Raw genomic sequence first — 144,179 nt, 5'->3', positions numbered from 1 at the left:
GCTTCCCGCTCCGTGGTTTATGGCTCCCGTGGTGAGCTTGCACATGCACTCCTGTCCTTGCATCTGTGGAAAATGTCTCTTGCTGTTGGATTTAGAAACTCAGCTGTATGGTTAGTGACGCTCTCAGAAAATCCTCTCCTGGATGAATGGGGACTTTCCTTCAGGGAGTGATGAATTACAGTTCCCCTGCAGGAATAGTAATTCGTCGCACTTAGGACGCACGTTATACCTGGCAAAGGTCTTCCCCGGCAATCATCCCACTTGCCATTCCAACAACCTGTGAGAAAGCAGAAGAGCCATCACCCCCTTCATTGCTCAGATAGGGAAAGTGAAGGGCGGTGAAGCAGCTCCAGAAGACAGCTCTCCACCCTACCAGAGTTCTCTCTGCCACGGTAAGATCCTCAGATAGAACCTCAGAAGTCACGTTCTGCTAAGGTGACCAACCGTCCTGGTTTGCCTGACACGGTCCCAATTTTAGCTGTTAAGGTCACCCATCACAGGACACTCCTAGTCCTGGGGAAACCAGGCTGGTTGGTGCGTGGCCTCCCTGATTGCCTTCCAAACCGCCTCCCTTATCCTGTTGTATAAATTTATATGCACCCTACGCTGCTCTTCTGTAGCACCCATCACAGCTGTAATTTAGCAGTCAATTGTGAAGTGTGTTATTTAATTTTGTCTCGTCCACTAGACTATAGCTTTCAGCAGGCAATGATCAAATCTGCATCCTTTGCTCCTAGCCCATTACATTATGCAGAGTAGTCTCTCAATAGATCTTTCTCAACTAAATGAATAATTATATGAATGAATGAATGAATGAATGAATGAATTGCTCAGTAAATGTTTGTGGTACGAGAATACCTAGCAACCACCTTTGCTCATATTGGCATTTCCCAAAATGTCTTCCTTCCGGGAGTCATTAATACATTAGTTACAAAAATTAAGTGTTTCCTTGGTGAAATAAGCACCGGAGCTCTGTGTTAAACAAAGTCCATCAGGTTTCTTTATTTTTCAGGGAACTTTGTGTTTACTGAGTGAAGTATAACTATGTTTTCCAAACAGTTTCGCCATGAGCTCTTTTAGCAAAGAGCATTTGGGGGACTTATGCTCTGAAAAGCATCTTTTGAGAAATGCTGGGCTGGATAATGTGTGTGTTTGCTGCCAACGCCATTTCCAGTCTCCTCTGAGGCTGTAGTTATTACTGCTGTTATTGATGCCATCACTGTTGCTCCTTGTCTATGGATAAGAGAAAGCTGAGGACGAGCTCTGCCTCTCACAACAAGCCCTGACTCTCCAAACTCCCATACCTCCACCTTCCAAGGCAAACTAACGTTTCATGAAAATAAATCACCATGATATGCTGGCTTGTTTCTCTGAAATATTCCAGAGGGATGACAAGACTGTTTCAGCTCTTCTTCCCAAAGCCCCATATCCCCCTGCAATCGTGGGCCCCATGGCTACTACTGGATAGTAAAAGACAGCTCTTTGGACATCTCGTAAGATTGGAGTTGGTGACAAAACTTCCTTCATTTCATTAGCTAAGAGCTGAGGGCTCAATGGTGAGGTAGCTAGACTCCTACATCGCTTAGCAACCTCCCTGGTCATTATTCACAGGTAATGACTGATCAGTCTCCTAGAGCCTGCAGAAGAAGAAAAATCAAAGAAGGGGTTTGCTTAGCTGTCATGAATGCTAAAGAACAGAAGCGAGAGGGGTGCGGGGAGGAATAAATAGCACCTGCTCCTGAGGGGATGAAATAATGGTGCATTTCAAAGTAAATGTAAAACTGTTTTGAAACCTATCAGCCAATGGTGGAGTACAAAGTCATTTGTCAAGATGAAAAATAAGGAGAGAGTTGATCAACTTTTCAGTCTCAGAAAGGGCATGAAGGTAGACTTTCCTGCCAATGCCAGCTCTTTTCTAAATATGTTCATGCATTAATTTATTCTTTCATTCAACAAAGATTTATTGAGGGTCGATGAGCTGTTGGATGGACACTGCTAGTAGCCATGGGAGACACAAAGGTCAGCAAAAGGAACACCACCTTTGCCTTCAAAGAGCCTAGAGGTCAGTGAGAGAGGGTGTAAATAATCAGGTAGGCAAACTGTGACAAGTGCGATGAAAGAAAAGAAGGAAAGTTACATGGTGCTAGTGACTGATGCATGACAGGATGATATGACCTACTATGAGCAATCAGGGGAGGCTTCCTTGAGGAGGTGACATTTGGGCTGAGCTCTAAAGGATGAGCAGAAAGTCTCACTTGAACTTTGTGAGACAGGCATTATAATGCCACATATCAGGATGTTTTTGGCTATGAGTGGGAGCAAACTCAACTAAAAATGATGGAAGTGAAAGGAAATTTATCTTGCATAACAAAAAGACCAGAGGAAGCACAGCTTCTGGGTTGCTCAATTAAGTGGCTTAACAATGTCATCCAGAACGAGGTTTTTCCATCTTTCCTCCCTGTTGTCTTCTTCAGGCTGTGGGCTTGTGCTTTTGGTCTGCACCGTGCAGCCTCATGCAATGGCTGTCGTAACTCCAGGCATCACACAAAGGACAGCATTATGAGGCAGAAGGGTGAATGCTTCCTCCCCTGAGACTTTTTCCATTGAAGAAATCCTTTCCCAAAGCCCCCAGCAGACATCCGCCTCATGCCTCATTGACCAGAATTTCATCCCATGTCCTTTCCTAAACCAATCACTGGTAAGAAGAAAGGAATTACCACCACAATCAGCTTAGCTCAAGACTTCAACTCCCAGCCCCCAGAAGTCTGTGACTGCTTAATAGCTAAACAAAGACAGGGTTTTATTAGCAACGTAGAAGGTAAGAATTTTGCTCACAATCAATTTTACAATTAGAAAATTGATATCAGAGAGTTAAACAACTTATCTCCTGGAACTTTACATTGCAGCATGGATGAATCTGATACCGATTTCATGTTCTCTTCTTCATCCAAGCATGCAATGAGGAATGGACCAGATCCAGGGAGGCTTTATGCTGTCACTCAAGATCTGGAGCTGGTCCTGCTGTTGAGTCTGCAGGTGAAGGAGCCCCCATTGTGGGAAGAGACAACATGCTAAGAGCGGAGAGGGCCCAACACATTTTGTGAGCAGAAGAATCTACTGTGAGCAGAAGAAACTACTGTAACTAGAGGTCCCATCAGGGTCTCAGAAATGAGGCAAAAATCACAGCTATTAGAACTGAAGCACTAGCAGCTGGGCTCAGTGACTGAGTAAAACCCTTGTGAGCTCCCCCCATCTCAGCACTGGATTGCACAGCTGCCTCAGCTGGGAGGACAAGAGGGCCAGAGGAGGATGGGGCAGGGAAGACTTCAAGAACAGTTCAAAGGTGAGCCATCCACACTTGTAAAGAAGAGAAAGAAAGGGAATCCATCAGAAGAGACAGGAAAGAATGGTCAGAGAGGTAGAAAAGAAATGGGAATAGTGTAGAAGGCAGAAGAAGATTTCCATAGAAGGAGAGAGTCAGACAAGGTCTGGCATAGAGTGTGAGTGGAATACACTTGGATGTATATGTGCATGCATGAATGAATTCATGAATGATTGAATACATAGCAAATATAGGGAAAATGGCAGATCAGATGCAGGTACTGTATATATCAGGGGATGAATGAGCTCCCAGGGATTGGGATCCAGGACAGAAGTGGAAGATGGAAGGTTATTGAAGATGACTGAGAAATCTCAGGACTTGGCAGCTCTTGGATCTGAACATCAGCAGGAGTCAGGTTACACCCCCCACCCCCCCCCCCCACACACACGTATTTTCTAGATGCAGCTCCAAAAGCAGGCTCTGTTGCTTCCCTCCTGTTTACGGATGACAGACCGGATGGGCTCCTTGGAGCAATGCGTACATTTTTGCTTTGACAGAATACCAAGTAGATGGAACCCACCAGGATGGGTAGGAATAGGAAAGGAGAGACCACCAAATACCAATTTTCTAAACTCAAGGATTATCTTGGAGGAGTCCTTATGTTCTGCTCTAGGATTATTTTCAGTCACACCCCTGTCCTGAAATCCTAGGAATGCCAAGGTCAAAGACAAGAGACATTACTTCTTCAAACACGCCCCCTTGATTTCCCAATCTCATGCTTTATATTCATGCTGTCCTTTCAAAGTGAAACGCCTTCTTACCGCAAATTTACACGTCTCCAAGAGACAACTTCCAGAAGCTAGGCTGCCTTCTTATGGATCCCTTCATTTGAGGCAGTTGATTGCTCTCACACTATCACAGCATCATTCCACTATATTTATATTTATCTGATAATTAATCTCCTTTTTTCTCTAGCCCAAATTATTTTGAGACAGGAACTGTATCTATTTCATGTCTGTATCTGCAGTGAGTAACACAGCACCTGATTATGAGTAAGGGCTCCAAGTAGGTATACTGATTAAAATACATATGACTTCTGAGCAAATAAGTAATAATAAATAAAAGAATTAACAAATGAAGGATGAATGAGTGAATGTGAGTGAGTGAAAAAATTAGTGAATACAAAGTGAATGACTGTTTTCTGGTTCTAGTCAAGATGGAGTCAAGACACTCTCCACTCTGTCTCTCTCCCACTGAAAGCAACTAAAAACTCCAGAAAGAAAGCATGGGGCAGCTCTCTGAGGACTCTGAAAAGAAAATGGTAGCAAAAGAAACAGAACTTCAAGTGAAGCCAAACTACTGGTGAGGTTCCCATTGATTTTTTTTCTCTAGTATTTCCCAGCCTGGACTCGAAGGCAGCCTGAAATCTAGACTAAGCTCCTTTTAATTCTGGTTCGAGGAGCTACATGGCTCCAATTTTACACATGGCAAAGAAGACATACGGGGTCTCTTTTGTTAGGGCATGAATCTCATTCATGAGTGGAAATGCAAAATGGTACAGCCACTCCGTAAACCAGTCTGCAGTTTCTTATAAAGTTAAACCTACACTTACCACAGGATCCAGCAGTCCCACTCCTAGGCATTTACGTGGAGAAATAAAAATATCTTCATACAGAGCCCTGTACAAAAATGTTATAGCAGCTCTATTCATAGTTACCAAAAATAGGAAACCATGTGGATTGGATAAACAAAGTATGATACATCCATACAATGGGATACTACTCAGGAATCAATAACAGCAAATGACAACAGCTATGAATGTCAAAGGCACTATGCTAAGTGAAACAAGATGGTCTCAAAAGGTTACGTACTGGGCTTCCCTGGTGGTGCAGTGGTTGGGAGTCCGCCTGCCGATACAGGGCACACGGGTTCGTGCCCCAGTCCGGGAAGATCCCACATGCCGCGGAGCGGCTGGGCCCATGAGCCATGGCCGCTGAGCCTGCGCATCCGGAGCCTGTGCTCCGCAACGGGAGAGGCCACAACAGTGAGAGGCCCATGTAACGCAAAAAAAGAAGAAAAAAAAAAAGTTACATACTATATGATTCAATTTATATGACATTCTGGAAAAGGCAAAAGTGCAATGACAGAGAAGTGGTTGCCAGGGGTTAGAGGTGGGAGGACGGTTTGACCACAAAGGGGCACAAGGGTGTTTCTGAGGTGCTGAGCTGTCTGTGTTCTGGTTGTGATGACGATTATATAAATCTCTACGTGTATTAAAACTCCTAGAACTGTACACCCAGAAAAAGAAAGTCAATTTGACTGTATGTAAATTTATGTAATAATAATTAATAATAATAGTGAATGAATATATTCATAGTCCCATGTCTTTGCTCACACCGCCCCCATCCGCAAAGGATTTTTTCCGTCCGCTCAGCCTATGTGAACCTCTGGCCACCTCCACTAATTACCTGGAATCCCACCTCTCGAGATGCCTCTCCTATTGCATCTCAGGGGTCCCTTGTAGCCCGAGGCATGCTGCCGTGAAGACCTGGTGCAATAAGGCACTCTGGGGTCAGCTTCTCTAGTATGCTGGTGGGAGTCCGCCGCACCTCCCTCAGGCTGCCCTCCAGGGCTGCTACATGTTGCAGCAGCAGCTACCCTTGGGTTCTGTTTCCTTTAAGACTCTTGACTGTGTGGAAGAGAAACCCACCTGAGCTAGCCTGGGGGAAAGGCATTAACCGTAGGGCTTCTTAGAGGTCTTGAGAACCTATGAGAGACAATTAAGCAGAGCCAGTCCCAGGGGGTCTGACACCTGGCCTCTCTTTTTTTTGTTTGTTTGTTTTTTGCGGTACGCGGGCCTCTCACCGCTGTGGCCTCTCCCGTTGTGGAGCACAGGCTCCGGACGCACAGGCTCAGCGGCCATGGCTCACGGGGCCAGCCGCTCCGCGGCATGTGGGATCTTCCTGGACCGGGGCACGAACCCGTGTGCCCTGCATCGGCAGGCGGACTCTCAACCACTGCGCCACCAGGGAAGCCCCTGGCTTCTCTCTTGCAGGGCCTGCGGCTCTCTGCTTCTCTCCATGGGCCTGCTCCATCCTCTGGACTCGCCCTGCTCTCTTCTGTTCGCACACCAGCTTGTACGTGGCCCCCCAATTCCTCCGGCTCCTGGTCCACGCAACCTTCCTGCCCCAGGGCCCACCACATGCTGGCAGCAGTCTCTTACGCTTCCAATTCCAAAGTTTGGGAAACAAATCAATTGGCTCAGCCCAACTGTTTGTCTGCCACATAATTCCAGGCTTGGGTTATGTGTCCACCTCTGACCCAGTGAGCAGCTGAGTGAAGTACAGGATCAAATGCCCTACAAGCTGCTCCTTCCAGGAGCCGTGACAAGGGCAGGCACTTCTAAAAGTGCTGTGAAAAACCAGAATGGAAAAGAATATGAAAAGGAATGCATATATATGTGCAACTGAATCACTTTGCTGTTCAGCAGAAATTAAAAACATTGTAAATCAACTCTACTTCAGTAAAGCAAATTTTTAAAAAAGTGCCGCTCAAATGAATGCACTGGTATGTCAGGCTATAAAAACACAACTCCCCCACCGCACAAAGTCAATGCCACGCGTCCAGCTACAGGGGCGACTGCAGTTTGGGGAGAGCCAACGGAGGAGCCTCAGTGTTAAGACACATTGTCCAGCCTCTGTCTGGTGACCAGAAATTCCTTTCAGACAAGCCAGAGCACGAGGACTCAGAGAGAGTGAGGTCAGAAAGCCGGCTGGCTCAGGAGGCCCGGAGCAGTCGATGACCCAGACTCGAAGTTCACCTTGAGCAGAGGCCGCGCAGAACAGCTCTGCCGACAGACGAAGGGGCTGGGAAGGGGAGGGTGCAGGAGGTGGGCCTGTGAAGGGCAGGCAGATGTCAGGGCACTGGGGGACGAGAGGAGAGGAAACGGGCGTCCTAGGGGCACACGCCCTTGCTTTCTGCGTGTCGGCCTCCTCCTTGCCTCTACCTCGGGCCCCTCACTCCTCACCTAGGTCTTGATGGACAGCCTACCGTCTGTCACTTCTGTTCACACCTGTCTGAGACTTCCTCAGCACCGCTTGTTCCCAGACACGATCCTCCAGACCCAGTCGGTGACAGTACGGTGCTGTCCTCCTTTCCTAGGAAAGGAGATGTTTTGTCATACACTCTTCCTGCTTTTCAGTATTTATTTATTCTATAAAACTCCAATACCTCTCCTTCCCTACCACCTCAAAAGCAGAGCTGAGGGCTTCCCTGGTGGCGCAATGGTTGAGAGTCCGCCTGCCGATGCAGGGGACACGGGTTCGTGCCCCGGTCCGGGAAGATCCCACATGCCGCGGAGCGGCTGGGCCTGTGAGTCATGGCCACTGAGCCTGCGCGTCCGGAGCCTGTGCTCTGCAACGGGAGAGGCCACGGCAGTGAGAGGCCCGCGTACCGCAAAAAAAAAAAAAAAAAAAGCAGAGCTGACCCGGCCTGCTCTTGGTGCCTCTGGGCCACACCTCAACAGTGACTTGTAGCATCCTGACCTGAGCTGTGTTTGTGTTCCTTCTTCTCCCTCCATGGTTCGTGAGCTCCTCAAAGATAGTGCATCTTTCTTGTGTGTTTCTCCACCGCCTAGCGCAATTCTGAAGAGCGTCTGCATCTGGGTTCCTGCAGAAGCGATTCTGAGATATGGATTTGAGGGCGAGTATCTCATTTGGGAGGGGATCCCAGGAAACATCTGTGGGGCTGGGAGAGTAATAGAGGGAAGGAAGGGAAGGCAGCCAATCGATGGGTCCATTAAAACTCAGCTACTACTGGGGACAGGTGAGGCTTAATCCTCCTGGGAGAACTCTGGCAGGGAAGCATATGCATCTCAGAGCTACCCCACCAGAGGCGTGAGGCAGCTGGCTGTTATAAACCAACACGTATCAGTCATCAGGCCAGGGCTGCTTCTAGGGGGCCTTAATTCCCTGGGATTACAGCCCACCAAAGCAGGACAGGCAAAGCAGGCTTTGGCAGTCAGAAAAAGCCCTCAGGGCTTCCCTGGTGGCGCAGTGGTTGAGAATCTGCCTGCTAATGCAGGGGACACGGGTTCGAGCCCTGGTCTGGGAGGATCCCACATGCCGCGGAGCAAGTAGGCCCGTGAGCCACAACTACTGAGCCTGCGCATCTGAAGCCTGTGCTCCGCAACAAGAGAGGCCGCACTAGTGAGAGGCCCGCGCACCGCGATGAATAGCGGCCCCCGCTTGCCGCAGCTAGAGAAAGCCCTCGCACAGAAACGAAGACCCAACACAGCAAAAATAAATAAATAAGTTAATAAACTCCTACCAAAAAAAAAAAAAAAAGCCCTCATCAGAGACAGGCAGGCACTGGGCAGTGGAACTCGGTACAACTGAAAATGAAGTCGTAAGGAGGTGGGGATAGGGTGAGGTGTGTGTTATACATCTACCGCACTACGCTCAATTAAGTTCACTCAGAGCTCTTCGGGAATTAACTTCTGTATTACTACGGAGTGATGTACAGAAGAAGGAATCAATGTTATTATATTTAATTCTTGCCAAGGGATCACAGTATGGTTACTCAAGTATTCTATTTCCTCTTAGCTGTCCTGCTGTACATCTGAAACTAACACAACATTGTACGTCAATTATACTTCAATGAAAAAATTTTTAAATAAAAAAAGGTTTTTTTAAAAAAGCCACAAATATATCTTCTAATTTGATATATGTCACCCAATGGGCAGTTGTTTCAGAAACTGTGGTTGAGCATCTATAGGTGGGTGTCTCCTTCTTCCCCATCTCCATACCCCCCAGCATCCCTCCCAGAGCTGTGAGGTCAAAGCAGATAAACGTCCCCAAAGAGGTGGCCTTTCTCCCATCAGAAGCACACAGCACAGACTCTGGAGTCAGACAGGCTTGGGCAGGACCCTGGCTCTGCCTCTACTCACTGCATGATTTTGGTTAAACAACTTTTCTGTGCCTTGTTTTTGTCGTCTAATAAACGAGCATATCTTTCTCGCTTACTTTTGTGGGGATGAAATGACATAGGTATGGAAAATATTCGACACTGTGTCAATACTTTATTTCTCAATTCTCTTTCATTCCCCTACTACAAGGTAACCCTGTTAGAAGGTCTAATTGGGGGGAGCAACTGATTTCAAAGATTGCGATCTTTGGGATCCTCAGTAAACAGATGAGGTTACTGAGCACAGAGAAGTTAAGAAAAATATTCAAAGTCACACAGCTAATAAATGGCTCAGCTGGGATTAGAGCCCAGACAATCTGGCTCCAGAGTCTATGCTCATATGCTCACGATATTTTACTGATTCATCTGAGAATGAATACTGGAAGCAGAAAGATAATAGGCTACTGAAAGCATCCCAAAGTGCAATAATGCTTGATGGTCCAGAGCAGAGCAGGGGAAAGGAGGCACGGAGAGGAGAGTCATGGCAATGGAGGAGTATGAGGTCTAGGAAAAGGAGAAAAAAGGAGGAACCAATGGGTATATGTATTTTGCAAGCCCGGGGCTATATTTTGGCTCCGGTAACTTAGGGCCAGAGAGCCAGGTTTCGGAAAAGAGGATGACACAAATGACCTTAAAAAAATCCACTGAGTCACCAAATACTCATTAAGCTTCTGCTAAATATGAAACCCCCCACCAAGCCTTAAACATGATTTAGAAGCACCTGAGAAGTTCATTTTTAAAATCTTAGTGCTTAGACCTCAACACAGACAATTAAGTCAGTATCTCTGAGGCTGAAGCTGTAGGCATCCGTATTTTTAAAAAGTTTCCCAGGTGATTCTAATATGCAGCCAGGGCTGAGACCACCGGAATTCATTATCTCATTTAATCCTCACAGCATCCCTATGAAGTTCTATTATTATTGTCTCAGAGAGGCTAAGTCATAGGCAAGAAAGAGCAGAGCCAGGGTTCAAACTTTATGTAACTGCAAAGTCCATACTTTCAGCCACTCTGCAAGTTTAGAGGCTTAAAGAGGTCTTAAAGATTGCCGTGTCCAGTCCCATTTCATAGAATAGAAAATGGAGGTCCAGGGAGGGGAAGTGAATTGCCAGAGGTCCCCCACACCAGTCGTGTCAGAGTCCAGACTCCTACCTGGATCCCCAGACCCCCAGCCCAGAACTCACTGCTCCTAGCCATGCCATGTTCTGTTTCAGACTAGAATATTGATGCACAGAAGGAGTAGCGAGGAAAACCACCCGAGTGCTGGGTCAGAGTGTCAGAGGGCGCTCCCTCACTCTCACGTCTGGGAAGGCAGACTCCGTATTACAGGGAGGAAGAGAGAAAGGGAGCCCTAGCAGGCCACCCTCACTCTGTCCCCTCCCCACATCTACACAGTAGTGCCTGCTCAGTGACAGCCAGAACCCTTATTAAGCGTCCTGTGCCATCTCATCTCCTGCCCCTGCTGAACTTACACCATGCGTGTGGTAAGGATTAGGGGGAAAAAAATCCCTCCACCCCGAGGCAGAACAATAACAACATGGACGTTGACTGGGAAGGCAGTTCTTCGTGTGGGCTTGAGAAATAACGAAGGTGACATTTAGGGGGTCCGCTCTGGCCTCCCTGTCACCGAGCCTCATCATTAATTTAACCATCTCTGTTATAGACAAACTTTCTAGTCAGCCTTGGAGGGGGCTTCCTGTCCTCTGTGGCCCATTAGAGATGCAGGGGGCTGCTTTTCCTCCTCCCCCAGGCACCTGAAATCCAGTCTCTGTCCAATTCTTGGCTCAAATGACATTTCTGCAGGAGAGCATAATTGGCTGCTGTGGATGAGGGGAGAAAAGGCGAGAAGCGCACAGGCAGGAGGGGTCCGAGAAACATCAATGCTCTGCCACCTGATAGAAGCTATTTATCGAAGGCCCACAATGGGCCACTCGTTCATGTATATGTTCATCCATGCAACAATGAATTACAGGTAGCTCTTTGGTCTCAGGCACTGTGCTAAGTGCTGACTATATGCTGGTGAGCCAAAGGGGCACAGCCCCTGCCTTCCTGGAGCTTCTGGTTTAGTTCTGTGCTATCTAGTATGGTGGCCTCTAGCCACAGGTGGCTACTTAAGTTTAAATTAAATGCAATACAAAGATTCAGTCCCTCCTTTGTACTAGCCACATTTAAGGTACTCAGTAGCCACGTGTGGCTAAGTGGCGACCATATTGGATAGACAGGATACATTTCCATCTTCATGGAAAGTTCAGTTGGACAGCACTGGTCTAGTGGGACAGGCAGGCACTTCCTGTGTATTCTTTCAGCTCTCCCTCACAGAATCTTCTTTTTTTTTTTGCAGTACGCGGGCCTCTCACTGTTGTGGCCTCTCCCGTTGTGGAGCACAGGCTCCGGACGCGCAGGCTCAGCGGCCATGGCTCACGGGCCCAGCCGCTCCGCGGCATGTGGGATCTTCCCGGACGGGGGCACGAACCCGCGTCCCCTGCATCGGCAGGCGGACTCTCAACCACTGAGCCACCAGGGAAGCCCCCTCACAGAATCTTTGAAGTAAGTACAGTATCCCCTATTTTAGAGAGGAGGGAACAGTGAGCACCTGATCAGTTGTGGAGCCAGGGTTTGAACCCAGGTTTCTCCTACACCAAAACTTTTAAGTAAGTGAAAGGAAATAGGATCAAAGCCACAGGTAGAATGGCAAAGTGGTTTAGAGCACGCGGCTTGCAGTATGACCTACTAAATTTTAAGTATCAACTTGAGCCAGGATGTTTTAACCTTTCTGAGCCTCAGTTTATTCATCACGTGGGGATAATCATAGGATCACTTCATATTCTGGTAGAGATGAGTGGTAAGAAAATGTATGTGCGCACATCCCTGGTATGGGATAAATGCTCAGTGTATGGTAGCAATTGTTGGTTTTGATGAGGAAGTTGAGCTCCAAATAACACAAGTCACAATAGTGATTAAAAACCAGAAATAAAAGGGACACTCAGAAATGATTTGTCTTGGAAAACTCAAGAAAAGAAGGAAGGTAAGCCCAGGATTTTGAGCATTATATCATTTGTCTGTATAACAAATTACCCAAACAGTCAATGCCTTAAAACAACAAGCATTCATTATTTCATAGTTTCTGAGGGTCACGCATCTGTAAGCAGGTTGTCTGGGTGGCTCTGGCACAGGGTCTCTTCCGAGGCTGTGGTGAAGCTTCTGGCTGGGGCTGCATCATCTGGAGGCTGGACTGGGGCAGAAGAATCAACTTGCAAGAGGATTTTGTCACAAGGCTGTTGGCAAGGGGTCTGGGTTTCACTCCAGCTCTGTTTGATCACCTTGGATCTTCACCATATGGGCCTCTACACAAGGCCCCGTGAGCATTCTCAAGACATGGAAGCTGGCTTGCCCCAGAGCAACTGACCCAAGGTGGAGAGAGAATCCATAGGCTTTTTACAATGTAATCTCAAAAATAACACACTACCATTTTGCCATATTCTATTCATTAGAAGCAAGTTACTAAATCCAGCCCACATTGGACTGAGAGAGGAATTAAGCTCCACATCTTCTAAGGAGGAGCATCAAAGAATCTGTGGACATGTGTTACAACTACCACAAGCATGAACTGGGCTGAGTGCCCAGGGCTCCCTTTCAGCAGAGTACAGGATAGCAAAAGGCCTTATCTATGAAGTTGGCATCAGTGGGACATATCAGGAATATATATGCATATATGTGGGGCGGGGAAAGAAGGGCACATCATCTGTGTTATAATAGGATATAAACTTATTATACATAAATCCTTTCTCCTAATTGGGGCATTGTGTTTGCAGAGGGAGGCACCAGAAACACTTCCAAAATTGCATTGTTTTATTTCTGGCCAGAGCATCTTCCCTGAATCCATCTCCTTTCCTTCACTTGGCCTCAGGCTGAGCAGCAGAGAAGAGGACAGAAGGAATTAATATTTATTGAACACTTACTATGCCATTTTATTTATTTCGCACAACTAGCCTATCAGATAAGTGTCAGAGACAGATTATTAAAATACGGTGTCCTCCCACTTGTGTATGTAGTTGTCTATAGTCCTGAATCTCACTGTTCTCTGAGTGGTCTGCAAAATGAGGTTGACCTACCCAGACGGCATGCATAATGATGTATGGGAGCTGTGGAAGAAAACATACTAGCCCTCTATTTATATGCTTAAACTTAAAATAAGTAAAATATTAATGTTTACTAAGATGTAATATACAGATGGGCCCTGATGCCCTTATAAATCTATTTGTCACCTACTCTCCCTGAGGGCTCCTGAGGAAAGTGTAAGTGTCCCACAATGCAGAAGGGCTACCCACAGAGTCCTCATTCAATTTTTGGTTTCCAACATTTCATGGTTTACTGTAGTGGACATGTGCACAGTTAAGTGGCTTTACAGATTATATTATCTGAAATACTAGAGTTGGGTGAAGATGATGAAAATCTTCTATACCAAAGAGAGGCTCACTAGTTATCCCAGAGCTGGGTACTTAAAGGGGTTGTCTAGAATAAAGCTGAGATATAAAATTGTTTTTCAAAAAGACAAAGGTTTGCAATTTACTGACATTTTCTGTGATGAAAGCAGCTGTTGGCAGTCCTTTACAGCTAAGACAATGATTAAATTCAACCTCTCATATAAATTAAACTTTGGGCCAAACTTTTAAATAACTATTTCAGAAAGTGTTAAAACAAGGTTTTCAAAATCATAATATTTTAGTGCATTTCTGTCTCATTAATACATTATTTTAAAATTATTGTTCATTTTAATCTCATGCTTAAAAAAAAATCCCCATCTTAAAAATCTCCATTTGTGTATATCTTTCACACAAAATATTAGTACATATGTAACTGTACCGTTTGTAAACAAAGAAATGTGCATACATTTATACTGGATGCTCAAAGTTTCCAATGCCAATAGAGGCTCATGGTCAAAAGGATTGATCTAGAGCCCAGTTATTTGTCTTAATGTGGTTGAGACTCGTACTCATTCTCTTGAAACATTTCTAAATAAGGAAAAGGCAGGATGGACAAGAAAGGAGAGAGCAAAGATGGAGACACACAAGAGATGGAAGCTTTAGGGAGTCAGAGCTACGCAGGGATTGCCAAGGAGAAAGCAAGATTTGTTCCTTCTGAAGTTGATTTCATATAAGCACAGTAACCAAGGACAAAATCACAACTGACCCCAGCTAAACTACTAAAGAGCTTTAAAAAAAAAAGGTCAAAAGGTGTACATTAATGGATACAGAGGCAGCCAAGCATCGAGATGAACAATGGTAGTCCCGTGGGTGCCCCAACGGAGCACCCATGAAGAGAATGAGCTTTCTCTGTGGCTGGGTTATTCCAAAGGGCTCATGATTTTTCTCTGTTTTTATTTACTATCTTGATGAGAAATGTGATGATTTCCACCCTGTCTCAGGACAAATAGAATTTTGACACATAGTTCACAATTTATATAACTTATTTCATGTACTTCTGCTGGCTGTATTGGGTTTCTGACCATTACAACTACTTCTTTCCTCATTCGGTGGTGTTGTGGGTTATCCATGATCACCTTGCTGTGCCTTGATGCTCCAGGTATGGGTGCTATTTTTTCCATCTGACACCACAGGGAAGCAAACTGAGGCTCAGAGAGGTGTGTTACTGGACCAAGGACATATAAGGGGTAAATGGCAAATCCAGGATTTGGACCCAGATCAATAAAGGAGGTACCTTAATTAAATTCTCTTCCACGTCTTAAGTGTCTCCAGCCTGAATTTTCTCAATCCCAAGGTATCTCTGTCAGTAGAAATGTTTCAGAGGTTCAGGGTACCCCAAGCTATTCTCAAAACTTCAAAAAGTCTCTTGAAATGGCATAAGACAGGCTATTTCTTAATAAATACAGGGCTTGTACTGGATAAACTCTTTCAAGGGTGGTAGATGTATGAAAATCATATATGTGGTTATTGATGGTCAGAAGAAGGAGAAGTCATTGCTTTAGATTTTTACCCGAAAGACATATACGGGGACTTCCCTGGTGGTCCAGTGGTTAAGAATCCATCTTGCAATACAGGGAACACCGGTTCGGTCCCTGGTCAGGGAACTAAGATCCCACATGCCATGGGGCAACTAAGTCCATGCGTCACTACTACTGAGCCTGTGCACCACAACTAGAGAGAAGCCCGTGCACCCCCAACGAAAGATCCCATGTGCCACAACTAAGACCTGATGCATCCAAAAAAATAATAAATAAAGTAAATATTTAAAAACAAACAAACAGGGCTTCCCTGGTGGCGCAGTGGTTGAGAGTCCGCCTGCCGATGCAGGGGACGCAGGTTCGTGCCCCGGTCTGGGAAGATCCCACATGCTGTGGAGCGGCTAGGCCCGTGAGCCATGGCCGCTGAGCCTGCGCGTCCGGAACCTGTTGCTCCGCAATGGGAGAGGCCACAACCGTGAGAGGCTCGCATACCGCAAAAACAAACAAACAAACAAACAAAAGACAAATACCTTGCGTCAAGTCCCTTCAACTTCATATAGCATCTGGTGAAGCCAGAAAGGTTGCTCATTAAGTAACCTCAGGCTGTGAATAACACTTTATTGTGTTCAGTTTCCTCAACTATAAAATATGGGTGAAGACAGACCCACCTCTGTGTTGTGGTAGGAATTTTTAAAAATCGAAACATGCAAAGTACTCAGACCAGTGCCTGACATGTAGCTGGAAATCAGTGACAGTTATTGTTGTTTTAGCCTCAGTTTCCCCATCAGTGAAATGGGCGAATTCATATACTACCTACTACCCACAGGCTTATTGTGAGACTCAAATGAAATGGTACAAAAGTGCCTTACAAGCTACAGCATGCTTTGAAGATGAGAAAATATGCTGTACTTTTCACTCTTCTGACTCACACATGAAACAAGTCTAAGAACAGCACATTCCAGCCAGGAAATTAAAAGCTTTGATCCTTTGGAGTCAGAGTATGTCCCTGTACAGATCAATGTTGCTGAAGTGAAAAGAGAGATTTAATTACCTCCAGCCTCCGTTCCTTCCCTGCTGAGAGCAGCAAGCTCCTGGTGGGAGGGGAGTCTACGTGTGGAGGTGACAGGCTGGGTGTGTGCACCTGGGGAATCCCAGACCAGAAGCCCTGGCTCTGTTCCCAGGGCCAGACAGCTTGACACAGGCAGAGCTGACCCCAAAGAGAAGGTGTGAACCTGTGTCTTTGAAAAGGTCACGAGCTGCGATGGAATCCTGCAGTCTTAGGAGGTGGCTAAGCTTCTGTCCCTTGCCTCTGCATGCCTGTGCGTGTCCCATGGAAGGGCACACAGCAGTGAGTTTGCATACACTGCTATCTGCGTACTGAGGGGTATGAACACCACAGACTCGGTCTCAAATGCATAAGGTCACATGCACACAGGAGAGTGTGTGTGTGCATGTACCTGTGCATCTGGGCACACTTTGCATGTGAAACACGTGTGGGTTTGCATGCGGGCCCTGGGTCTGCCCCCATGGACATAAATGCATGTCTGTGTCTCTGGTTTTGGCCCAGTGGACATGGATCCGTGTGGCCAGGTGGACCCATATGTGTAAGTTCCTGGCATCACAGGCACATACGAATTTGTACAGCTCTTGCCATGCATCTCAGTAGTGCCTGGGATCTGAGACAGGGCCGGCTGTGGGCTGCTGCCCACAGGATGTCTGTGGAGCCGGGTCTGGGAGACTCTGGGTGAATGCCCCCAAACTAGGAAAAGGCAGGAAGGTGTGGTTGGGAGAAGCTGAGCTCACAGCAAGAGGGGTCAAGGAAGAGTGGATCTAAATGAGAGGAGATGTGGAGCCTGGGCTGTGGGGAGGAGAGGACAGGGAGGGACATGGTGCAGAGACGGCGAAGCAGAGCATCTGGCTGACAAATCCACCGCCACAGGCACAGGCAGAAGAGCATCTTATTTTTTAACCAGAGATGTCTTCTTAAAGGTGCCACACCAGCTGCCCCGAGTGCACACATAGGAAGTACCAGTTTGAGGGCTGTCATGCATACACGGGGTCTGTATCTACACGGGGCTTCTCTGGGGGTTGACGTATGATGCGACCGCATCTCAAGCATGTTGGCTTTTACTCAGGCAGCATTTAGACAGCACCTATTGTATACATGAGGTGTTTGGGTGGGACTAGAACGAAGTGGAATCACATCCCCTGAGCCTGAGGCTCTAAACGGAAGAATGAAACACAATGCAGATAACGATTATAAGCAACCTAAAGAAAGTGCATAGGCATTCTACTTTCTAGATTTGTGTTCAAGTCTGAGCTCCGCCTTTTACTACTAGCTCTGTGGTCTTGGGCAAACTTTTCACCTCTCTGAGTTTCATTTCCCTCATCTATAAGATGAGATAATAATACCAATATGACTAGGTCATTGTGAGCATTAAAGGAAGTAAGATATATGAAGTCACCTAATAAAGTATAAATTATGCAGCATATGTGGTGGATGGGGGCCTGGTCCAGCAGACTCCTGGGAGGAGGAGGAGAGGCTGACCAGGCGAGGGGCTGAGAGGATGTGCGGGATCCAGACCTCCATGTGAGTCAGCGCTTGTCCTCGGACCTTAGCAAGATCCAAACAGCCGGCTCCCTCAAGCCCTTGAACGTCAGGGCAGTGGAGGACCTTAGAGGAACACGAACCCAAGCTCTCATATTACAGAGGCAGAAAGAGACTCAAAAGGACGCATGCAAGACTCTCCAGAAGTTTCTAGAAGGAGGCGCTAACACAGTATGAGGCACCATGCCATGGTTTTGCACACATTCTAAGCCCCACTGATTGGCAGAGCTGCTGTTAGCTGGCAGCACCTTTTTCAAATAAGAAAAGGACCCTCCTCTGGGCAGGTGCAGCCCCGTGGGGCCCAGCTTGGTGAGCTGTCACCTAAGGGAGTGAAGGCAGATTAGAACACCGTACCTCCTCCAGGCAGACACATCGCCTCTCAGCACATAGCCTGGAGTCCAGAGCACGGGCGAGACTGCAGCTCCTGCCCCTCTCGAGCAGATGCCCTGCAAGATGGTATAAAGTGGACCTGTGTCTGAGCCTTGCTAGGGTAGCAACCAGCCAGCATGCCAGGCTCTGAAGGTGCAGCAGTGAGGCAGATACTGTCCCCACCCCTCAGGAACTCTCAGTTTAGTGGACAACAATGACAAAATTGCAACCAATCATTGTGGAAAGTTCCATGGGCGAGGGAGACTGCAGGATCAGAGGAGGACCCCAAACTAAGCCTCCGGGTCAGGAGAAGCTTTGCAAAAGATGGGCAGAGTGGGGCTGGGTGTATCTGTCACATCAGTGGTAGGGCACGGTGTTTTGCATTCGATGCAGCCCTATCAAAGTGATGCTTTGAAACAGCCTCCGAACCAAAATGGCTCCATTAAAGTCACAGTGGATAACATTTACTGAGCACTCGTCATGTGTTTTAACTCATTTAATCCTACAACAGCCCTATGACATAGTGTTAGTATCCGTATTTTCAGATGAGAAAACTGGGGTGTTAAGTAGCTTGACTAAAGTACGCAGCTGGTAAGTGTCCGAGCGGGGGGGATGGCTCCAAGCTGTACCCTTATACTACCTCTGGCCAGACGTGTTTCCCCCATTAGAACTCAGGACTTGAGGCCAAGGGAGAAGCTGGACTTTGGGGATGAACAAGCCTAGGGCAGTGTGGTGGCTATAAGAACATGCCTCTCAGGTGTCCAACCTCAGGGAGTGTAACTGACCAGGGGTCCCGCCCACTGCGCTCTGAAGTCCAGCACCGCCTTTGTACCACACTGGTCCCTGGCTGCTCCCAGCCAGTGGCAGAGCCCAGCAGGGACACTCAGGCAGAGCCATTCCTGGAAGACTCGGGTCTCCTGTCCCAGGCAACTTGGGCTCAAGGACTCCCAGACAGCCTTGCCAAACGTAGGGTTCTCTAAGACCCCTCTACCCAACCCTTCTGCCTTGCCTCTGTCCTTTATTCAGGGTCCCATCAACTCCACACACTGTAGCTCCTGCAACGTCTCCTGGCTTCCCCTTCATCTTCTCTCCTGTTTCAGATTTCCTGCACGTTTAATCCTGTCTCGGTTTCTGGTTTCTACTTTCTCTAAGGACCTGGACTAATACGAATCAGGTAAGTGTGAGCAGAAGCAATGTGGGTGCCCAGCCGAAGTCCCTGGAGCACTGAATTCTGAAACTGGAAGGCAGAGGAAAGGGAGGACGTCCAAGTGGTATCACATGAAGCCCTGTCACTTTACTCTCCCTTCTTCAGGCATCAGAGAAGCAGTTCCTTCTTGAAGAAACAACCTCCCTCCCCTGCCACACGCCCGCCCCTCTTCCTTTCACCGGCTCCACCGGGGTCTCCTCTGGAGGTCACTTCCTCCAGGCAGCCGGGACAACGACACTGGGTGATGTGCCGCTTTTTGTGCTGCCACTGCCCATTGACCTTCACCTATCATGGAACTCATCCCACTGCACAGGCACCTGTCTGTGTCTCTGTGTCCCCTGCTAGATGGTCAGGGGGTCTGAGTCTGTGCTATGTGTTCTGGGGCCTGGGACGTAGGAGTGGTGAATGAATAACCGAACACGTTATTACCTGGATGACTGGCCTCATAGCAAACACATCACTTGACTTGTGTAAAACAGACACAGGACCCAGGGGCAGAGCCCCACAGTGGACCACTGGGACCAGAAAGCCCTTTGTGTGACCCGGCTTTGCTCATGAGCAGCTGGGTGGCTCCAGCTGTGCTCAAATTTGCTGAGCCTCAGTGTTCTCATCTGTAAAAAGGGGTTGTAATGCCTAACTCTCCAAGTTGTGAAGACTGAAAATAAAACACACGAAGCATTTAACAAAGTGGCTGGCACAGTGCTAGGAACTCAGGCATCAGACCCTCTGACCTGGCTACCCTGGTGCCCCACAGCAGACCTGTCACCCACACGCAGCGTTGCTCAGACGAAGGTGCCTTCTCGGCTTTTGGAAAAGCTACCTATGCTCTGCCATCTGCTCTACCTGCCCTCTCTCTTCCCAGTCCCTCGTTTTATCACCTCCTGATTATTAAAAACATAATAAACACATATTGCTCCCCTGCTACTGTCATAACCACTGGGGATTCAGAAATAAGGAAATGAGAGTCTTCTTAGAACTCATGGTCCAGTGAGGGTCAGGGAGAGAAAGAGAGTAGAAGCAGCATAAAAATAAGGAATTGCTACTCAGTGCAGGAAAGGCCACAGTAGACTAAGACTCAGTTGCTGGCATGTGACAACATAGATCCAGGATTTTCCGAAGCAGAGCCAATTTCAAATCATTTTAATATATTTTCAAAAGAGGCGAAGCACAGGGAGATCAGCTCGGTGCTTTGTAACCGCCTGGAGTGGTGGGATAGGGAGGGTGGGAGGGAGGGAGACGCAAGAGGGAAGACATATGGGAACATATGTATATGTATAACTGATTCAGTTTGTTATACAGCAGAAACTAACACACCATTGTAAAGCAACTATACTCCAATAAAGATGTAAAAAAAAAAAGAGGCGATTTGTTGGGTATGAATTAATATATATTAATTTTTTTTCATGACATACTTTAGGCAGATAAAAAGCACAGGTACAATGAGCAACCATGTACCAACCACCCAGCTTAAAATAGAAAACCTGGCTGCATTCTCCTTTCTTTCTCTCCCCGGTGGCAGCCTCACTCCTGAAGTTGGAGCTTATTACTACCTAGTGTGTTTTTATACTTTGATTACATATGTACATATCTACAAATGATGTACTGCTTTGTTCTGCATGTTTTAAAACTTTATATACATATTACATCCTGCATCTATCACTCGCAACTTTTTTTTGTTTTTGCTCAATATTGTATTTTTGAGATGTATCCATGTTGAGGCCTTTATCTCTGATTCATTCATTCTCACTGCTCGATAGCATTCCACTGCATGTCAATATCATCATATTGATCTGTTTTCCTGGTGATAGACATTTGGGTTGGGGAAATAGAATCACTATGTTTGTCTACTAGAGTCTCCCAAGAAGCAGACACCAAGATGGGATTAGATGTGCAAGAGATGTATTGGAGAAATGTAGGTGAATGATGTGTGGAGGGGAGTAGGCAGGGAGAGCCTGCAGACCGTGATGAGGTCTGACGCGTAGGAAGGGAGAGTGGGAAGGAAGGAGGACTGAGTCGGGAGGACTTCTGACTAGTGCCATTGTAAGAAAGTCTCAGCTAGACCAACAGGGAGTCCGCAAGCAAAGGTTGTCTATTACAGGTGCCTCCTGTGAGGCAGGAATGGCCCAGCTCCGAGCTAGCACCCCTGCTGTGCCCAGTCACTGGCTGGGAGCCATCCAGGTGAAACTTAGGATCACCAGTAAGCTAAGCTCCCCACAGCAGGTTCTCTTGAAGGGGCTGCTGAGTGGGTCCACACCCTCTGTGACTGCCATGCTGTGCATGAGCAGAGAGGAGGCAGAGTCCTACTCATCCATTCATTCATTCATTCTCTATCTTATGAAAACATGTGAGATGTTTGAGAAGGTCATCACAGAACAGCGCCATGAAAGCTGGCTCCTAGAGGATTGTTTCAGACATCACTGCTGGGGCCAGCAGTCTCAGGAAACCACTTCCAGTTTTGTCTTGGTGACTACATGGAACTCTGCTGCCAGGGATCTACAGTCAAGGTCCTGAGAGGCCCCGTGGTAAGATTTTGCAGTCATACAGACCTGCATTTTATTCTCATCTCTGCCACTTGGTCATTTGTACAAGGCATTTCCCTGCTCTAGGTCTCAAAAATGAGGGTAACCAGACCTATCTCATGGAGTTGTTATGGGGATTAAAACAGATGATGTAAACATAGCATCTGGCACACATAGTAGGTACTTTAAAAAAACATTAGTTCCTTCCCCTGTCCCTCTAGGCCATTGTTAGGGGTATAGAAGAATTCTGGTTGCAATAATTTTTCTCAAACAGAAAAGTTAAAAACTTAGAGTCCTAGTTCTGCAAACTCCAGCTATCTATAGCAATCGGGGTAAATCGAAATGATCTCTACTGACCCTTCTTATTCACACCCATCACTCTTTCTAAAGAAGCATTTGTGATTAATCTCACTCTAGAGCTAAATTGGTCCCAAGCGCTTCCAAGGCACTTGATAAAGAAGCTCTCTGATTTATAGCAAACACCATTATTGAGCGGTGGCAGAGAGAGGCCACTGGGGGATTTGTATTGCTGGAAACTCTGTCTGTTGGAGCCATTTCTTCTATTTTCCTGGATAAGAGCTCAATTTCTTTCAAAATAGATAAATGGGGTCCTTGTTTTATTCCCTTGGTGGGGTGGGAAGGAGAGAAGAGTTGGACAGTTTTTTAAAATAAAGAATAATACTTAACATTTTAAATTTGGGGAACTCTTTACAGCTGACACAGACATCAGGATTCAGCAGAAGGCTAGGCACATAGTAGGTCCTCGATAAATCTTTGTGGACATGTACAATCATCTCATTTAATCCTCACAGCGGCCCTGCAAAGTATACCAAGTGCATTCTTCCCATTTGACAAAGGGGGAAGCTGAGGTTCACAGGCAAGAAATGGAAGAGCTAGGACCCTGATGTAGACTCAGACCTGACCTTTATGGGTCACCACATCATTGCCCTTGGTGGTCCAGAAGCAGAGCCATCATACCTGTTCCTTGAGCACAGATGACTGAGATGCTGTCTAGACTGAAACCCTGGTTAGCCAGGGCTGCAACTTCTTTTTACCTAGTCTTTGGATCCACTTGGTTCTATTCCAGAACACATTCACAGAACATTTGCCTCTCACTCACAGTCCCACTTCCTCACTTGTCCCTACTCAGAGCCAGACTCTCCTTTCCAACAAACCTTACGGATGGTAGTCTTGTCTTTGCTTGACTATTTCCAGTAACCTAGAGCTCCCTCCCCGTCGAAACTGTCTACTATTGAGAGTTCTTCTTATTTGGTTGGGCCAGCATAGTGTCCTTGGAATGTAATTCCCCTGGACCTTAGACTTGGCCCCAGGCAGAATAGCAGCAGTGAAAAGTTCAGGCCCAGACAGACCTGGCTTGAAACATATTTACTCGTTGGGTGACACTGGGAGAGTTAACTAATTTGCAAAATGGAACCAAAAATGTTTTATCAGTAGGACTTCTTTCAGGTGCAAGTAAGAGAATACTTAATTAGCAGTGGCATAAACAATACAGACATTTAATTATCTCATTTCATAAAAGGTTTCAAGGGAGGCAGTGCCAGCATTGGCTCAGCAATACAGAGATGTTGGCATTCTAGGTTGGTATCTTCATGGTTCTCTTGGCCTGTTCTCAAGTTCATTAAAAGGCCACAGCAGCAACAGACATCATATCTTAACCCAAAACTTGCAAAGCAGGGATAGAAGACACAGGTTTATAAAAAAACCAAAATAGATGAACAACAAGGTCCTACTGTATAGCACAGAGAACTATATTCAATATCCTGAGATAAACCATAATGGAAAAGAATATATATATGTATGTATGTATAACTGAATCACTTTGCCGTACAGCAGAAATTAACAGAACATTGTAAATCAACTATACTTCAATTAAAAATGTAAAATAAAATAAACAAACAACCAGCGTTTTCTGTGGCCTCTCTCGTCTTTCTCGGGCGGGGAAAATATTTGCCATCCTGGAAAATATTAGACTTTTCTCTATTTCTCATTGGCCAGATCTGGTCACATACCTACTCCTAGACCAATCACTGGCTTAGGGAGACAGCATTGCTATGAGTGACTTAGATGATCATGATTTACCTCCTTGGGCAGGGCACACTGCCATTTAAACAAAATAAAGCTTTGCTGGAAGGGAAGGGGAAGAACGGCTGTTGGCAACAATATTATACTTGAGGGTAAAATGGGATAATATATGCAAAGTGCTTAGTAGAATTTCTGACAAGTTTTACTCCTTAAGTGTTAACTATTACTATTGCCTACTGTGATTATAAACATTAATAAAGGCATCCAGGTTCTCTCTGACCATCTCTTCTTCCACCTAGAACTTCAGTTCACCCTTAATTATGTTCTACCTTGATGATCATTCTCCTTGACAGAAAGGATAAAAGCATCATAGGTAGGGCTGCCTTGTTGCATAACTTTACCAGGTGTTGTTCACATTGTAGGTTGGGTGGATGGCGCCCTTTGGAGGTGTGCAGTATATAACTTGTGTGACCATTAGCCTCAGTCCTATGAGTAGTAAACCAGCTCTTTCTGTGTCGTCCACCTTCACATACCATCTTCTCCAAGAAGTGGCCCTCTCCTGTTTGTGCCATATTTGGCCCTAAGAAAACTTTAGTTGTAATTTTTGTTTTATTTTGATCATTATTACTTTTCATAAGTCTCATGTAGAAACTTAGCCTAGTTCAACATCTTGAGTAAAAACAGGGAGAGGCAGTCACCTTTAAGGAAGAGAGTCAGTGGCCAGTTGTGGTCGTTGAACTTGACCATGGGACCTCTGTCTGCCATTCATATGTCAGCGAGGCTGGGGGAAGGAAGGCTCTCCAGCTCTGCTGCCACCTTTGAAATAGTTCAAAGAGAGAGAGCTCACTGGCAGAGGGCAGAGAAACCAGGGAAGGTATTGCCTGAATATTACGTAATGTTACCTTGAGAAGAAAACAAAAGACCTCATTGAAAAACCCTCCTTGTATTTGTCTCTTGACATTCTCTGCCTCACAAAAGAATCTCTTAAATCATCTGAGGCCTGGCAAGAAGTGAATCTCCTCTTAGATTTTGGCCCCAAACTTTCCTTTGCAAATCATCTTTGGAAGTAACTGGACTATAAGCCTAAGTTTGAAAGGGAAAGAGAAACGTCAAGTGGTGATTGGTCACCACGTGCCAGGCACGTACATGCAGAAACTCACTACCTTCTCATGGCTGCTCTGTGAAGAAGATATCACTGAATATTTGGTAGGAGTGAAATTAGTCCTGGGAAAGTGAGGGAATTTGTCTAAGGTCTGTCTGATTCAGAAGACGCTTCTCCACATCACACTGTATTTTTGTGCATTATAAACAAGCCAAACGGCTAACCCACCCTCATCTAATGGCATCAGATGGCCTTAAATCTGGGGCCCACGAGCTTGGAGGATGGGGACAGTCCACACTGTGACTCTGGGTCAAGTCACCCAAGCTCTCTAGGCTCTGATTTCTGCATTCATCTATAAAGTGAGACGATCACATCCACGTCACAGAATGGTTGCAGGAATCAAAGCAGCTCTTGCACGTCAAGTGCTTTCGGGGCCTGGCCCGTAAGGGGTGATTCATTATGCGTCCACTCACGAATGGTGGCTCTCGTTATTGCTCTGGTTACTGGTCTTATTGTCAGTGACTCAGGACCTTGCTGAGCCCTAGTGACCGCATTTCCAGAACAATCCAACCTGAACGTCCCCTGCAGAGTAAGTTGGAGCGCTTCTGAGCAGGATTCCCCCAAACTGGTTTGTCTTCCCAGCCTGCGTTTCCTTCACATTTCGACCCCCGACAGATTTCTGCGTTCTGGACAAGGCCTTTGAGTGTTACTCCGCAATCTCTTCCGGCTGTTAAATAAACTTCTCCTGCCCCCCAGGCGGGCTGTCGCGTGTGTGTAAAAACCACTTTATGCCTGGACTACGATTTCCAGGTCAAAACTCCCACTGCAGGGGCGGCTATTAGGGTCACTCCACGTCCAGAGTCTGTGAATCACAGGTAACACATTCAAACTCTGAGGCTGCTCTGGGGACTGATTACAGGGCCTGAATGAGGAATGATTAGCTATTGTACTTGGGCATCAGAGGATCACTTTCCGTGTCACCATCATTAGAAGAGGTGGCATTATGAAGGGACAATAAACAGCTCGTGCCCAATACTACAGTTTATGAAGCCCATTTATATTTGAGAGTTGACTCATTACTTCCTCATAACAACCCTGAGAGGTAAGGATTATTAGAACTATGTGCTGCGTAACCATGGGCCAGTTCCCACCTCTCTGAACCTCAGTTTTGTCATCTGTTAAGTGGGATTGTTATGGGGACTCAATAATCATGTTTGATAGCTAACTTCCCAGTTTGGGTCCCCCCAAAAGCAGGCCCTGAGACAGGCACCAGGGGAAAGTAGGTAGGTGCCAGGTCGTTTATCTGGCCTTGCTCTCAGGAAGCTCACATAAGGAAGTGGACAAACAGAGTGGGGAGGGAGAAAGCCAATGCAGGATGCATTAATGAGCGGGTTAAAGCTGTGGGCGACTGGGACTCAGTCCCACAGGGGACCCTATGATAGACTGGGGAACACAACCTAGAATCATCCCCAGAGGATGAGACATTTATCCACTGACTCTGATGCCCCACTGTTTGGGGGATACCCCGGGGAGCTCCCCTCACCCTGCACTTGTGGGTTGCCCCTGCTTGAGGCTGAGTGAAATCCTGCAGTGCCCGAGAAATGCCTCAGGAGAGAAGGAAGCAGGAGGGTGAGGAGAGCAGTGGAAAAGAAACTCGCCACTGCTGCTGCAGGCCAGCCCAGGGGGCTGAGGGCACACGGGTGTGGCCTCACCCGTGACGCTGACACTCACTGCTGGCGCTGACTTCTTCATGTCAGGAAACGGCCCAGCACTGGACACACATGTGGTCCTCACACCGACCCCCAGGAAGCATCGACTCCATCTTCCAGAAGAAGCAAATTGAGCCTTACCGAGTAAAGTCAGTCACCTAGAATGAGCCACCTTCAGATCCGGGTCTGTCTGGCTGCAGAGGCTGGACTATGGTGGGATGTGGCGGGATTTGTCCATCCCCTGCCATGGAGTGTTTGCGGTGGAGCCAAGGCTTACACAACCCTAGGGCTGGGACGGGGTGAAGTAGAAACACCCCTGTGCGCAAATGTTAGGGCAAACCTAAAAGGAAAATTAGCCTGTTCCCCAGAAAGACGGAGACTCCCATTGTGAGGAATTTGCCAGACAACATTAAAGACTTAATACTAGTACATATAAAATAGGTAATAAACAAGGACCTACTGTGTAGCACAGGGAACTATACTCAGTATCTTGTAATAAACGATAATGGAAAAGAATCTGAAAAAGTGTGTGTGTGTGTGTATAACTGATCGCTTTGCTATACACTTGAAACTAACACAACTTTGTAAATGAACTAGACTTCAATAAATAAAAAAGGTAATGCTAGTTACTATTCTTTATACTGATTTAGGAAACAGGTATTGAGCAGACCTTTGGCTTGAGGATAAAAAAGAAGGCTGTGACGGAGCCCCTGCCCTCGAGGAGGACCCGGGCACGGGGCGGGCTTGCAGTGCCATGAGGCAGGGGCAGTGGCAAAGCTCTCTCCAGCCTCACAACGTACAGTGAGGATGAACTGAGGCCCAAAGGTGCGGAGTGACCCGAGCCGTCACACAGTGGTGAGGAAGGCAGGATCTGAACCCGCATCTTCAGCCCTTGAATCATCAGTGTTTCCTGAACCAGTTCCCTTGGGAGGAGGAGTTAGCTACTTGTGATCAGCTCAGATCAAACCTGGTGACCCCAATGACCTTGGGTAGCCATAGAGTCAAAGAGGTCTATCACTTCTGATGGAGAGAAGTCCTATGAAGACACATAAAGCAGAGCAGAGGGTGAGTGAGATATTAGAGCACGCAGAACTGGCGGGATTCGTCCATCCCCTGCCATGGAGTGTTTGTGGGAGAGCCGAGGCTTACACGACCCGGGGGCTGGGAGGGGGTGAAGTAGAAACACCCCTGTGCGCATGCGTGAGACTTTCCAAATCTTCACTATATTATAAATAAAGCTCACCCCCAAACTGTCTCAGCATTAAAATGACTCTTATAGCTTGCTTGTTTGGATTCATTTATACATCCCTCCAGTCACTCATTCTTTCAATCCTTGGACTTGAATTCACTGAGCACTTACTATGGGCCAGTTTGTGTTCCCGAGGGCTGCTGGGCTTTTGTCGTGAACACCCTTCAGTTAGCTGGTTGACTCCTGGCAAGAGATGAGTGTTGAGAGGTGAGATCATGGGAAGTTTCAGAGCTTAGGGAGCACGAGAAAAGCCCTGGGTGCAAGAATGAAGGGCTCCGAATACATGTTTCCCATGTTGCCCTGGCAACTGCTCTCATTTTCTGTGTGAGAGACAGCATGTGAAAGGCAGTAAAGTCTTGTGAGTCTCACAAACCCAGTTAAACTCCTGGACTATCTGTGTGACCTTGGCCCAGTTACCCAGCCCTGGGAGCCTCCGTTTCCTTATACGCAGGTGGGGAGAATACCCTGTGCCTTGAGAGCTGCTGCCAGGATTAAAAGGAGGAAAAGTTGTGGCATCTTGTCCTCAGTAGTACTCATCTGGAGAATGGGCTGGCCCTTCCAGAATACATCGATCTCAGTTCTCCCCAATCCATCATCTGGAGAATGGGCTGGCCCTTCCAGAATACATCGATCTCAGTTCTCCCCACTCCATCATCTGGAGAACGGGCTGGCCCTTCCAGAATACATCGATCTCAGTTCTCCCCAATCCATCATCTGGAGAATGGGCTGGCCCTTCCAGAATACATCGATCTCAGTTCTCCCCACTCCATCATCTGGAGAACGGGCTGGCCCTTCCAGAATACATCGATCTCAGTTCTCTAGATTTAAGCATCAGAATGTTGAAATTGACGGAAATCAGGGACACTGATTAATTATTAATCATAATAGGATTAACAGAATAACTAAGTTAAATACACACACACATGCACACTCCTAAATGAGACTAAGCCAAAAGATGCTACAAATGTTTCCCTTTTTCTCACCCTTGGATAAGAACAGATCATCGTCAATTCTGGGTTGGATCGCATCAGGCAAACGGCCATCCTTTTGGAAATGGCCTATCCTAAATAATAATCTTATCACCCAGGCTAAGACAACGCTAGAATCAACCCGGGCACAGCATTTTGGATGTTGTACAAAGCAGATACACATTATTTTACTTAAAACCCCTCATAACCCTAGGAAGCAGGCAGGGAAAATGTTATCATCCCATTTTCCCAAATTAAAAATAAGACTAGTCATGTTGCCCTTGCTTTTTCTCAAGGTATTCTAACATGAGAGGGGAAGAGTTGTGGAAAAAAATTAAATTCCACTTGTTTCTCTGCAAAAATAATACTTTAAAAAATCCTTAAATACGGAACAACAGAATCCTTGAGTAGACCATCCATCATCACTAACCCACAAAGATATGGTTATAATTTGATATATTGGTCAAAATTAATACATGTTAATTTTACTTTCTTTTATATTCTGGAGAGAAAAAAGCAAATCTGATTGGAAACCCACGCTGCCCAGGAAGAAGTCCCAGGCCCCTTGGGGCCTGTGAAGTTGTTATTGGAATCTGCCAGTTATGCTTAATATTTCAAAGAACCTAACTAAAAATGTTATATTTTCTCTCATATAATTAGGCCACTCAGACTAATTAAAATCACCAATCTTGCTTTTGGTTGGAATTTGGTAGCACCAGAGATCACATGATGATCAGCGGTCCTGATTGGTCTTTGATGACATCATAGCAACTCTGAGACCTGGAAGCAGGACCACACTGTGACTTATATGCCCCATGCCCAAGGATCTCAGCTCCTAAACAGCCAGTGCAGTAAGAGGCCCTGGTCATGTGTCTAGACCCTCCAACCCTTCAAGATAGAGAGAACTTGTTTGCACAAGTCCATGCACGTACAGCCAGGTCATATAAAAGGAGTTCTTTGTCATTAAAAAGCTAGAGTCACTGGCCTACCTTTGAAGGCTATTGGTTTTACAATGGAAGTTAGGGAGTAAGGTGCAAAGGGGAAGCGCACTGATGGTGTTTTCTTTCCACAATGAAATGAGAGCTATTTCTTACCAGATTAAGGAACTCTCTAGGTCTCAAATAAAAACACGTTATACAAATGCTGGAGAGGGTGCAGAGAAAAGGGAACTCTCCTACACTGTTGGTGGGAATGTAAGTTGGTGCAGCTACTATGGAAAGCAGTATGGAGGTTCCTCAGAAAACTAAAAATAGGATTACCATATGATCCAGCAATCCGACTCCTGGGCATACATCCAGACAAAACTCTAATTTGAAAAGATACCTGCACCCCAATGTTCACAGCAGCACTATTCACAATAGCCAAGACATGGAAACAACCTAAATGTCCATCAGCAGATGAACTGATAGAGAAGATGTGGTGTGTATACACACACACACACACACACACACACACACACACACACAATGGAATATTACTCAGCCATAAAAAAGAATGAAATAATGCCATTTGCAGCAACATGGATGCAACTAGAGATTATCATACTAAGTGAAGTAAGTCTGAAAGAGAAAGACAAATACCATATGATGTTAATTATATGTGGAAACTAAAATATGACACAAATGAACCTATCTACGAAACAGAAACAGACTCACAGACAAAGAGAACAGACTTATGGTTGCCAAGAGGAAGGGGGAAGAGGGAGGGATGGACTAGGAGTTTGGGGTTAACAGATGCAAACTATTACATGTAGGGCTTCCCTGGTGGCACAGTGGTTAAGAGTCCGCCTGCCAATGCAGGGGACACGGGTTCGTGCCCCGGACCGGGAAGATCCCACATGCCGAGGAGCGGCTGGGCCATGGCCGCTGAGCCTGCGCGTCTGGAGCCTGTGCTCCACAACGGGAGAGGCCACAACAGTGAGAGGCCCGCGTACCGCAAAAAAAAAAAAACAAAAAAAACCATAATGGCAAAGAATATAAAAAAGAATGTATATATGTATAACTGAGTCTATTTGCTGTACAGCAGAAATTAACACAACATTGTAAATCAACTATACTTCAATTAAAAAAAAACGTTATAGGACAATTACCAGGAATTTTATCTCCATGTATCGGAATATACTTAAAATAGATAATTTTTAGCACCTGCCATAGAGTATTACAATGAGCGCTTTTAAGTGAGGGAAGAGAGGGTATTGCCCCACTGTTCACAGGCGAGAGGTGAAGGGAAAGAAACCCTTTGCATTCCCACTTCTTTTATGAGATTTGCCAACTGAAGTAGTAAATGGATGAGCACAGACTCTGGAGTCAGAAGATGAGGGTTTGAATCTCAATTCTGCTGTTACTTGCTGAGTAGTGCTGGGCACACAGTTGCTTAATATCTTTGAGCTTCGGTTTCCAGATAAAAAATGGAGTTAATGCCTCTCTCCAAAGAATGTGGTATTGCTGAATGAGCACAAGATTACAAACCAATGAATCTTTTCCTTCCAATCCCAGTTCAGCCATTTACTTGGAGTGCATACCTGGGTAATTTGCCTAATTACTCCAAGCTTTAGTTTTCTCCCCTGTGAGTAAATGCCACTTGTCCTTCCAATCTCATAGGTTGGTGTTGAGGATATAATTCAGGTCAGAAAAAAGTACCTTGTAAATAGTAAAGCAAATGTGTCAATGCAAATCCACTATCATATCAATGTAAAATTTTGCTACACTGTTTTTGTTCAGATTAAATATACTTTCAGACCAATCTTCAAAGGATCATCTTGTTACTTTTCTTGCTCAAAGAGGACAAAGGTAACAGGTTTTTATTCATTACTTACAGACCTCGTGGTTGCATGTCCCTCACCATGCGGTAGAGCTCTGTTTAGGTACTGCTGACTGTGCCCATCCTTGGCTCCAGCCAGCTAGGACAGTCCCATCCCCTGCCATGGTGATTGCTTCTGGGATGCTCTTTAGAGGCTGCAGTTAGTGCTGAAGGCTTTGTTTCAAGAGTTGCAAGATGGGTCACTCTTTCCATCTAGAAGTGAAGTAAACCTGGCAGCTGCCTACAGCCATGTTGGTATCATCAGGGGAGAGAAGCCAGAGCTGAGAAAAATCACAGGGAGAGAGCCATTGCTCTGATGATATCGTGATCTTCTGGACCAAACTGTGACCAAAGCTAGTGCACTTCTGGGCTTTTCTGTTAGGTAAGGCAATAACTTTTCTTGATTGTTTTTTCTGTTCTTGCAAGTAAAATAATCTTAAGAAATATACTATGTAATCTTGAGCAAGTTTCATTAACCCCCTAAACTTCAGTTTCCTGATCTATAACGGGGGATCATATAGTACCCATCATCTATCATCTATTACTGCAACCGCAGTGAGGTGCAATAGTGCTTGAAAAATGCATAGCACAGTGCTTAGTACAAAGTAAGAATTCAATAAATTGGAGCTATTTTTGTTATGTTTGGAGCTCTAGACACTGTGCTAAATGCTTTCAGTACATCATTTCCCTTAATCATCACGTCAACCTATAAGGTAGGATTTATTATCCCCATTTTACAAATGAAGAAATGAGGGTTAGAGGGTTTGAGTGACTTGCCCATGCTACCAAGAGGCAGAGATTTCACCAGGTATGATTATTTCTTTTTTTAAAAATCTTTTGACCAGATGATGTTGAGTGTACATTATCAGTAAAACGCTAATATGCCAAAAATGGTTACGTATTAGGGACATAGCAGTAAATACACATATTCTCTTTGAGTTTAGTTTTAGAGGATACGGTCTTACAACTATCTGGATTATAAGAGATTAGATTGAATTTGTGCCTTGGATTTACTAGCATCATGTTTCTTACAACTAAGCTAACCAGCCAATAACATCTAAATCTTACAGGCACGTAAAAAGCACTAAGAGTAAGTTATGCAACTAAATGCAGGACATACAGAGGTCGTTTCCATGTACAACTTAAAGCATACATACACATATTACATTCCAATTGTTATTTAATTTCTCCTAAAACCCTGAGCTGAAATGTAACATTTCTCTTACATTTGATTTCACGGGTTAAAAAAAATCTTTTTCATATGTACTATAAAGGTATTATCTCTATATTTTCTCTGCTCTTTCTGACATGATGTGAACTTGTATGTGGTTCTAGGAAGTCTGAACAATTAGACGTGATAATGGAAGAAAAAAAAATAGACTTAGGATCTCCACTACACTATTTTCTTAGGAAACCTACAGGGAAATCTAATGGTGTGTTTTACTGTTTACCTGTAGGTGACATTCTCCAGATGTCTTTACATGTCATGGAGTGCCTGTGACAGAACATCAATCACTAGGGAGAGGAAAGAACAACTGTATGGAGAACAGTTAACCTGAACCTCTGCCTTACAAGTGTCGTCTTGCGGGCAGATCAGGAAATTCCTTACAAGCAATCTATAGTAAGCCCCGAGAAACATAAATAGGTTCTGGACTTGTCTTCTTAACAACTAGGTCAATATTTTGTCTAAGAAAATGTAATTGTGTCAGGACACACCCCTAATGAGAAGTCACAGGCTTTCATCCTGCCTCACTCCAGGCTTTCGATGTGAAGTTAGATGGAAGGGTCTGAGAGGAGGACCTGGAAAATCGTCCTAGAGATAATATAAGCGATCCTTGATTTTGTACTGAGGAGATTTTTATCTGTATCGAAGTCATACATGAGGAAGCTAACAAACAACTGAAAAGAGTTTGTTCTTTTTCTTTTGATAGCTTAGTTTTTAGATACCGAGAGTGTGGAAGTGGACAGATTTGTAGTCAGACAGATCTAGCTTTGCTCTTTCTAGATGAGAGACTTTGAGTATATCACTTAACCTCTCCAAGCCTAATTCTCATCGTAAAATGAAAATATAGGCATACCTTGTTTTATTGTGCTTCACTTTATTGCACTTCACAGATATGTTTTTTACAAATTGAGGATTTGTGGCAATCCTGAGTCACAGTTTCCCAACAGCATCGCTTTTTAAGTAAGGTATGTACATTGTTTTTTAGATATAATGCTATTGCACACTTAACAGACTACAGTGTAGTATCAACATAACTTTTGTATGCACTGGGAAGCCAAAATATTTGCGACTCACTTGATCGCGATATTCGCTTTCTTTCAGTGGTCTGGAACCGAACCCACAGTATCTCTGGGGTATGCCTGTAATAAAACCTGCTTCACAGGGTTGTGTAATACATGGGCACAGCTCATAGTAGAAACTCAATAAAAGGTAGTTTATTTCCCTTTGATTCTAAGAAATGATTTATTTGATTTAATGTCTTATAAGAAAAATGTCTGTCTTAGAAATATAACCTCAACATCACTGGACTTCACCAGCATGGGAGTACTAATAATACATAAATACTAATACATTTTTAAAACCTGTTTCCACATTTAACTAATACAGTAATTCCTGGGTATCACTAGGGATGTGTCTTGTGCGTCTCTCATCTTCATTCAGCCCTTTGCTGATGTCTGCTGCCCAGGAAGATCAACTTGGGGGCCACGCCTCGCCCCTGCGTCTCCTGGTGATCCTCAATGAGAATACGCTGGTTGTGTTTTCTCTGAGAACCCTAGAGATACCCAAACTAATACCGTCAAGAGGCCAAGGTGACATGACTTCCTGTTAAGACTTCAGTGCAACACAAGCACACTATGTATGCAGAGATGATCCTCTCCCCATTTTCTCCCTTGGCCACTTGGACCACAAACAGCACTACTTGTGCCTCCCTATGAAAAAAGCTTCTTCAGCTTCTTCTTAATCCCTCATCGGCCATAAGCAAGGACCAGGAATCTCTCTATCTCAAGGTCCCCTATTCCATATAATCCCACCCTAATGCAAACCAATTTCTGCATATTTCAGACTGTCAGGTTCCCAGTTCATCATAACCATCCAGACTCTGAAATGCAGTTTAGGCTCAGCTGGAACCCTCTCGACTGTAACAATTACTGCACATTCTGATATTCTGATTCTTCATCCACTAGAGTTCTGCCCTCCAAATCAAAAGTATACAACAGAGGGCTTCCCTGGTGGTGCAGGGGTTGAGAGTCCACCTGCCGATGCAGGGGACACGGGCTCGTGCCCCGGTCCGGGAAGATCCCACATGCCGCGGAGCGGCTGGGCCCGTAAGCCATGGCCGCTGAGCCTGCGCATCCGGAGGCTGTGCTCCGCAACGGGAGAGGCCACAACAGTGAGAGGCCCGCGTACCGCAAAAAAAAAAAAAAAAAAAAAAAAAAAAAAGTATACAACAGAGTAAAATGTGTAATATAAATTTATTCTGTGACATCTTCCTCATTGAAGATATTTTAAAATAGATTAAAATATATCAATATTTTATGAAAAATAAATACCTAGTATAAGAATTTAGATAATACCTGTAATATACATGATTTGACCCTGAGTATCCTCTTTTTTTTTTCATTTCAAACAATATTTTTAAAAGAGTAACATGAAAACGATAAGGATTACTGCATTCTTCATGTATCTGGTGTCTCATAAATTTTAATTCAACTGCCAGTTCTTTTCTCAACTATACACGTTAATGCTATTTGCTTCTCGTTTTGAATGGGGAGAGTATCCATTTTCGGTTTAACAGTGATATTTAGGTCTTCTTTCTCTGCTTCTTCAAGAAAATTCTTCATGCTGAGTTTGAACAGTAATCGAGGGTCTGTTCCAGAAAGTGGTGGGCAATTACAGCTCTCTCTAATTTTGAGTGCCTACAAAGAAAGAATACAACACAGAATATATACACATATATAAATTAATTAAGGTTATTCCAGTAATTCCTAATATGCTCTATGTGAAACAATGAAATATAAGAATACATTCTGTATTTTTACAATAAAAGGTATCTTAACTACAACATATGAAAGAGAACCATATATAAATTCATAGTAAATAGTTATATCTACATGATTTGTTTATATAATAAGATATCTGCAAAAAACAACTGTATTAGCAATGGCTGCCCACTGTCCTATTGGGGATAAATAAGGCTTCTTGGAAGTATGATTTGTCAAACTCGAGCCAATCCTGAGAACATTATTCAGATTAGAGAATATCTGAAGACGCAGAGATTTGTCAAACTCGAGCCAATCCTGAGAACATTATTCAGATTAGAGAATATCTGAAGACGCAGAGAGATTTTTTTCAAGAGAGAGAAAACAACAGAAAATAGATGTGAACATACTGAAAGAAGATATACATGACTGGGACAGTCTGGGGTAGAAATGATGCTGATAACCTAGAAAAGAAAGCAAATCAAAATCATGACAACTTTTAACTCCAGGAAAAATAAAACGATGCAGGGAAAAGTAAGCACAGTATACGACATGGCTCAGCTGTGATTAGTGTTTACAGTTTTTAAAAACTGCATCTTTATCTAACCAAAATCACAACTTAACCATATTGGGAAGGGGGAGAGCTGGATACATGTGTGTGTATGCACAGGGTGTGACAGTGGTAAGGGAGAACTTAATTCTCATCCTCTATGGGGGAAAAGAAATAGATAATACCTAAAACCGAAAAGTTAGGAAGTAGCAATATAAGCACGTTATACAGATAAGGTGGGAAGTACCAAAAGAATCATTTAATAGAGTTGCAAATGGTTACCCTTGAAACTGAAGGCAGGATAGGGAGACTGCCGCTTTAAGCACTAGCCTTAGAGAACTATGTGCTTCTTCAAAGCGGGTACACGAATGACTTTAAGACATGAAAACTAAAATAGCAATTTTTTTAAGGGAAAAAAGTCTTAATACCTAAGGGGTTTTAAAAGAAAGATGTTTAAGGGGAAAAGCTAGTTTAGGTTTTTACTACTTCTAAATGTTTCATAGTGATGCATGTTAAGGGAGGAAAAGCAGGGGAGGGGAGAGTCAGTGCTTCGGGAGTAGGAAAGTTTTAAAAATGTAAGTTCTTACTGATAAAATAATGACTTGGAGTAGTGGGGAGAAGACCTAAAGGACAAGGACCTGAGGGAAGAGGTCGCGTGGGTACCTAGAAGAAGAGAATTCCAAGAAGCAGCAGTGAGTGCCAGAACCTGAGAAGGGAGCATGGCTGGAATGCTGTGGAGGAAGCCAGGGCAGCTGCAGCAGAGGCGGGAAGGAGGCAGGAGCAGACTGTGGGATCTCACAGGTCACGCTGCGGATTTTGGGTTTTCCTCTGAGTGGGCCTGCTCCTGATATTTGTGGGGTCCATGGTCAGAATGCAAATGGAGGCTCAGATACCATATATTTAAACATCTAAAATGACTACATAAAAAAATGTTCTATTCTACTTTGAGGAACAGACAATCAAAATGACTCTGACGGGGACGTTCCTGGTGGTCCAGTGGTTGAGAATCCACGTTCCAATGCAGGGGACGCGGGTTCAATCCCTGGTTGGGGAACTAAGATCCCACATGCCGCGGGGTCAACTAAGCCCGCGCACCGCAACTACAGAGCCCGTGCCCCACCTAGAGAGAAGCCCGCGCACCACAACAAAAGATCCTGTGTGCTGCAACTAAGACGCAATGCAGCCAGAAATAAATAAATTAATTAATTAATTAATATTAAAAAAAAAAGTAGCTGTACCTTTTTTAAAAAAATGACTCAGACAGCCAAGTACAAAATTAGAATTCTTTAATTTCACATGTAAGGTTGCAGGGAGCCTACCCCAGCTGCTGCTGCCACTGGCCTGCTGTCCACTCCCTTCTCCTCCCACCCCTGGCCTACCTGGCACAGTGAGGGACCTTGTGTGCGTGCGTCCAAAGGAAGAGGTCCACGCAGGCCCTGAAAGCGGGCTCCAAAGTGTTTGGGCGAGGAATTCCACTATCCCAAATACCAGAGTGCCATGTGGTGAGGGCACAGGTTCTTAAAACGGACTACTCCCTTAGCTCCCATGGGAGAGGGGGGCATGCAACCAGAGGCAAGCCAGAAAAGGGTCTTTTTAAATGGTCGAGGCCAGGGCAAGAGCTTGGGTCTAGGAGACCTTTGACCCTGAATGAGGCTATAAGTTACCAAAATAAACTGAAGAGGAAAAAGCATTACAGTGAAATTCTTTGGTGATAGGGGCCTTGTCTGAAATTTCTTTGTATCTCACAATACAGTAGATTTAATATGTATTGAGCGTTAAATAAATGTTAGTTAAAGTAAATTGAACTGAAAAAAGGAAGAAAATGTTTCCCAGCTATAGCACTAAAGTAAAAAGAAATTCAGACCCTCAGCTAAATGGTGACCTACTGTCCAAACAAGGATACCTTTGGGAGTGAAAGGAAATGCTATTAAAATAAGATTTACACTGAGACATCAGGCATAAACTGAGACTGTCCTGTCAAAACTGGGACGTACAGTTTACTCTTGCTTTAACTCCTTTACAACCATGTTGATGTTCTTTTCCAAGTGAGAAGCCAACCTGTCACGGCTGCTACATCACATGCCTAAGGCCTTCACTGGTATCAGTAAAGGGCCAGGTGTGGAGTTCAGCAGGTAGTAGCTGGCACAGCTGAATTTAGCAATGAGAGATGCAAAGCAGCAAACAAAGAGAAGAGTGCCATATCCTACAACCTTTTATGTTCAGTAAAAGCTCTTCTCTTTCCCTTAAATGATTTTATTCAGGACTTTCACATTCAACAAATATTTAGAACGTCACACTGAGTAAGGTGCTAGGTAACACATTGATCAGAACGAAGTCATGATCCCTGCCCTCATGCAATTTACTTTGCGTTTCCCCACGACTGGGCATTTGAATTGTTTCCATAGTTTTGTTTTATGTGGGTTTTATAAATTACCCTGCTATGAAAACCTTTGTTTAAAAAAAAGATGTTATTTTTCTAACCTCCATTTGGGTTTACTTGAGGGAGACCCCCTAAAATAGAATGATCTAATCAAAGAGTAAGAATAGAGTATAATTTTTGTTATATAGGACCAGACTGCTTTCACCAGAAAGGCTTTACCACCTTATAATGTCATCCGTGTACATACATACCTGAGTTATTCATAATCAACAGAACATAAGATTTTATGATTTCTATCTAGATAACCACATAATTTCAAACCTCAGAATCCTTAGAAATCATCAGTTAAATTTTACAGAGAAGAAATTGAGCCCTAGAGAGGTTAAGTGACTGGTAGGAAACAAAAAACTGCTTAGCGTTTGTTTATTCACTTGTAATTGCCAAAATTGGAAGCAACCAGGATGTCCTTTAGTAGGTTACTGCATACCTGTGATGCGAGCAGACAATGCAATATTATTCAGCACTAATAAGAAATAGTGCTGGCTACTTTTATGGCTTTTATCAAGTCATAAAAAGACATGGAAGAACCTTAAATGTATGTTTTTAAGTGAAAAAACAAAAGCTAATCTGCAAAGGCTACCTAGTGTATGACCCTAGTTACATACATGACATTCTGGAAAAGGCAAAACTATGGAGACACTAAAAAGATCCATGGTTGTCAGGGGCTGGGGGGAAGACAGGGAGGAACAGGCAGAGCAGAGAGCATTTTCAGGGCAATGAAACTACTCTATGTGGTACTATAATGATAAACACATGTCATTATACATTTGTCAAAACCCATCGAATGTACAACACTAAGAGTGAACCCTAATGTAAACTATGGACTTTGGGTCGTAATAATGGGGCAATGTAGGTTCAACTAGTGTAACAAATGTAGCACTCTGGTGCAGGATTTTGATAGTGGGGGGAGCCTGTTTCCATATGGAAGCAAGAGGTAGATGGGAAATCTCTACCTTCCACTCAATTTTGCTATGAATCTAAAATTGCTCTTAAAAATAAAGTCTGTTTTTTAAAAAGCTGGCATGGAAGTACTGATAAAAAGGCTTAGAAAAAAGGGATTAGAACACACTTTTGTTGTTTTTAATACTTTTGCATTACATGTACTAATGGGGTTTTTTGTTTTTTGGTTTTTTTTTTTTTTGCACCACATTATATGTTTCTTGAGTAAATCTTTTACTGAATAAAATGCACTTTGGAGATGTCTGAGCTACATTTCCTTAATTGCTAGAAAAACTATACATACTTTATAAAGGTTTTCTGTTACTGTTTGTTCATCTGTGAACTGTTTTTCTCCTCTACCCATCAAGCAGAATCCTGTTACAGACCACACATATTTCCATCAAATCTTCACCTGCTTTGCATAGTAAGATTTTATCGCATATGTTGGTAAAATATTCTTTTCTCACTTTCGTTTCCACATTAATTTTATTACATTTTGCCGTGTCAACATCTTTTATTTTTTATAAATTCAAATCTTAGTAAATATGCCTTCATCTCTTTTAAAGTAAGCAATGTTTTCCCACTCTACAGCTAGAATATGCCTTTCTATTTCCTTTGTTTTCTGTGTTTAACTTCATGCACTGCACATAATAGGTACTTAATAAATGCAGGCTGAATTTTAAACAAACATTTATAGAACACAAGCTATGAATAAATGGTTATGATAAATGTCATAAGAAAAACACTCTTAAGAGTTTACATTCTAAGAGAAAACAGGAACACACTCTCATAATAAGAATATACAATTCTAAGAATCCCATGTAGGGCTTCCCTGGCAGCGCAGTGGTTGAGAATCTGCCTGCCAATGCAGGGGACATAGGTTCGAGCCCTGGTCTGGGAAGATCCCACGTGCTGCAGAGCAAGTGGGCCCGTGAGCCACAACTACTGAGCCTGCGCAGCTGGAGCCTGTGCTCCGCAACAAGAGAGGCCACAATAGTGAGAGGCCCGCGCACCGCGATGAAGAGTGACCCCCGCTTGCCGCAACTAGAGAAAGCCCTCGCACAGAAACGAAGACCCAACACAGCCAAAAATAAACATACAAATAAATAAATTAATTAAAAAAAAAAAAAAGAATCCCATGTAAGATCTAGAGTTAAATATGGGATTATGGGATTAGCCAGCCTAAAGATTCCAACTAGGAGTAAAAGGAACTAACATTTACTGTTCATTTTCTATGTACCTTGCACTGTGCCAGGCATTTCACCTGTATTCTAAATTGGTATTATGATATGAACCACTTTTGAAATCTTGGGCTCAGTGTTGAATACTTATCATTAAAGTGTCTTATAAGGGAGGGAGGGAGGGAAGGAGGCAGGACCTTACCCCACAAACATACAAGTACATACATAAAACATCCAGGACTTATTGCTATCCTAATATTACAGATGAAGAAAGCTGAATGTTAGATTAGGTAGCTACCTCAAAGTTAGGTGAGTGGGTCAGATTAAAACCCCAAACTCCTTAGACCACTGCTATTTTTTCACTACTTCCTATAAGCATTCTTTTCCCATCATGGACTATTAATCTGCTGCATGCTAAACTTCTGAGAGAATGTAACTGTTATTCAACTGCATTGCCCAATTTTTCTATTTTTAACACAGTATTTTATTACTTACCTTTCCTATTATTACCATCATGCAATAATTTAACAAATATTCGCTAAGTATCTCAGAAATGGTCTCAGGCACTACGGATATAGCAGTGAAAAGGGGCCTTACATTCTGGGGGAGGAGACAGATAATAAGTAAACAAGGGAACTTTAGTTAAGTACACAAAGAAATTAAACAGTAAACTGCAGTAAACAGTAAACTTACAGTAAACTGCAGTAAACAGTAAACTTACAGTAAACTGCAGTAAACAGTAAAATTACAGAATGACTGCATGGAAGAGAGGCTATTGCAGATTGGGGGATCAGAAAAAGCCTCCCTAGGCACATAACATTTGTGTAAAGAGCTGAGGGAAGAATGTTCCAGGCTGAGAAATCGGCAAGTAGAGGGGTTGTAAGGAGGAAAGAGGCTCCACGTGAAATAGCTGGAATCAAGGAAAACCTGGGGAGAGTGGCACGTGAAAAAGCTGGAGAGGCAGGCAGTGGCCAAATTACATGATTTAAAGACCAAGTAAGGAGTTTGGATTTTTATTCAAAGTTAAATGAGAAACCACTGAAAGCATGGGAATGACATTAAAAAGAGCATTCTGGCTACTGTATTGAAAATACGTTGTTAGGGATTGAGGTGAAAAGTGGAACAAGAAGATTAAAATAGGAGATGGCTGCAGTTAACCTAGGGAAGAGATGATGGTGACTTTTACTAGGGCAGTAGCAATGCTGATGGAGAAGGGAATACATCCCTAATGCCTTGTGGAGGCTGTCGACAAAATTTTCTAGTTGGCAAGATACAGAGAGGAAGGGAAGAGAGAAATTAAAGATGAGTCCTAGATTTCCTCCTCTGTGTTAATAGCTTCTTTTATTATGCTGCCCATGCATCTGAGGACAGTTTACTTGCTCACTGTAAATCATTATTGTTAAGCAGTACTGTATGGTTGGCTGGTTAATGACACCAGTCCATAAATTCTTTTAAAGGTGTTGTTCTTATCAAATTGTCAAAACAAAATCTTTTTACTCACAAAATGATTAACATTTTGCTCATCAAATAATTAACAATGCCCCTTTCTATATTTTGAAGCTAGAATTAATTATTCACCGAACATTTGTTCTTTGAACTTTTAAAAAAATTCTCCAAAGTTAATCCCCATCAGGGCTAGGTGTCCTTTTCTCTACTTATTTGTTATGACTCTCTGGGTTTCTAATACAGTTGTTTTTATTTATTTGATTTAATTACACCTTACCACTTTCCTCAAAATTTAATTTGAGGAGGTTCATTCTAGTTATAATTTCTACTTCTAGCTGCATCCATTTTGGCAATACTCACAAACACACACACACTCATGCATGCACACACTTTATTTCTGATTTTGACCTGGCCCATTAACTAATATCCAACTAAAAATAACATTCTTCGAAGTATTTTTGGTCCTCCTGTGTGTTAATTATTGTAGCTCCTCTCCTGATCATAGTTACATTTCATTCTTTGTCTAACTAACCAATGATTCTCACTTTGACTAAATTTTCCAAAGAAACAACTATTGTAATCTTGCTTATTTCTGCTTAATTTTATTAATGGTATTTTCCCTATCTGGGACACATTACTCTATTTCTTTTCTCTTCTGTCTTATTAATATAGACATTTAAATCGATAAAATTTCCTTTACAAATCAGTTTGACAGCAACCCATGAAAACATAGCTATATCACTGCTCTTATTTTTTATGGATTTCTCTCTTGCCTTATACACAATTTTATTTTAACTTTCACCCATCTTTTATTTTTTGTTATGCTAATTTTAATGTACTGTGTTCTGACAATTTGAACCATAACATTTTTTATATTACATACACATATTTTTTGTCCAAAAAAGTTGTATGACCAATATTGCTATAAAAGATTTATGCACATTTAAGAAGGAAATATACATCTATTTCCAAGCATTTAGTCTCTAATGTTGGTTAAATCTTATTTTTGTCCTATTCATTCACTCATTTCATTCATTCACTCATTTCTTTGTTAATTCCTTTACATGATCTGTGGTTTTCTAAGAACAGCAGGGTGCAAGCTATAATCACAATCATATATAAACAAACTAAACTATACATTTTACCTAATTCTCGAGAGTCAGTGGATTCTGTAAAGAGCACTACTGCTACTGAGCACTTCACTGACATATTGTTTTATGTGTTTCATTTATTAAGGGATCTTCCACCTTAAAAGAAAGAAAAGTTGGTTTGGCTGGATACCATAGCAAAGTGTATTAGCTCCACTGGTTTCTGTTTGGTTGGTTGGTTTTGTTTCTTTCCCCCTTAAACCCTTACAGTTCTCCAAAGTCTGAAAAGTAAGATCCAAAGTCATTCTTACTATTGTTTTTAAATTTTCTCTTTATACCTTGGCATCTTTAAGAGCCTATCTTTGCAATGACGATTAAACACTTGATAAATTTAACTATATAGGGATGTTCATATCAGGCTTCTCATGCATGATGCTCTGGGATTCTTCTAAAAACCTATCTTTAGAAATGCTATCTAAATCAAAAAATGGATATAGAAACCAAAGTCAAAGAAATAAAGACATGAATGAATCCTTACCACTGTTAATGCAGTTTGGATTTCCTTGTGTCTTCAGTATGCTTCCATTGTTTAGACACTTTTTAGCTTTGGGTGTTTTAATTTGGTTGTGCTATGTTCCTCTATCTCCAAGCATCAATGAGTCTTTGCTCTGGAGCATCAAATCTTCTCTTTACAACCTCCAATGAAAGTTTTACAAGCTTCTCTGCTGTATTCACAAGTTTAGCAAGTTTTTGAAATGGATGTATCTTACATTTGTAAAGTCATTCTTCTTCTGTCACTTTCAATGTAGTTAAGTCAGCCTTATCATGCCAGCTTCACGTGGGGCTGTTTCTGTAGTTTTCATCACCTAGGCTGTCCTCTCCAATGAAGTAACATTTTTAAATTACACTGAGATTTGAGATTTGGTTTTGTTTTTAAGATTTTTCTACTCTTTGAAGCTTATCTTACTGGGGGAAAATGGGCATTTCAGAGGCTTTGTTTTTTGGTTGTTATTGTTGGATTTAGTTTAGACGAGGGTCTTTGTGGTGGTATTAGTTAAGGACACTCAGACACTACCTAGTCTGTTAAATACAATTACCTATGATCAACTTTCCTTTCTTGCCAACTCTTAGGCACTCATCATCATTCTGATTTTTTTAAAAAATCTGTCTTACCTACATCTTTTTTTTTTTTTTTTTTTTTTTTTTTTTTGCGGTATGCGGGCCTCTCACTGTTGTGGCCTCTCCCGTTGCGGAGCACAGGCTCCAGATGCGCAGGCTCAGCGGCCATGGCTCACGGGCCCAGCCGGTCCGTGGCATGTGGGATCTTCCCAGAATGGGGCACGAACCCGTGTCCCCTGCATCGGCAGGTGGACTCTCAACCACTGCACCACCAGGGAAGCCCTTACTTACATCTTAAATCTACTCTTGAGTAGGAGAAAAATGTGGCTGCAACATCTTTTATTCCGTTAGAGTTGACTTGGCTGGTCTGAGTTCCTTCTTCACTGTTCTAATTCCTCCTGAAGACACACATTTAGCTAAGCCTTTAGAGACAGAGGAGGATGATATTTCCTTAATCAAAACACTTCTCAGGTTGCTAAAGAACTGGATCTTTTGCAGAGTGCCAAATCACCACTCCACAATCACTTGCTGGTCATAAGGGGGAAAACCACATTTCCATAAGAGGCGTTAAGGCCATCACCATCCAACGCCCCTGATCAAACGTGACATCACTAAACATGGAGCAGCCAGATTAAGAGAATCCTGATGTGAAGCAATATGAAGCACAGTTGCACAACCTATAAAATATTCTTGCCAAAAACTAACTTTCACTTATAGGTATACAGAGAAACAAGTTGGTCAAAATCACTAAGAAGCAAGCAGATAAATCTAGAATGTGGGACTAGATCTATTCAACATGTCAACATGTTTAAAAACAAACAAAACAGAGGGGAGGGGCACTGTTCTAAAGTCAGACTTAAGGGACACAGCAACCAGATGCTGTGTATGGATACTGATGGATTATGATTTGAACAAAACAATCAGAAAACTATATTTTGAGACAGAGAAATTTGAATATGCACAGGATACTTAACTGTGTTGAGGAGAATTACTTGATTTTCTTAGCTATGATAATGGTATGATTACGAAAGAAAATGATACTACTTTCTAAACTACATACTGAAGTAATTAGAAGGGAAAGCCCTCATGTCTAGGATTTGCATTAAAATACTTCTGGGGAAAGAAATAAGAGAAGAGGCAGATGAAGCAAGTGTATAAAAAGGTTGCTACTACTGAATGTAAGTGAAAAACGGGGGTTTATTAAATTATTCAAATTATTCTCTATCTTTACATACGTTTTAAAATTTTTATTATCAAAAGGTAAACTAAAAAATTTTTCTTTAGAACAAAACTTTTTCCTCTGTAGCTTCCCTTTTCCTCTGTCATTTTTGCATTTCTATAACTTCATTCTTGATTTTACATCTACGTCTTCAGTTCTAAATGGCTCATGAGAGGTTTAAATGTTTCTTCTGAAAAATGAAAGCAGTCTCTTTACACCCTCTCAATCTCCAACTCTTTCCCTTGATTTCTGAAGGTTAAGCATATACTTTTCAAAAGATCTGAAATTTTAGCATCAATAATCTCAATGCAAAAACTCACTAGAAACAAATTTAACAGAAAATAATGAGAACAGTAGGTTACCACTTTAAGAGACAGAGAATACAAGGATAATGTCTATGTGGCTACTTAAAAATAACAAAACAAAACTTCTGTTTATTATTAGTCTGACAGGATGATTCGATTTGGTTTCAACTTGAAAGGCTACTGGAAGACAACAGGAAATAAAAACAGAGAAAACTGTGAAAGAATTTGAAATGGGCATGAGAAGATCATTTGGTATCCTGTCAAATGCATCCTTTGGTATTATCCCAGCCTTTCATGGCTTTAGAGAGATTTTACCACTCTGTAAGTTGTAGAAAACTTAAAACAATGTAAATGATACTTGTCCACAGAAAAGGAAATGAACTATGTCTGGTGAAATGCAACTGATTATTGCCTTATGAATGCATCAGTTTTGCACCTACTTGTACAGTCATCTGAACTAGTTGTAAGATATTACTGGCTCCCTCATTAATAATAAGTTAAATAAAATCTCAGATGTGGTTCATTTTATATTTGTGTAAGTCATGATTTTACCTTAATTTTTTTTTTTTCTCCTCTAACTCATTTCCTTTCATAAACTGCAATGGAAATTGGAGCCTGACTAATTTTTTAAGTGGTCTAATTAAGTATAAATAACTAAAACTTTGAATAGATATAAAAAATTAAAAATTAAGGCCACCTTGACACAGGTCAATTATCCTCTGGAATGATAAAATAATATGGAAAAGTTTTCAAATAAAATTTTATGATCAACCACTCTTAACATATGAGAATCAGGTATTAAGAAATGGCTGTATTTATTCCCAGTAATAATAGAAATATTTATAAAACAACTGCTGGTACACATCAGGATTCTTCTAGGTACTACATATCAAGTAAAACAGCAATTATTTATGCATAAAAATATAAACTATAATAATTAAGTTCAAAAAAGGAAAAAAGACAGGAAAAAAAATTAAAGCCAAAGAAGCCTCATAATTAGATTAAAAGCTTCCTTTGAAAAAGAAACCAAGACGTTTCAAGGAAAAAAAATCACCTCAAATTTTAAACATATTTTTCTAAAAATATCATTACTTTTCTCCCCTTTCCCTATAAAAGCAAGTTTTTTCTAATAGCCCATTCATTTCAGCCTCAAGTAGATACACATCACATGCACCATAATATTTTTTTAAGGTTTTAGACAATGTTACTGTCAGGCTTCCTGGCTTTATATGATTCAGAGGCCAATTCAATTACAGTAGCTGCTATGATATTTGCCTTTTCCTCAACACTCTTCTTGTCAGACAAAATGAAATTCTGCAAGGTGAACAGTGTATGTTTGTGTACATTGGCCAACAACGACATTTCACTTCAATGTTAAACACACTCACATTTTCTACTTATGAGATGTATAATATTAATGATTTATGCATTTACTTTGTCCAATTATAAATGTGTAAGAATGATTTACACACGAGTTAAAATCCCCAGCTTCCTTAAAGTTTAAAGAATTTGAAATAAAATGAGATTAAAATGAATGCATTTGTAGTCTGCCACTGATTCTCATGTCTAAATATTAAATGTAGTAACGTTGAAACTCAAGATTTAAAAAATAGTTTACAAATAAAGCTGACATTGCAAGTTCTAAGAACGTTAAAAAATAAATCCTGTTCAAAATTATGACTACAATAACATAACCCCAGACAACTAGTAAGTCCAAATTAATCGTTTTTCCTACATATTCTATTATTCTCCATCCTCTTCCCCCTCACCAAGGAAAGGATGGCATAGAGTTGGTGAGAGAAGAAATAATACAAAATTCAGTATAAATGCTTTCAGTTGTAAAATAAATCTTTCAAGTAAATTTCTACCCTGGGTTATCATACAGTTTCTCTTATTCACACCTATTCATATTGTATAATGATACTTACAGAAGGAAAATTAAATAAGGTCTTTCGAGGACAACGTATGGTATATACATATAAATTTAAAATCTGAACATTGTAACTATAATTTCAAAACTGTCATACTATTAAACATCAACAGGTTGATATAACATCTGTTCTTCAGTTTTTCTCCCAAGTTGTTATGGTAACCGAATATGTGGAACATGTGTTTCCTAAATTTAACTGATTATTTCAAGTAAATAAAATTATAACATATCATATTATTAACTACAAATAATATTATTACTATAACCCTATTTTTATCCTTTTTAAATGCTAGTGGATCACAGGATTATATTTAACTAGGCATTTACACATGCTTTATCTCAGAATTCACATTTAAAAAAAAAAGGGCATTTTTTTTCTAATTTGGGGGTGTTTTCTTGATTTAGAAACAAAACAATAAAGGAACTAGTCTATTTTCTGAACAATATACTATACTAAAGTATTCCAAAATTATATGATTGTACTGCTTTGTAGGAGCCGTAGATCACATTCTTTTCAAACATAATTCAGATCCTGTTACTCCTCTAGTCCTCAGCTCAAACCCTCCAGTGGTGTTCCATCTCTGACAAAAGCCAGTCTTTTTTTTTTTTTGCGGGGCTGTAGAGCCTTGCACCCTCCACCTTCCCTTGCTTACCCCATCCAATTACACTGATTTCCTTGCTGGTCGTCAAATACCAGGCTCACTACTGCCTCAGGGACTTGTACTTACTATTCCCTCTGCCTGCAAGGTTCTTCCTCCTGGGAAGCTACATGGCTCACTCTCTCACTTATTTCAAGTCTTCATTCAAATACCATCTTCCCAGTGAAACCTCCTCTGACCCAACCCCATTTCTTTTTTTCTTTTTTTAACATCTTTATTGGAGTATAATTGCTTTACAATGGTGTGTTAGTTCCTGCTGCATAACAGAGTGAATCAGCCATACGTATACATATATCCCCATATCTCCTCCCTCTGCGTCTCCCTCCCACCCTCCCTATCCAACCCCTCCAGGTGGTCACAAATCACCGAGCTGATCTCCCTGTGCTATGCAGCCGCTTCCCACTAGCTATCTACTATACATTTGGTAGTGTATATATGTCCCTGCCACTCTCTCACTTCGTCCCAGCTTACCCTTCCCCCTCCCCATGTCCTCAAGTCCATTCTCTACATCTGCGTTCTTTGTTTTTTTTTCCTGGTTTTTTTTAACATCTTTATTGCAGTATAATTGCTTTACAATGGTTTGTTAGTTTCTGCTTTATAACAAAGTGAATCAGTTATATATATATATACATATGTTCCCATATCTCTTCCCTCTTGCGTCTCCCTCCCTCCCACCCTCCCTATCCCACCCCTCTAGGTGATCACAAAGCACCGAGCTGAAAAAAAAAAAAAGGTCATGAAGAACCTAGGGGTAAGACGGGAATAAAGACACGTCTGCGTTTTTATTGCTGTCCTGCCCCTATGTTCTTCAGAACCTTTTTTTTCTTTTAGATTCCATATATATGTGTTAGCATACGGTATTTGTTTTTCTCTTTCTGACTTACTTCACTCTGTATGACAGACTCTAGGTCCATCCACCTCACTACAAATAACTCAATTTCGTTTCTTTTTATGGCTGAGTAATATTCCACTGCATATATGTACCACATCTTCTTTATCCATTCATCTGTCGATGGACACCTAGGTTGCTTCCATGTCCTAGTTATTGTAAATAGAGCTGCAATGAACATTGTGGTACATGACTCTTTTTGAATTATGGTTTTCTCAGGGTATATGCCCAGTAGTGGGATTGCTGGGTCATATGGCAGTTCTATTTTTAGTTTTTTAAGGAACCTCCATACTGTTCTCCATAGTGGCTGTATTAATTTACATTCCTACCAACAGTGCAAGAGTATTCGCTTTTCTCCACACCCTCTCCAGCATTTGTTTGTAGATTTTTTGATGATGGCCATTCTGACCGGTGTGAGGTGATACCTCATTGTGGTTTTGATTTGCATTTCTCTAATGATTAGTGATGTTGAGCATCCTTTCATGTGTTTGTTGGCAATCTGTGTATCTTCCTTGGAGAAATGTCTGTTTAGGTCTTCTGCCCATTTTTGGATTGGGTTGTTTGTTTTTTGGATATTGAGCTGCATGAACTGCTCGTATATTTTGGAGATTAATCCTTTGTCAGTTGCTTCATTTGCAAATATTTTCTCCCATTCTGAGGGTTGCCTTTTTGTCTTGTTTATGGTTTCCTTTGCTGTGCAAAAGCTTTGAAGTTTCATTAGGTCCCATTTGTTTATTTTTGTTTTTATTTCCATTTCTCTAGGAGGTGGGTCAAAAAGGATCTTGCTGTGATTCATGTCACAGAGTGTTCTGCCTACGTTTTCCTCTCAGAGTTCTATAGTGTCTAGCCTTACATTTAGGTCTTTAATCCATTTTGAGTTTATTCTTGTGTAAGGTGTTAGGGAGTGTCCTAATTTCATTCTTTTACATGTCACTGTCCAGTTTTCCCAGGAGCACTCATTGAAGAGGCTGTCTTTTCTCCATTGTGTATTCTTGCTTCCTTTATCAAAGATAAGGTGACCATATGTTCATGGGTTTATCTCTGGGCTTTCTATCCTGTTCCATTGATCTATATTTCTGTTTTTGTGCTAGTATCACACTGTCTTGATCCCTGTAGCTCTGTAGTATGGTCTGAAGTCAGGGAGCCTGATTCCTCCAGCTCTGTTTTTCCCAACCCCATTTCAAACAGCTATTCCAGCACCATGATCACCTCTGCTCACACATTACCTATCTTCTATGGAATGTACTGTGTCCTCCCCAAATTCATATGTTGAAGCTCTAATTCCCAATGTGATAGTATTTATAGAGATGGGGCCTTTGGGAGGTAATGTTTAGATGAGGTCATGAGGGTGTGGCCCTCATGATGGAATAGTGCCCTTATAAAAAGAAAAGACACTACTGCAATCACTGTCTCCACCAAGTGGGACATAGGGAGAAGGCAGCTAGCTGTCTGAAAGCCAGGAAGAGAGACCTCACCAGAAACTGAACCGGCCATAACCTTATTATTGGACTTCCAGCCCTCAGAATTGAGAAAAAGTGAATTTCTGTTGCTTAAGCCAGAGCCCTGACCTTGTACTTCTAGCCTTCAAGCCTGTGAAGAAATGAATTTCTGTTGCTTAGCTACCCAGTCTATGGTATTTTGTGATGGCAGCCCAAGATAATACACTATTCCTCCTCCTTTATTTTCCTCCCTAACACTTATTACTGACTAACATACAGTATATTGGTGATTTATTCTGTACAGTACTAGTTTATTCTATTCATTGTCTGTCACCCTTTACTACAGAATAAGCTTCCTTAAGGCAGGGTTTTTTGTCTATTTTGTCACTGAACCTACAATTCCTACAATCTGGCACATAACAAGTAATCAATAAATATTTGTTGAATGCATAAAATACAGATTTAAAACATCTTAAATGTTGATATGGTACGGTAAGAAATAATACACTTCTGTGATGATATTCAAGGAGAACATTAAAAAAATAAAAATATGCAATCTTTAATAAGTTAAATTAAAAAAAAAATCAAAGTTACCAAGATTTGTATTCTCAGAGGACCAAAGAATCTTTCCTAATTTTCTTGATCTTTTCTCCTCCTATGGACCTCATCTACTACAGGCTCTGTCTTCCTCTTACCAATTAAATGTGAAATCCACCTAATACTGCTAACTGTCTAGGATTATTTTCTTTGCTTATTTCCTAAGTGAACTCGCTCTCACTGCTTCAACTATCACCTTTTTTTGGTGACTCTGAAATCCTCATCTCTGGCCTAGACACCTCTGTACTATGGTGCTAGATTCCCAACTGCCTTAGAGGTATACATTACTTCAGGCATCCTGTCAGGAATGTCAGAGGACATGAGCTTTAGGTAGAATATAACATTGTCCTCACTTAAGTAGGAAAAAACCTTAAATAAAATCTAACCCAAAATAGGAAGTCTTTAGTAGTACACAGACTCACATAATTCTATATATTGCCTGAGGAATCACTTTCTTCCATTACAGAAATTAGACCTATGATAGTAGGGAATTCCAATCTCTGAATTATGACTATGTGTTCTAATTAACAATATACTCACGCCTTAACTATCAGTTTCACTTCAACCACTGAATTATTCCCAATATTGTAGTAGAGCTTTATTACTTTCAAATTGAATTTTATCACTTGGGGGGAAAATACAAGAAATTATATGAGTTTTTCAAATTAAGTTTCTGAACTAGCATAGTTTATTTTTAGAAGAAAAATATCTCTCAGTTTTTTTCTTTGCCATTGGCTTCCAAATAACATATCAGTTTCTCCAACCATTTTTCTTCATACTCACTAATCAATTCATTATTATTTTAAAGACTTTTCAAAGCACATTTATTACTTCTTTAAAGATCCTTAGTTATCTGATAATGAAATGAAAACCTGGAATTTAGGACAGGCATCAGATAAAAGTTGGGTAGAACTTATTATCCATTTTAAGCGAACCATATATTTTTAGAATTTCACTAAGCAAAAATAAAAAAGAAAGGAAATTCTAAGAGAAAACCATGTGGTTATTACGGCTTTAGAGATAGGTTAAGCCTCCCAGGGTAGTATGAGGTCCCTGGGTGTTGGATGGCACTAAGAAGACTCTCAGAGTCAGTGCTCTTCAATACAAACCAGTTACTAATGAAACATGTATTGTCCCAGTCCTATGTTGTCTTTTAAGATGAATAATTACTACACATTATATCAAGTAAATTTCACTGCTGTTTCTTTCTCACATATTTTTTCTTCAAATTAAGAGTATAAATGAAATATATTTAGGATAGGTCTCAAGAAGATATGTCTGGCTGTCCCCAGTGTTCATAAAAGGCACAAAGTATGCTCAAAGTATCAACAAATCTTGTCATCATTCCTTTCAAAATAAATCCAAAATCTGACCACTTCTCTCCCTCTCTTCTGCCTCCATAATCTCTTACCAGGATTATTTCAAGAGCCTATTAAATAGTCTTCCTGATTCCATCCTTGCCCCACTACAGCCCACACAGGAGCTCCAGCTATCACTATAAAACACTTGAGTCAGATCAAGTCCCTCCTCTGCTCAAAACCCTCTCTTAGCTTCCCATATCACTTGAAATAAGAGTCAAGTTCTTACAATGGTTTAGACGACCCTTTACCACCTGGCCCCCGTACACCTCAATCATTCTCCCCTCCCTTACTACATTCAGCCCCAATGTCTTCCTTGCTATTCCCTGAACACACCAAGCATACTTTCACTTCAGGTCCTGTGATTTGCTGCTTCCTCAGCCTAAAAGATTCTCCTTCCACATACCCACAGGACTTGCTCCCCTGCTTCTTTCCAGATTCTGCTTAGTGAGGTCTTCCTTGACAAACGAACAATGACTAGTACACATTCTCTGCTTCCCAGTCTTCTCTCCTACCTTTAACCTGCTTTGTTTTTCTGCAATGTGCTTATCGCTGCTTGACATACTGTATGTATGTCTGTTTGCTTGTTTATTGTTTGCATTACCTAACTAGAAAGTTAGCTCCAAGAAAACAGAGACTGTTTTGCTCCTTGCTCATTTCCCAGCAACAGAACACAGAATGGTAGATTAGCAATGGACATGAATGAATATTCATGAATGAATTAATGCACCTTATGGTAATTTCTTATCCCAAATGAGATGCAGGCTATTCTTCCTTCAAAATGTATACCACTGTATTTCTACTTTTCTTAAGATAATTCATATTCTTTAATATATTAAGAATCATTTTGTACTTACCTTAGCATCTGCAAATATCAAGACCACGTATTATTTCTTTTGTATCTTTCCTATAATAGGTAGTCAATGTTTGTTCATCTGAATTTGAAGACATATTTAAAGATAATTTTATAATACATCTGTATGTGTTCTGTTATCCTTTAGCAAATAAGCCCAAAACCAATTCTTAAATTGGTAAAGAATATTCTGCTTTTATAACCAACCAGCAAATTTAATGCCAGTGAGACAGAAGGGAGCATGTAGCCTGGCTTAAAGATGTCTGACATTCATTTTGTACCTATGTGGAAAGCACAGAAAACATTCCGACTGATGTTAAATCAAAAGGTTTTTAGAAGATAGTGAATACTAGTTGGGAGAAAGCTGCTTCAGCTTGATGCATTAATGAATTCTACAAAAATAAAAGAGAAAAAGAAGAGCACACGGCACATGCTTGATTCTATCTTAAAAGAAATAACCAGAAAGCAAACTAATAATGAAGGATTTTTTTTTTCCCTAAGAAAACAAATTCCAGTGTCACTACTGGAATTAAGACCCAGTTGACCCAAAATTTTTGTACAACTCATTAACTGGTGTGTTTAATGATAAGCTTAAATCACTAAGAAAAGATCATGATCAGTATGATGAAAAATACACCTTGAGTTTTAGACTTTCACCAAATTTTTTAAAATTAAAAAGTATGAACCTAAAAAGAGTAAAGCTTCACCATCAAGAAAAGTCAACTAGGGGTGAGGGGGAAGATGGCGGAAGAGTAAGACGCGGAGATCACCTGCCTCCCCACAGATACACCAGAAATACATCTACACGTGGAACAGCTCCTACAGAACACCTACTGCACGCCGGCAGAAGACCTCAGACCTCCCAAAAGGCAAGAAACCCCCCACGTACCTGGGTAGGGCAAAAGGAAAAAGAATAAACAGAGACAAAAGGATAGGGACGGGACCTGCACCAGTGGGAGGGAGCTGTGAAGGAGGAAAGGTTTCCACACACTAGGAAGCCCCTTCGCGGGCGAAGACTGCTGGTGGCGGAGGGGGAAGCTTCAGAGCCGTGGCGGAGAGCACAGCAACAGGGGTGTTGGGGGCAAAGCGGAGAGATTCCCGCACAGAGGATCGGTGCCGACTGGCACTCACTAGCCCGAGAGGCTTGTCTGCTCACCTGTAGGGGCGGGCGGGGCTGGGAGCTGAGGCTCGGGCTTTGGTCGGAGCGCAGGGAGAGGACTGGGGTTGGCGGAGAGAACACAGCCTGCAGGGGGTTAGTGCACCACGGCTAGCCGGGAGGGAGTCCGGGGAAAAGTCTGGACCTGCCGAAAAGGCAAGAGACTTTTTCTTCCCTCTTTGTTTCCTGGTGTGAGAGGAGAGGGGATTAAGAGCGCTGCTTAAAGGAGCTCCAGAGACGGGCACGAGCCGCGGCTATCAGCACGGACCCCAGAGACGGGCATGAGACGCTAAGGCTGCTGCTGCCGCCACCAAGAAGCCTGTGTGCGAGCACAGGTCACTATCCACCCCTCCCCTCCCGGGAGCCTGTGCAGCCCGCCACTGCCAGGGTCCCGTGATCCAGGGACAAGTTCCCCGGGAGAATGCACGGCGCGCCTCAGGCTCGTGCAACGTCATGCTGGCCTCTGCAGCCACGGGCTCGCCCTGCATCCATACCCCTCCCTCCCCCCGGCCTGAGTGAGCCAGAGCCCCCGAATCAGCTGCTCCTTTAACGCCCTCCTGTCTGAGCGAAGAACAGACGCCCTCTGGCAACCTGTACCCAGAGGCGGAGCCAAATCCAAAGGAGAACCCCGGGAGCTGTGAGAACAAAGAAGAGAAAGGGAAATCTCTCCCAGCAGCCTCAGGAGCAGCGGATTAAATCTCCACAATCAGCTTGATGTACCCTGCATTGGTGGAATACCTGAATAGGCAAAGAATCATCCCAAACTGAGGAGGTGAGGTGGACTTTGAGAGCAAGATATATTATTTTTTCCCCTTTTCCTCTTTTTGTGAGTGTGTATGTGTATGCTTCTGTGTGAGATTTTGTCTGTAGAGCTTTGCTTTTACCATTTGTCCTAGAGTTCTGTCCGTCCATTTTTTTTGTTTCTTTTTCTTTTTGTCTTAAAAAATTTTTTTTTCTTAATAATTATTTTTTATTTTTATAACCTTCTTTTATTTTATTTTATCCTTTCTTTCTTCCTTCCTTCCTTTCTTTCTTTCTTTTTCTTTCTTTCTTTCTCTTCCTTCCTTCCTTCTTCTTTCTTCCCTTCTTCCTTTTTCTTTCTTCTTTCTTTCTTTCTTTCCTCCTTCCTTCCTTCCTTTTTCTTTCTTTCTTTCCTCCTTCCTTCCTCTTTCTTTCTCTCTTCTTTCCTCCCTCCCTCCCTTCCTCTATCTCTTCCTTCCTCCCTTCCTCCCTCCCTTCCTTCCTTCCTTCCTTTCTTTCTTTCTTTCTTCCTTCCTTTCTTCTTTTTCTCCCTTTTCTTCTGAGCCATGTGGATGAATTGCTCTTGGTGCTGCAGCCAGGAGTCAGTGCTGTGCTTCTGAGGTGAGAGAGCCAACCTCAGGACACTGGTCCACAAGAGACTTCCCAGCTGCACATAATATCAAATGGTGAAAATCTCCCAGAGATCTCCATCTCAACACCAACACCCAGCTTCACTCAACGACCAGCAAGCTACAGTGCTGGACACCCTATTCCAAACAACTGGTAAGACAGGAACACAACCCCACCCATTAGCAGAGAGGCTGCCTAAAATCATAATAAGGCCACAGACACCACAAAACAACCACCAGAGGTGGGCCTGCCCACCAGAAAGACAAGATTCAGCCTCATCCACCAGAACACAGGCACTAGTCCCCTCCACCAGGAAGCCTACACAACCCACTGACCCAACTTTAGCCACTGGGGACAGACACCAAAAACAATGGGAACTACAAACCTGCAGCCTGCAAAAAGGAGACCCCAAACACAGTAAGATAAGCAAAATGAGAAGACAGAAAAACACACAGCAGATGAAGGAGCAAGATAAAAACCCAACAAACCTAACAAATGTAGAGGAAATAGGCAGTCTACATGAAAAAGAATTCAGAATAATGATAGTAAAGATGATCCAAAATCTTGGAAATAGAATAGACAAAATGCAAGAAACATTTAACAAGGACCTAGAAGAACTAAAGAGGAAACAAGCAATAATGAACAACACAATAAATGAAATTAAAAATACTCTAGAAGGGATCAATAGCAGAACAACTGAGGCAGAAGAACGGATAAGTGACCTGGAAGATAAAATAGTGGAAATAACTACTGCAGAGCAGAATAAAGAAAAAAGAATGAAAAGAACTGAGGACAGTCTCAGAGACCTCTGGGACAACATAAAACGCACCAACATTCAAGTTATAGGGGTCCCAGAAGAAGAAGAGAAAAAGAAAGGGACTGAGAAAATATCTGAAGAGATTACAGTTGAAAACTTCCCTAATATGGGAAAGGAAATAGTTACTCAAGTCCAGGAAGCACAGAGAGTCCCATACAGGATAAATCCAAGGAGAAACACACCAGGTCACATATTAATCAAACTATCAAAAATTAAATACAAAGAAAACATACTAAAAGCAGCAAGGGAAAAACAACAAATAACACACAAGGGAATCCCCATAAGGTTAACAGCTGATCTTTCAGCAGAAACTCTGCAAGCCCGAAGGGACTGGCAGGACATATTTAAAGTGATGAAGGAGAAGAACCTACACCCAAGATTACTCTACCCAGCAAGGATCTCATTCAGATTTGATGGAGAAATTAAAACCCTTACAGACAAACAAAAGCTGAGAGAGTTCAGCACCACCAAACCAGCTTTAAAACAAATGCTAAAGGAACTTCTCTAGGCAAGAAACACAAGAGAAGGAAAAGACCTACAATAACTAACCCAAAACAATTAAGAAAATGGGAATAGGAACATACATTATCGATAATTACCTTAAATGTAAATGGATTAAATGCTCCCACCAAAAGACACAGATTGACTGAATGGATACAAAAACAAGACCCATAAATATACTGTCTACAAGAGACCCACTTCAGACCTAGAGACACATACAGACTGAAAGTGAGGGGATGGAAAATGATATTCCATGCAAATGGAAATCAGAAGAAAGCTGGAGTAGCAATTCTCATATCAGACAAAATAGACTTTAAAATAAAGACTATTACAAAAGACAAAGAAGGACACTACATAATGATTAAGGGATCAATCCAAGAAGAAGATATAACAATTGTAAATATTTACGCACCCAACACAGGAGCACCTCAATACATAAGGCAAATACTAACAGCCATAAAAGGGGAAATCGACAGTCACACATTCATAGTAGGGGACTTTAACACCCCACTTTCACCCATGGACAGATCATCCAAAATGAAAATAAATAAGGAAACACAAGCTTTAAATGATACACTAAACAAGATGGACTTAATTGATATTTATAGGACATTCCATCCAAAAACAACAGAATACACATTTTTCTCAAGTGCTCATGGGACATTCTCCAGGATAGATCCTATCTTGGGTCACAAATCAAGCCTTGGTAAATTTAAGAAAATCGAAATTGTATCAAGTATCTTTTCCGACCACAACGCTATGAGACTAGATATCAATTACAGGAAAAGATCTGTAAAAAATACAAACACATGGAGGCTAAACAATACACTACTTAGTAACGAAGTGATCACTATAGAAATCAAAGAGGAAATCAAAAAATACCTAGAAACAAATGAAAATGGAGACACGATGACCCAAAACCTATGGGATGCAGCAAAAGCAGTTATAAGAAGGAAGTTTATAGCAATACAATCCTACCTTAAGAAACAGGAAATATCTCAAATAAACAACCTAACATTGCACCTAAAGCTATTAGAGAAAGAAGACCAAAAAAACCACCAAAGTTAGCAGAAGGAAAGAAATCATAAAGATCAAATCAGAAATAAATGAAAAAGAAATGAAGGAAACGATAGCAAAGATCAATCAAACTAAAAGCTGGTTCTTTGAGAAGATAAACAAAATTAACAATCCATTATTAGCCAGACTCATCAAGAAAAAAAGGGAGAAGACTCAAATCAATAGAAATAGAAATGAAGAAGGAGAAGTGACAACTGACACTGCAGAAATACAAAAGATCATGAGAGATTACTACAAGCAACTCTATACCAAAAAAAATGGACAACCTGGAAGAAATGGACAAATTCTTAGAAATGCACGACCTGCCAAGACTGAATCAGGAAGAAATAGAAAATATGAACAGACCAATCACAAGCACTGAAATTGAGACTGTGATTAAAAATCTTCCAACAAACAAAAGCCCAGGACCAGATGGCTTCACAGGCGAATTCTATCAAACATTTAGAGAAGAGTTAGCACCTATACTTCTCAAACTCTTCCAAAATATAGCAGAGGGAGGAACACTCGCTCCCAAGCTCATTCTACAAGGCCATCATCACCCTGATACCAAAACAAGACAAAGATGTCACAAAGAAAGAAAACTACAGGCCAATATCACTGATGAACATAGATGCGAAAATCCTCAACAAAATACTTGCAAACAGAATCCAACAGCACATTAAAAGGATCATACACTATGATCAAGTGGGGTTTATTCCAGGAATACAAGGATTCTTCAATATATGCAAATCAATCAACGTGATACACCATATTAACAAATTGAAGGAGAAAAACCCTATGATCATCTCAATAGATGCAGAGAAACCTTTCGACAAAATTCAACACCTATTTATGATAAAAACCCTGCAGAAAGTAGGCAGGCCATATATGACAAACCCACAGCCAACATCGTCCTCAATGGTGAAAAACTGAAACGATTTCCACTCGGATCAGGAACAAGACAAGGTTGCCCACTCTCACCACTCTTATTCAACATAGTTTTGGAAGTTTCAGCCACAGAAATCAGAGAAGAAAAAGAAATAAAAGGAATCCAAATCGGAAAAGAAGAAGTAAAGCTGTCACTGTTTGCAGATGACATGATACTATACATAAAGAATCCCAAAGATGCTACCAGAAAAGTATTAGAGCTAATCAATGAATTTGGTAAAGTAGCAGGATACAAAATTAATGCACAGAAATCTCTGGCATTCCTATACACTAATGATAAAAAATCTGAAAATGAAATTAAGAAAACACTCCATTTACCATTGCAACAAAAAGAATAAAATATCTAGGAATAAACCTACCTAAGGAGACAAAAGACCTGTATGCAGAAAATTATAAGACACTGATGAAAGAAATCAAAGATGATACAAATAATGGAGAGATATACCATGTTCTTGGATTGGAAGAATCAACATTGTGAAAATGACTCTACTACCCAAAGCAATCTACAGATTCAATGCAATCCCTATCAAACTACCACTGGCATTTTTCACAGAACTAGCACATAAAATTTCACAATTTGTATGGAAACACAAAAGACCCCGAATAGCCAAAGCAATCTTGAGAAAGAAACACGGAGCTGGAGGAATCAGGCTCCCTGACTTCAGACTCTACTACAAAGCTACAGTGATCAAGACAGTATGATACTAGCACAAAAACAGAAATATAGATCAATGGAACAGGATAGAAAGCCCAGAGATAAACCCACGCACATATGGTCACCTTATCTTTGATAAAGGAGATGAGAATATACAGTGGAGAAGACAGCCTCTTCAATAAGTGGTGCTGGGAAAACTGAACAGGTACATGTAAAAGTATGAGATTAGACCACTCCCTAACACCATACACAAAAATAAGCTCAAAATGGATTAAAGTTCTAAATGTAAGGCCAGAAACAATCAAACTCTTGGAGGAAAACATAGGCAGAACACTCTATGACATAAATCACAGCAAGATCCTTTTTGACCCACCTCCTAGAGAAATGGAAATAAAAATAAAAATAAACAAATGGGACCTAATGAAGCTTCAAAGCTTTTGCACAGCAAAGAAAACCATAAACAAGACCAAAAGACAACCCTCAGAATGGGAGAAAATATTTTCAAATGAAGCAACTGACAAAGGATTAATCTCCAAAATTTACAAGCAGCTCATGCAGCTGAATAACAAAAAAACAAACAACCCAATCCAAAAATGGGCCGAAGACCTAAACAGACATTTCTCCAAAGAAGATATACAGATTGCCAACAAACACATGAAAGAATGCACAACATCATTAATCATTAGAGAAATGTAAATCAAAACTACAATGAGGTATCATCTCTTACCAGTCAGAAGGGCCATCATGAAAAAATCTAGAAACAATAAATGCTGGAGAGGGTGTGGAGAAAAGGGAACACTCTTGCACTGCTGTTGGGAATGTAAATTGATACAGCCACTATGGAAATCAGTATGGAGGTTCCTTAAAAAACTACAAATAGAACTACCATGTGACCCAGCAATCCCACTATTGGGCATATATCCTGAGAAAACCATAATTCAAAAAGAATCATAAACGAAAATGTTCATTGCAGCTCTATTTACAATAGCCAGGAGATGGATACAACCTAAGTGTCCATCACCGGATGAATGGATAAAGAAGATGTGGCACATATATATAATGGAATATTACTCAGCCATGAAAAGAAACGAAATTGAGTTGTTTGTAGTGAGGTGGATGGACCTAGAGTCTGTTATACAGAGTGAAGTAAGTCAGAAAGAGAAAAACAAATACCGTATGCTAACACGTACATATGGAATCTAAGGAAAAAAAAATGGTCATGAAGAACCTAGGGGTAAGATGGGAATAAAGACACACACCTACTAGAGAATGGACTTGAGGATATAGGGAGGGGGAAGGGTAAGCTGTGACAAAGTGAGAGAGTGGCATGGACATATATACACTACCAAACATAAGGTAGATAGCTAGTGGGAAGCAGCCGCATAGCACAGGGAGATCAGCTCGGTGCTTTGTGACTGCCTGGAGGGGTGGGATAGGGAGGGTGGGAGGGAGGGAGACGCAAGAGGGAAGAGATATGGGAACATATGTGTATGTATAACTGTTTCACTTTGTTATAAAGCAGAAACTAGGGCTTCCCTGGTGGCGCAGCGGTTGAGAGTCCGCCTGCTGGAAGTTGTGTCCCGGTCTGGGAAGATCACACATGCCACGGAGCGGCTGGGCCCGTGAGCCATGGCCGCTGAGCCTGCACGTCTGGAGCCTGTGCTCCGCAACGGGAGAGGCCGCAACAGTGAGAGGCCCGTGTACCGCAAAAAAAAAAAAAAAAGCAGAAACTAACACACCATTGTAAAGGAATATACTCCAATAAAGATGTAAAAAAAAAAGAAAAGAAAAGTCAACTATACACACCAATTTATTCACTAAGACTTGCGGACTAGCAGGATTTTACTTTTCAGTCAAATCCTTTGAAAACTGATGGTAATCAAAATAGGTGATTATTTATTCTATGTTTTTAGCAGAATTAGCAGAAAGCAAACTAATACAAACGATTTCTTTTCTAGTGCTCTTTTTCTAAGCACAAGAGTATTAAAAATAAATGATACAATAAAAATAATGTCTTGCCTTACGCAGTGTTAGCTTACCTGAGGTATGAGTCTATCCAAGTGCTCAGCTCGATTTCCATGAGAAGGGTGTGTAGATAACCATTCTGGCAACTTGGGAAGACCATGGAGGCTTTCTGCAAATTCCATCTGTTGCCAAAACACTGAACTGGCTCTGACGTCCACACAAGCCTAAAATCAAAATTAATAAAAGCACAAAGTAAGTTTAGTTATGAGGACATTATTTTAAATTTACCTTTATGTCATTACATGTTTTAAAAATATTTTCCATTATCATTTTAATAAAAGTAGAATATGCTCATTGCTTTAAAAAAAAACTCAAAAAAAAACTTCATATAAAGATTTTGAAGTCTAATCTGCTATTAAACTGTACTAAAGAAATTTTACTCTTCATCTATACCACTAGAATAATTAGGAAAAGACCTCAAATAAATATAAAGAAAGACAGTTTTGCCCATTTTTGAATCAGGATTTTGTTGTTGTTGAGTTTTAGAAGTTCTCTATATATTCAGATATTAATCCCTTATCAGATATATGATTTGCAAATATTTCCTCCCATTCTGTGAGTTGTCTCTTTTTACTCTGTGGATGGTGTCTTTTGATGCAAATTTTTTTCTTTTTTCATGAAGTCCAATTTGTCCATTTTTTCTTCGGTCAACTGCACCTTAGGGAGTCACAGCTAAGAAATCATTACAAAACCAATGTTGTGAAGCTTCTGCCCTATGCTTTTTTCTAACAGCCTTATTGTTTTGGGTCTTACACTCAGGTCCTTAAAAAATTTTGAGTTATTTTCTGTATATGGTGCTATGTAAGGGTCCATATTCTCTCTTTTGTATGTGGATATCCTGCTTTCCCAAGCACTATTTCCTGAAAAGATTGTCCTTTACCCATTTTCCACCCTCAACAAAAAAATGATTTGACCATATGTGTGAGGGTTTATTTCTGGGCTACCTATTCTATTCTATTAGTCTATATGCCTTTCATGTTAATATCACATTGCTTTGATTACTACAAATTTGTAGTTAGTTTTGAAATCAGGACGTGTGAGCCTTCTAAGTTTTGTTCTTTGAAAAAGATTGTTTTGGCTATTCAGGTCCCTTAAGATTGCATATGTACTTTAGGATGGGTTTTGCTATTTCTGCAAAAAAGAAGTCATTGGAACTTTGATAGGGGTTACATTGAATTTGTAGATTGTTTTGGGTACTGACATTTTACCAATATTAAGTTTACAAACCATAAACACAGGATGTTTGTCCATTCATTTATGTCTTCTGTAAGTTGTTTCAGAAATGTTTTGTAGTTTTCACCATACGAGCCTGTCACCTCCTTGGTTAATTCCCAAATCTTTTATTCTTGTGGATGCTACTGTAAATGGAATTATTTTTGTAGTTTCCTTTTCAGATTGTTCACTGTTCATGTATAGAAATACAACTGATTTTTGTGTGCTGACTTTATATTCCGCTACTTTGCTAAATTTGTTTATTAGTTTAAACAACTTTTTTGGTAGAGTCTTTAGGATTTTCTACATACATGATCATATCATCTCCAAAGAGAGATAATTTTACTTCTTCTTTTAAAATTTGGATGCTTTTTATTTCTTTTTCTTGCTGACTAGAAACTTCCAGTACTTTGTTGAATAGAAGTGAAAGTGCGCATTCTTGCCTTGTTCACTATCTTAAAGGAAAAGCTTTCAGTCTTTGCTGCTGTGGGCTTTTCATATATGGTTTTTATTGCAGTGATGGAGTTTTCTCCTTACCTCTATTTTGTTGCATGTTCCTTACCATGAAACGGTGTTGAATTTTGCCAAATGCTTTTTCTGTATCAATTAAGATAATCATGTGGCTTTCTTCCTTCATTTTGTTGATACAGCATATCACTTTGATTAATTTTTATATGTTGAACCATTCTTGCATTCCAGGGATAAATCTCATTTGGCCATGGTGTATAATCCTTTCAATAGGCTGCTGAATTATATTTGCTGGTATTCTGTTGAGAGTTTTTACATCAATGTCCTTAAGGGATATTGGTCAGTAGCTTTCTTTTCTTGTAGTGTCTTTGTCTGGATTTGGTATTAGAATTATACTGGTTTCACAGAATGAGTTAGGAAGTGTTCCCTCCTCTTCAGTCTTATGGGAAAGTTTGAGAAGGACTGGTATTAATTCTTCTTTAAATGCTTGGTAGAATTCACTGGTGATGCTGTCAGATCCAGGACTTTGCTCTGCTGGAAGATTTTGATTACTGATTCTCAATCTAATTACTAGTCACCCTTACTACTGCTTTTACTGTGTCCTATAACTTTTGGTATATTATGTTTTCATTTTCATTCATCTCTAGTATTTATTAACTTCCCTTGGGATTTCTTCTTTGAATTCATTGGTTGTTTAAAAGTATATTGTTTAGTGGAGGCTAAATAATATGCTACTAAACGACCAATTGATCACTGAAGAAATCAAAGAGGAAATAAAAAAATACCTGGAGACAAATGAAAATGAAAACACGATGATCCAAAACCTATGGGACACAGCAAAAGCAGCTCTAAAAGGGAAGTTTATAGTGATACACTCTTACCTCAGGAAACAAGAAAAGTCTCAAATAAACAACCTAACCTTACACCTAAAGAAACTAGAGGAAGAAGAATAAACAAAACCCAAAGTTAATGGAAAACTGATGAATTCATAAAAGTGCTAACAAAAGATCAAGATGAAAAAACATTAATTACATGGGATTGAGTGAACTGATGAGGATGATTATAATTTTTGTGACTTTCTGTTTGGGAAAAAAAACAGACTGCCAAACGTTAAATAAATAAATAAATTTGAATTCTTAAAAAAAAAAAACAAAGTTAGTAGAAGGGAAGAAATCATAAACATCAGAGCAGAAATAAATAAAATAGAGACTAAAAATAAAACATAGAAAAGATCAATGAAACTAAGAACTGGTTCTTTGAAAAGATAAACAAAATTGATAAACCTTTAGCCAGACTCATCAAGAAAAAAAGGGAGAGGACTCAAATCAATAAAATTACAAATGAAAAAGGAGAAATTTACAACTGACACCACAGACATACAAGGGATCATAAGAGACTAGTACAAGCAACTATATGCCAATAAAATGGACAACCTGGAAGAAATGGATAAATTCTTGGAAAGGTACAACTTTCCAAGACTGAACCAGGAAGAATTAGAAAATATAAACAAACCAATCACAAGTAATGAAATTGAAACTGTAATTAAAGATCTTCCAACAAACAAAAAGTGCAGGACCAGATGGCTTCACAGGTGAATTCTATCAAACATTTACAGAACAGCTAACACCTATCCTTCTCAAATTCTTCCAAAAAATTGCAGAGGGAGGAGCACTCCTAAGCTCATTCTACAAGGCCACCACACCCTGATACCAAAACCAAAGATATCAAAAAGAAAGAAAATTACAGATGAATATCACTGATGAACATAGACACAAAAATCCTCAACAGAATACTAGCAAACTGAACCCAACAATACATTAAAAGTATCATACACCATGATCAAGTGGGATTTATCCCAGGGATGCAAGGATTTTTCAATATCCACACATCAGTCAATGTGATACACTACATCAACAAATTGTGGAGAATAAAAACCATATGATCCCAACAGACACATGAAAGAATGCTCAACATCATTAATCATTAGAGAAATGCAAATCAAAACTACAATGAGATACCATCTCACACTGTTCAGAATGGCCATCATCAAAAAATCTACAAATAATAAATGCTGGAGACGGTGTGGAGAAAAGGGAACCCTCTTGCACTGTTGGTGGGAATGTAAATTAATACAGCCACTATGGAGAACAGTATGGAGGTTCCTTAAAAAACTAAAAATAGAACTACCATACGACCCAGCAATCCCACTACTGGGCATATACCCTGAGAAAACCATAATTCAAAAAGAGTCATGTACCAAAATGTTCATTGCAGCTCTATTTACAACAGCCAGGACATGGAAGCAACCGAAGTGTCCATCAACAGATGAATGGATAAAGAAGATGTGGCACACATATATAATGGAATATTACTCAGCCATAAAAAGGAACGAAGTTGGGTCATTTGTAGAGACATGGATGGATCTAGACACTGTCATAGAGAGTGAAGTTAGTCAGAAAGAGAAAAACAAATATCGTGTATTAACGCATAATATATGTGGAACCTAGAAAAATGGTACAGATGAACCGGTTTGCAGGGCAGAAATAGAGACACAGATGTAGAGAACAAACGTATGGACACCAAGGCGGGAAAGCATGGGGGATAGAGGGGGGTGGGGGGATGAATTGCGAGATTGGGATTGACATATATACATAAATATGTATAAAATAGATAACTAATAAGAACCTACTGTATTAAAAATAAAATTAAAAAAAAACAGTAAGTGAAATAAACCAGTCACAGAAGGACAAATACTACACAATTCCACTTATATGAATGAGGTATTTAAAACAGTCAAACTCACAGAAGCAGAGGGTAGATGGTGGTTGCCAGGAGCTAGGCGTAAGGAGAAATGGGAAGTTCCTATTCAACAGGCATAAATTTTCAGTTATGCAAGATAAATAAATTCTACAGATCTGCTGTACAACATCATGGCTATAGTTAACAGTAATGTATTATATACTTAAAAATTTGTTAGGAGGGTAGAGCTCATGTTAAATGTTCTTACCACAATAAAAAAAGAAAAAGAAGTGATAATTATAGATCAAAATACAAATATTTTAAAAATAAATATTTAGCCTATCACAAGCATAACTCACTTGCCTCAGTAAAAATTATGGTAAAGTAAGGAATTTGTGTTTATCAAGTGTCTGTAAGTACATAAAGATAGAAAGAATGAGACTTTCTAGACATTTCCTTTTTAAAAGAGAACTAGTAATGGCCACAGCTGTTCAAAAGAAACATAAAATATGTTTTAGTAAAATACATTGGTCCTGGAATACTTTTTGAGACATTATGCTGGGGTAATGGGAAGAGACTGGGTGTTAGAACCAGAAAGACTGGGTTCAAAATATCAGTTATTTATTTTATTTAAATAATAATCACTTACATGATACTATGTTACAGATATTAATTCATTATATTAACTCATTTAATCGTAACAACCTCATGCAGTAAATCCTATAATTATGCTCATTTTATAGATCAAAGAAACCAAGGCCCACAGAGGTCAAATAATTTGCTAAGGTAACACAGCCAGTAAGTGACAGAGCTACAATTTGAACCCAAGGAGACCGATTCCAGAGTGTGTGAACTTGGGCCAATAATTTAGTCTGCAGGAGTCTCAAATTTATCTGTAAAAATGAAATTAAAGCAGTGGATCATTGGGATTAAATGTGGTAACTCTTGTAAAGTACCAAGCCCAGAATCTAGAACATAGTAGACACTATTTTTACTCTTCTTTTCCCCTGGTGAGCAACCACAGGCCTATGGTTATTGCAGGATCCTCAATACGATCATAAGTGATTATGTCATGAATTTACAACTAAAGAAGGATTTAGTTAATTTAGCCTATAATATCAATATGCAAGAATGTGCATTAGGGGATATATTAATTGACAAGTTGCTACTATTCAACTAAAAACTCATATTCATAAGAGTACAATAGTATAAGAGCTATTCTTATAATCTGAACACTTCCCAAGGTCAAAACAATATTAGAGAGAAATATATGATTAGACCTAGACCTAGTACACCCTACCTGTAGCCAAAATTTTCATTAGAAGTACAAAGAAGAAAAGTGTCTCTGAATTGTGCTCTCTCTATTCACCTAGACTCTCCAACCAAACTCACACCAGCCACGACCCTCTCCAAGAGGTAAATTCTGACACTAGCAGTCCTGAATTTTTTTTGGAATGGCATTAACACCCTACACTTGTCCCAGTCATTCTGGCATTCTCTCCTCTATTCCATGTAGACATGTGGTAAATAAAATAGCCATCTGAAATAATACTACAAAGGACTGTGGGAGAAGGGTAACTGGACTCCTAGATGTAGAAGAATACTCTGAGGCTATTTTAAAATTAGACTTAAAGGAACTAAAACAGATAGAGAAGTGGTCATCTTAGGGGCAATACTGCAGATGGCCAAAATTGTTCCTAACAGGTTAAAGTATGATAAAAAGTTCCATTTCAGAAATAGAAGGGGAAAACTTTACTATATGTGAGCCCTTTGACAAGTTACTTGCTTTCTCTATCCCGCGGTTTCATACGTGAAAACGAACCTAAACTTCACAGGGTTGCCATGAAGATTAAGAGAGTTAGCACATTTAAAACACTCAGAACGTGTGCAGCACATGAAGAAATGATAACTATTATCATTGTTGTCAAAATCATCATCAGTGTTGTCAGCACTACTGTCATCACTGTCATCATCATCTACCAGGGAACTAGTTTATTTCAGTCTCTCACTTTAACAGGTTCATTTTCCCAATACTGCTGATAGATGACATTGCCTGTTAAAGCTCACTTTACTTAATAACCCACTGCTTGTCTAAACAATATTTTTCTAGTCAATAATTTAAAAAAGCTCTTTTCCAACTAAATGTGATATAGTCTTGGGATGGTTACAGCTAAACCATCCTCAATATATGCCAATCTCTCTTATTTAAAAAGAAAGAAAAAACTTTTGACTTATCAAAACTATTTTATGTACCCTAACAAAGAGGAAAAATGAGACTGCCATTATTTTATAATTCATTTCATTTTAAAATTTTCTGCATCTTTTGATTTCCAACATGTCAGTTCATCATCAACATAATTTTAATAAATTTCATGTATTTATTTTTTTCTCTATCCTGAAGTTTTATCATAAGATTCAATACTAGTGCTGAAATCACAGCAACTAAAAACATTAAACACAAAAGCTTGTCTCATTTCTCTAGGTGGAACAATTAGGTTCAAAATGAGATGTAATGCATAATATTTGCATTATGAAAGTTTACTTCATAACACACCTAGTAAGTGAAATGTTCTCATTTATTATTTTTTCTTTCTTAAATGAATCACTGAAAAAGAACCTAAGATATTAACCCAAATAGAACACAAAGATAGTTTGCTATGAAGAAGGCTCAGATTACTAACCTGGAAAACTCGGAGACCTGAATTCTAGCCCTGGTTTTTGCTACTAACTAGCTGTATGTTATCAGACAAATCACTGCAACTCTTTGGAACCTAATTTCCTAATCTGTAAAAGGAGAAGGTGGATCAGATGATCTCCAATTTTCCTTCCTGCTCTAAAAGTCTGTGATTCTATAACCTATTATTTTACAGAAAATTTAGAATTTTGAATTTTCTCTTATTCCTATGATGAAAGCAGATTTTGCTTATTACCTATTTCTCTCACTAGATGGTGCTACCTGCATAGTTATTCAGGTTACTTGAAGAAATAACCCAGCTATGTATCTCAAGAGGGGCACTTACAAGCTTTTGGGGCTAGACTCCTCTCTCTGGAGAGCTCTCCAGGCCACCATAGTATATTTAATATCGCTGCCCCCTCCATGCCCATTAAATACCAGTAATCCTACCTCCCAGTCACTGTGACAATCAATAACAATCATATACAGTGCCCTAAGAGGCTGTTCTCTAGCGTAGGACCACTAAAACAAAATTAGTTTTCTTTCTCATCTTTAAGAAACAGATATTCAAAATTATAGTTTTCTGTGAAATCAAATAAACAAAAGTCATTTCTGTAAATGACTGTAAAGTGTCAAATTCTCTTTACAGTGACAAATGAATACACACAGAACAAAATCAAATACTTCACGGGACACCTTTTTGTCAGCTGATCACTGGACAGCTAGCTGTTACTCTGCACTTGGGACACCTCAGTCCTACCAGTTTTTATAACTATATTTTTCATTCTGATTATTTATGTAATGATAAAATATCTCATAAATGAAAATTTAAAACTACAACTATAAAAATGTAAAGATACAAAATAAACTCACAGCCAACAGCAGAGCAGATATAGAGTATCTCTAGAGGAGGCAAGCTGTATATTTTGAAAGAGGCCTCAGAGTAACTTGATTTTAGTGAATTTTCCATATTGTTTAGCTCTTGGCCTTAAAATCTCATAAACCAGTGGGACAGCACATGACCAATAGATCCATCTCTCAGGAACAGTTCCCCTTAATCAAGCTCACAAGATTGACATAAAATAAGAATGCCAACTTACTAGTTTACAGCAGTAACTATAACTGCCCAAACTACAAGGGCACAGGGCATTTGTGTCCTCAAGTCAGCATGTTCTCTCCCTCGTAGGCATGGTACAAAGGAAGCCAGACTATAATCAGAAGGTTGCCTAATAAGGATAGAATTAGGAATAAGAGAATTATGTGATCTGAATATTAAATGGCAAGAAGTCAAAAGAGTCTGATGCACCAGTGTCCAAAAAGAGGACACAAGCCACAAATAAGAATCAAATTCAGGATGTTCAAATTAACCTTTGAGGTAAATGCGATCATTATTGCTATTTTTCAGAGTAGAAAATAGACTTGAAGAGGTTAAAGGATTTACCTACTCATGTCGAGGAGACAAGAGCTCAAACCACAGGTCTGACTCTGGAGTCCAAGGTCCCGACCGTCATGCTGGATAAGGTATAAAATCCTAAAATCGCTAATGAGAAGTCTCTACCTACTTTTCAGTTTTATCTCTTGACACTGGTGCTCTTGAATACTACCTACATTTTAGCCATACAGAATTTTCAACCCCTGGACTAGACCATCATTTCTGTTGCCTTTGAACATGCTGCCTGCCATGCCAAAAACACACCCGTCAACATCTTCACCAGGCTAATTACCACTTGTGTAACTATTGTGTATCCCTACATTGTAGTAAATGATAGGTACACACTAAATATGTTGATCTAATAAATGAAAATTAACCCAATAGGTCAGAGAAAAGCTATGTACATCACTTAAAGAGAGTGACATCTGGGCCTCAAAGATCTGTCTTCTACTTGCTTGTATTAACAAATAGGAAAGAGAATGTGCCAGTCAGAAGTAGGAGGTTATTCAGCCCAGAAACTGAAGAATCTGGTGGAAATGCTGGCCAATGACCATCTAAGTCTTACCTTGAGAAAGTGAGCATCCTAGCTCACTGAACCTGCCTCTTATTTGTGGCATGGGGGAGAACAGAATGCAGGTGAGTATGACTGGAGTCAATGAAAGCTATAAGGAGGTTGTGCAGATGCTGACAGCGGAAATGGAAACATAGTAAGATACACTTTATAGAGAGAACAACCAGGACTTGGTGAAAGATTACATGCAAATGATAAAGAAGAGGGAAGTACTAAGGAGGACTCCAGATTTTTTCCAAAAGCAACTGAATAGAAGGTGGTATAATCTGGGGGAAAGGAAGACTAGAAGAGAAATAGGTGTGAGGAGAAATCAAGGATTTAACATTGAATATATCAGGTTTGAAATATTTGTGAAATAGAAAGAGGAAATAACAGCAGACATCTGAATATAAATAATTAGAAGATTCACGCTCTTAGGACCTTAACTGTATTAACTCTGTGATATAGGTCCTATTATTGTTCCTTTCATACTGATAAGGAAAACTGAAGTACAGAAGGGGAAGATAACTTGCCCAAGATCACAGAGCTAGTACTGTCTCTGGCAAAGCAGACTGTCAAGCTTAGGAATTCTGGCCCCAGAGCTCACTCATTATCACTAGGCTATTATTGCTTCCACGGCAGCTGACCGACAGCCCCACGCCGCAGGAACTCCAGAACGGTTCAGCACTTGGCATCCAGGAGAGAAGGGTTGACATAAAAAGACTCAAGTAGAGAATTAAGTAAAAGTCTCCACAGTGAACGAGAAAACACCCACCTCCCCTCCCGGCTCAACCCCTAAACAATTTATAAGATTCTTCTACAAAGATACCTGAATAGCCACAGAGAAAAGACATATATATATATATATATATAAATTCCATATGGAAATTCCCTAAGAAAGAGCTATAACCTTACAGTGAAGTCCACTATACCAACTTTTGCATACAGAGCTTCTGAAAAGTTTAATGCCTTCTTATAAAATATGGACAGAAAATCACGAATCACAAATTTGGGGATTTACACTTCCATCCACCAAAGTAACTAGTACTGGACCTGTCCTCCCCAAATGAATAACTATAAAATGGAATGAATCTAAAAGGCACACGTTTTCAAGTAATAGACAACAGACAGGACAAGACTATGATCCTTGAGAGAAGAGAAAAACATGAGTGATTCCAAGATTTACCCCTGTTCTCTGCCTAGGGGCAGTTTCCTGACCACACCACAGGGAGGTAGAACCCAAGCAGAGAATGGTGAGCTTGACTGAGCTAAGGTATTAGAAGACAGGAGTTTAAAGCTGCAGAAGTTGCAGGAATCTGTGGGGCAAGCTGTCAGAAAGAGTTTGCCCCAGAAACTGGTGTGGAGTTTACTTGGAGATTCCTTAAACTGGATTTCATCAAAATTAAAAATGCTTGCTCTACAAAAAAAAAAAAAAAAAAAATCCGTTAAGAAAAGATGACCCGCAGATGAAGAAAAACAATTTTCAAATCACATATCCAACAAACGACTGTATCCATAATATGTAAAGAACACTCTAAAGTCAATAGTAAGAAAACAATCAGACTAAATCTTTTATAACAAGAAACTAATCATGTCTAAACTTAATGAGTCAAGAAATTACAAAATAAACTCATTATGTAGAAATATAGAGGTAAATAGCAAAAAGAAGTTAAGGTGATTTTCACCTCTGGGGTATAAGGCAGGGGGCAGTGAAGGCTGTTATTTCCCATTATGAGTTTATAACACTAAATTACTTTCTATGCTATAATGAAATGTGGGCTACACAAATAGATACATATATTTTTTAAAGGGGAGTACGGTTAATAGTATCAAATGCTACTAAGGAGAAGAGCATGATAAACGTGGCAAAGTAAGCATGGGATACAATATACAGGTAGACAAGCAGACCTTGAGAAGTGTAACTGTGGTAGAGGGATAGCAAACTGGAGCATGGACTTTGAAATCAAACACACTCAAGTTAGAATCATGGCTTTACCATTTTGTACCTGAGAACAAGAAAGTAACATATCTGGGCTTCAGTTCCTTTAGTTACACAATAGAGGTAATGATAACAACTACTTCATGGAGTTACTGTAAGGCTTAAATTAGGCAATGCATATAAAATACTAAGCAAAGTACTGGAACATAGTAAGTATTAAACGGCAGATGACGGTGTTATTATCTAAAAAGGTGACAGAGTAAGCAGTAGTATAAATATAATACTTCAGGTTTTCATACTATTTCTCCCTTTGGCAGGAAAGAAATACTTTTATTCAGAGATTGCATTTTTATATACTAAGTGCTCCATAACAAAGATGTTAACTTATCAATATAAGATAACATCATATATTGAAGATGTTGAATTGAATATATATATTCATGACTTTACATCTGTAGCAATATCATATTCTCCTTTGAACTAAATAAACCGTAATACCAAAAGGTCACTAGTCTATAACACAATATTTAGTGTGCTTTAGAACATAAGATCATAGTTTCATCTATCAAGATATACTTTTAAAAAAATATATGGCTTGCATTTATAAATAATCAAAGGAATATCAATATTTCTTTAATAACTTCTCTAATTTCATTCCTCTTTTTTTTAATAAAACAGGAAATTTACCAAGTCACCTCAAAACACAAAACAGGCATTTGATTACTCAAAGTTGTAATTTCCAAATCTGCCTGGATATCGGAATCACTTGGCAGCTCCTAAACATTTTCAGATTCAGACCTTCATCATCTAGCTACTGAATCAGAACTGCCAACGGGGAGCCTAGAATATGTATTTTTAAAATATACTAATCAAAACATAATAAAAGGCCATCTGCAAAAGAAGAAATAAAGGAGCCAATGAAAATGAAGCATTATGTTCAACCTGACTGCTAAGCAAGAAAATTTAAGTCTTAAAAGCAATGAGATTTCATTTTTTATCCAAATTAACAAAAAGAGATTGAAAACAGTACTGAAGTGGGTATTAAAAAAAGGCATCCTGAGTTGTCACTGGTAAGATTTGCTATTAACATTTTGAAATAATTGGGAGTATCTTTTAAAATAAAAATTGAAATGCCAGTAATCCCACCCTATAGCTATTAAAGCCCAAGAAGCAGAAGGATATGTGTATAAGGTTGATGATTTCAGAATTATTTGCAATAAAAACAACCAAAAAAAAAGACCAATAAATAACCCAAAAGTTCATTAACAGATACCTAATTAAATGAGTTATCCAAATTACACAATATTAGGTAGCTATTCAAAAGACTAAGTTAGGGACTTCCTCTCCTAACAGTGATGAAGTCAAGTAGCTTATTATAGCAGACTGACGTTCCTGTCAGAAAAGATTAGAAAATCTGGATAAAATATAAATAATATTTGTTCAAAGGTATTGAAGAGTTACCAAGTCAACCAAGACTAGAAAAGACAAAATCCCAGAAAGAAGGAAAAGTCACTGAGGTGAGTCTGATCTTCTGTTTCACAATGTCATCCAGCAAATCTATTCAATTTTAAGCAGTGAAGAGCAAGAAACTGAGAATACAAGCAGAAATCAAACAGAAATCAAATGAAATACAAGCAGAAGCAGAAGGAGGTGACTAAGAGCTTTTGACTGTCTATCAGGGTTAGAGAGCCAAAATTTAGAAGTCAAGATTGACAAGGCAGCCAAATTTGAGAAGTCAATATTTGGAAGTATGAAGACAGAGGCAACACTTGATGCCAGTTCACCAAAGTAGCTGCACAGGGCACTTTTTTTTTTTTTTTTTGCGGTACGTGGGCCTCTCACTGTTGTGGCCTCTCCCGCTGTGGAGCACAGGCTCCAGACGCGCAGGCTCAGTGGCCATGGCCCACGGGCCCAGCCGCTCCGCGGCATGTGGGATCTTCTCGGACCGGGGCACGAACCCGCGTCCCCTGCATCGGCAGGCGGACTCTCAACCACTGTGCCACCAGGGAAGCCCCAGGGCACTTTTTAAAACAAAAAGTAGATGAAAAACTAAGTAAAGATTTCAACTGTCTTATGGCGCCATGAGAACAAAAACTGAAGTTCAGGAACCACTACAGAGAAGGAACTCAGTATATACTCCAAGCCTTCAATAGGCTTTGCTAGACAGTAATACCCTTATGAATGACGGTGAACTAGAGGTAAATTGAAACTTACAAAGACTCAGCTCAGGCTCTGACTGACTGAAGTGATCGGCTCTATAGTTGTCCACCAGACTACAAGGAGAATCCCCGATGACAGAAGAAATCACCACTCAGAGTCAACAGCACTGTTTATATAAAATGCCCAGTATTTAATAAAAAATAAGCAAGCATTAATTTCCAAAATACACAAACAGCTTATACAGCTCAATATCAAAAAAACACACAACCCAACCAAAAAATGGGCAGAAGATCTAAATAGACATTTCTCCAAAGAAGACATACAGATGGCCAAAATGCACATGAAAAGATGCTCAACATTGCTAATTATTAGAGAAATGCAAATCAAAACCACAATAAGGTACCACCTCACACTGGTCAGAATGTCCATCATCAAAAATTCCACAAATAATAAATGCTGGAGAGGATGTGGAGAAAAGGGAACCCTCCTACACTGTTGGTGGGAATGTAAAGTGGTGCAGTCACTATGGAGAACAGTATGGAGGTTCCTTTAACACTAAAAACAGAGTTACTATATGATTCAACAATCCCACTCCTGGGCATATATCCAGAGATAACTATAATTTGAAAAGATACATGCACCCCAATGTTCATAGCAGCACTATTTACAATAGCCAAGACGTGGAAGCAACCTAAATGCCCACCAGCAGATGAATGGATAAAGAAGATGTGGTGTATACACATACACACACACACACACACACACACGAATATTACTCAGCCATAAAAAAGAATGAAATAATGCCATTTGCAGCAACATGGATGGACCTATAGATTATCATACTCAGTGAAGTCAGACCAAGATAGACAAATATCATAGGATATCACTTATATATGGAATCTAAAAAAATGATACAAATGAACTTACTTACAAAACAGAAACAGACTCACAGACACAAACTTATGGTTACCAAAGGGGAGGGGGAGGGATAAATTAGGGATTTGGGATTAACGGACACACATTACTATACATATAATAGATAAGCAACAAGGATCTACTGTATAGCACAGGGAACTATACTCAGTATCTTGTAATAACTTATAATGGAAAAGAATCTGAAAGACAATACATATATTCCATAAATATACTTCATTAGAAAAAGACTTAATATAAAGTCATAATTAAAAACAAATAAGCAAGCATACCAAGAACAAGATCAAAGGCAAAAACACGCAACAGAAACAGATTCAGAGATAATAAAAATAAGTTAACAAACATGAATGTTTAAAGAAAATTGTGATTAACACATTCAAGAAAATATAAAGAAAATTATGACAAAATGGAGACTTTTAATTGAAATTTATAAAAGAGAATCAAATTAAAACTCTAGATGGAAAAATATAACTGAAATTTAAAACTCAAAAATGAGTTTAATGGCAGAATGAACACAGCTGAAAATAAGATCAGTTAACCACAAGACAGGAGTGGAAAACATACATTCTGAAATGTAGAGAGATAAGGACAGAAAATTTAAAAAAAAAATTCAAGAGACAAATGAAAGTATAAAAATTCCAAAGCTACAGGGGAAAAGAGAAAAATATTGCTTAAACAATATGTTAAAAAATAATGCCTGAGAATTTCCCAAACTAGTGAAAAATTATAAGCCACAGCAAGCCCAATAAATATAAAGAAAAGCACACCTAGACACACAAACGATAAAAAAGCAAAGACAAACAGAGAATTTTAGCAGTCATGGAAGAAAAAGACCCACTGCCTTCAAAGGAACAGAAAAAGACTGACAGCTGAAACCTGAACAGGAACAATAAGCTAGAGAAAATCGAAATGTCATCATTAACATACTCTAAGAAAATAACTGCCAATTAAAAATTTTATGCCCTGCAAAAATATTATTTTAGGAAAGGTGAAATTTTGACTAACGCAAGAAAAGGGAGGCAAACATGTGAACCTTCCAGCAGATAACAATTATAAAAACGTGATTTAAAATAACTATTTAAAGATAATGGAAACTGTACAAAAACAGAAGCCAGAAGAGAATTTAATCTTGAAAAACTTCAACAGAAGAGATAAGACAAGAATTCTTGCTTTCTGGCCTGAAGGTGTTGCCCAGCTTCCACTGACAAAGCTACAGAAAGTGGCAACAGGCTCATCAGCCAAAGTGCCAGAGATCATAGTTCAGGGATGTTAAAGCAGTGAGAAACCTAAAGGGGGAATTCTGACAATGAGGGAACTACAAAAGGAATGAGAAACTCTGTGTCAACTCCACCCAAATCCCTGACTGGCATCTAAACTACATTTAAGGCAGGGAGATACAAGGACGGTGGGTGGGAGTTGTTGAAAAGCAAGCAAAGACCAGACACAAAGGGACTCTTGAAAAATAAAACTGTGGGGGCAAAATCTGTAAGTCTGCTGCCTTTTATCTTTCTTTCTTTCTTTCTTTCTTTTTTTTAAACTCAGTGTACTCCTCAACCATGAGCAATTAGGATGACAAAAAGCTGAAGCCTTATGGGCTTCAAGTCATTAACAAAACTGGAAGCGAGGGCTTCCCTGGTGGCGCAGTGGTTGAGTGTCCACCTGACGATGCAGGGGACACGGGTTCATGGAGCGACTGGGCCCGTGAGCCATGGCCGCTGAGCCTGCGGGGAAAAAATGTAAAAAACACAAACACATGGAGGCTAAACAATATGTTACTAAATAACCAAGAGATCACTGAGGAAATCAAGGAGGAAATCAAAAAATACCTAGAGACAGATGACAATGAAAACACGATGATCCAAAACCTATGTGATGCAGGAAAAGCAGTTCTAAGAGGGAAGTTTACAGCTATACAAGCCTACCTCAAGAAACAAGAAAAATCTCAAATAAACAATCTAACCTTACACCTAAAGGAACTAGAGAAAGAAGAACAAACAAAACCCAAAGTTAGCAGAAGGAAAGAAATCATAAAGATCAGAGCAGAAATAAATGAAATAGAAACAAAGAAAACAGTGGCAAAGATCAATAAAACTAAAAGCTGGTTCCTTGAGAAGATAAATAAAATTGATAAACCATTAGCCAGACTCATCAAGAAAAAGGGAGAGGACTCAAATCAATAAAATTAGAAATGAAAAAGGAGAACTTACAACAGACACTGCAGAAATACAAAGCATCCTAAGAGACTACTACAAGCAACTCTATGCCAATAAAATGGACAAACTGGAAGAAACTGACAAATTCTTAGAAAGGTATAACCTTCCAAGACTGAACCAGGAAGAAATAGAAAATATGAACAGACCAATCACAAGTAATGAAATTGAAACTGTGATTAAAAATCTTCCAACAAACAAAAGTCCAGGACCAGATGGCTTCACAGGTGAATTCTATCAAACATTTATAGAAGAACTAACACCCATCCTTCTAAAACTCTCCCAAAAAATTGCAGAGGAAGGAACACTCCCAAACCCATTCTATGAGGCCACCATCACCCTGATACCAAAACAAGACAAAGATACTACAAAAAAGGAAAATTACAGGCCAAGATCACTGATGAATATAGATGCAAAACTCCTCAACAAAACACTAGCAGGCAGAATCCAACAACACATTTAAAGGATCATATACCATGATCAAGTGGGATTTATCCCAGGAATGCAAGGATTCTTCAATATACACAAATCAATCAATGTGATACACCATATTAACAACTGAAGAATAAAAACCATACGATCATCTCAATAGATTCAGAAAAAGCTTTTGACAAAATTCAACACCCATTTATGATAAAAACTCTCCAGAAAGTGGGCATAGAGGGAACCTACCTCAACTAATAAAGGCCATATATGACAAACCCACAGCAAACATCATTATCAACGGTGAAAAACTGAAAGCATTTCATCTAAGATCAGGAACAAGACATGGATGTCCACTCTCACCGCTATTATTCAACATAGTTTTGGAAGTCTTAGTCTCAGCAATCAGAGAAGAAAAAGAAATAAAAGGAATACAAATTGGAAAAGAAGAAGTGAAACGGTCACTGTTTGCAGACGACATGATACTATACACAGAGAATCCTAAAAATGACACCAGAAAACTACTAGAGCTAATCAATGAATTTGGTAAAGTTGCAGGATACAAAATTAATGCACAGAAATCTCTTGCATTCCTATACACTAATGATGAAAAATGTGAAACAGAAATTAAGGAAACACTCCCATTTACCATTGCAACAAAAAGAATAAAATACCTAGGAATAAACCTACCTAGGGAGACAAAAGACCTGTATGCAGAAAACTATAAGACACTGATGAAAGAAATTAAAGATGATACCAACAGATGGAGAGATATACCATGTTCTTGGACTGGAAGAATCAATATTGTGAAAATGACTATACTACCCAAAGCATTCTACAGATTCAATGCAATTCCTATCAAATTACCAATGGCATTTTTTTACGGAACTAGAAAAAGAAAATCTTAAAATTTGTATGGAGACACAAAAGACCCCAAATAGCCCAAGCATTTTTGAGGGAAAAAAATGGAGCTGAAGGAATCAGACTCCCTGACTTCAGACTATAATACAAAGCTACAGGAATCAAGACAATATGGTACTGGAACAAAAATAGAAACACAGATCAATGGAACAAGATAGAAAGCCCAGAGGTAAACCCACGCACCTATGGTCAACTAATCTATGACAAAGGAGGCAAGGATATACAATGGAGAAAAGAAAGTCTCTTCAATAAGTGGTACTGGGAAAACTGGACAGCTACATGTAAAAGAATGAAATTAGAACACTCCCTAACACCATACACAGAAATAAACTCAAAATGGATTAGGGACCTAAATGTAAGACTGGACACTATAAAACTTAGAGGAAAACAAAGGAAGTACACTCTGACATAAATTACAGCAAGATCTTTTTTGATCCACCTCCTAGAGTAATAGAAATAAAAATAAATGAATGGGACCTAATGAAACTTCAAAGCTTTTGCACAGCAAAGGAAACCATAAACAAGATGAAAAGACAACCCTCAGAATAGGAGAAAATATTTGCAAATGAATCAACGGACAAAGGATTAATCTCCAAAATATATAAACAGCTCATGCAGCTCAATATTAAAAGAACGAACAACCCAATACAAAAATGGGCAGAAGACCTAAATAGACATTTCTCCAAAGAAGACATACAGATGGCCAATAATCACATGAAAAGCTGCTCAATATCACTAATTATTAGAGAAATGCAAATCAAAACTACAACGAGGTATAACCTCACAGCAGTTAGAATGGGCTTCATCAGGAAATCTACAAACAAATGCTGGAAAGGATGTGGAGAAAAGGGAACCCTCTTGCACTGTTGGTGGGAATGTAAACTGATACAGCCACTATGGAGAACGGTATGCAGGTTCCTTAAAAAACTAAAAATAGAATTACCATATGATCCAGCAATCCCACTACTGGGCATATACCCAGAGAAACCACATTCAAAAAGACACATGCACCCCAATGTTCACTACAGCACTATTTACAATAGCCAGGTCATGGAAGCAACCTAAATGCCCATCGACAGAAGAATGCATAAAGAAGATGTGGTACATATATACAATGGAATATTACTCAGCCATAAAAAGGAACAAAATTGGGTCATTTGTTGAGATGTTGATGGATCTAGAGACTGTTATACAGAGTGAAGTAAGTCAGAAAGAGAAAAACAAATATCGTATATTAACACATATATGTGGAACCAGAAAAACAGTACAGATGAACCGGTTTGCAGGACAGAAACTGAGACACAGATGTAGAGAACAAATGTATGGACACCAAGGGGGGGAAAGCCGCAGGGGGTCGGGTGGTGTGATGAATTGGGCAATTGGGATTGACATGTATTCACTGATGTGTATAAAATTGATGACTAATAAGAACCTGCTGTATAAAAAAAAAAAAAAACCTGAAGTAGATTTCAAAGGTTAAAGATGCATATTGTAATCCCACAAGGAACCATTAAAAATAATGCAAAGTGTTATATCTAAAAAGCCAATGAAGAAGATATACTAAAAAGTATGATTAACTCAAAGAAGGAATAAAAGGAGGAACAGAGCAACCAAAAAAATAGATAAAAGAAATAGCAGTATGGCAGACCTAAATACAAGCATATCAATAATTACATTAAATATAAATTGACTATACACTTCAAACTAAAGGCATAGATTGTCAAACAACAAAAACGCAAGAACCTAGTTTATGCCATCTGTAAGAGATGCATTTTAAATACAAAAACTGAAAGAGTTCGAAAACAAATGGGCAGAAAAAGATATTCCAAGTGAACAATAACACCTAAGAAAGCTGGAGGGTCTATATTAATGTCAAGCAAAATAATGTCAAACAAAATTAATTCCAGGATATATGCCCAGGAGTAGGATTGCTGAATCATATGGTAATTCTATTTTTAGTTTTCTGAGGAATCTCAATACTGTTTTCCACACTGGCTGCACCAACTTACATTCCCACCAACAGTGTAGGAGGGTTCCTTTTTCTCCACACCCTCTCCAGCATTTATTATTTGTAGACTTTTTAACAATGGCCATTCTGACCAGCGTGAGGTGGTACCTCACTCTAGTTTTGATTTGTATTTCTCTAATAATTAGCAATGTTGAGCATCTTTTCATGTGCCTATTGGCCATCTGTATGTCTTCTTTGGAGAAATGTCTCTTTAGGTCTTCTGAGCATTTTTCGATTGGGGCATATATCTAGACAAAACTATAATTCAAAAACATACATGCACCCCTATGTTCATAGCAGCACTATTCACAATAGCCAAGACATGGAAACAACCTAAATGTCCATTGACAGATGACTGGATAAAGAAGAGGTGGTATATATATACAATGGAATAGTACTCAGCCATAAAAAAGAATGAAATAATGCCATTTGCAGCAACATGAATGCAACTAGAGGTTATCATACTAAGTGAAGTAAGTCAGAAAGAGAAAGACAAATACCATATGATTTCACTTATATGTGGAATCTAAAATGCGACACAAACCTATCTATGAAACAGAAACAGAAAAAGGGACATAGAGATTAGACTAGTGGTTGCCAAGGGGGAGGGAGGTGGGAGAGGGATTGTGAGTTTGGGATTAGCAGATGCAAATTGGTATGTACAGAATGGATAAACAACAGGGTCCTACTGTGTAGCACAGGGAACTATATTCAATATCCTGTGATAAACCATAATGGAAAAGAACATGAAAAATAAGGGACTTCCCTGGTGGTGCAGTGGTTAAGACTGCACGTTGCCAATGCAGGGGGCCTGGGTTCGCTCTCTGGTCAGGGAAGTAGATCCCACATGCATGCCACAACTAAGAGTTCGCATGCCACAACTAAGTAGCCCATGTGCTGCAAATAAGGAGCCTGCAGGTCACAACTAAGAGACAGCACAACCAAATAAATTAAAAAAAAAAAGAATATGGAAAAGAATGCATATATATCTATAACTGAGTCACTGCTGTACGGCAGTAATTAACACAACATTGTAATTCAACCATACTTCAATAAAAAATAAATTTAAAAAAATTAATGCCAAACAAAAAATATTTCAGAGTATCGCTAGAGACAAATAAAAAAATACTTCACAATAATCAACCAGTTCAATAAGAGGATAAAATAATCCCACATGTGTATGCACCTAATAGAGAGCTTCAAAATTCAGGAAGCAGAAACTAACAGAACTGAAAGAAAAAATAGACAAATCCACAGTCACGGTTAAAGATTTCAAAACTCCTTACTCAACAGCAAGTAGACAAAAAATCAGAAGGTATAGAAGATTTAATGACTCTATAAACTACCTTAACTTAATTGATATTTATAGAGTATACACTCAGCAAATACTGAATACACATTTTTTCAAGTGATGGAACAGTCACCAAAATAGACCAAATGATACACCATAAAACAAGTCCCAACAGAGTTGAAAAAATTAAATTCTCACAGAGTATATTCTCTGACCATGAAATAATTAAGTAGAAATAAACGTTTAGACAAACTCCAAATACCTGGATATTAAATGACTCACTGCTGAACAACACATGGATGAAAGAAGAAATCACAATGGAAATTTTAGAAAATATTCTGACTTAACTGAAAATAAAAATACAACATATCAAAATCTGTGTAACTGAAAATAAAAATACAACATATCAAAATCTGTGTCTAGCTAAAACAATGCAGAGTGGGAAATTTAGAGCTTTAAATGCTATTCTAAATAAGAAGAAAGTCTAAACCAATGATCTAAGCACCTACATTATAAAACTAGAGAAAGAGTAAATTAAACACAAAGTGGAAAAATTAGATTTCATAAAAATTTTAAACTTTTATTGTTCAAAACACACTATAAAAAAATAAAGCAAGTCACAGAATAAGAGAAAATATTTGCACAAATATTTGACAAAGGACTTATATCCAGCATATGTATAAAGAACTCTTACAATGTAAGAATAAGAAGACAACTCAATTTAAAACTGAGTAAAATATCTAAAAAGACAGTTAACAAAAGAAGGTACATGAATGGCCAGTACACACATAAACATATCCTCCACAGCATTAGTCATTAAGAAATACAAATTAAAAATATAAACAGACTAAAAACATCCAAAATACAGCAAGGACGAGAAAACAACTATGTGTTACTTATAAGAGGCACACACATAAGAACACAGAAAACTTGAAAATAAAAGAATGGAGTAAGATATGACAGGCAAGCACTAACCAAAAGAAAGCTGTCACGACAATACTAATAAAGGAAAAAGAGAACTGCAGGCGAGAAGCATTACTAGAGCCCAAGAGGGATTACATATTGATAAAAGGATCAAGCTACCAGTAAACTCTAACAATCCTATATGAGTATGCTAAAAATAGTATTAAAATATAAAAAGTAAAAATTAATAGGACTAAAAGGAAAAACAGAAAAATTCAGAATCACGAGAGACTAACCTCTCTTGGTAACTAGAAAAAAAAAAAGCAGAGAAAAAAATTCAGCAAGGATATAGATGATCTGAAACAACAGATTTAACAAACTTGACAAAATGGACATACGTAGAACACTGCATCCACAATGGCAGAATCCACTTTCAAGTGCATACCTTTTTAACAAACTTGGTAACATGCTGAGCCATAAAGCAAAACTGAACAAATTTTAAAGAATTCACCATTCAGTATATTCTCCCATCAGACTGTAATTAAGCTAGACATCAAAAACAAAAGGTAAATGTTTAGAAATCAAGGAATGTTTAGAAACTAAGGAAACCAACAAATGTTTAGAAACTAAGGAATATACTTCTAAACGACCCATGGGTCAAAGAAGAAATTACAATGAAAACAAGAATATATTTTAAACTGAAAAAAACAAAAACATATCAACACTTGCAATATGACGAGATATTCTGAAAAGAAAACGGCTAGGCATAAATGTATACATTAGAAAAGAAAATGACAAATCAATGACTTAAGTATCTATCTAAAGAAGTCAGGAAGAACAGCAGATAAAGCTCAAAGCAGAAGGAAATAATAAAGATAACAACAGTAACTGAAACAATAGAAAACAAACATAGAATAGAGAAAATAAGCAAAGCCAAAACATCTTTTTGAAAAGATTAATGAATGTAATAAAATCTAGCAAAGAGACAAAGCATGTATCACCAATACTAGGAACAAAGGGGACATTTTAAAACTATATCTGTAGAATGCAGGAATCCTTGAGACATTAAAGATATAAGAAGAGTATATCAAAACAACTTTATACCAATAATACTGAAAGTTTAAACAAAACCTAAGTTCCTAGAAAAACAAAACTTATGAAAACTGATATAAAAATCTGAATAGTTTTACATCTATTAAAGAGTAGTTACACATCTATTGAATCCATAATTAAATACCCTTCCACAAAGAAATGTGTAGGCCCATATGGCTTTATCCAAACATTGAAAAAATAAATATCACTATTCTTACACAAACTCTTACAAAGAAGAAGGAACACCACCCAACGCATTTTATGAGACCAGCATAATGTTGATACCAAAACCTGACAAGACATTACAAGAAAATTCCAAGCTACTACCTCCTATGAACACAGAAACATTCTAAACTAAACATTAGCAGACCAACTCCAGCAATACATTGAAAGGTTAATATAATTGACAAAATTGTTTTATTTCAAAAATAAAAAATTGTCATTTTTTAAACAAAAATAATTATTGTAATTTGCCACATTAACAGATTAAAGGAGAAAAACTATAAAATCATCAATAAGTGCAGAAAAGCCATTTGAAAAACTTAATATTCATAATTTTTAAAAATCTCTTAGCATATTAGAAATAGACGGGAAACTCTTATCTGACAAAAGTCAGGTTTAAAAAAAGCTTACAACAAACATCAGAATTAATGGTGAAATATTGAATGCTTTTCCACTAAGATCATGAAGAAACAAAGGTGTCCACCATCAACACTGTGCTGAAGTTTCTGGCCATTGCAATTAGGTAAAAAAAAAAAAAAAAAAAAAAAGGAAGTATACAGAATGGAAAGGAAGCAATAAAGCTGTTATTATTCCCAGACAACATAACTATGTATATGTAAAAATCTAAAAGAATCTACACACTATTAGAATTAAGTGAATTTATTTAGCAAGGTTGCTGGATACAAAGACAATGATAAAAACAAACTGTATTTCTATATATAGGCAAATTTGTTTTTTCAATGACATTGTTTATAACATCAAAAATGTCATAAAAGTATGAGATTAGATCACTTCCTAACACCATACACAAAAATAAGCTCAAACTGGATTAAAGACCTAAATGTAAGGCCAGAAACTATCAAACTCTTAGAGGAAAACATAGGCAGAACACTCTATGACATAAATCACAGCAAGATCCTTTCTGACCCACCTCCTAGAGTAATGGGAATAAAAACAAAAATAAACAAATGGGACCTAATGAAACTTCAAAGCTTTTGCACAGCAAAGAAAACCATAAACAAGACCAAAAGACAACCCTCAGAATGGGAGAAAATATTTGCAAATGAAGCAACTGACAAAGGATTAATCTCCAAAATTTACAAGCAGCTCATGCAGCTCAACAACAAAAAAACAAACAACCCAATCCAAAAATGGGCAGAAGACCTAAATAGACATTTCTCCAAAGAAGATATACAGACTGCCAACAAACACATGAAAGAATGCTCAACATCATTAATCATTAGAGAAATGCAAATCAAAACTACAATGAGATATCATCTCACACCAGTCAGAATGGCCATCATCAATAAATCTAGAAACAATAAATGCTGGAGAGGGTGTGGAGAAAAGGGAACCCTCTTGCACTGCTGGTGGGAATGTGAATTGGTTCAGCCACTATGGAGAACAGTATGGAGGTTCCTTAAAAAACTACAAATAGAACTACCATATGACCCAGCAATCCCACTACTGGGCATATACCCTGAGAAAACCGAAATTCAAAAAGAGTCATGTACCAAAATGTTCATCGCAGCTCTATTTACAATAGCCCGGAGATGGAAACAACCTAAGTGCCCATCATCGGATGAATGGATAAAGAAGATGTGGCACATATATACAATGGAATATTACTCAGCCATAAAAAGAAACGAAATTGAGCTATTTGTAATGAGGTGGATAGACCTAGAGTCTGTCATACACAGTGAAGTAAGTCAGAAAGAAAAAGACAAATACAGTATGCTAACACATATATATGGAATTTAAGAAAAAAAAAAAAATGTCATGAAGAACCTAGGGGTAAGGCAGGAATAGAGACGCAGACCTCCTAGAGAACGGACTTGAGGTTATGGGGAGGGGGAAGGGTGAGCTGTGACGGGGCGAGAGAGAGTCATGGACATATACACACTAACAAACGTAGTAAGGTAGATAGCTAGTGGGAAGCAGCCGCATGGCACAGGGATATTGGCTCGGTGCTCTGTGACAGCCTGGAGGGGTGGGATAGGGAGGGTGGGAGGGAGGGAGACGCAAGAGGGAAGAGATATGGGAACATATGTATATGTATAACTGATTCACTTTGTTATAAAGCAGAAACTAACACACCATTGTAAAGTAATTATACCCCATTAAAGATGTTAAAAAAAAAAAAAAAAAAAAAAACATAATTGATTTTAAAAAAAAAAAAAAAAAAAAAAAAAAAGACCCAACGCAGCCAAAAATAAGTAAAAAATAAATAAATTTTATTTAAAAAAAAAAAAAAAAAAAAAATTGTTTTATTTCAAAAATAAAAAATTGTCATTTTTTAAACAAAAATAATTATTGTAATTTGCCACATTAACAGATTAAAGGAGAAAAACTATAAAATCATCAATAAGTGCAGAAAAGCCATTTGAAAAACTTAATATTCATAATTTTTAAAAATCTCTTAGCATATTAGAAATAGACGGGAAACTCTTATCTGACAAAAGTCAGGTTTAAAAAAAGCTTACAACAAACATCAGAATTAATGGTGAAATATTGAATGCTTTTCCACTAAGATCATGAAGAAACAAAGGTGTCCACCATCAACACTGTGCTGAAGTTTCTGGCCATTGCAATTAGGTAAAAAAAAAAAAAAAAAAAAAAGGAAGTATACAGAATGGAAAGGAAGCAATAAAGCTGTTATTATTCCCAGACAACATAACTATGTATATGTAAAAATCTAAAAGAATCTACACACTATTAGAATTAAGTGAATTTATTTAGCAAGGTTGCTGGATACAAAGACAATGATAAAAACAAACTGTATTTCTATATATAGGCAAATTTGTTTTTTTCAATGACATTGTTTATAACATCAAAAATGTCATAAAAGTATGAGATTAGATCACTTCCTAACACCATACACAAAAATAAGCTCAAACTGGATTAAAGACCTAAATGTAAGGCCAGAAACTATCAAACTCTTAGAGGAAAACATAGGCAGAACACTCTATGACATAAATCACAGCAAGATCCTTTCTGACCCACCTCCTAGAGTAATGGGAATAAAAACAAAAATAAACAAATGGGACCTAATGAAACTTCAAAGCTTTTGCACAGCAAAGGAAACCATAAACAAGACCAAAAGACAACCCTCAGAATGGGAGAAAATATTTGCAAATGAAGCAACTGACAAAGGATTAATCTCCAAAATTTACAAGCAGCTCATGCAGCTGAATAACAAAAAAACAAACAATCCAATCTAAAAATGGGCAGAAGACCTAAATAGACATTTCTCCAAAGAAGATATACAGACTGCCAACAAACACAAGAAAGAATGCTCAACATCATTAATCATTAGAGAAATGCAAATCAAAACTACAATGAGATATCATCTCACACCAGTCAGAATGGCCATCATGAAAAAATCTAGAAACAATAAATGCTGGAGAGGGTGTGGAGAAAAGGGAACCCTCTTGCACTGCTGGTGGGAATGTGAATTGGTTCAGCCACTATGGAGAACAGTATGGAGGTTCCTTAAAAAACTACAAATAGAACTACCATATGACCCAGCAATCCCACTACTGGGCATATACCCTGAGAAAACCATAATTCAAAGAGTCATGTACCAAAATGTTCATTGCAGCTCTATTTACAATAGCCTGGAGATGGAAACAACCCGAGTGCCCATCATCGGATGAATGGATAAAGAAGATGTGGCACATATATACAATGGAATATTACTCAGCCATAAAAAGAAACGAAATTGAGCTATTTGTAATGAGGTGGATAGACCTGGAGTCTGTCATACAGAGTGAAGTAAGTCAGAAAGAAAAAGACAAATACCGTATGCTAACACATATGTATGGAATTTAAGAAAAAAAAATGTCATGAAGAACCTAGGGGTAAGACAGGAATAAAGACGCAGACCTACTGGAGAACGGACTTGAGGATATGGGGAGGGGGAAGGGTGAGCTGTGACAGGGCGAGAGAGAGTCATGGACATATACACACTAACAAACGTAGTAAGGTAGATAGCTAGTGGGAAGCAGCCGCATGGCACAGGGATATTGGCTCGGTGCTTTGTGACAGCCTGGAGGGGTGGGATAGGGAGAGTGGGAGGGAGGGAGACGCAAGAGGGAAGACATATGGGAACATATGTATATGTATAACTGATTCACTTTGTTATAAAGCAGAAACTAACACACCATTGTAAAGCAATTATACCCCAATAAAGATGTTAAAAAAAATGTCAAACACTAAGCAATAAATCTAACAAAAGATGTATAAGTCCTACACACACAAAAAAATTTCAAAGCATCACTGAAAGAAATTAAAGAACATCTAAATAAATGGACAAATATACCATCCATGGATTGGAAGACTCAATACTGTTGACACTAGTCAGCTGTCCCCATATTGATCTATATTTGATGCACACAATTCCCATCAAAATCCCAGGCATGTTTTTGTACAGGTATGTGATTTAACAAGCTGATTCTGAAATTTATATGAAAAAGCAAAGGACCAAGAATAGCCAAGTCAATATTGCAGAACAACATTGGAGGACAGAAATCAAGACATCAAGATATCAGATATCGAGACTTATTACACAGCTACAATGACAATGTGGTATTGGCTCAAAGATAAATAACAGGCCAATGGAATACAACAGGGAGTCCAGAAACAGACTTACATATAGCCTCCCACATTAATGACAAAGAGACACTGAAGTATAGTGGAGAAAAGATAAACTCTTCAATAAATAGTGCTGAGTCTATTAGATAACCACATGAGAAAAAAATTATCTTGAACTCCTCGTTATATTTTTTTTTAATTATTTATTTATTTATGCTGTGTTGGGTCTTCTTTTATGTGTGTGGGCTTTCTCTAATTGCGGCAAGTGGGGCCACTCCTCATCGCGGTGCGCGGGCCTCTCACTATCACGGCCTCTCCTGTTGCGGAGCACAGGCTCCAGACGCGCAGGCTCAGTAATTGTGGCTCACGGGGCTAGTTGCTCCGCAGCACGTGGGATCCTCCCAGACCAGGGCTCGAACCCGTGTCCCCTGCATTGGCAGGCAGACTCTCAACCACTGCGCCACCAGGGAAGCCCCTCCTCGTTATATTTAACAAAACAATAAAAATTCTTGGAAATAAAACAGGAACAATTTACTGAAATAAGCAAAGATTTCTTAATCAGAACACAGAGTGCACTTACCTAGAGGGAAAATTTCACAGACTGTAGTACATTAAAATTAGGAAATTCTTGATAGAGCCAATCTGTGGCCCATCATTTGGGAACCTCTTAATCTATGCAGTCTGATAATTCACTTAATTCTACTTATGTAACATTCAAAGAACACTGCTTTTGTGAATGACTAATATCTTGATTTATGAAATTAAATCCACAAAACTCATAATGAGAAATTCAGATAATAGTAATTTTCAATAGTTAGGACTTTTAATAACTACTGAAAACTCAACAAAGAATCAAATACAATTTGAATTTAATATGTGAAGTGGCACTGTTTTCATTCATTTTTAAAAATACAGTTTTACTTTTAATGCTAAATCCTACTAATAATATGCAGTTATCACAGGTGATTAAAAACAGCAGCCAGGCATGAAGTGCCCTGTTAGGTAGATATGAACAAAGCCAACGTAAACCAGAGTAAAGGCCCAGAGCTGCTCTCTGTGGCTAGCAAAAAGAAGCCATCTGCTGCAACAAAAATAGTCTGAAAGATACAGAGTAATAAGCCTGCTCTTCTATCGTTTATTTAAATGGTGAAAATTCAGGTTGCTTAGCCAGGAATACAGCTACAGTAAGGTAAACCTTTCTCCAAGTGGGGAAAAACAGCTACACATCATCTTACTTACTCAAAAAGCCTCCTTAGATCAGCAAACTAAGGGAAAGGAATAAAATAAAGATAGCAAAGAGGGCACAGACTTAAAAAGGTATTAATGAAAAATTATATATAGCCCAACCTTCATTCTATGCCCATGCCAAACCTCATTAAGATGACACACATTTATCTTTTACTATGTGAAGGACACTGTGTATTCTCAACTACTAAATATTTTACCTTTGCAGCAAGTTGTAGTCCAATTTTGTCAGCTTCAGCCTCCAGTGTTCTACTATATGGTCTATCAAACATAAACTAAGAAGAAATAAGAAAGAAAAGTTCCATTAAGGCTATTTCATAACAAAAGGAGCAAAAAATGAGATTTTAAAAATTAATTTCATGAAGTACCTAGGATATAGCTTTTATGCTCTTCATGATAAACATTTAAAGAACACCATGGTATAAAACAAAGTGCAGCCTTTATTTCCTCCATCAGAGATTTTTTTTTTTTTTTTTTTTTTTTTGCAGTATGCGGGCCTCTCACCATTGTGGCCTCTCCTGTTGCGGAGCACAGGCTCCAGACGCGCAGGGTCAGCGGCCATGGCTCACGGGCCCAGCCGCTCTGCAGCATGTGAGATCTTCCCGGACCGGGGCACGAACCCGTGTCCCCTGCATCGGCAGGCAGACTCTCAACCACCGCGCCACCAGGGATGCCCAGAGATTAATATTTTTAAAACATGGAAAGAATAGGAAAAAACCATGCCTGCAAACTTTTGGAGAATCCACAGTATCATACAGTGGACTTGTATTTTTCCAATTATAATCTCTACTTACTATGTAGAGGATTCCCTAAGAAAGCTTATTGATGCAGGATTTTTAATATGACCAAGGAACATTGTGATCTTGCAGTTTTAAAAGAAAATTGAAAAACTATAGCTATATAATAGCCAGTGACACTACTAGAGGATTTATTTCAGTTAGAAAATTAACCATATAGCAGAACGGTCTTTCTTTGACATATTATCTTAATTTCCTCTTTGTTTGCCAAGTATCGATTAGTTAGGAAAATGAACTTTTCTTCCAACTCCAATAAAAGAATACAAATAGATATTATAACTGTAATTTTCCTAATCACTTGTATTTATGTGAATGCTTTCCAGTTAAATACTAATTTTCAGTAAGTACTAAAACTTTGTAGAAGATGGATCAATAGGCAGGATTTTTGAGAGAAGAGCTATTAATTGGGGAAGCAATTTTTCAGAGGTAGCTGCATGTCAGTAATGGCTAGAAATAGTAAAATCAATCTAATCCATTGTATATGACCATTAGATATGACTTGCTTCCTTCTCGATCATGTCTGTTTTAGGTTGCTGAACTATATTATATAGTGTCTGCACTTTCCATAAGCAGTCTGCAGGTGTCCCAACGAATCTGCCGGTGGTATAACCAATTAAAAACATTGGCTTTAAAAGGAAAGAAACGTGTTCAAGCCCAAATGCTGATGTGTATTAACTATTAGTTCTGGGCTAACTTTTTAAGGCCTCTAAGCCCAATAGCATCATATGTAAAATGGAACAGTAACAGTACCAAACTCCTAGAGTTGCAGAGAGAATAAAATGAGCAAATAATAATTAATAATAATAACTCCCATTTGTTGAGTCCTTACTTGGTACCAGGTACTGTGCTAAATGCTTTCAATCAGTGGTTCTCAACTGGACGTGATATTGTCCCTCAGGGACATTTGGAAATGTCTGGAGATATTTTTGATTGTCACAACTGGGGCTGGGAAGAGAGGGGGGAGTGCTACTGGCATCTAGTGGGTAGAGGCCAGATGTGTAGAGGCATCTAGACGTGTAGAAGCCACTGAACATTCTGCAATGCAGAGGACAATTCCCCACAACAAAGAATTATCTTGTCAATTCTTTGTCAATTCAAAATGTCAATAGTGCCTATATTGAGAAATGCTGCTTTAAATGTATAATTAAACCCGCAATAATGTTTGAGTTAGCCACTACTATTATCCAAACTTACAGATAAAGAAACTGAAACCTATAATAAGTGAAGTAACCTGCTGAAGTTCTATAAAATTTAGGTCTAATAGAGATTAAGTTCAAACACAGATCCATCTGATCAGAGCCTGTATTCTTAACCCCTGTACAAAATTAATCTACAGTGTTTATCCTAGTGCCTACGATACAGTAAGTACTCAATAAATGTTAGCTACTATAATCATTATTAATAGCTCTCAAAACCCTACCTGGTAGCGCTCTATGAGGGCTGCTACATTGTACCCAGACAGTTAAGTGAGGGCCCCCTACTTCTTCCTTCCTCTCTTCCTTTCTCTGACAAAAAAATGTCAGCAATTCCCCCTCAAGAACTTCACTATCAGCATTCCCCTCTGCTCTCCAATGACAATGAGCAAGCTTCCAGAGAAAGAAATATTTCCTTGTCACCAAAATTACTGGGAGGGGGTCCTGATTTAGGGAAAAAGAGTTCAAACAGAAGTAATCCTTACTTCGTTTTCAGTTTAATTATTAAAGAATTATACTCAAATAGCAGGATCATCAAGTATTTCAAGGGAGAAACAGCTTCCAGTTATCTTTCTTATGACTTAATCTCCTGATTCCATTACAGAAAAAGTTATTTATTGATAAATGGGGGGAAAACTACATTACCTTCTCTGACTTCCCAGCACATCAATGATAAAGATAAAATTCAAAATATGAGATTCTATAATCTAAGCAATAACCATTCTTTCTTTTTCCGTTTAAGAACCTTTATTTCAATATAAATGAAACCAAATGATATGCTAACACTGAATAAAAGACTTAGTTATTCAATTTCTAAAGCAATTTGTCTCAAAGAATTTTACACATTGGATTCAAACAGCACCCAGATGGCACTCTGATGGGTGCTCCACAAATCACTGAATAAACAAATAACAGATTGTTCCTAAATAACCAAACCTCCCAGGACAAGAAGAAATATCTGATGAAAGACATAAAATAAAATAGCTAATCATAGTTAAACAAAGCAGATATTAAGATTGCAAGACCTCCTTTCAGTAGTGTACTGTTTTGAACAAGATGGAGGACTCAAAAAATTTTATCAGATGACTATCATTATGCATAAGTACTAAAAACAGAAGTTAACAAACACCTATTAAGACTGTCCTTTCAGTATTTTCCAGGCAACATTAATTTAACTGGGAGTGAGGAGATGAGGGTAGTTAGTCAAGCAGCTTCTGCAAACCCTGTGCCCATAAAAGTTTACAGGTTTTAAGAGTTCCCCATTAAAATGCAAATATTTGGGGGAAGGGAGAGTCATCCAGTGAGTACACCACTGTTACTAGGAGACAAAAGGGGAACGTCTGAAGGTAAAGCAACAGAAGGAAAGAAAGGGTTGTGACTGGGTTTCTCTCTGTAAGAACAATAACTATGCAAAAAAAAAAAAAGCTAGCCAAAAGTTGCCAAGCCCTTCTAATCCATCTATCTCCATCATAAAAGAGATGTAATATTTTCTAATTTGAATGCTCACTATTAAGAATATCCCCTAAGGGCTTCCCTGGTGGAGCAGTGGTTAACAATCTGCCTGCCAATTCAGGGGACATGGGTTCAAGCCCTGGTCCGGGAAGATCCCACGTGCCGCGGAGCAGCTAAGCCCGTGCGCCACAACTACTGAGACTGCACTCTAGAGCCCGCGAGCCACAACTACTGAAGCCCGCGCGCCTAGAGCCCGTAGTCCACAACAAGAGAAGCCACCACAATGAGAAGCCCACGCACCGCAATGAAGGGTAGCCTCCACTCGCCGCAACCAGAGAAAAGCCTGTGCACAGCAACGAAGACCCAATGCAGCCAGAAACAATAAATAAAAAATAAAAAAAGAATATCCCCTAAAAATAAGAAGACGTAAGACGCCAAAAATTAGCACCCGTTTTTCGTGGCAAGACTCATGATAAGGTATGAAAACATTTCTGGTACTTTTTCCTTTACAGTAAAATGTCCTCACCACAGGCCATTGCAAATTCAACTTATTGTTTCAGACTTACCTCCTGCAATTTAGACTGAATCCACTGGCCCAAAAGTGCCAAACTATCTCGAGGACAAATGGCCCAAATCATTGTGAGAAAAATCAGACCTAGGAAATCCAGGAAATGAACCAAGCTAGCCTTTTCTGCCTGAGAAAAATCAAAATAATGAAAATTACACTTAATAAATTCAGATAGTACATGCTAACATTTTCTAGTTCATCGTGTGTAATCACATTAAATAATTACATGTGTTTAACTGAACTTCGCCACGTAAGACTGCAAATTCGTTTTCTTCTGTGTGCTTTATCCTTTCCCAGTCTGTTTTTCCCATCTCTTGTGTACATACTTATGCATTCATTTATTCATTCAACTAATATCTACTTGAGCCACTACCACCATTCAGATACAATGACAGGTTCATTAACCTACAGTGTCTTATATTAACAAGCATAATAATCTTGTAAAATAGGTACAATTGTTCCCTATTTTATAGATAAACTAAGATGAAGAGAGATTAAAAGAGTTGCCCAAATTCAAAAAGCAATTAGTAAAAGAACAAGGAACCAAACCCAGGAAGTTATAGTTTCTAATAGTCACTAAATCTTTTTAAAAAATCAAATAAATATGTTTATTATGCTTATACTTTTAGACAGAGACCAAACACTACCTAACATATGAAGCAGTTAAAACAAGGAACAATTCAGGAAAATATTAGAAATTTATTTTTTAAATAAAAGTCTTTTGACTTCATGACCTAATATGTGAAGAGTCATGCAAGTCTGCAACTTTATCAGCCTGTTATTTCCCACCAGGAAATTTAGTTATATGATTTTTTGTATTTACTTATAGCAGTAACCAAAAAATGTTTTACTTAAAATAGTTGTTTGGAGTAGTAATATCTAAATATAAGTTTACTGCACTGGACTGTTCATTGTTCCTCACTAAAGTTGCTGAATAAATGTTATTGTAGTGCTGATACTGATAATATAGGAATCATCACTTGAATGTATGAAACATGGCTAACAACTAAAAATAATCGCCTAGAATACTTCTGAATATAATCTGCCTTCACAAAGCATTCTTTGCTTCATTATAAGACTCATGAAAAACAATTATGGAATTATTTTAGCACTAAATGATGAAGTCATTATAGAAGAGAAAATCCTTGTAATTAATTATTAAAGAATATAATTGTTATTACATAATCTTAGAAAACTAAAAATTTTTTTAAATTTGTATTTGTGAAATAATGAAAACAACATAAAATGGAGACTCCTAAAAGAGAAAACATAGTATTGACAGTGTCTAAGACCTCTAACAAAGAAATATTAATAACTATTTCCTATTTTTAAGACCATTTGCTTTTTATGTCTTGTCTAATTATTGCTCTTGCACCGATAGAGATGACAACATTATGCTGAACAAGGCACTGACCCAGATGCCAGAAAAATTAATGTGCTGAAATGAACACCTTTTAAAAACTAAAAATGGCCCAAATTGATTGATTTTGCAGTTATAAAGCCATTTCTAGAAAGATATAACGTATCTCAACTGCTTAGATTTATTCTTGTATGTATCCGTTTAAGGAAGAAATTTTTTTCTATTTTCCTGTAACTCAGAAGAAATAAAAGAGATAATTACTATTTGCGCTCTAGAATAGCACAACTTTGGCCCACCTCATCTTATTGATACTCTAAGGAAAAGACAGAATTTGAGATGACATTTAGAGGGATTAATAACATTATCATTTCCACTTGCATTTCTGATATATTCACAATCCTTCCACTATTTACCTTTGTGTTTTCAATTAAAAAATACACCTCTCTCTAATCATGTAAACAAGTGAGCCAGGCACAATTTTTAATGAATAAAAATAAAAATATGAGTAAACAAATATATTATTTTTCTAGATTCACACCAAGTCAAACAGATGTATATTCACAAGGGTATATAAATCTACCTGAATTCTATGATCTATGAGAAAAGTGCTGCCAACAGCCGGATAACTGTGGGAAGAGGAAGCAGTGCCAGACTTGCAAACAGAAAACCTTGATTAAAGTTCCAATTCCGCCAGTTTGTCACGTTAGTCATGTTTTTAAACATTAGAGACCTCGTATATAATATAGCAGCAGTCCCCAACCTTTTTGGCACCAGGGACCGGTTTCATGAAAAACAATTTTTCCACGGACAGGGTGGGGGGATGGTTCAGGGGGTAATGCGAGCGATGGGGAGCGGCAGATGAAGCTTCGCTCATCCGCCTGCCGTTCACCTCCTGCTGTGCAGCCCAGTACCAGTCGACGGCCCGGGGTTTGAGGACCCCTGTAATATAGGGATATTAAATACCTACCTCATGAGGATAGTATTAAAATTATGAATGAGAAGGTATTAAAAAACTCAGTAAACTGTAAAATGGCAAGGTATCATTATTACTACTCTGCATTAATTATACATGGCATATCATTCTAGACATTTTCAAAGATGCTCTAAGCTATCCTCTGAGAATGAATAAAAAAGTAAGAAAACATTTACCACTTGAATAGTAATATCACTTTCCTACAGTTGATTTGCTGACTAGATTCTAAGTATGTTAATAATTATGGAAAGTTTAAAATCTAATTTGAAATAATTACAGGTTGAGAATAATCACTTCTTAGCAAAAAAGACAGATGATAAAAATAGTATTTAACAGAAACACTAATTATTCAGTATCAAACACTAAAGATGATAAAAATTCTCAAAATTAGCCAATCATACTTTCTCAGGTAACAGAATAAGTCAATTATTAAAAACTAAAATTCCATCATAAAAAATAACTGAAAAGATTCAGTTTTCTAAAAGATTTAACTTGCTAATTTCAAAGGAGCGTTTCAACAACTGAACATTCATTTTAGGTACTTACGGCATGTTCAAGTATTGCATGTGCTATTTCATGGCCCAGAAGGAAGGACAGCTGATGAATATCAGTCACACTATTTAAAAGCCCAGTGAAGATAAACACTTGTCCGTTCTGCACCATAATGAAAATAATGTAAGGAATTAGAACAACAGAAAAAACAAGGACGTTAAATTTAACAATTAAAAATTAGGCTGGGTAACATTTACGTACTGGAAGCACAAAGGCATTTATATCTGGGGAATCAACCACGTGAATTATCCAATTGATCTCAGAGATCCCTGGAATATCTTTATTGCATTCAATTAAATGATGAACCACTTCTTTAACAGCCATGTATCGGGTGTCTTTCTCAGTTAGCATATCATTTTTAAATTCTTCCATCCACTGAAAGATTAAAAAGAAAAGTAGTCTCTAAGAGAGTGCTAGCTCTACAAAATGTTTATGTTGCTTTAAGGAGTGCTATATGGCACTTACTGTTGAACACTTCAATTTCTAAATATGTAAAAATATGCACATATTAAATACTCAAAAAATTTCAAATTTGAATTATTTATGCAAAGGCAATCTGGTTTCTCACAAAGAATAAATTCTAATAACTAAGATTTTTCAGATAAATTGGTTGAAATAAAAATTCACTCATCTTTTCTATTAGCCTATAAACAAATAAAATGCTTAAATATTATTTCTAACTTCCTAAATATTTTAGAAAACAAAACATTGCCTAGAGAACAGAAAGATTTCATATAAGAAAGTAAAACACAAAAGAAAATTACTTTCATAACATACTGAATAGAAAAACACCCTATACTTATTAAGAAAGTTAAACTTCTGCCAAAAAAGGACACTTCATTAATTTTAAAGCGCTTTAGCCAGAAAGACTGAAATTACTAAACTTTTAGAACTAATGGGCATATCATTTTCTCTATATTATGCTAATTAAGACTAACCACCATATGAAGACACTTTTTCTGAGGCTATATTCATGAGACTCTTTCAAGTGTACTTCGAAAAGTGAGGATGTTCTTAAAATATTAAATTTCCATAAAATGTATAATTTCTTTCATATATGAATCAAGAAGTCCGTAACCTTCCTCCTTGAGATGCATTAAAAACATGATTTTATAGAATATGAATTTGAAAGTCTTTATATAGCATTTTTTAAAAGCACAAGTCACCAGTGTAAACTGTCTGAAACAAAGAAAAACACTGAAGTAGATACAACAAACAAAATTATATGTAATTACAGTACTTTATAATAATCCCATAAGAGCATGTGTTTGAATTTTCATAACAAACAGGTATTACATTTGTAGGCTAAAAAATAAGAAAAAAATATATATACATGTATATAATTTTTTAAAGCTTCTTAGTGATATAAATGGTAGAAGATAACACTAATTTAACACTAGGCCTTTCTCAATCTTAACAGAACACTTTCCTCAAACTTGCTTCTAACTAGACTATTCTAAGAAACATCTCAAATCTCTGTATAAACTGTATAGAAGAGATTGGTCCTATCTTTATTAAGAACAATCTTTTTAGTGAAAAACCATTGTTATTTCCTTTTTTATGGTAACTTTCCATTAACAAACTCAGAAGCTCAATTGAAATAAAAATCTAACCATGACAAAGCTGTCAAGTGAGGTTATAAATTCCACAAATATTAATTGAGCATATACAGGCGACCTCAGAGACACTGTGGATTCAATTCCAGTTCTCGATATCTTTAACGAGATATTCACCACAAAGTGAATATCTTAGTAAAGTGAGTCACAGGAATTTTTGGTTTCCCAGTGCATGTCGTGTGCAACAGCATTATGCCTAAAAAAAACAATGTACATACCTTAAAGAACACCTTATAGCTAAAAAATGCTAACCATCATCTAAGCCTTGAGCAAGTCATAATCTTTTTTGCCTAACAAATGTAATAATAATGAAAAGGCTTGAAATATTGCAAGAATTACCGAAAAGTGACCTAGAGATACGAAGTAAGCAAATGCTGTTGGAAAAATGGCGCCGATAGACTTGCTTGACACAGGGTTGCCACAAACCTCCAATTTTTAAAAATGCAACATCTGCGAAGTGTAATAAAGCAAAGAACAATAAGATGAGGTTTGTCTATACTGTTTATGTGCCAAGCACGAGAGATAGAAAGATGATCCGTCCTCAAGGAACTCACTAGTGGTATAAAATGTTTAACTACTTGAGTGACTATACTTTCCAAGGAGGTTAAGACTTCTGAATTCCAACTTTATTTTGCATTCAAAAAATATAATAAAAGCCAAAATTGACGTGTGGGAGGGGGAGAGAATATCTTATTCTACTTTATTTTCAAGGTACAAAAATTCAAATTACAGATCTATTTATTCAAAAAATATATACTAAGCACTACCTTGTACACTGTGCCAGTACTTAAGATGAAATGATAAACAGAATAGACAGGGTCTCTGACCCCCTGGAGCTAGTCTAGAAAGGGAGACAGATCAACAGATAAATAATTACGCAAATAATTATGATGTTACCCTCACGATAAGTGTTTTAAAAGAAAAGGACAGTATGCAAAGAGAAAAGTAGGAGACCTAGCCCCAATATAGCCAAGCACAGAGCATAGCTACAAATGACTAATTCATAACGCAGTCTGTATGAAGGATACGCCCTAGAGCCTAACGTAGCCACCCTGCCTAACCCAGTCAGGATAATCAAGGAAGGCTTTCCTAAGAAAGTGACATTTAAGGTGACATGTGATGAACAGGAGTTAGCTGGGTGATACAAGGAAAGGCAATGTAGGCAGTAGGAATACTAAGCATGAAAGGTCTGAGGCCTTTTGGAAAAAATGCTAATTTGCTATCGGAGATTAAATTAAAAACTAGTGCATCTTTCATATTTAAGAAACCTTCCTCTTTTGAGTATTACATCAAGCAATGTAGTTAAAAACAATTCTTTCTACTTACTGCTTCATATTCCAGTTCTGATAAAAGTCTGAAATGTTCTTTCCCCAGTAATAGAAGCTTGCTCCTTCCTGTGACTGGACTCACTTCCAGGTGTGTAAAATAAAATAATACAAAAAGCAATCCAAAACTACTCAAACCAAGGAATAACTTCCATTTATTCTTCCTTACACTTTCTTTAAATAGTTCCTTCTTGTTAGGAGGAAGTGCCTGCCACCATTTCCTTATGCCCCTGGAGCAAAAAGAAAAATTCAAAGTTCTGATAATAGAATCAGTACATATCACCAAAACGTAATGCTTATGCTAAAATTCTGTCATCAAGTACTCGAATTTTTATATTTTTCTGTATAGATTTTTTTTTCAATTTTTAAAAATTCTTAGCTAAATGATGAAAATGTAATCAATTATATGGAGCTACAGTTAAAAATTCTAATGCTCATTTGAATTTTCTTCAGTTATTTTAAAGGTAAACGCTAAATGAGAAGCTGTTTTACTATAACTACCATTAACATTTATTGACTGTTCAGCACATTCAAGGTACTCTTCTAATGCTATACGTATATCACCTCATTTAATCTTCATAATAATCCTGTTACAGAAGAGAAAATTGAGACTTAAGAGAAGTTAAACAATTTATACAAGGTTGTAGAGTTAATAAGAGGAAAATGAGGCAAGGAAGGCAATATAATAGGGATGAATTGCCCAGATAAACATCTGAAGGCGTTATGGTACAACAAATCTATACCTTTAACCACCACTGCCCCCAACGCTCGTCAGACATCTGACACAATGTGCCAGTACTTCAGTAAGGTACAAGGGAAACTATCTCAGCACTGATTTTAGAAACTAATATCGCTCAGTAGCAGAAACTCTACTAACCCCTCAAGAACATGACAAAGGAGAGGTAATAAAAAGAGCATAAGCACTGTAAATACGGAAATGAGAGATTTTATAGATAACATCTGGGGAGGTCCAATTCTACCAGGCAACAATAGACTCTCTGCTGCTTATTAGGGTTCATGGACATTTTGACAACCAGTAATGTTTTCAGCGCTGGAACAGAACTTTTTCCCTATGAGTTCATCTGTGAAATTACAACAAGAATTTAAAATATATACATCATTCTCTTGACAAAATTTATTTTATAAAATAACTTCTTTGAGTTATCTTAATCTTGTTAAGTGACACACCTAAAATGCCTTTAAAGTGTTTCAACCTAAAAAGATTCAGATCAAACTATGAAGTATACTTATTTCCAATTTAAAAGTTTATGACATTATCATTTAAAATGTATGAAAACATATCCTAAAATAAAATTTTAGGTGATTTACAACAGTAATATCAACAAAAGGTTAAAAATAAATAAATAATTTAAAAGGATGAAAAAGAGTTATTGGCCCAAGAACTTGGGCAGAGTTGTGACAAAGATTCTCTCCTACCCTGAACTCTACTCAGACTCCCCTGAACTCTTTTTCAAATAGGCCTTGTCTTTTGGACTACTGTGTTCATCTCTGCATTGTCCAATTTTAGCAAGAATCCTGCTAGGTCAATTAAGTCAGAATCCCTCATCCTCCATATCGCATCACAGTACCCAATCTGTCCTTACCATTCATCATCCCCCAGGTGATATCTGATCACCCTCACCTGCCTTCAGCAATAACTCTAGTAGGTCAGTTCGGGTGGAATCCCCCCTTGCTCCTGATGTTTCCTCTCTGTAGTTTTCCATCTACCAACCCCCGCCCTGCCCACATAGCCCATGGTGTATTCAGAGCTGACTCTGGTTCTATGCAGAAGAAGTTTTCTCCTACTGCAGAAGTTCTGAATAAAATCTGTTTTTACTTCTTTAACTATTGTCTAGCTCTGGCTTTCTTTGATAGTCGTTACTTAAATCGAGAGCTAAATTAGCTGAATATTTTCTGAGTGCCAAAGCCTAGTCATAAAGAACACAATAAATTACAGAGTACAGGTCCTTGATTTTTGATAAAAAGAAAACTGGGTTGGTTAGTATGGAAGTAAGAAGGCTAGAAGGCACTTCATAGTTATCAAACATAAGAAAAGTTTATAATGAGACAATACTTAACTTTACCTTTCTTCAATCTTCATGGAGCAAATAAGAGAAAACAGAATTATGAGGGGGAGTTTTAAATTAAATATGAAGTATTACTTAGCTGAAAAAAAACATTAAGTATTATAAAGGATCACAAAGAAAATAAAGATTTGTCGGAAACAGAATAGAAAAATAAATAAATAAAAAATACTAATTAAGAGTTAACGTGGCTAGGAATGAGCCCTTTCTTAAGTAAGCAAAGTTCTTCAGTTTCATGCTCCATTGTCTCAAATTCCATGAACTAAAAAGGAATGCTTGTCAGTACAGTTCTTATACGTGAGTTGTAACAAACATTTCTGATTCTTGCAATCATAAATATAAGACCTTTTAAATAGTGTCTATATAAAATATACAAGAATAATTTTTAAAGATCACATTTCTGTACTATAATATGCAATAGATGATTTTAAGATTATTAAGGCATACATAAAAAAACTGAGTAGAACCAACTGTTTAGAAACTGAATTCTGAGCTAATTATGGGTAGGAAATCTATCAAGTTTTCTTTAAAAGTGAGTTTTACAGATACTTTCTAATATAAGAGTTTATATTTTAAAGGGCATTTTACCTGCCCACAATGATAGCCAGTAGCTTCTGCACTGGTTTAAGAATCATCAACAAGAGAGGAACCGGAGCAGCTTGAAACCGTGAAGAAGTATGGAAACGCCTGATGTCTCTTGTGGGTAAACAGTTTAGAGGATGCACCACTGAAAGCGCAGGAACTACTAGAACGTCTTTCATCAGTAGCTGTCTTGAGAAAGAGTTATTCCACGCAGTACATTTTTGGGGAATCATCCAAGTTTCCTTACTTCTGGTGCTCAAGAGGAAGCCTGTTCTTTTGTTATTAAAAGTCCTACAGAAATGAACGTTTTCAGGCAAAAATGTCCATCTATCACCCTGATTTACTCCCAGGCCCAGAGACTTATTTACTATATTGTTAATTTTCACTTGATGACAGTCCAGTGAGGTTACAGCTTGTGTGTTACATTTTCTCCAGCTGGTCAGTAAATTAAATCGGAAGAAAACACAGTTTCTAGCAGCAAACTGCAGTCCACAGATGAAGCTCATCTTTGTTTTGCTTGATTATCTGGAACACAAAATATAAACTATAAATATCTAAGCAAAATACTTATTACGAAACTGGGAATATAACACTTATGAAAAAGGTGTTCTTCCTTTAACATATCTCTGACTAAATTACCTTGGGTTTCAACTCACTGCCCCCTGCAGCAACTCCTCTTAACAATAAAAACCAAAGAGGTTTTACTAACATTTAACTCAACAACATGTACTTTCAAAATCTGGATTTTTTTCTTCGTTTCATTTTTTAATTTTAGTTGGGGGAGTCTGTTTTTATTTTAACAGCTAAATTAGTTGGGGAATAAGAAATGGATTAAACAAAAACAGCATGAAGTTTCAGCAATTGGCAGTAATGGGGGGAAAGAGTATTTAATGGAATAGTAAAGTCTAACATAAAATGCATTTTTAAAAATACAGATTTGTGGAACTTCCCTGGTGGTCCAGTGGTAAAGAATCCGCCTTACTATGCAGGGGAAGCAGGTTCAATCCCTGCTCCAGGAACTAAGATCCCACATGCCGTGGGGTAACTAAGCCCGCACGCCACAACTACTGAGCTAGTGTATCTCAACTAGAGCCCACTGTGCCACAATTACAGAGCCCACGTGCCCTGGAGCCCAAGCACCACAACTAGAGAGAGAAAACCCACACGCCACAACTAGAGAAGCCCACACACTGCAACAAAAGATCCTGCACACCTCAACAAAGACCCTGTATGCCGCAACTAAGACCTGACGCAACCAAAAAAATAAATTAAATAAATAAATATTTTTTAAAAAACCTAAAAAAAAATATATGCAAAAATAAATAAATAAAAATAAAATACAAATTTGTTCCTTTCAAATATAATACTGGCACTTCTGATTCAGGTCAATACAGAGTAAAAGGGACTTATCCTGTCACTGAAAATAACTAAAAGAACAGAAAGAATATGTAGACCTAAATAGACATTTTTCCAAAGAAGGCACACAGATGGCCAACAGGCACATGAAAAGATGCTTGACATTGCTAATTATTACAGAAATGCAAATCAAAACCACATCCAGCATCACCTCACACTGGTCAGAAGGGCCATCACCAAAAAGTCTACAAACAATAAATGCTGGAGAGGGCGTGGAGAAAAGGGAACCCTCCTACACTGTTGGTGGGAATGTAAATTGATACAGCCACTATGGGAAACAGTATGGAGCTTCCTTAAACTAACAGAGCTACCATATGATCCAGCAATCCCACTCCTTGGTACATATTCATAAAAGACGAAAGCCCTAATTCAAAAAGCTACATGCACCCCAATATTCATAGCAGCACTATTTGCAACAGCCAAGCCATGGAAACAACCCAAGTGCCCATCAACACAATGGAATATTACTCAGCCATAAAACAGAATGAAATACTGCCATTTGCAGCAAGATGGATGGACCCAGAGAATATTATACTTAGTGAAATAAGTCAAATATTATATAATATCATGTATATTTAGAATCCAAAAAAATAATACAAATGAGTCTATATACGAAACAGAAACAAATTCACAGACATAGGAAACAAACTTACGGTTGTTGGGGAAAGGGAGGGGGGAGGGATAAATTAGGAGTATGGGATTAACAGTTACAAACAGCCATACATGAAACAGATAAGCAACAAGGACTTTCTGTATAGCGCAAGGAATTATATTCAACATCTTGAAATAACCTATAACGGAAAATAATCTGAAATATATACACACACACAAACTGAATCACTTTGTTGTACACCTAAAACTAACACAATATTGTAAATCAACTATACTTCAATTTAAAAAAAAACAGAGACAATAAGTAAAACAATGGTTTCAACATACTGAACATCAGGCAATGAAGAACAGTCATCCCTGAGAAATGGGAAACAAATTAGGCGAGCCCTACAACTGCCCCAGCCTTCTGTCTGGAGAGAGTTTCTAGGCCACCATGCAAAGAGGGGAAACCTAGCGCAGCCCAATGGTCCTCCTAAATTAAAGAGATGAAGCTGGGAATTCAAGGATATTAAACTAGTTATACATATTGCATATGTTTAAGAAGTTAAAGGAAAGTTTGGACATGTTATGTAGAGACATGGAATATATTTTTTCAAAAGATGGACACTGAATTTCTATATTTGAAAACTATAACGTCTTAGATAAAAATTACACTGGATGAGACTAACACCAAATTAGACATTGTATAAATAAAGACTTATGAACTGACGTATCAATAAAAAACTATCCAAAATGAAATGCAGAGAGAAAACAGACTTTAAGAAATGCATATAGCATCACTGAGGTGTGGGATAACTCAAGTGACCTGATATATGTGTAAATGGAGACCCTGAAAAATGGAGAGGGATAGTAGACAGAAAAAAAAAAAATAAAAATTGAAAAAATAATGACCAAAATTTTCCAAATTTGATGAAAACTGTAAACCCACAAATCCAAGAAGTTTAACAAACCACACACACAGGAAACACAAAAGAAACTACTTCAAGGTATATCAAATTTCTTAAAACCAATGAAAGAGAAAATCTTAAATTTGACACCTTGGATTAAATGGATACATTCATTGAAAAATACAAACTACCAGAGCTCACTCAAGAAGAAATAAACAACCTGAAGAGCCCTATACCCAATTTTTAAATTGAATTTATAGTTAAAAACCTTCCCACGAAGAAAGCTCCAGAACCAAAAGGCTTCACTGGGGAATTCTACCAAACATTTAAAGAAGAAATAATAATAATTCTCTATAAACTCTTCCAAGAAATTAAAAAGGAATAGTTTGCAACTCCTTCCATAAGACCAGCACTACCCTGATACCAAAGACAGAAAAAAAATTACAAGAAGACTATAGAATAATATCCCTCATGAACATAGATACAAAAATTCTTAATAATATTCAGGAAATCTAATTCAAAAATATATTAAAAAGACAATACCTCATGACCAAGTGAGGTTTGTCTCAGGAATGCAAGGTTGAATAAAAATTCAAAAATCAATCAATGTAATTCACCCTAACTGAAGAAAGAAACACTACATGATCATCTCAAAAGACACAGAAAAAGCAATGGATAAAATCCAACAACCAACCCTGATAAAAACTCAGTAACTAGGACAGCTACAGGAACCTATAGGCAACAGTACGTTTATTGGTGAAAGATTATACTTTCCTCCCCAGATCAGGAGCAAGGCAAAGATATCTGCTCCCACCACTCAACACTCAACATTATACTGGAGATGCTAGGCAGTGCAACAGAATTAAATAGATACATAACTAACTAAATAAATGGCATCCAGATAATAAAGAAGTAAAATGATCTTTATTCCTAGATAACATGACTGTCTATCCAGGAAATCCAAAGAAATCTACAAAAAAAAACCTATTAGAATGAGTTTAAGGTGGCAGAATACAAGAGCAATACACAAAAACACTAGCAAGTGAGAGAAGCCAGACTCATACACAGGAAAAAAATACACAGGAAAGGACACTACTCTCTCTCCAAAAATCATGCTCTATGATTTCAGCTTTATAATATAAACTGAAGTTTATATATATATAAACTAACTATATATAACAATATATAGTTCGCAGACTAATTTATACTTACAGAGAAATCAGAGGATGGAAACGTAAAGAGGGGCAAGAGGAGGGATTACAAAGTTTGGGGGGGGCAACTAAAATGTTCACTATTGTGGTTGTGTTGTTGGTTTCATAGATATACACGTAAGTCAAAACATGCACGGTTTAAATATGTCCAACTTATTGTATATCAACTATACATTAAGCTATTTTTTTTAAAGGTACTAAAAAGAGACAACCAAATGCAATGTGTGAACTCTGATTAGATCCTAATTTGAAAGAAAAAAATTTGTTTTAGAAGACAACTGGAACTATTGGGGTAATTTGAATATGAATTTGCTTTCAGGTTATTTTAGGTAAGTACTGCTTATTTTCTTAGGTGATAAAGATGTGGTTATGTAGGTGGATATCTTATACCTGAAATGCTTGCTCAACTCTCTTTTCATGATGAATAAAACTTTCAAATTTTATAATAAAAATACATTCAGACATACACACAGGACATAAAGGCAATACAGAAAAATGCTAACAACCTTTGTATCTAAGTGGTGGTTATAGATGTGCTCATTAAATTTTTTTTCAGTTTTTTTTAGTGTTTCAAATCTTCATAATAAAAGTTGCAGGGAAAAATACATAAATCTAACTCAGTCTAGGCTAATACAATATTATCTGGAAAGATGCTTCAGAACATCAATTTTCATAAATAGTATTATCTATACATCAAATTATTTGAAAATAACTCAAATTTTTTTCATACTCAGTAATGCTTAAAACACACTAGTATATACAAATATAAGTAAATCTAAAGGAATACACACCAAACCATTCACAGTGATTATTTGGGGTGGCAGGATGATGGTTGTAAGGGATTCAGTATTTCCATCTCATATATTTCCGTGCTGTTTAAACTTTTACAGGATATGTTATTACTTTTGTAAGCCCCAAATCAATAAAGGCAACTATATTTGTAATTACGATTGATTTCCATGGGCTTCAATAAATTGCATATTGCAGACCAAGCCCCTCATAATACCACCTCCCACTGTTTCTCCAGGCACCTTCCCTACCCCTCCTTCACCCATTCTGAAGCTCCAGACCCACTGATTTACTTACACCTCTCAGAAAAGAAAAGCTCTCATCTGTCTGTGCAGGTCTATTTACATTGCTTAGCTCTGTTCACATGTCAAGCAAACTCCTGCTCACAGTTCACAACTAACGTGAAATTTAAAGTATTCTACTGACACAGAAGTTAGCAAAAGCCCCAAACACTGTATGTAGTACATATATAAGCAAAAACGCTATCATTTATATCACCTACAAGTGTCACTTGAAACAGAAATAGTGCCTGATATTTTGTAATCCCTGCTGTATCCTTAAGAAAGGGTAAAGAATGGGAGAAGAAAACTATACATGTTCAAAGATCCAATCACTAGACTATACAGAGCAGAAGAATCAGGGCTGACACATCCTCTTCAAAGAACTGTAGCAGGTCAACAAACATAGCTGGCAGACTTCCAGGATTACTAAATTAATGATGTGAGAAAACTAAACAATTTGGATTGTTAGCCTCTACGAACATTTCAGATCCTTAATTCTTTAAGTACCATCTCAGAATGAGCAAGTACAGCGCTCACTGGCACTCACAGCTGAAGCCTGGAAGACAGTTTTAACAACTCTTCTGAAAGTGACTATTTCTTCCCTAGTTTCTATGGAAACAGCTGTCAGATTGGCAAAAATAGCACATGTACTTTAAAATAATCATTCAAGCAAAGTACACACATGATGGAAGGCTTAAAAAAATAATAATAAATTAGAAGGCAACAGAGTTGGTTCTTAAGCTTCCAAATGCCAGACTGCACCCCTTCACCACAGCTGAGAATGATGGATATGAACCCAAATCCTTTTCGTGAGGGTTACATGGCATGGGTCAGAGTCACCATAGTTGTTCAATCCCTGAATTCCCAATGAAGTATTTTCATCTCCCTGGACTAAAATTTCTCATTGAGCAACACAACTGTTGTTCCACTTTACACAGGCAAGTGACATTATTTAAGGAGCACAAAAAGTGAATTTGTAGACAAGTTCATGAAGAAATTATTCAAATACCCTACAACTGTTGAGACAGGTAATTTCCTATTTTTCACTGCGGGGTTTGGGTAGGAAAACTTTTACTTTCTCTGCTTTAAGAGGGACAGGTAAAAGAGATGGTTTGAGTCTCAAGATGCCAAAAGCGGCTGGAAGAGGTCTTCTACGGGTGAAGGTGTCACTGTGACGCATACGATACTGCGGTAAAAAGAACCACAACTTTTAAAAAAGCGCCGCTAATGAGAAGGCTGGGAGGAGAGGGAGCTTATCTTCCCGGAAAAATGCAGCCACCTGCCTATTTGCAACTCCCGCGCTGCCAGGGTAACACCCTGGGGTCCCCGCAGTTCAACACAAGGACGGGATCAGGCGGGAAAAGGAGACTTTACTGCCACGTCCTCCTTTCCCACTCGCCCTCTCCCCAGACTCCACACGCCGCCCTCGTGCTTCACTCCAGCCCGGCTCCCCGTCGTCCCTCCTCCACCCCAGGCCTCGCCACCCCAACCCAAACGAGCCCCCAAGTGTCCCCGCTCCTAACCCCAGCGCCCCTCCAACCTCCCTCCACCCCAACTCCCGTACTCTGCCCCCTCCCCTGGGCCCGGCCCACTCTTAATAGCCGTGCAAAGGCGTCCCCAACCAGGACAGACCCTAACAGTGGCGAAAGCGAAGGTTCCTCTGACCCGACCTACGCGCAAGCGTACGCCCCGCCAAAGAAGCCCGGCCTCCTCACTTCCTGCCCTCGCCTCGGACGTGGACGCCTTTGGCTCCGCCCACACCGGGTAGTCAATACACCCGCCCAGAGTCTTCCTCCCAGAGAGACCCGATCCCTTATGAACTGTGGCGCTCTAGCGCCCCCGCGTGGCCGGAGGAGGGACGTGGCTGCAGGCAGAGCTGCTCGCCTGGAAACATCTTCACTTGCTCAGGTCTTGGAACCTGACTTGGGTCCATCTAATGAGTGATCCAGGCAAGGCTGTGCCCGCTGTAGATTCTAAGGCAGTGCAGACCAAAATGGAAGGGGATTCGAGGGCTGCCAAAAGGCTAAGGTTTTTTGGTTCAGAAGTTGCACTGATAGTAGTCTTTGGGCTGTGAAAACTGTTTTCACATGGCACATTCTAAGGAAGATGAAGAATAACCTGAAGCATCTGGAAGATAGTTGAAAATAGCTGGCTACAAAGTGATGTGTATAGTACACTTCATTCATTCCACCAAGAAGTATTTACTGGGCACCAAGTGCCTTCCAAGTGCCAGGGAAACAGCAAGACAGACCCTACTTTCATAGAGCTTATATCATAGTGAAGAACGAGACAACAAGCAAGTAAACAAGTAAATAAATATCAGATATTGACATGATCCCATAATTTCAAAGTCAGTTTGTTATATTTATATTCTATGCACAATGAAGAACATCCTAAAGGATGTAAACACTATTTTTAGGTATCACTTTTAGAGCGTTTTAAAGTAATTTTTTCTTTTATCTTGCTTGTCTATATTGTGTAATTTGCCTTTTGCTTTAAAGGAACTATGTTGGCATATCTCTGACCACTGGTTCCCTAAAAACTGAAGGGGCAGTTCCCTGAATCTTCATGGGCTTATCTCCCACCCTCTGAGGTGCATGTTTCTTACCAAGGTTTCCAATATACTAGCCACCTCTTGCTCATCCTGCCTGATTAGCATGATGTCATCAATGAAACAGGTGTGACATTCTGTGGGTTGACCAGGTGGTCCAGATCCTGTACTATGATGGATCACAGAGCTGACACAACAGCTGTGATCAGGGCTATTACATGATTAGGTCTGCAGTAGTTTGTAAGCCATCCTCCTGGTTTCTGAAGGGGCCAGACAGGCAAACTAAATGGAAATATGACAGGGACGACCATCCTTTGGGTTGTTCATGGGCATTAACTCCACCATCATCCCCCACTTCCCCTTGGATGAAATACAGGTTTTGATTTACTATCTCGACTTGATAGGGAGGGGACAGTTTCAGAGGCTTTCACTTGGTCTTCCCCACATGAGAACTCAAGGCCAAGGACCTAATGTGGGGCTTCCTTCAGCTTCCCAATATATATACTCCCAGTTATGCACTCAGAGTCTGGGGAAATGACCACTGGATGGGTCTATAGGCCCAGGGACCCACTGTAAGCTGGATGTTATCCAGGACTCCGCTTATTACCTGACCCCTAGAAGTCCCCAGTCTTAGAGAGAGGACTTGATAACACTTGGATTTCTGAGTAACAAGATCCTTTCAGACCCTGGGAAATGTCTGGGTATTCCTCTTTTCCCAATATATAGTCAGCTGAGAAAATGGTCATAGGCCATGGAGCAATCATTACTGTAAATACTTGTTTCAGTGTTTTAGGGTTCTTCTTCCTAGGGACCCAGCCACCTCTTTGGTCAATGGGTTCTGTGGTCTGGGTCTGAAAATTGACTCAGATGTGAGAATTAAGCAAAGAACATGACTTTTTATTGGGGTAACAACTCTGAGCCTCCTGTTCCTCCATTCTTTTCTTTTTTTAATTTAATTTAATTTTATTTTATTGGCTGTGTTGGGTCTTTGTTGCTGTGCGCGGGCTTTCTCTGGTTGCGGCGAGCGGGGGCTACTCTTCCTTGTGATGTGCGGGCTTCTCACTGCAGTGGCTTCTCTTGTTGCAGAGCACGGGTTCTAGCCGCGTGGACTTCAGTAGTTGTGGCACGCGGGCTCAGTAGTTGTGGCACGCGAGCTCTAGAGCGCAGGCTCAGTAATTGTGGTGCACAGGCTTAGTTGCTCCGCGGCATGTGGGATCTTCCCGGGCCAGGGCTCGAACCCATGTCCCCTGCGTTGGCAGGTGGATTCTTAACCACTGCACCACCAGAGAAGCCCTGTTCCTCCATTCCTGTGTCTTTCTGGTCATAGATGTTAAGCAGAACCAGTTGGCGGCCCATCTATGTTTTCCCCTAGGGACACCTTGTATTATTAAATACCTTCACAACCTCTGTGGATCAAGCCCCCTAAGGCTGCTCCCTTGACCTTGCCAGCTGTTATAGTAATCACAGCCCCCAGACTTCTGGTGGTTAAAGCCACCACCTGGCTTCTATTACTTCAGGATGCTATCATCCTCCTGGATATTATCAAGCCCAGCCCTGTGATTGCTTCTCTTACCATCATCCCTAGCTGGTACTCCTCTCATCAGTGCCTTCCTTGCCGTCTTTGTATACTATCTGTCTTTTGGGCCTCCAGTGGAACATAATCCTCTGTCTGATCTTCTGGCTCCACAAAATAAATCATTCCAGCAAGCCCACTTCCCTTGGGCTTTTCTTTCCTTCTTCTAGAGTCTGCCAGAGCAATTCAGATGGCTTCCTCTAAGGAGATTTCCCTTGGATGAAGACACCTGCCTCATCCAAGAATATGCCTTCTCTCCAGGGACAGTGCACATCCAATGACTGGTTAATCTGGGGGGACAAAGGCCTGACCCTTGGATTTTAATTGAGGACAACCCTGCAGGGCCATCCCAGGTCTCCATGGGACTGGCGGAGAAGCCCCACTTCTTCTGCCCAATCCTCTTTCCCTTCCTCTCCAGCAACTCTGCACACAAAGAATTCTTTCAGAATCTGTTTCTGGGGAACCCAACCGAAGGCAACTCAGTTTTCTCCGGAAGTAGAAGCTGCTTTGATACAGAAAGACTTTCAATCTCACCTCCTAAAGGAAGTACTGGAAACTGAATACTGAATTAAAGGAGAGACTAACTCTGAAGAATTATGAGGGATGAATTGTTTTAGCACCAGGCGTAGACAGAAGCTCAACAGACAAGAGGACTCTGCTGATCTAGATTCGGGCTGACAGCCAGGTGAGATGAGCACAGGATTTGATGAGGGTCACATATTTGATTGTCTGCAAGGCACGGGCAGTCTTGACTTAAAGTGGCCTTTCCTTTTTCTTGAATACGTGCTAGGCCTGACTGTTCCAGATGTTGGAGATGGCTGGCTCTGCATCTGAAATGCCCCCCCACATAGACAGTTGCCGCATCTTCATTTGCATATTCCACTCCAACAAAAATTAGCTTAGTATTTTCTCCATCCACATTTGACTTTGTAACTTTCCTCTCCTTTTTTACCTTCTTCTTCTCATATAGCATGAACAGGCAGGCCATTTCATTTTTTAAATTTATAACTTATAATTTTTTCTTTCTTTTTTTTTTTTGGCCATGACGCGTGGCATACAGGATCCTAGTTCCCCAAGCAGGGATTGAACCTGTGCCCCCTGCAGTGGAAGCAGGGAGTCTTACCACTGGACCACCAGCGAAGTCTCTTTTCTTTTTCTTTCTTTCTTTTTCTTTTGCCCAAATAGAATTGTCGCACCACATTCCAGTGTGTTATTTTTATAAATGGCCACATGGATTGTCATTGCACTAGCTTGCTGACTGCTCTCCCTACCTCTGTCTCATTCCCCTTGTATAAACAGCAGCCAACCAGACCCACTTCCTGAAGTTGGGGGCCAAGAGGGTTCAGTATGGCTCAGCAAGCTCCAGGCTGGGCCCAGGAGGAAGCCACAGCTTGGACACGTCCTTGCTCACTCTCCAGAGGTTAGTTCTCCAGAGATCCCAGCTGAGCACTTTTCTAAGAGTCAGTGCAAACTACTATTTCTTTACTGCACAAGTAAAGTAACACCACAGAAAAGCAAAAACAAAAAACAAAAAAGTACCCTTAACCCCACTACCCAGAGATAATCACGGTTAACATTTTGATACGTAACCTTCTTGAAAAGCAAAATTAAAATTACTTTAGGACTTCCCTGGTGGCGCAGTGGTTAGGAATCCACCTGCCAATGCAGGGGACGTGGGTTCAAACCCCGGTCCGGGAAGATCCCACATGCCATAGAGCAACTGAGACCGTGAGCCACAAGTACTGAGCCTGTGCCCTGGAGCCCACGAGCCACTACTGAAGCCCACGTGCCTAGAGCCCATGCTCCGCAACAAGAGAAGCCACCATGATGAGAAGCCCGCGCACTGCAACGAAGAGTAGCCCCCTCTCACCACAACTAGAGAAAGCCCGTGTGCAGCCAAAAATTGATAAATAAATAAAATAATTTAAAAAAAGAAGCAATGTTTAAAAAAAAACAGAATTAAAAAAATAAAATAAAATTACTTTAAATACTTAAAACTTTGGTAGGATAAAACATTTCTTACTGTTGTTTTAATGTGCATTCCTTTGATTCCTAACAATGTAAGCAATTTTTTATGCTTATCTGCTCTTTCGAGTTCTTCTTTAGCAAATTGTCTGTTCATGCCTTAACCTGTTTTTCTATAAAAACATTCATTTTTATCTTATCGACTGGTAAAAATATTTTATATATTTAAGAATTGTCTGTCCTTCACGTAGCAAACATTTCCCCTGCTTGACAGTTGCCTTTCAATTTTAATTCATGTCTGCATATATAAATAATTTTTAAAATTGTGGTATAGACAAATCTATCCATCTTTTCATTTTGGTTTTTGCCTTTGAGGTCATATTTATAGTCTGCCTTAATCCCAAAATTATGTATTTACCAATATTTTCCTCTAGTATCAATATTTAACGACTTTGTTCTTAAATCTTTAGTCTACTAGGAATTTATTTTGGTGCAAAGTAGAATAGAAAAATATAACCTAAAATATTTTCTGAATGATTAGGCCAGTGGAGCTTTTCCAAAAGACACATGCATATGCCCTTCCCATGGTGAGGACACCAAGGTAACTACTGTCCCAACAATTTATTGAACAGCCCATCCTTTCCTGACTCAGTTGAAGTGTTGCTTTTGTTACATACTAAATTCTCATAAATACCCACATCTTTTCCTTTGTCTGTCTGTTCTGGCACTAGTATAAGATTCTAATTATTCTAACTTCACAATATAGATTTTATTTTCAAATATTTTCTGGCTCTTCTTATACATTTCACCTTTAAGATGAACTTCAGAAATTTTTTCAAGTCCTCCCCCACCAAAAATGCATTGAGACTTTGATTTTGTTATTGCTGTTGTTTTTAAACTTAGATTAATTTTGAAGAAATTTATATCTTTGCAATGTTGACTCTATCAGTCCAGGAAGCTGGCACGTGTCTCCATTTATCCAGGTTTTCTTTTACGTCCCTCCATAAAGTTTTACAGTTTTCTTATATGAGTCAAAGCAGTATACTTTCTAAAGGAACTATAAACTTTGACTTGTCATCTTAGAATTACAGAATATCAGAACTGGAAGGGACTTAAAAATCATCTCAGCATCCCACTCAATCTGTAGCTGAGTTTGCCTCTCAAACAAGCAAAGATATGGGGTGTATTTTCGTGAGTTTTTTGACATGATGACATCATATTATATGTATTTTCTGTGACTTCAGTTTATCGCTTGAACAGCAAGTCTTGGAGAAATTTATATATCAATGTATAGAGATAACTTAATTCATTTTAATCACTGCCTAGTGTTCTATGGAAATGATATTGCATCACTTAACTTATTATTCCCCTGTTGTGGACATTTAAACTATTTCTGTTGTTTTGTTCTTACAAAGAACTCAGCTTACAACCTTGCACCCTAACTAAAAGTTCTCAAAATTCTATAGCACACAACCAGTGCCTGCAAAGGCCCCCTCCTCCAGGTGGCACAATGCCTTTTCGAAGAAAGGCTTTCCTTTGGCTTTCCAATGTCCTTCAGTTCTGTTCAATAAACATTTAATGAATGGGTGTTGTATAGTGAGCCCTGGAGTTTGGTAATACCCCAATTTCAACACAATAAAATTCATTACTTCAAAAAAATACTTGCTGAGTGCACACTATGAACCAGGCACTGTGTAGGTGTGAGGGCTCCAGGGAAAATTAACAATCCCCAGCCATTCTTCCGGACTCCAACAATTCCCAAAATAAAAGAGGGATCATCACAACATGGTACCCATTTATTTCTAAGCCCTGGATAATTATTTACCCATTAGACCAGGAGACCAGGCAGCAGATTCTCAAATAATTTGGATAATCCCTTAAATGTGTTGTGAGATGTCCATGCTTATATTCCTATGCTCTTGCACATGCTGTCTTTTCTATGTGGAATGTTGTCTAATTTGGGTTTCCCTCAGAAGGATACCCTGAGACAAGGAATCAAATGTAAGTAATTTATCCGGGAGATGATCCCAGGGAGCACCAGCTGAGGAGCAGAGAAGTGAGACAGGAAAAGGAAACAAGCCAATACATGATGCATTAACCAACTAGTTACAGACGGGGTCAAAGGGAGTGGAGTCTCTCTGAAGAGTGTGGGGAGACTATGTAACACACAGAGTTTTCCTAACTGGAGGAGAAAGTCGCCTGGCTATTTATCTACCAACTCCAGCCAGTCATTGGTTGAGTGCTGTCCTGGGGGCGATTAATTCTCTGCACTTGCGGCATCTTGCATATGCTTCTGAGGGATCCAAAAGCCTCAAGAAGAGGGATGCAGATGCTGGCTGTTGCAAGTAGAACCAGCGTGTGCAGAGTTATGGGCCAGACACCAACATCCAGGGAGATATGTGTGGGCACCACTGGCATCTACTACAAATGCCTTTTCTACTGTCACCTGGCTAATGCATTCTTCAAAACACAGGGCAGAAATCACACCCTCCGGCGAGTCCTGCACGCATCTGCAGCAGGCCTGGTGAGTTGCCCCACTTTTCTGTGTACCAACAGCACTCCATGCTTATGTTTTTCCTACTAAGAGATGGTAAGTGGTGGCTCTGAGACCCAAGCTGGCTCCTGACTCCAAATCCCAGAATGAAACCACTAACACGCTCCCGTACAGGTGAGCCCCTTGACTTGGAGATGCATAACTCCAGTCTCTGCCTCTGTCTTTTTTTTTTTTTTTGGAAATTTAGAATTTTATTTATTTTTTTATACAGCAGGTTCTTATTATCTGCCTCTGTCTTCATATCACCATCTTCTCTGTGTTTCTGTGTCCTCTCTTCTTATAAGGACACCAGTTATTGGATTTAGGCCCCATCTTAAGTCAGAATGATCTCCTCTCAAGATCCTTAGCTTAGTTAAGATCTACAAAAACTATTTCCAATGGGAATTTGAAGGAGAAAAAGTTCTTCTGTGTGGTTCTTAAATTAATAAAATACTTGACTGGAGCTGCTGGTGGCCCTATTGCCCTAGATGAGGAGGAAGTTGGCCTAGAAAATGAAAGCCAAGCCATAAGCAGAATAAAGATATAAAGAGAGAAACAGAAACCTGACATTATTTGAGCCCTTGGACCCAGCCATGCCTAAAGCTAATACCTGTCCTTCACTTTCCAGTTACATGAGTCAACAAATTCCTTTTGCTTAACTGGTTTGAGTTTAGCTGCTAACAAACACTTGCACCTGAAATAGTTCTTAATAATACAATCAAGTATTACATACCTGCTTTCCTCCTTGATTGATCCATTTCCCCTTCTCTTCTTCTTATACCTGACAAATTCCTGTTTATCCTCAGGTCTCAGTTTAAACTTTCTCAAGTAGACCTTCCCTAAACTGATCCCCACCTCCACCCCAGATTACATCAGTTTTACCTGATGGATGTTCTCATAGCCCAGCATTCCCTTATCACAACAGTTATCTCACATGATTGTACTTGCCTGTTTACTTTATTCCCCTATCCCAACACTACCTCTGTGCTGAAATGTAAGATCTTTGAGAACAGAAAAAAATTCTGTTTATTGCTCTATTCTGGTTTCTAGCATAATGATGAAAAGTAGTAGATGTCAAATGTCTGTTCATTCGCAACTTTGAATCTTCATTTGTTTTTCAAAGTGTGGTAAAGTAGGCTATGACCAAATATAAGTTATGGCTGCTGTATGTGTGTGTGTGTGTGTGTGTGGCTACTGGACAATTGTAATATGTCCTGATTAATTTTTAGTAGAGACACTGGTAATTACTTTTACCTAGGGATTTCTTAATAAAACTATAATAATAATTTTTTGAAAACACACAGGCTGATCAAAGGGAATAATTTGAAGAGGATAATTATACTCATGGAGGATGAAGATTATTGCTTTAATAGTATTAAGTGGTCTGATGAGACTAAAGAAAGGAAGAACTCAGTTTGCCAGCTCCTTAGGCATTTTCTGAAGATCTGGATTTAAATCTAAATAATACATCACCTTGAATTGTCCTTCTTTTAAATAATGTTTTCCCCCCTGATTATTGAAGCAAATTATAAGCATCATAGAAAATTTGGAAAATATGTAAAAGTATATTTGGAGAAAATGGAAAGCCCCAGTATCCCCACTGATGAATCTTTGTGTTTTATTTTGTGTGTATCTGTAATCAGGTGTCAGTTCAGATCCTGGCTCTTGCCCCCAGGGACACTCCTGGCCTTACCTTCTCAGGGTCCCTCCTCCGGGATTCCTGATTTCACTTACCACGGGTGTCCCCTTTTTATCCCACAGAAACAAAGAGATGCCTTTTCCTTGATTTCCACACTTGCATAGCTGACTAATCCTGAAAATCTGGGGGTAAAGACAAGGAGGAAATTTACATCGCAGTTCCGTATTCATCATTCATTCATTCATTCGTCAGGCACTGCCTTTAAAAGAAATGAAATATTAGAATTTCCTGTGCTTAGTCAAATCACACACTAGTGGTCCGGATGGAGTTGAATAGTATCCCCCCAAAATATATGCCCACCTGGAACCTATAAATGTGATCTTATTTGGAAACAAGTTCTTCTCGGATGCAATCAAGTTAAGATGAGGTCATACTAAACTACAGTGCAGCCCAATCCAATGACTGGTGTCTTATAAGAAGAGGGAAATTTGGACATAGACACACACAGAGGAAAGGCAGCCATAGGAAGGAGAGATTGAAACTGTCTGCCACAGGCCAAGGAGCGCCAAGAAGCTAGAGGATGCAAGAAATGATGCTTCCTTAGAGCCCCAGAGAGCACGTGGCCCTGCTCACACCTTGATTTTAGACTTCTAGTCCCTAGAACTGTGAGGAATTACTTTCTATTATTTTTCAGCCACTACATTTGTTGTGCATAGTTATGGCGGCGCCAGGAAACGAATACAGGGGTCAACCCCATGCTGAATGATCTCTCCTCTTTGCCTCTCCATCCTCTCCTCACCCTCATCCCCCAGCTTCTACCCAACTCCAAAAAAATATCCTCCCACTTCTTAATACAAATCAGTCTGGGTTCTTTCTCCTGCTCCCCAAGCGAGGGGCCTCCCTTTGTAAATCCAAAGGCTTATCCTTTGCTTCACCAGATGGGCGGTGGCCAAGGAGGGATTCTCTTTCTCCCATCCCAGCAGACTGTTCAAAGAAAACCAAGTGGAATAATGATTGATTTCTACACTGATAAAAATGATACCATTGCACTTGAAGATTAAAAACAGAAAGAAGAGAAAAAGAGGAAAACAAAAGCAGTTACGGTCAGTTTGGATTTAAAACAGCCAATTTTGCATTTAAATTACAAATGTGTTCCCATTTTTCTTTTTAAAAATGGAGCGGGGTCATTGTGTCACTTTGGTACTATTCCCCCTGCCCTTCACTTAACAATATATTGTGAGCACTTTCCCATATTAAAAAGTCCTCAAAAATTAAACCATAATTTATACAGATCCACAATCCCTTATCCACAAATTCAGAATGCTCTGAAAACTGAAAGCTGTTTTGAAAGTTTGGTGCCAACCCATTTGATGACAAAACTGACCTGAAGTGGCCTACAGCTATCTATGGTCTATTTATACCAATTAGTGTGGCTATTAATAAGTTTCATGGCAGAAATCTGGATGTGTTGATGACGTTGCTCCAGACCCTATTGAGAGTGCTAAATAATACACGCACGATTGTGACCAGACCTAGGAGGACCGCTGCAAGGGATCCCAGCACCAAGAAGTTTGCAACGACCAGCCATATGCTCTCCCCTTTTAGTATAAAAGAAGCCTGAATTCTAACTCAGCCGTGTGGCTGACAGGGTCTTTGTGCTCTGGCCGGGTATCAGGCCTGTGCCTCTGAGATGGGAGAGCTGAATTCAGGACATTGGCCCACCAGAGACCTCCTGGCCCCATGTAATATCAAATGGCAAAAGCTCTCCCAGAGATCTCCATCTCAATGCTAAGACCCAGCTCCACTCAATGACCCTCAAGCTAGAGTACTGGACACCCTATGCCAAACAACTAGCAAGACAGGAACACAACCCCACCCATTAGCAGAGAGGCTGCCTAAAATCATAATAAGGTCACAGACACCCCAAAACACACCACCAGATGCAGTCATGCCCACCAGAAAGACAAGATCCAGCCTCATCCACCAGAACACAGGCACCAGTCCCCTCCACCAGGAAGCCTACAAAACCCACTGAACCAACCTTAGCCACTGGGGGCAGACACCAAAAACAACGGGAACTACGAACCTGCAGCCTGTGAAAAGGAGACCCCAAACAGTAAGTTAAGGAAAATGAGAAGACAGAGAAACACACAGCAGATGAAGGAGCAAGATAAAAACCCACCACACGAAACAAATGAAGAGGAAATAGGCAGTCTACCTGAAAAACCATTCAGGGTAATGATAGTAAAGATGACCCAAAATCTTGGAAATAGAATGGAGAACATACAAGAAACATTTAACAAGGACCTAGAACAACTAAAGAGCAAACAAACAATGATGAGCAACACAATAAATGAAATTTAAAAATCTCTAGAAGGAATCAATAGCACAATAACTGAGGCAGAAGAATGGATAAGTGACCTGGAAGATAAATTAGTGGAAATAACTACCACAGAGCAGAATAAAAAAAAAAAGGATGAAAAGAATTGAGGACAGTCTCAGAGACCTCTGGGACAACATTAAATGCACCAACATTCTAATTATAGGGGTCACAGAAAAAGAAGAGAAAAAGAAAGGGACTGAGAAATTATTTGAAGAGATATAGTTGAAAACTTCCCTAATATGGGAAAGGAAACAGTCAATCAAGTTCAGGAAGTGCGGAGAGTCCCACACAGGATAAATCCAAGGACAAACACGCCAAGGCACATATTAATCAAACTATCAAAAATTAAATACAAAGAAAAATTATTAAAAGCAGCAAAGGAAAAACAACAAATAACACACAAGGGAATCCCCATAAGGTTAACAGCTGATCTTTCAGCAGAAACTCCCAGAAGGGAGTGGCAGGACATATTTAATTCAGGTTGAAAAGGAACCTTCAGGTTGAAAATTCAGGTTGGGTAAATCTATTTTGGGTAAATCTATTCTCCTCTCTGGGCCTCAGTTTCTTCATCCGTAGAATGGAGTCTTGGACTAAATGATCCTTTTTCCAGCTCTGACATTCTGTGATTCTATTTGAAAAACAGTGAAGCCAAAACTATGTAAGCAGGGAGAAATTACATGATTTAAAGAATTGCTCCAGGAATTCCCTGGCAGTCCAGTGGTTAGGACTTGGTGATCTCACTGCCGAGGGCCTGGGTTCAATCCCTGGTCAGGAAACTAAGATCCCATAAACTGCAAGGTGTGGCCAAAAAAAAAAAAAAAAAAAAAAAAAGAATTGCTCCAGTTAAGGAAATAGCAAGAGTGGAGAAAGCCCCGTGTGACCCAAACAAGGAAATCAGATGAGCTTCCCACAGGGCTCAGAAGACAAGTTGTGACATGCTAGGTGGGTCACACCTGCTCTTTACATTCCTTCCAAGGGCAGCCCCAGGCCTGTGCCCAAAACAGTAAATGTTAATTTGGGGGGCGGGGCTGGAAATCTGGAGGTGGAGACTAAACCCCTACAGATAGCCCGTTCTGGATAATATAATCCTGTGATTGGCAGAGGCAAGCTGAGTTTCAGAACAGAGCATGAGGGGCTCTTCCTTGGAAGAAATGAATAAGAAAGGTGTCTCAACCTGTTTGGTATCTGGGGTAGCAACCTGGGCCAGAAAGCCAAAACAAAGGTTCTAACCTCTGGCTTTGGCGCATGGAGGATGTGTGATCATGAGTTACTCAGCCTATTTGGACCTCAGTTTTCTGACATGTGAAATGGGTGTAATCTATAGGAGAGCAAAAAATTTAAGATATACTGAACTCTAAGTGCCCAGATCATTCTAGGCACTCCTATCAATTACCTTCATTTAATTTTTTGTAATAGACAGAGATTGGTAGTTTTCAACAGATGAGGAAACTCGGGAGAGTTAAGTGACTTATTGTCCAGTAGAGCAGGATTTGAACTCAGGTTTGTCAACACTTGGGTTATTACCAGTAAACCAATGACTCAGAGGTGACACATGTGAAAGTGCTTTTAGAACCATGAAGTGCAATAAAGTGCAAGGACTCATAGTCCAGAATTAATGCAGAAATTTAGAAATTATCCAGAAGTGACATTCTGATGAAGGAATGGGCTTTCTCAGGACTTTTTTCCTTTGTTCAGCTGCCCACTCAATCCTTAATCTGTTTATTTTCTGGGCAGTCAAGTGATTGTTTTTTGTTTTTTTTGTTTTGGCCACGTCTTAGTTCCCTGGCCAGGGATCGAAGCCATGACCCCTGCCCTGGAAGCATGGAGTCTTAACCACTGGACTGCCTGAGAAGTCCCAAGTGATAGTTTTTTGCAGTGACTCTTGAAACAATGGCAGTGTGATGTAAAGAAAAGAATACTGGACGAGGGATCAAGGGACTGTCTAGTTTCAGCTGTGCCACAGAAACATTAATCTTGAGAAGTCACTAACCCTTTCATTTGTAAGATGAGAGGCTAGGTTAGAGGTGATTGCCAAGGTCCCTTTAGCTAAGGAATTCAGTGACCTGGGTGGGAGCGGGGCGGGGTGGGGGGGGGTTGCCTGAGAGTGGTTTCACTCTGTTAAGTTTCCCGTTCTATCCTCAGGCACTTAAGCTGTCATTTCCACTTTGGGGAAGCCAACCCACATCAGCCTTCTCCCCTTGTTAAGCCCCATTATAGCCTGAGAGGATGTTTGGAGCCTGGTGGGCATTTCTCCCTAGCAGGAATGCTTATAGAGTTAGAGACTCTGGCGATCATAAGGTATCACTCCACCAGCACGCACCAGCCACAGCCCCAAGCTGCCGAGGCAGCAGCTGAGAGCTCCCTCGCCCCAGTTCGTACTGGTGCTTCATTCTTGAGTGGTCGGCATAGACCACCCAGTGGAAGTGGGAGGAGGAACGTGGGATGGATTCCAGGGAAGAAACTGATATCCTGGATCTAGCTATTTGGGGTTGGATATATCAACCACCCTGTCCTTTGTGCACACCCATTGTTGCAGCAATTTCCCAGGAATTGCAGTCATTTGTTTACCTGTAGGCTACCCCGCAGTGACCTTCTAACACACCCCGCTTCACATAAATGAGTGAAAACAAGGAGATAAATGTGAAGGAGACAAGCTAAAATGAAGTAAAAGTTTTTAAAGCACATTACTAGTAGAATCTTAGGAAAACAGACTGTGTGCACATGCACACACAGCCAGAGCATAAGCCCTCTACAGACTGGCTATGACTATGTGAGAAAGTCATTTAACTCAGAGCCGCAATACTTTGGGATTAAGTCAATTGCCAAGGACTAAATGGGAATAGCACAGCTACTTCCAAGTATGGCAGGGATTCAAAGGAGATACAGCTCCTGAAACAAAGGTAGAGTTGTCCTTCTCCAAGGGAGAATTCTCATTTAGAGATAACCTGAAGTTGGTCCCCTTTCCCAACAACAGCAGCTAGTTCTAGCTTCCTCCCTCAGACCCACCCTCCTGCAGGGGGTTTCCAAACAATCTTATTTAGAAAGACCTGTGTTTACACTTGCCAGTTCAGGGACCTCAGAAACACCAGAGTGGCTATAGGAAATGACCCATCCTGCTAAAAAGTGTTAGAATTTGAAATAAGAAATCTGAGTAGTGGGAAATTAGAGGAGACCAAAGTGATATAAACCTGGAGCAAGTTTTCACAAACTCCATCTTTTGGTTTGTGCCTTTTTTATATTTTATTACATTCTTTTTTTTTATTTTAAAAATCACAACAACATTATCAAAGACAACCTATATACAAACATTTTACAGAAGAAACATTACTAGTATCAGCTGTAATAAGGGCAAGTTGAAGAACAGATGCTGAGTTTCTGGGCCAAAGTCTGCCGGCAAACAAAGACATCTAAAATGTGTTCAGGCAGCTGAAACAGGCTTCTTTCCCGATGACAAGCATGTGTGGTCGGTAATATCAGTACAAACGATGGTAAATGAGGATACTACACGGGGCCAAGTTGCGAACTCCTCATCAGGAAAGCCACAATGCAAGTGGCGCTAATCAAATAACTTAAACCCAAGACAGTAAAAGCGCTGTTGCCCATCTCGACGCATTTAGCCTTCAGCATTGATTTTGCGTCACTTGTAAACGAGGCTGAGTTGTCCTACAAACACTTGACCCTTATACATAACCCGATGCCAAACTTCCCTTAACCCTTCGAGTCAGGTTTCTGGTTGGACAGAAAGGGGAGGAATTTTAGAAATGCTTCCTTCAGGACAGAAGTCAGAAAGAGGTGACCCAGAGAACAGGATCTATTAAATTTGGTGGCGGTGGGGGGAGGCAGGAATTTGGGGGGAGAAAGGCCTCCTTGGGGCCAAGAATCAAGAAGCGTGACTCACTTGGGTCTGGGACCTTGCTGAAATCCGATACCCTACCCCACCCCACCCCAGCCCCGTCGGTACCTACAAGCTCGGTTCCTTTCTCATCTCCCCCAGTTCCTTGATCTCCACCTTCTTGTACTTCCCCAACTTCCTCCGGTTGGTGATTACCAGGACGGCCACGCCGGCGACCAGGGACACCAGGACCACCACGATGACGGCGATGAGGCCGCTGGTGAGGCGCTTCATGGAGAACTGCGGGGACTTCTCATCCAGGTAGTAGATGAGCGTCCGCTCCAGCAGCAGGGGCTCTCCGCGCACGCGCACGTCGAGGCCGCTGTGGCCTGGGAACAGCGACTCGCCCTTGATGTCTCTCTCGAAGTAGTAGGCGGCGTCGGCGATGTCCACATCGCCGGCGACCTTCTGCGACGCGTTCTGCTGAAGCTCGATCTGGATGGTGGGGTGCTCGTAGTGCACGGCCGCCACGAACTTGGGGTGCAGCAGGTAACGCTCCCAGAAAAGCCGCCGCACCTCGGCATCCAGGTCTGAGTGGTTGAAGGCGCGGACGGCCGGGCGGCGGCGCAGGTCGATGAGGATGTGGTGGGTGCGCACCAGCTCGTCGCAGCGCAGGCTCAGGTCGCCCTTGTCCGTGCGGCGCACGCCCACCGAGTTCACGCACCAGCACACAGACGTCTGGTTGCACTGGCGCGCCTTGAAGCGGCCCTGCTGGTCGCAGTCCGGGTCGTACAGGCCGTCGTTGTCCACGAGCGCGTGCTCGCTCGGCTGCACCAGCGCGCGGCCGCTCTTCTGGGCGCTCATGCGCGCTTTGAACAGCAGGCACTTGGACGTGAGCGTGGAGCAGTCGACCTCCAGGCCCGAGCCGAGCACGCGGCACTGGCAGCGGCCGTCCGGGCCGCTCCGGTTGCACACGGTCATCTTGTTGGTGGGGCACGTGCAGTTGTCCTGCGCGGCCGCGTGGCCGATCAGCGCCGCCAGCAGCAGGAGCGGCGGCAGCAGCGACGGCCACGGCAGCGCGAGGCCCGGACCCCGGGCCATGGTGGGGTGGAGGAGCGCGGACGGGGCGCGGGCTGGTGAGGGCTGGGGACTGCGCTGGGTTCCGGCTCCGCCGTCTGAGACGGTCTCCAGGCGTCTGCCGCCCGCCACTCCCTCCCGCTCTTATACTCCACCGGACCTGCCTGGCTGGTTCGGCCGCCGACTCACCCGCTGGTATTTGGGTGATACATCCCGCCGCCCCCCATCCTCGTCTCCGTCCCACGGAAGGCCCAACCCGCCCTGCGCAGCCTGCGGCAGGATCAGGAGAGCGGAGGTTGTCCCGTCTCCTGTGGACCGAAAGCCCGGGAACGGAAAACCGATACTCAACTGACGGCTGCGAGGACCCGCCCCCGGCCCACCCGGCCCCACCTGCGGAGCGACCCGCCCTAGGCGCGGCCTCCAGCCGAGGACCTTGGGCGTCTCGGCCGCTCTCCGGGGCTGGAATTCTCAGAAGTTGTACTGAGAGATATGGCGTGGGACTGTCACTCTTTTGTCCCCCTCCCCCGCTTTTCTCTCCCCCCTTCCCAGCCCTTGTCCCTACTTTAAGTTCTTTCACTTCCTCGCCTCTTTCCCTACTTCCTGTAATAGCACACATTTATATAGTTTACAGTTTGCAAATATTATCTTACCCTCACATCAGGTCCCGACCGGTATGCACTCTCTATCAGACCCATTTTAAAAGTGGTGTGGTTAACTTTAAAGTCTCCCAGCCATCAATTTCCTCAGATTCCTCGGAGGCGCGGTTGGGACTCTGCCTGGCTGTTCAGAGACCTTAAACAAATGCTTATGGAAAGGGAGTGGTGCAAAATCTGAAGAAAGGTTAGGGAGTCTTGCCGTTACCATAGCATGGGTAAAACCCAGGTGGCCTGGTGGCCAATGTATTAGAAGTTCTGTTAAACACCTTCTTCCCCTCTCCTTCACACACGCAAACCCGGAATATTTACGCATGTACTCAGTATAGGGAGATGAAAAGGAACAAATTCTTTCAAAGAATCAGCAAGGCTATAAGGAGTTCTTTGTACAATTTGATTCTAAAAGAGCAAGTCATTGCTTTCTTTCACTGTAACCCATATAAGTAGCTGAACCACTGCAAACAATGAAAGGCTAGAGCCCGTGGGAAATTGCCTCTGTGTGGCTGTTTCCATGGGATGGAGGAGTTGCCATCTCTTTTTCTGACTCATCGAGAAAGTCCAGGGTTTCAAAGCTGTGGTGAAATTAACAATAAATAGCAAGATATAATTATTCCTGGCGAAAGTACATTTTATATGTTCAGCATTTAAAGAACACCAGCAGTGGTTCAAGGGTGTTGTTTCACAGCTGAAAGCCAGCCAGGCCTCTACCCCATTAATTTTCTAGCAATTCCTGAGGCGGGTAGGTGGATATATATCATTCTGCCTTTACAGGCAGAGAAAGCAGAGACACGTGGGGGGCAATTTCTTACCCACAAGCACCAGGCCTTGTGGGAACCCTCCTCTGCTGTCTACCCACACTGTCTCTATTCAGGTTCTTGAACCAGGAGCCTAGTCAGTTTTCCCCTCTCCAACACACAGTCCATCCTGAATGAGAGGAGGACTTCTAAGTCACAAATCTGTGCCCATCTCCTCTCTGCTGAGAACATTTCAGGCACAGAGTCAGAGGGGCCCTTGGCTCTTAGGATAAAATTCATACTTGTTAAGTTAGCACACAAGATCGTATGTGATCTTGGGCATACTTCTTAAGTTATATTACTTAACTTCTCTGTGCCTTAGTTTCCTACCCTCATCTGTAAATAAAATGGGATAATAAAAGTACCTACCTAACAAGGTAAGTGTTAGAATCCATGTAAATGAACCTAAATAAACCGCTTAGAACAGTATCTGCACTTGGTAAGCATAGATAGGTGTTAACTGTTTTGGTCACCACCATCGTCACAGTCTTTATCTGGCTTCATCTTGCCTCTCCTCTTCATCTTGCCTCTTTGTCATGTTTTCAAACCTTTGTAAAGTCGTCTACCTGGACTCTCCCCTTCTTCACCTATTTAGTGCATAATTTTGTGCTTTTCACTCAGCTCTTGGGTCACCTCCAGGAAGCCTTCCCTGATTGGTCCTCCTATTGCACTCAGGGCAATGCCCCTTCTCTGTGCTTTCCTAATTCCTATAACACCAGAATGACAACACCAACTTTTCTGGGCTTCTGGCCTCCCCTCTAACATGGAGATAATAGTAATCCTCTATTTCATAAGTCATTCTGAGAATCAAATGTAAATAGATGAGATGGTAGATGGCAAATCTTTGTAAACTGTAAGACACTGTAAAAATAATACGTTGCCTTTTTACTTTTTAAATATCTATCCTATCTTCTCACTCTTCCAGCTACTGACTAGGTAGCCACAATCCTCTATAACTGAGAGCCACCTGCTTGATATTCCAATGGGTCCTAGGCTGGCAAAAGGAAAGCTGATGGGGAAGGGGTCTCAGGGATGAGGAACGTATACAGTGGTGTCTACTTAGCTAGGACAGCCCCAGTGCCTGGGCCTTACTTGGGCTTGTGCTCCGCGGTCTCCAAACCTCTGGATTTTCTAGCCACGTTATGCGTTGGGAAGAAGGGGATAAAAGGAACTCGTCCTCACTATCTTATGTGCAAGATGGAGAGAAGCAAAGATGACCTCCCCTCCCCCACACACACACTTTCTTAAATTTTGTGGTTCTGGCAGACTTTCTCCAACAGGTACACAAATACCAAGATGAGTTTATTAAGAGCAGCCCCAGCTCTGATTCTCCCTTCTCCCTTTGTCAGTTTCCTGCCTAGGTCTGCAAAATATCACGTGTTTTTGTGGTTTTTTTTTTTTTAATTTTTAAATATTTAACAAAAGCATGCCATGAACTCAGGCTTCTCAACTGTATATCAAGGGCAGGAACCACATCTGAGTACTGTAGCCCCAGCACCAGCATATATTAGGCATTCAGTAATATTTATTGGTTTAACGTTGAGTTGTGCCCAGAGTGTTGTAGTATCAATATACGCTCCTAGGAATGTTCAAGTTGACCATTTCAATAGTTCCCTTCTAGTGCAATTCTCATCACCTACCCCAGCCACGAACCTCTATCCCCACCATAACCCACCTTTCAAACACCCAGTTTCAAGGAAGACTGGGTAATGATACATGAGTGTTATTTTTGCTCTTATGCATGATCCTAGATTTTATTAGCTGTAGGGAGGAAGGATGTCGTCTGATGAAGGTTAGAGCAGACAGGGATTCTGGAGGCAAGCAGTGTAGAATGGCTGAAAGAAAATGAGCTTTGGGTCTAGTAATACTTTGCCTCAACTTCTGGTTTTATATCACTTCACTGCCTGTGTGTTACTTCATCGTTCTGAGTCTCAATTTCCTTAATTATAAAATGGGGATAATAAGGCCTACATTTCCCCAGCATCTGTGAAAAGGATGATTTCTCACCTTGTTCTTAAGAACATGCTTTTCTCCCATTGGACTTCATACTTCATCTATTCTTGTGCTCTGTTTTCTAAACTGGTGTTGATTATCTGATTTTCCTTGGTATCAGACCAATACCATCACATCAGTTTTATATTTAAGGAGGTGATTCACAGAAACAAAATGCAAAAATAAAAGTGCATTCGATTAATAAAAATAAAATACTTACCATCCATAATTATTTTAATGATTCAAGATAAAGAATATAAAATACCCAACAGAGTGTTTAGCATATACTAAATGGAATTAATCTTAGCTGTCATCATCAGCCGTCTCAGGAATGTGAGGTTGTTTTGAGATCATAAAAGCACAAAGCCGGTTATTGTGCGGATTGCTGACCATATGGTCCGAGGGGCTGGGTGTTAGGGAGGGTAGCTGCCCAAGAACACTTATCATTCCCCCGCCCCCACTGGATACAGGAATATGGAGAATATCTAGAGGCAGATAGTGGTTTAGCATTTCTACTCCCATTTTCTGTTGGAATACCTACAACACCCTTGGGTGTAGGCAGAGGAGATATTATTATCCCTATTTTACTGATGTGGAAACAGAGACCTGTGGAGGGGAAGAGAAGGACTCGTTCATGGTCACACGTTTATAAGTGGAGAGGCCAGGCCTAGAATCCAGGTCTCCTGACTGCAGATATACATATAAATTAATTAAGATGGAAGAGGATTGAAGGAATGGAGAGGTGAGACTCTCATCTCGTGTTCCTTGGGCTGTCTTTTACTAATTTTCTTTCCCTTAATTGTACAAATGCTTTTTAGAAAGTTCTGGTTCTGTGAAGAGCACAAAATAACTAATTGTGTAAGGTGCACCAGTGAGCTCACATCTGAAAATGCTGGGACTTAACGCCACTAACCACTAGGTCCTCTCACATTGGAGTGGAAGTAGTCCCTGATGTCTCCACTTTGCTGAAAAAACAGCCTACATTAGAATTCTGCCTGGCTATGGGCAGGTTCTTCACCTTGGTTTCCTTTTCTGTAGAAGAGGGGTAATGGTTACCTCTTAGGGATGTTGTGGGGGATTCAGCCGTGTAATGTCTGTGAAGCTGCCTTGTGCCATGTTGGGAAGAGCACTCACTCTTCTTTCTGGCCTGGCCAGGGCCAGCTTCAGGCTCTGTAAGGAGCAGCCATTGAGACAGTGGACAGTGCTTGAAGGCTGGTGAGGGTTTCCCTTCTTCCTCAGAGGGAGTTTGGAGCCCTGGAGGAATCAGGTGATCCTTCAGCCAGAATGTAGAAAATGCAGAGAGAGAAGGTGGCTGTGGTGAGCATTGGCTCGGGATAGAGGACAGAGGCCCCAAGAAACAAACCACAGAAAGAATGGGAAGTCAGCCCAGGGGCTGGAGACAAGGATGCAGAGAATCAAATAGACAAGAGGTACAGGACTCTATCTTCAATGTTTCGTTTCTTTAAAACTGTGACTCAAGTATTACAAACTATTAGGATTCAGAAGAGCCAGGCGACGGGAACACTCTCTGTATTTCCTTGTTTGCTATTACGAAAATGTTTATAATAAAAAATTTTAAATCAAGTTAATCCCTCAAATTAAGTTTTAGAGGAAATATGTGGGGTGAAGTTTCTGGTTTTACTTCTACTTTTTTTTTTTTTCATGACCATAGTTTCTCTTAATATGAACTAGCATTTATTGATCACCAACATTGTGCCGGGCACTTTATAAATACATTCCATATAATCTCCCCAACAATTCTACAAAATAAATATTCTTGTCCCCAATCATCTGATCAGGAAGCTGAGGTTTAAGATCACTCAGTGAGGAATCAGTAGAGGAGGGATTTGAACCCAGGTCTGGTGACACAATCATCTGCACTTTTCCATGGCACAGTTTGGTCTCTTGCTGAAAAGTGTTGAATGAGTGAGAGTAGTTTAAAGACGTCGGGATGGCAGACTGGGTGTGTTTTGGGACCTGGCTGCCTAGGGAATGGAAAGTCTGATCTTTTCACTTTTCTGGCAAGACAGCATGTGTCTCTTTGCACCTGCTCATTTTGGTGGGACTTCTGTTTTTAGGGGAGGTTGGCTGTGACGTCTATGGTTGTGCTTGGTTTTTGTAGTTCATCAGACTACCTGAAAGTCTGTGTCATGGTCGTTTCAGTATCTTCTGCACATGATCTTCTCGTCGTGATCTTGTCATGATCTCCTTGCCATGAACTGCAAACCATAAGTGGCTCCCCTCTCATTCTGGTCTCTTCCCGTAGGGGTAATTTGCTTCTTTCCCCAGGGCTTTATTACTGGGGAAAAGCTAATACAATACCCAGTAACTTTGTAATTAATCTCACTGGCTCGGACTTCCCTGGTGGCGCAGTGGTTAAGAATCCGCCTGCCAATGCAGGGGACACGGGTTCTATCCTGGTCCGGGAAGACCCCACATGCCGCAGAGCAACTAAGAACACGAGCCACAGCTACTGAGCCTGTGCACCACAACTACTGAAGCCCACATGCTCTAGGGCCCGCGTGCTGCAACTACTAAAGTCCACGCACCTAGAGCCCGTGCTCTGCAACAAGAGAAGCCACCGCAATGAGAAGCCCGCGCACCTCAATGAAGAGTAGCCCCCGCTCGTGGCGACTAGAGAAAGCCTGCGCGCAGCAACGAAGACCCAATGCAGCCAAAAAAAAAAAAGGTTAAAATAATCATCATCATCATCATCTCACTGGCTCTTGGGCCCATCAGTTTCCAGAGAGATTTGGCAACAAATGAGGAGAGATTGGGAAATCTTATCACAACGTTCCCCAGGCAGCCACGTTTCTTGAACCCCATGTTTATGAGTCATGGTGTTTCCTTTCCCTGAGCCGACCAGGTGATGTGTGATACCCCATAGAGGGGAGTGAAGGTGTGTGCTGTTTCTTAGCACTTCTCGCTGTTTCAAAGGTGAGGGCAGGTGGTGAGAGCACCCCACACTAACCTGCTCCTCTGGGCAGTCCTGGTCCAAGTGATGCTCCTTAGAATTATTGAAAAGGATCTCAGAGGTCATTTATCCCAGTCTCCCACCCAAAGAGAGGAATCTTTTCTCCAAATCCTAAACAGGTGCTTGAGCATTACTTGGGCTGATGAATCATCCATTCTTCGCCACAAGACAACTCACTCTAGACCTGAACAGCTTTATGAGAAAGTTCATCATAATATTTAGGAAAATTCTGTGCCTCTGTAATTTTTACAAACTGATCCGAATTTCCATTCCTAGAGCACTAAATAGTAAGATTTTCACCCTCCACTCAATGGTTCCTCAGGTATATATTTGAAGCCAGCTCTCCTGTCCCCCAGTTCTCTTCCTGTTTCCTTCTGCCTCTTCCCTTGCCTTTGTCTCGGTGAGACATCACTATTCCCTCATCCTTCCTCCTGTGCCGACCTCACACCCTGGGTTGCGGCGTTTCCACCAGTGCCCCTGTTCAGCAAATGATGTGTGTAACCGGGAGGCTGCCAGCAGAGGATCCCCAGGAATCTGTGGAGGAGGGCTTGTTCCTGTTGTCTCACCTCTCTACTCCTTTGCCCAGGAAGGTAGGTGTAATCCGAAGTATGCCTTACCCAGCTACCAATTTCCTCTTTTCTAGAAACACATGGTTTCTGGGCAATGCTTATAATATCTGCAATTTATTGAGAGCCTATTATGGGTCAGCTTCTGAACATGTGTTATCTTTATCCTTGCAACATCTAGGTTCTGTTATTCTCACTTACGAAAACTCAGGAAAAAGGGCACTTGCCCAAGAAGACATAGACAGTAAACGGCAGAGCTGGAATTCACATTCATCTTGTCTGGTTCTGAGATTCTGCTCTTTCTGTTACACCATGCTGTTACAGACCATGTGAATTTCCCAAACCCACAGGTTTTCAACTCCACCACACTTAGTGTACAAGTTCAGACTACATCCAACCTCTTGTTCTTCTATAGTTGCCAAATCGGGGCATCAAAGTCATCTCTCCTCTGTTGTTTGCACTTCTGCTCTTCCCTGCCTCTGTGGCTGTGTGTCTTCTAAAATTTTTTTAATTGACATATAGTTGACATACAATATTATGTTAGTTTCACCTATATTACATAATGATTTTACATTTGCATACATTGTGAAATGATCACCATGATAAGTCTAGTAAACATCTGCCCCCACACAAAGTTATTACAATATTATTTCTTATACATCCCCATAACTTATTATATAACTAGTGGTTTGTACCTCTTAATCCCATTTACCTATTTCATCCACCTGCCCCCCATCCCCTTTCTGGCAACCATTTGTTTATTCTCTGATTCTATGAGTCTGTTTTCATTTTGTTTTGTGCTTTGTTTTATTTTTTTTAGATTCCAAATATATGTGAGATTATGCAGTATTTGTCTTTGTGTGACTTATTTCACTTAGTATAATACTCTTCAGGTCCATCTATGTTGTTGCACGTGGCAAGATTTCATTCTTTTTTATGGCTGAGTAATATTCTATTATATATATACCCATATATATATATATATATATAAAACCTATCTTTTTTATCCATTTGTCTATTGATGGACACTTAGGTTGCTTCTATTTCTTGGTGATAGGGATAGAATAGGTAGTTGTGGAAGTCCCAGTAGGGGACTATAGATGGAGAGGGAATCCTAGGAAACTTTAGGAGACCACCGTAAATAAATGATCACTCAAGAAAGCTATTGGAACGTCGTGGAATGAAGCAGGCTTGTTTAACTATAAAGCCATAAATAAAAGCACGAGATATGTCCCAGGCCATTAGGTGGAAGAAAAATGTCACCACCCTTCTACTGATTTGAATAAGAGCTATGATAATCCTAGTTTGACCTCATAGGGTCAGACACTCTCCTGCCTGATAAGAAGGAGCAACTAGTGATGTAAGCCTCATGTCTATTTGAAGAAGACTTTTTTCCCCTTCCCCTTTCCTTTGACTATAAAATTGTAGCCCACTTAATCTTCAGGGCAGAGCTCCCTCGCCTGCCCACTTAAATCTCTTACAAGCGTCCTACATTAATAAATCTACTTCTTGCCTATCACTTTGCCTCTCACTGAATTCCTTCTGTGCTGAGACACAAAGAACCTGAGCCTCAGTAAGTCCAGACACCAAGTGAGTGATTCTAATTAAAAGACCATGGAGGGCTTCCCTGGTGGCGCAGTGGTTGAGAGTCCACCTGCTGATGCAGGGGACACGGGTTCGTGCCCCGGTCCAGGAAGATCCCACATGCCGTGGAGCAGCTGGGCCCGTGAGCCATGGCCACTGAGCCTGCGCGTCCGGAGCCTGTGCTCCACAATGGGAGAGGCCACAACGGTGAGAAGCCCGCGTACCACAAAAAAAAAAAAAAAAAAAAGACCGCGGGTTCAAGTCCTGATCTGAGGGGCACTGTTTCATTGGCTATTGTAAATAATGCAATGAACATTGGAATACATATATCTTTTTAAATTAGTGTTTTTGTTTTTATGGGTAAATGCCCAGAAGTGAAACTGCTGGATTATCTGGCAGTTCTATTTTTAATTTTTTGAGGTAACTCCATACGGCTTTCCATAGTGGCTATACCAATTTATAATCCTACCAACAGTGCACAAGGGTTCTCTTTTCTTCATATCCTTACCAACACTTGTCATCTTTTTGATGACATCCATTCTGACAGGTGTGAAGTGATATCTCATAGTGGTTTTGATTTGAATTTCCCTGATGTGGAATATCTTTTCATGTGTCTGTTTGCCATCTGTACGTCTTCTTTAGAAAAATGTCTATTCGGGTTCTCTACCCAGTTTTTAATTGCTTTTTCTTTTGTTTTTTTGTCTTTTTGATGTTGAGTTGCTTTGTATATTTTGGGTATTAACCTCTTATCAGGGGTTACATCATTTGCAAATATCTTCTCCCAAGTGCCAGGTGTGCTGAGGGGTTTGTGCTCCACTACTGCTCTCAGCAGTTTTTTGTTTGTTTGTTTGTTTTTATTATTTATTTTTTTAATTTTTTGTGGTACGCGGGCCTCTCACTGTTGTGGCCTCTCCCATCACGGAGCACAGGCTCCGGACGTGCAGGCCCAGCAGCCATGGCTCACGGGCCCAGCTGCTCCACGGCATGTGGGATCCTCTCGGACCGGGGCAAGAACCCGTGTCCTCTGCATCGGCAGGTGGACTCTCAACCACTGTGCCACCAGGGAAGCCCGTCTCAGCAGTTTTGAGTCATTAGACTCACACTGGGGACAGATGTCGTGGCGAGGAGGAGTGGGACAGAGGAAAAGTTCAGAAGTCTAGGGAGAATGTGCAGGCCAGGCGGGAGAGAGGAGAACTCGTTGTTCTCTAATGTGGGAACAAAGGGCCAGAAAGCCTTCATTGTTCCTATGGCCTGAATAGGATGCAAGAAATTGGACTCATTTCTTTGGATTCACGTGGGAAGTCCTGACTCCATCAGCTAACCTTCAGCCATAACCTTTCAAACCAGGACTGGACTGATGGGAAAACGAGAACTGCCCTCCCATTCTCCCATTAGCTGCCCTCAGCGGCTTCTCCAAGAACACGGAGGCTGCAGATTAGAAGGCAACCAGGAGCCAACAGAACCAACCTGCTCAGCACCCTGCACCTCCTTTCCCTACCCACGTGACTAGTCTCCCGTACATCCGTTCAGCCAGTCAGCCAGACATCATTAAGTCACTCCAAACCCTTTCTGAGTGCCCACCGTGTACCATCTCTGTACCAGGCTGAGAGGATGAAAGCCAAATAACACCTAAGCCCTGTCTCTCAGGGGCGCACAGTCCACACAGCAGTGGCTGCCTAGTGGGGTCTCAATACAAATATGTTGGATAAATACCATAGAAACATATGAATAATTACAATAAAGGGTTATAAAGTGCTGTTCCTGTCCTCCCCCACTAATACGGATTATGTACCTAGAGTTGCAGAATACAGCAGTAGAAAAACCTAACTTGCTCTTAAGTGTGTATGTTTTTCTCATTTTTGTCGATGATGAGTATGTAAGGCTTTAGGGATGCAGAGGAAACTATAACCCAATAGATAACATTTGCATTAAAAAGGCAACTGAAATATTTGGGCAGAAAAGACAACTGAAGAGATAACATGTGAGGCACAAAGATGACAACCCAACCTAGTAACATCAAAGAATGTTAAAGTTAGAGATGACTTTCCAAGAAAACTAGTCCAGTAGTTCCAATCTATTTTGAGTTATGGCATCCATTTCTGAGGAAAGTGATGGATTCTCTCCTCAAATAAATGCAGCTGTGCACAAACACTAAACTTTGTAGCTTCCAGTGGAGGTCGTGGAGTCCCTGAAGTTTATCCGTCTCAAGGATCCTCCCACTCCCGATTTAGAATCTCTGATAGAGTTCATTGCTTTCACCTCATTTAACAGAGACAGTGGAATGATTTTTTTCAAGGTCACACAGCCAGTTAGTGAAACCATGAGGCAGTTTGGTTTGAAGAAGGAACTTAAAAACCAGCTGTCTGAGTTCAAATCCTGATTTCACCACTTGGAAAGGGAATGTTGCCTGCCATTCCACGAAACGACGAATGCTTGCCCCTGCAGGCCCCTCTCTCGCATCAAGCCACCAGCTACTATGGCCATCCCCCACACACCCACAGTGCACCCTGAGGGGAATTCAGGAAGGAAAAAAATAGGAAGCATTCTGTGCCCTGAATGCTGGCCCTAGATAGTTAAGATGCATATCTAAGGAATACTTTCAATGAGCCCAGACTCTTATATCTTCCCATACACAGAAAAGCACTAAAATCATTAACTCGAGGTGTCTGCATTTTAAAATTATTATTATTATTATTATTTTGGTCACTGCGTGGTATGCAGGATCTTAGTTCCCCTACTGGGGATCAAACCCGTGCCTCCTGCAGTGGAAGCTCAGAGTCCTAACCACTGGACCGCCAGGGAATTCCCAGGTGCCTGCTTTTTGTGATTAGAGTAATCTTTTGATGTTCAGCTACATGGTTCTGTGTTTTGTTTTGTTTTGTTTTCAGCAAAAACTGCTATATATCCTGGCTCCTCCCTTTCCTCTTTGAAGCAGTTCCTCAGAGCTATCTGAGAGGCTGTCTCCCAGGCTATAGTCCTCAGTAAGGTCCCTAAATAGAACATAACTCTCAACTTTTAGGTTGGGCATTTATCAGCTATTTGACTTTCAATAAACCACTTAACTTCTCTATGCCTCTGTTTTCTCTTCTGTGAAATGGGGATAATAGTACAGTAAGTCCCATACATACAAACGAATTCTGTTCCAAGAGCATGTTCGTAAGTCCAATTTATTCGTAAGTCCAACAAAGTTAGCCTAGGTACCCAACTAACACAATTGGCTATATAGTACTGTACTGTAATAGGTTTATAATACTTTTCACACAAATAATACATAAAAAACAAAAAAAAACCCCACAAAGAACAAACAGTTTTAATCTTACGGTACAGTACCTTGAAAAGTACAGTAGTACAGTATAACAGCTGGCATACAGGGGCTGGCACTGAGTGAACAGGCAAGAAGAGTCACTGACTGGAGGAGGGAGAAGAGGTGGGAGATGGTAGAGCTGAAGGATCGTCAGCGATAGGAGACAGAGGGCAAGCTGCAACTTTATTCACACCTGACGCTGATGGAACTCATGTTCGCACCTTTGAAAGTTTGCAACTTGAAGGTTTGTATGCAGGGGACTTACTGTAACCTACTTCACAAGGTTATTGTGAGGATTGAAAGCTCATCCAGGTTAAAACTTTGAGCGGGGGTTAGCAAACTGTCTTTGTAAAAGGTTAGATGGTATATATTTCAGGCTTTGTGGACTAAGGAGCAAAGTTCAAGGCTATTTTGGAGATATTTATAGAATTATTTAAAAATGTAAAATAAAAAGTTCTTAGCTCATGGACCGTACAAGAACAAGCAGTTGCAGTTCGGCCCAGCCCTTAGCTTAGAGCAGCACCTAGTACACAATAAGTGCTCAATAAGTGCTAGCTTTTGCTCTCCCAGGGCTCTTTCAGCTGCCAGGGTCACCTCCATATAGCATAACTAACAACAGGAAACAAGGTGCTGGCTGACCAACTCAGCCAAGCTGTTTGTCACAAATAAACCCAAGCAAGTTACCAGGGTGTGTAGAGGCTCCCTGCTCCTCCCTGGTGCAGAAACCTTCCCATCCATGTCCAACTTAAGTAGGCAAAGTGACCAAAGCTCTATAATTATTCTCAGGGAAGCCTCAAGTCAGGTGCCACCATCCTGAGGCAGAGACAGGTGGGAGGAGCTGGAATGGGGACCACAGGCCTTTGTTTCTAAGCAGCTCTGCCAGGTCAGCCACCTTCTTCCCACACCTACCCTACTTTAGGGCAACCTTTCCTGGGGTAGCTCCAGACACAAACTCAATCATAATTTGTGAGTTAGAAGGGACCCCGTCAGCTATTCCCAGATGCTTCATTTTACCGTTAGGAAAACTATGGCCCAGATTGGGGAATTGACTTGCCCGAGATCAGATAGCTGGACTGGGATTAGAAACCTTGGCCCCTGCTTTCCAGGTCAGTGGTTTTTCCCTGCCTGCATTAGTGCAGATTTCTGTCTTTGGCACATAGTGGAAACTACCAGAGCAGTTGTCGAGTCCGGTTTTTTTGGTGCTCCTCAGGATGCAGCTGGATTCAACCTGGATCTAGCCCTTTGTAGAGTGCATTCACTTGTTTGTCGACATCTCCTGATCTCCTTCTATGGGAGGCTCTGTGCTGGGTGCAAAAGATGAAAAAAAAGCCAATTTCTGCTTTCAAGGACCTCAGCTCACAATTCATTGTGATTATTGTTACTCATTTGTTGGTTTGTGCATTTGTTCATTCAGCCAACAAACATTATTGAATATGCGTGTTGTATCAGGCACTGCAGTAGATGCTGGGAATACGGAATTAATAAAGGCTCTACCTTTACAGAAAGTCTAATCTAGTGGAGGAGATAAACAATAAACAAAAATATATACACAGTAGTGTGCTGGTAGATGTTTAACAACAAGTTCTCCAGAAAAAGAAGAAAAAGAGAGAGTACCATCATTTGCAGTATTTGGTGATATTCTTGGTGAAAATACTCTCCCTGTGGCTAATTTCAAGCTACCAATTTGGCATCACTGAATGCCAGTTTGGGAGTGATGCACACAGTTGCCTCCTGCAAACTGGTGCGAGCCAGCTCCAGCACAGCACTGCATAGACACTGCAACAGATGATAAGTACCTTGAAAGGAAAGAAGCAGATTGAGGAGATGGGGAGGGATGGAGGGCCTGCTCTTTTAGACAGGCTGTTAGGGGCAGGCTTTTCTGAGGAGATGAGATTTGAGTGGGGACCAGATTGAAATGAGGAAGCCAGGTATTTAGTGAATTTTTAGGAAATGAGAATCCCAGGCAGAGGGAACAGCATGTGCAAAGGCCCTGAGTCAGGAACATGCTTGGCCTGCTTGGGCAATGGCAAGAAGACCAGTTTGCAGTGAGCGCTGGTTTTATGGGAGCTCACAGAAGGGATGCTTAAATCCAACAGGTACATGGGACAGTAGTAGAAGGAAAGAGTTGGGGCAGTCTTTTTGGAGGAGATGACTTTGCAGGGAATCCTAAAAATAGGAGTAATTGTTACCAGAAAGGTGGGAGTTTTGGACAGAGGTGCAAAGAGAAGGGAGTCTTGGGGAGAAAGAACGGTGTAGGCCAAGGCACTGAGATACTGCAGAGGGGAACAGAATAGTATGGCTGTGGTGTCCAGATTATAGCCAAGGCTGCACAGGGGAGTGAGAGCCACATCACAGAGGGCCTTGGGTGTAATGACAGTTTTCCCCTGGGGACAGACATAGATGTATTTTTGATTTGGAAAGATCACTGAGGCTGGCATTTATGAAGGATACATTTGATGGGGAGACACAGGAGTCAGAGAAATGGCTCTGAAAGCTCATAGTGCAGAATAGAAAGGATGAGGGCCTGATTTAGGGCAGAGAGGAAGGGATGGATTTGAAACAGTAACCTCATGTCTCTTTAATCACTTACACTAAAGGCTTTCATGCATGCCATCTTTCCACATCTTCACAACAGTCCTGTGAGGATGGGATATGTGGGGTGATGAGTTAAAGATGGCAGCCCATCTTTGACACCTCTCCCATCTCCTCCCTTTGTATCTGGGCTGGCCACGTGTCCCACTAATAACCAATGGAATGCAGCAGAAGGGACACAGAGGGACTTTCAAGGCTAGGTGAGATGCAACGTTTCCCTTTCTGCCTTGATCTCTTGGCATGCTTGCTCTGGGGGAAGCCAGCTGCCATGAGAGAAGTCTGACGACCCTAAGATCAGCATGCTGTGAAAAAGTCCCAGCTAGCCATGTGGAGAGGCCAAATGGCAAGAGAGGTACCCACCCAGCCCCCAGCTGTTCCAGCCCTCCCAGCCCAGGTGCCAGACATGTGAATGAAAAAGCCACCTTGGACATCCAGCCCTGTCCAGTCTTCACATGACTCCAACCCTAGCTGCCATCTGACTACAACTGCATGAGACCCCCAGCAGGAGCCACCTAGCTGGACCAAGTCAGCCCCAAACCCTGAGACATAATAACTGCCGTTGTAAGCCATTGTGTCTTGGGATGGTTTGTCATGCAACAATAGATAGCCAGAACATGTGATATTATCCCTATTTGGATGGGGAATTGAGGCTCAGAGAGATTAGGGCGACTTAACCAAAGTCACATGGCTGATAAGTGGCAGAGCCAGAGCTAAACCCAGGTGTGTTGACTTTTAGAACTGCTGTTTGAACTCTTTCCTGCTGTATCATTACCACTCCTACCAAGCCCTGGGGCCAGAAAGGTCAGGGAAAGAGATGGCCAGCCACCTGAGTCTTTTTGCTAGCCCAGCAGAGAGGTCCACTCATGGTGTTTATAGCAGGCTTGTTCTCTGGGGAGTAAGAGAAGTGTGTCCCCCCAGAATCCTGATGCCTTGGAGTGTCTTTTCCTAGCATGCCCATGTTCTCCTCTCTCCATTCAAGCTCTGCTTTCAACCAGGGACCCCACGGGAATGAAAGAATGCACATTTACTGAGTACCATCAGGCTAAGCATCTTTTACACAGTGTTAGCTCATACAGTCTGCACAGCAAGCCTGTCATATAGTAACAGCCAGTACTGGTGGGGACCCACGGCTTACAGAGGGGAAGGGCCTTGCCCAGACTCATATCACAAGTGAGTTTCAGAGCCTGGATTCCAACCCAACTTTGTCTACTCTACAATCTACATTCCTTTCACAGGAAAATGGGGCTAATATTACACACAATGACATGGGTTGTCATGTAGTTTGGTGGGCATGCCAGCACAGGGCCTGGTACATTATAGGTGCTTGATACATGCTAGTTCCCCTTCCCTCTCTCCCCCTCCACCCCTGCTCCATCCCAGAGAAACGTATGACCTACCAAAGGGCAAGAGTAGTCCTTGAATAGGAAAATAATATTTATTGAGGCTCTGTGGTATACGCTCATGGATTATCTTATTTAATCCTCCCCAATATGCTATGAATTAGGCTTTCTTTTTAGTACTAGTTTATAGATGATAAGGTCAAGGCTCAGATAGATAAATAAATTGCTCACGACCATGCAGATAGTAAGTGATGATTCAGGATCCAAACCCTGGTCTATTTGACTTTTTTCTTTTTTTGTATACATGACAAACCCAATCGCCCAACTGATCACACCACCATCCCCACCTGCCACGGCTTTCCTCCCTTGGTGTCCATGCGTTTGTTCTCTACATCTGTGTCTCAACTTCTGCCCTGCAAACCAGTTCATCTGTGCCATTTTTCTAGGTTCCACATACATGCGTTAATATACGATATTTGTTTTTCTCTTTCTGACTTGCTTCACTCTGTATGACAGTCTCTAGATCCATCCACGTCTCAACAAAGACCCAGTTTCGTTCCTTTTTATGGCTGAGTAATATTCCATTGTATATATGTACCACATCTTCTTTATCCATTCACCTGTCAATGGGCATTTAGGTTGCTTCCATGACCTGGATATTGTAAATAGTGCTGCAGTGAACATTGGGGTGCATGTGTCTTTTTGAATTATGGTTTTCTCTGGGTATATGGCCAGTAGTGGGAAAGCTGGATCATATGGTAATTCTAGTTTTAGTTTTTTAAGGAACGTCTATACTGTTCTCCATAGTGGCTGTATCAATTTACATTCCCACCAACAGTGCAAGAGGGTTCCCTTTTCTCCACACCCTCTCCAGCATTTGTTGTTTGTAGATTTTCTGATGTTACCCATTCTAACTGGTATGAGGTGATACCTCATTGTAGTTTTGATTTGCATTTCTCTAATAATTAGTGATGCTGAGCAGCTTTTCATGTGCTTCTTGGCCATCTGTATGTCTTCTTTGGAGAAATGTCTATTTAGGTCTTCTGCCCATTTTTGGCTTACGTTGTTTGTTTTTTTAATATTGAGCTGCATGAGCTGTTTATATATTTTGGAGATTAATCCTTTGTCCATTGATTCATTTGCAAATATTTTCTCCCATTCTGAGGGTTGTCTTTTCATCTTGTTTATGGTTTCCTTTGCTATGCAAAAGATTTGAAGTTTCATTAGGTTCCATTTGTTTATTTTTGTTTTTATTTCCATTACTCTAGGAGATGGATCAAAAAAGATATTGCTGTGATTTATGTAAACGAGTGTTCTTCCTGTGTTTTTCCTCTAAGACTTTTATCGTGTCCAAGCTTACATTTAGGTCTTTAATCCATTTTGAGTTTATTTTTGTGTATGGTGTTAGGGAGTGTTCTAATTTCATTCTTTTACATGTAGCTGTCCAGTTTTCCAAGCACCACTTATTGAAGAGACTGTCTTTTCTCCATTGTGTATCCTTGCCTCCTTTGTCATAGATTAGTTGACCATAGGTGCGTGAGATTATCTCTGGGCTTTCTATCCTGTTCCATTGATCTGTGTTTCTGTTTTTGTGCCAGTACCATATTGTCTTGGTTCCTGTAGCTTTGTAGTATAATCTGAAGTCAGGGAGTCTGCTTCTAGAGCTCCTTTTCTTTCCTCTCAAGACTGATTTGGCTATTCTGGGTCTTTTGTGTCTCCATACAATTTTTAAGATTTTTTGTTCTAGTTCTGTAAAAAATGCCTTTGATAA

At 40.4% G+C, this 144,179-nt stretch overlaps 2 protein-coding genes across 7 annotated transcripts; both read right to left on the bottom strand.

Annotated features, from left to right (window-relative positions):
* Nucleotides 1-35,276: 35,276 nt before the first annotated feature.
* On the bottom strand, nucleotides 35,277-118,517 carry OMA1 (OMA1 zinc metallopeptidase). 6 transcript variants are annotated; one of them, XR_012324614.1, is made up of 10 exons: nucleotides 108,778-110,532; nucleotides 103,867-104,385; nucleotides 101,196-101,424; nucleotides 98,455-98,628; nucleotides 98,248-98,355; nucleotides 95,367-95,495; nucleotides 91,559-91,633; nucleotides 62,358-62,507; nucleotides 53,819-53,896; nucleotides 35,608-35,739 (listed from the first exon to the last, which is right to left on the bottom strand). XR_012324614.1 is itself a non-coding variant. In XM_033865921.2 (9 exons), exons 2-9 carry the CDS (start codon nucleotides 104,364-104,366, stop codon nucleotides 35,530-35,532), a joined length of 1,575 nt encoding a protein of 524 aa, XP_033721812.1. In that variant the 5' UTR covers nucleotides 104,367-104,385; nucleotides 118,412-118,517; the 3' UTR covers nucleotides 35,277-35,529. The 6 variants fall into 6 exon arrangements, 5 of the variants coding, with proteins under 5 accessions (XP_033721812.1, XP_033721809.1, XP_033721800.1 ...); XM_033865921.2 differs by lacking the exons at nucleotides 53,819-53,896; nucleotides 108,778-110,532 and adding an exon at nucleotides 118,412-118,517 and having other exon boundaries at nucleotides 35,277-35,739; XM_033865918.2 differs by lacking the exons at nucleotides 53,819-53,896; nucleotides 108,778-110,532 and adding an exon at nucleotides 110,689-110,755 and having other exon boundaries at nucleotides 35,277-35,739.
* A 6,398-nt stretch (nucleotides 118,518-124,915) lies between these two features.
* TACSTD2 (tumor associated calcium signal transducer 2) lies at nucleotides 124,916-126,882 on the bottom strand. The gene has a single exon (XM_019942390.3). The coding sequence runs from the start codon at nucleotides 126,631-126,633 to the stop codon at nucleotides 125,662-125,664; it is 972 nt and encodes a 323-aa protein (XP_019797949.1). The 5' UTR covers nucleotides 126,634-126,882; the 3' UTR covers nucleotides 124,916-125,661.
* Nucleotides 126,883-144,179: the final 17,297 nt, after the last annotated feature.

Source organism: Tursiops truncatus, chromosome 1, assembly GCF_011762595.2.
Source record: "Tursiops truncatus isolate mTurTru1 chromosome 1, mTurTru1.mat.Y, whole genome shotgun sequence".
In the NCBI taxonomy this organism is placed as follows: domain Eukaryota; kingdom Metazoa; phylum Chordata; class Mammalia; order Artiodactyla; family Delphinidae; genus Tursiops; species Tursiops truncatus.
Note: the sequence above shows the minus strand (reverse complement) of the source record. Positions and strands in the feature narration are given on the sequence as shown.

Bases quoted from the DNA above. Each gene is read 5' to 3' on its own strand.
- OMA1 (XM_033865921.2), bottom strand. From the start codon at position 104,366: ATGAGCTTCATCTGTGGACTGCAGTTTGCTGCTAGAAACTGTGTTTTC. The intron at 95,496-98,247 runs GTAAGTACCTAA...GATTTTTCTCAG, and splicing joins ATGCAATACTTGAACATGCC to GCAGAAAAGGCTAGCTTGGT. The intron at 91,634-95,366 runs GTAAGTCTGAAA...ATTTCTTCTTAG, and splicing joins TTCAGTCTAAATTGCAGGAG to TTTATGTTTGATAGACCATA.
- TACSTD2 (XM_019942390.3), bottom strand. From the start codon at position 126,633: ATGGCCCGGGGTCCGGGCCTCGCGCTGCCGTGGCCGTCGCTGCTGCCG.